The sequence below is a fragment of the Mytilus galloprovincialis genome, chromosome 5 (assembly GCF_965363235.1).
Source record: "Mytilus galloprovincialis chromosome 5, xbMytGall1.hap1.1, whole genome shotgun sequence".
In the NCBI taxonomy this organism is placed as follows: Eukaryota; Metazoa; Mollusca; class Bivalvia; order Mytilida; family Mytilidae; genus Mytilus; species Mytilus galloprovincialis.
In genome coordinates this window covers 63,105,532-63,249,710 of record NC_134842.1, presented here as the reverse complement: position 1 = coordinate 63,249,710, position 144,179 = coordinate 63,105,532, and the positions used below count along the sequence as shown (strand labels likewise).

General features: G+C 31.8%; 6 protein-coding genes and 2 long non-coding RNA genes across 8 annotated transcripts; 3 read left to right on the top strand and 5 right to left on the bottom strand.

Annotated features, from left to right (window-relative positions):
* Positions 1 to 11,779: 11,779 nt before the first annotated feature.
* LOC143074639 (uncharacterized) lies at positions 11,780 to 17,716 on the bottom strand. The gene is made up of 2 exons (XM_076249998.1): positions 17,679 to 17,716; positions 11,780 to 13,521 (listed from the first exon to the last, which is right to left on the bottom strand). Exon 2 carries the CDS (start codon positions 13,509 to 13,511, stop codon positions 11,814 to 11,816), a length of 1,698 nt encoding a protein of 565 aa, XP_076106113.1. The 5' UTR covers positions 13,512 to 13,521; positions 17,679 to 17,716; the 3' UTR covers positions 11,780 to 11,813.
* Positions 17,717 to 30,111: 12,395 nt separating this feature from the next.
* LOC143076234 (uncharacterized) lies at positions 30,112 to 45,237 on the bottom strand. The gene is made up of 2 exons (XM_076251951.1): positions 45,193 to 45,237; positions 30,112 to 32,501 (listed from the first exon to the last, which is right to left on the bottom strand). Exon 2 carries the CDS (start codon positions 32,483 to 32,485, stop codon positions 30,797 to 30,799), a length of 1,689 nt encoding a protein of 562 aa, XP_076108066.1. The 5' UTR covers positions 32,486 to 32,501; positions 45,193 to 45,237; the 3' UTR covers positions 30,112 to 30,796.
* Positions 45,238 to 48,502: 3,265 nt separating this feature from the next.
* On the top strand, positions 48,503 to 50,279 carry LOC143074638 (uncharacterized). The gene is made up of 4 exons (XM_076249997.1): positions 48,503 to 48,653; positions 49,001 to 49,129; positions 49,460 to 49,597; positions 50,064 to 50,279. The coding sequence occupies exons 1-4, from the start codon at positions 48,611 to 48,613 to the stop codon at positions 50,261 to 50,263; spliced, it is 510 nt and encodes a 169-aa protein (XP_076106112.1). The 5' UTR covers positions 48,503 to 48,610; the 3' UTR covers positions 50,264 to 50,279.
* Positions 50,280 to 55,823: 5,544 nt separating this feature from the next.
* LOC143076230 (uncharacterized) lies at positions 55,824 to 77,019 on the bottom strand. Its single transcript, XM_076251946.1, has 8 exons — positions 76,827 to 77,019; positions 66,040 to 66,264; positions 64,609 to 64,700; positions 60,624 to 60,688; positions 59,759 to 59,873; positions 59,080 to 59,138; positions 58,502 to 58,629; positions 55,824 to 56,779 (listed from the first exon to the last, which is right to left on the bottom strand). The coding sequence occupies exons 1-8, from the start codon at positions 76,986 to 76,988 to the stop codon at positions 56,480 to 56,482; spliced, it is 1,146 nt and encodes a 381-aa protein (XP_076108061.1). The 5' UTR covers positions 76,989 to 77,019; the 3' UTR covers positions 55,824 to 56,479.
* A 19,735-nt stretch (positions 77,020 to 96,754) lies between these two features.
* LOC143076229 (uncharacterized) lies at positions 96,755 to 106,852 on the top strand. Its single transcript, XR_012978572.1, has 4 exons — positions 96,755 to 96,870; positions 98,884 to 99,064; positions 99,854 to 99,958; positions 101,683 to 106,852. It is a non-coding gene; the product is annotated as an uncharacterized LOC143076229 (long non-coding RNA).
* A 4,327-nt stretch (positions 106,853 to 111,179) lies between these two features.
* On the bottom strand, positions 111,180 to 113,401 carry LOC143074103 (uncharacterized). Its single transcript, XM_076249651.1, has 4 exons — positions 113,285 to 113,401; positions 112,483 to 112,572; positions 111,848 to 111,935; positions 111,180 to 111,265 (listed from the first exon to the last, which is right to left on the bottom strand). The coding sequence occupies exons 1-4, from the start codon at positions 113,399 to 113,401 to the stop codon at positions 111,180 to 111,182; spliced, it is 381 nt and encodes a 126-aa protein (XP_076105766.1).
* A 347-nt stretch (positions 113,402 to 113,748) lies between these two features.
* On the bottom strand, positions 113,749 to 115,642 carry LOC143074637 (uncharacterized). The gene is made up of 3 exons (XR_012977983.1): positions 115,486 to 115,642; positions 114,490 to 114,567; positions 113,749 to 114,038 (listed from the first exon to the last, which is right to left on the bottom strand). It is a non-coding gene; the product is annotated as an uncharacterized LOC143074637 (long non-coding RNA).
* A 12,135-nt stretch (positions 115,643 to 127,777) lies between these two features.
* On the top strand, positions 127,778 to 134,852 carry LOC143074102 (uncharacterized). The gene is made up of 7 exons (XM_076249650.1): positions 127,778 to 128,358; positions 128,895 to 129,016; positions 129,612 to 129,703; positions 130,085 to 130,125; positions 130,716 to 130,877; positions 132,209 to 132,325; positions 134,373 to 134,852. Exons 1-7 carry the CDS (start codon positions 128,041 to 128,043, stop codon positions 134,850 to 134,852), a joined length of 1,332 nt encoding a protein of 443 aa, XP_076105765.1. The 5' UTR covers positions 127,778 to 128,040.
* Positions 134,853 to 144,179: the final 9,327 nt, after the last annotated feature.

Here is a 144,179-nt window from a genome sequence, read left to right as displayed (position 1 = left end):
AGTTTCGGTTGAATACTATCAATTGTCAATAAAGTTGGAGCTGACAGCTGAACTTGATACTCGCCAGAAGTTTTTAGCTTCAAAGGACACGGCGGCGAATGTTGAACTGCAGTGCTGAATGTCCTAATGATATTAGTCAGACATTTTAAATGGGAAGGCAGTTTGGACTCAATACGAATGTCATCCAATTGAAACTTTCGTTGCAAATCATGTAGATATCTAACTTCTGTTGATATAGATGTCTCCAAAAACTGCAAACCTACGTAAATTTGTACGTCCGTCGCATACATTGTCACTCGTGTGAGATCATTTTGCAAATTTTTAATATCTTTCTTTTTATTCTCAATTTCAGTGTTAAATTGATCAAATTTTAGTTTCATCTTATTGATTTCCAGAGATAAATCCTCAAATATTTCTTTTTCTATTTCGTCTAACTGCTTACTTATTGAGCCACGCAGATTTTTCATTTTTTTAACGAACTCTGTTTTGTTTTCGTGAAGGGTGGTTTTTCTAAAATTTAAATATTTAACTACTGTTTCAAAGTTTTCAAGTAAAATATTAAAATCCTTGTCCAAATTTGAAACTTTAGCGGAAGTTTTGATATCCCGTAAAACGTCAACTAATGGGTCTAAATCCCTGCAATCTTTATGGTTATCTTTTATGCACTTAACACAGCACGGGTCGCCGTGGAATTTACAATAAAAGTCGTACTTTTCATCATGCTTTTCACAACGACTTTTTATATCAACAATAAACGAACGCAGTTTCTTGTAGTCATCCAGGGCTATATTTTGGTGTCTTTTTGAAGCTTTACTTCTGCTGTGATGGCTTTCACAGTCTTTGCAAAGAAAATTCTCACAATCTGCACACCAAACAACTGCAACATTGGACACATCTTCCTCTTCACAAAGATGACAAAAATGGTTAACAGATGCCATAATCATAAGATTCGACCTACAATAAATAAATTTAAGAATGAAAATACTAATGGAGAAATAAGTAAGGAATACTGTTTACCACCTTAGATATATATTTGTTCTACATATTTAACTTAGCAAATTAATTTGTATTGTGAAATCTAAATCTGTTCAAAATACATTGTCTTTTGCTCATATAAAATAGACGAGATTTGTGAAATATATCCACAGTTACTATGTCATATTTTTAACATAATTTTGATTTAATTTGTTTCTCGTTTTTGTAAAGAAGTTTGGAATTATATGATAATGAATTTAGAAATTAATAAACAATTTACAATTATTAAAAAAAAATATCATACATTAATTATACCGAGGATCAAATATGCTTGATAGTCCTTTCTCTAAGTAATTTATATGAAGTCTGCAAAATTGTTTGTGTCCAAATTAATTGATAATTTAAAGTTTTGCTTATTTTAATTTCAATGTATTTCTGTTAGTTTTCTAACTGATTAGCCAAGTGTGAGTATGATTTTGGAAGTATTTTCAGGGATAACACATTATGAAAGTAAAAAGCAAGTTTCATATAAAAACATGTGTGCTTACGTAGTTTATGGAAATGTCTTTATTTGAGTTATGCAATCTGAGTAAAATTCAGATTATCATGACTTGCTTACCTGATGTATTTTTCACTAAGACTACAAAATGATACCACATTCAGAATAATTTCTTAAGTAAATTGGGAAATATGGTCTTGACAATAAACATATTATCTTATTTATTTGTAATGACTGAACTATCATTTTTTTTTCTGATCTTTAATTGCAAAGACTATTTCTTGGAGTTCTGATTTTCTTCGTCTGTTCATTATTTTATGAACTTCGTATTCTGATGTTGCATATATTTCTTGTTACTTAATGTCATTCAAACTCATGGGACATGACTTCCCGTGTCCTAATTAGACCAAACTAAAGTAAAAACGTATAATTTTCGTGGGAACATTATTGATAATAAAGATAGATAACAGAGATCAACACAGCAACTATCAAAGACAGCGCTTAAAATTCTCATTTAAAAGATATATATGTCTAATTATTTTTATCATGTCAATTTTGACTTACCATGAAAATTAGATGATTCATTATTTAAACCCTTATTTTATATAACAGTAAAATTTGTTTTATGAAGAATATTAGCCACAGATACATTTATAGACTAACATATATTTTATCCTTGACAGATAAATTCAGCTTGAAAAATAATGATTGATGGATGTTTGCTTTACGCCGGATCAGTATTAAAAGGCTATATCCCGATGAGCAGTTTTGAGAAAGTGCATCATACATTTTTGGTAAACTTTGAATAAAAAAACTCTCATGTAATATAGTTGCCAAGTCTGAGCTTGGACGATTTCTACCCTGACTCATTCTTCAAGTTTTTTTTTTTTTTGTAGAATTAACTGTCGAATAAACCTTCTGATTAACGATTATTTGAAAGTAAATAAGTCTATGTTTGAAGAAGGAATATATACATGTATATTTTTGCAAATCACATTTTTACAAAATTTAATATCGATAAAGAAGAATATGTTGATTTTGATAAACTAATAAAAAAATCAGTTAAAAAAACCAAATTTTTTTTAAAGAAAAGTATGAAAGAATTACTCTAGAAATTTTTTCAAATTAGGATAATAGTTCTAAACTTCACCTTTATAGTAAACTTAAAAAACAAATTAAATTGGACGTCTACCTGCGCAATCTAAAATTTTGTTTAACAAAATTCTGTATAAGTGACCATAACTTGGAAATTAAAATTGATCAATACAAGAAAATCCAAGAGAACATAGAGTTTGTAAAGTTTGTAAAATTTTAGATGACGCGGAACACTTTTTCCTTCATTGCCAAATCAGTAGTAATATAAGAAAATCCATTATCCTAATTTTAACCAGCTTGACTAAAATTCTAATTTCAAAATATTTTTGACCCCAGCGAAGATATTTTGTCTAATGTTGTGGACTATATGAAGCAATCCATATTGGTTAACTATCTTTATATAGTTACATGTATATAATTATTAACTTGACTCATTTATTATTTTATCTATATGTTGTATGTTTTTATGTACACGTACAGAGCTGTAATTCATGTAATTCATGCATTTTAAGCCGTCAGGGTTTTACTTGTTAAAATAATTTTGTGACAAAGACAAATATAAAAAACATGTCCGGCACACAATTTAAAAATCAATAAGAGATCAAGAAAATATGTAAACAAACTCCTTCTTTAGGTGTAAAGATTTTTAATATATAGGAATCTAGTTTATCTACTATTTCAAATTTGATATGATTATTAACGACCAAAACAAGGGTCAAGATCATTATTTACCCTTTTCATTGCAACTTCTTCTCTGTGGACTTAAAAAAGGAAATTTTTCAGCTTAAAAGTATCCTCACGACTGCCATAGTAGTATGGTTGTTTCAAAACGACCTGGTCTTTCCTTATCGGAGATATTGCTCGAATGTGTACATAAAATATGTTTTGACTTTCTGTAGCTTTAAAGTCTTATTGCAATGACAGTTGCATGTACGAGTCGTGAATGTTTATCTACATATACATGTTTCTCTGAAGGGCCTTAAACATTCTTTAAATATTTCGAGTGTGTGTTATATATTTTTTTCCAATTATTTATTAAACTAATTTTAGTTTCTTTCATTTATCGTGTTCTTGCTTATACCAACACAACTTTACCGAGAACGTAGTTTCTATGTGCCACCCACTTAATTTTATTTTCTGCATGGTGCTTCAGAAAATGGGGGTTCCCGTCAGAATCTTTATTTTTTGGAGAGGCGGGACATGACTCTTGGAATCAAGTCCTTACGTCTTTTAGAGGAACATACAATGTAAGGCTTTTGGAAATATTGCTAAAGTGGGCTTTTATATTCATTTATTCGACATGAGCGACTATATTTGAATGTGGAAGTCGCTCCTGTAAATGATTACTTTTACAAAAGACGAACATTAAAAGGTATTGTCAATGCAAATACGAATTTATATGGTCAACTGTTGTGATCATATCGGATTTGTTGATATACGTTTTACAATTTATGAAAATGAGATTGCAGGGCAGGACTCTAGAGTCAAATGCTACATGTATGATTTACTTAGAAATTCTTGTCATGAATTTATAAAGTAGAGGGTTCGGACCAAAAAAAAAAATCGTTGGCCACCAATGTGTAACGTATCTGTATGTCAAGAAATAAAGAAGTCGCGAACTGGACAAGTCAATGTACTTTTTTTTTATATTTTAACCACAATGTGAAAGGTCCAGGTCAAACAAAAGTAAATCTGATATGCAACACACCGTCTAATGCTATTTAACCTTCATACAAAATATCACAAGCAATGGCCGGACAGGGTGGTATGAGAAGAAGATGATGAAATAGAAGTACGGTACTAATAGATAAATATAGAAAAACACACAAGCAACTATACTGAATATAGAGATATATATACTTAATAAAGTATCTTAAGGATGTTCGCCCCTCGGTTCAGACACAACTTTATTATTAAAAGACTGTTATGAATTGATAATTTATAAATAATGGAACCTAAAAAGTAGGAAAAAAGTAACATGTCCATGTCCTGTTTTTTTTATATAGAGATATATTGAAAACTTGGCGGAAACTGGATTCTTTCTAGGTTTTTCATATATTAAACATTTGATTTGTTTTCTTTCAAAAACTATTAAAAATATGCAAATCTTCGTTCTTTGGTCATTTGGCTTATGGACATGATGGAAAATTGTATCATTTTCAACTCCTACATTTTTTTTAAAATTTATTCAATTAGTTTATACATAAAAGAGGGACGAAAGATACCAAAGGGACAGTCAAACTCATAAATCTAAAACAAACTGACAACGCCATGGCTAAAAATGAAAAAGACAAACAGAAAAACAATAGTATACATGACACAACATAGAAAACTAAAGAATAAACACCACGAACCCCAACAAAAACTAGGGGTGATCTCAGGTGCTCCGGGAGGGTAAGCATAACACATGCAATGGCAGTGCCTTTCCAATTACTATTTATGTGTTGTGTCTAAATTTAAGTTGTAACACTTTATAGTGACTGAAAAGGGTAGAAACATTCATCAAATGAGAATATGCTGAAGACGCCTGTAAACAGCACCAGATCATTATATATTGCATTTTATAAAAAGAAACTGAGATTTGGATAGTTCCACTTCAAGGTAAAAATATTTATCTCTTTTGAAATGAAATAAAAAAAATATTGTAACACTGTAGTTAATTAATAAAGATACTATTACGTGTATTTCTGTATTGGCCTTGCTTCGCCTCAGGCCAATACAACAAGCCTCGGACCAATAACAAGGCTAATACAGAAATACTTACGTATTAATATCATAGTATTAGCTTATTTATATTAATTCAACAGGATACATATCGTTTATTTACATACTAAAGTCGTCAATATATCATCTAAATATCTAAAATTGTTATTAAATTTTTGTATCAGGTGTGTTTCGATTGGTCTCGGTGGGTCTTTGCTGATTTTAGTCATAAATTGTTACTCATAACAATACAGAAAGGCCTTATTTGAACAATTTATTATCAGGTTTATGATTGTACCAAGTGTACTAGTATTTAGAATAGACAGTTCAGTAGTTGAACATTGGTTTGAAGACGAAATAAATCTATATTTGTAAGGTGTTTTGTGCTAGTACATATTTGTAACTTTAATTGTACTGTGTAATAAAATATTATGTTTGTTACAGATGTCAATTTCCGAAAATGAAGTCAGTTGGAATGATGGCGAAATCGTGATTTCCTTTTTAGCTCACCTGGCCCGAAGAGCAAATCTGACATGTGGTAAAATTGTTTATCAGGTCAAGTTGTATCTGCCCTGAAATTTTGAGATGAATTGGACAACCCGTTGATAGGTTGCTGTCCCTGAATTGGTAATTTTAAGGAAATTTTGCCGTTTTTGGTTATTTTCTTGAATATTATTATAGATAGAGATAAACTGTAAACAGCAAAAATGTTCAGCAAAGTAAGATCTACAAATAAGTCAACATGTCCAAAATGGTCTGTTGACCCCTTTAGGAGTTATTGCCCCTTATAGTCAATTTTTAACCATTTTTCGTAAATCTTAGTTATCTTTTACAAAAATCTTCTCCTCTGAAACTACTCACCGTGTATCATCGTACAGTGGATATAGGTACTAACCAAGCGGACGTGAGCGATTTTGATCTTACACGGTAACGAAAAATCTTCGTTTTGTTCACATAATATCAATGTGTATTTCAATCTAAACATAATTGCTGTTTTAAGAAATGATTTGTTCGTAGGTTGATGATTTGAGATGTCTCATTATTTTCCCAAAACAAGAGGGATTACTAAAAGCATATGCAAATACTTGTAAAAGAAGTTGGCTCTCGTCTCATCCGATATAATTCTATATTCATGGCAACTCTCTTTCTGATAGAAGGTCAATGTGTGTGTGTAATAAGTATAGCTGTTTCAATAATTGACATTGAAATCTTTCATACATATGTTATTATTTGATATTTTATCCCTAAAGAAGCGTTGTGTACGGTGTTTAGCGGACCACATAAATCCTTATGTACGGTGCATAGTTAAGTTGTTGTACACCGTACACAAAAACTTTATTTTCATACTTGTTTTTTATCCAAACAGTTTCAAGGAATGAGTAATCACAGGTAGGTTTATGATTGGTAACTATTACTGCTGCCCTGTATTAGGTTTCTGTCAGATAAAATATGTAAATGTCTCAACAACTGTTTCGAAATTGAAAGTGGGTGTTGACTTTCACAACTTTTTGCGCATGAACAAGTTAATTGTTCTTATTTAAATATCAAAGTTGTTTTATGAATAAAAAAAATCGATGCAAAAATTATTTGGGAGCAGGAATTTCAAATGTTGAGAAATGTACATTGAATATTGATAAATCAAAACAAAGATCTTCGTTACCTTGTAAGGTAAAAATCGATCATGCCCGCTTGGTTAGTACCTATATCCGGTGTACTGATGATACACGGTGTAACTGGGCCAAATTAAACCAAACCTGACCACAATCATCATTCGGGAATCTAGTTTAAAAATTGTGTCCGGTGACCCGGCCAACCAACCAAGATGGCCGCCATGGCTAAAAATAGAACATAAGGGTAAAATGCAGTTTTGGCTTATCACTCAAAAACCAAACCATTTAGAGCAAATCTGACATGTGGTAAAATTGTTTATCAGATCAAGATCTATCTGCAACAACAAAAGAGAGTTTTTTAACGACCTCAGCTGGCTATACAACCCTTGAACAATTAACTGAATTTTGCAGAAATCATTAATAGGATAGATTGCCCTTATATGATAATTTTTATTACCTTTTTGTTTTTTTTTGGCAAAAAAGGGGGTGGGGGGTTGCGCAACAACAAAACAACTTCACAACTTTCTCATTACTTTGCATTTCTCGTTAAATAAATTTTACAAAAAATCTCCCCTGAAACATCTGTCCAAATTAAACAAACTTGGTTTAAATCACCACTAGGATATCCAGGGATCACTGTGTATGATGACCCTGCCTGCCCACATGGCTGAAATAAAACATAGGTTTCAAACGCACTTTTTAGTATTATATCTCTGAAACTAAACTACAGTTCAACAGTTGCATTTATCATGCATCACTTGTAAATAAAAATATCAGGTGAGCGACACAGGGTCCTTGGACCCTCTAGTTTTTATCGTTCCTGATGAAGGTAAATCCAGAAAAGAGCTTCATTGTTTTAATTTGTGCATCAGAAATGAAATATAGAACTCGCTATTATAACTGCTTGAAATATGAATTTGTCATATCGCACTGCAATTTTCTCTAAATCTGTTATGGTAATAACTTCCACTAATAAGCGAGTCAAGATCTGAACTTTCTTAAGATATTATAACTCCAGTAAAGACATGTATCTTTAAATGTTTCAAAAATCATCCTCCCACTTAGTTAACTGAAGGGAAAAGGAACTGAAATACCTTGCTATCAAATTAGTATAAACTAAAAATAAGAAATTAATTTGCGGAATTTTTTTAAGATTTCGTATCAATTACAGTAAATAATACATTTGGTATTCTCAATAATTGAAAATCGATATTTCGATATAAAAAAAACCCTGAAGATATCAAGAAGACATTCAAAACTTGAATGTCGAAAAAGCGAATACTACGAAAAGACTTACATCTCCATAGACTACTTAAGACTAAGTAGCACACGAAACCAGGAGTTAGCTCAGTTGGTCCGGTTGAGTAATCAATTCCAGATTCTTATTCAATATTTTATTATATTCTCATCACATACAATTACATACATTTACACAATAAAAAAGGTACATAAAACATACATGTATAACAAGAAATATTACTTTAAAATAGTATGTGGCAATCTTAAGAGAAGATCATTAAAATACAGCATAATTAATCATATAAAAAAAAAAAATTTCTGATTGAAATGTTATAGTAGGTTCTAGCAACACTTTAAAAAATGTATCGTTATTGAATAAGAAAGTAATGTTTTCATTATTTGATAAAACGTTTAAATCCACATAAAAAGTTGCACCTTCATAAAACAATATGCGTCTGAGATCTTCGCATAGTGAACCTTCAAATAAACCTGTAGTTTATCTTCAATACTACTCCTCCACATGACAAATTATAACAACATGGCAATAGGTACTTACGAAAATGTAAAAAAAAAAATAAAAAGGTATCCAATTTATGACATAAAATATGATATAGTTCATATATTGCACAACACTTGTTGACTATAAGCAACAGACAAACGTTGAACAGATTTCGAATGCACCAAAACGTTTGTTTGCAACAAGAATCTTTTGCAGGGTTCAGAGCAAATGTTTTTCCGATAGGAAAGGGGATAGGAGTTGACTAATTTCTCTGATATTTGCATCTTTAAAAATGTCTATTGTAGGTCTAGTCTTATGAGTATGGCATCTGTTAACCATATTTGTCATCTTTGTGAAGAGGAAGGTGTGTCCAATGATGCAGTTGTTTGGTGTGCCGATTGTGAGACTTTTCTTTGCAAAGACTATGAAAGACATCATAGCAGAATTAAAGCCTCAAAAGATCATCAAACTATAGCAATGGATGCTTACAAAAAACTGCCTTCTTTTATTGTTGATATAAAAAATTGTTGTGTAAAGCACGATCAAAAGTATGACTATATTCCACGGCGACCCGTGCTGTGTTATGCGCATAAAAGATCACCATAAAGATTGTAGAGATTTAGATCCATTGGTTGAAGTGTTAAGGGATATTAAAACTTCAGCTAAAGTTTCTAATGTGGACAAAGAGTTAAATGTTTTACTGGAAAGTTTTGATACGGTAGTTAAATACTTAAACTCTAGGATAGTTACCATTAGGAAAAGAAAACAGAATCCCTAAAGGAAATACGAAATCTGCGCGCATCATTAAATAAGCATCTAGATATAATAGAACAGGAAATAATGGATGATATATCCATGGAATTCAATAAGATAAAACAAAAAACTAACATTATTTCCAATGAAATTGGGAACAAAAAAGAGGTTTTTATATATTTAAATATCTTTAACTAAGGCCAGAGACAGTTTAATTTTTTACTGAACTAACAATAAATTAACATGATTTATAAAGTAAGCCAAACTATTTAAACATTTTAAATATTTATTAAATAAGAATAACATAAAGGTTCCTTTATTGAACATAAACACAAAAAAAAAATCATTGTAATCAGAATGTAATCAAAAAGTAATCAGTATTACAGGGTATTTTAAAAAGTAATTGATTAAATTAAATGACATGTAATCAGAGTTTTGGCTGATTAATGATTAATGATTACAATGATTACTTGAAAAATTGTAATCAATTGGAGCTGATTAACGATTACAATTACAATTACCCCAAGTTTGCGAGTGTTGCGTTTAAACCAAGTTATAGTTGTCTGTGATAGAATATATGTATATGAATACTGTAGTTTATACTGAATTTTCAAGTCATGTTGATAAATGTTATAATCAACTCTGGAATTATAACATCGAACTTCAGAATCACATTACATTAACATGTTCTCGTCCCGATATGCATGTACGTTTTGTAAATGTCTCATCTCATATAAACCTTTTATCATCATCAATTTTTAAGTTAAATTGAAAACTTTAGAACAGGGAAGGTAAACAACGCATAGCTTATATGTTCATTATAACTTCTTGAGTGTTTACAAGCATTTATGTTCGTTCTCTTTGTCTGCAATGGATTTCAGATTTCAATTTACATATGCAATTTATGATTGTTTTTTTTTATAATTTGGAATTCTATACCGAAAATTCTTTAAAGTATATACAAAACTGTTTCTTAGATACAACTAAAGTTTTGGTTTAGAAGTGAGGCTGTTTTAGATTAGAGCCCGTGAATGTAAACATATACCATATTAGTTGATTGATCATTTGAATAATAGAACTCTCAAAGGTTATCAATTAAAAAGAGCATTCAGATATACTTATGTGTATTGCTATATAAGTATGTACACTTATAGTCATTATCATATCAATGCTTTAATATGTCATGCTTTTCTCAAACGTTAATATGCCGTCTTGCTTTCTCTTCTTACATTGCGGATGAACAGATTGATATTTGAGTCATATGTATGTAACAGTTGTAATTTGCGTTAAACGTGCTTTCGGTCTCTATTCTGAGACCGGTTCTTTGTGGCTTTTGTATTTTCCCTAGTATATTGCAATACTCAAAAGTAGAGAAGGTCGTAACTTTTGGCTAGCTAAGATTCAGATTGGTGAAAAGGGTCTTGTTTAGTGGGTCACATGTGTTTGACTGTCAATGGCGGTCGATATATATATTGTTTACTAAAATGGAGAAATGGTTCCTGACAACCAGTATTCAAATTTCGTGGTATTCTATATATGAATATTGACCGGTATTTACAGTAAAATCCCACATAAACCAAAAGCTCCTGTGTCCGGAGCCTTAAAGTCCGTTGTTGTTGGTGGCTGTATTTCGTTTTCTGTCGTTTACTGGTTTAACAGTATTCAGAAACGACTTGTTTTAAACTTGAAATTCCTGAGTTTTTAAGCTTAATGTAAGTAATTGGTTCTCTTCATTGTTTAAGGCCGAACAGATAGCTATATTTGATTGCTTTTAAATCTGGAAGATAATTATCAAGGAGAATCTTTCCTCATTTCTTTATTTTCATGTTTGATCAAGAAACAAGTTCCAATGAGACGAAAACAGCTAGGACAAACAACAGTAAAATATTACACAGGTCATTATAAATAAAAGGAATTTTAGGAACAGGACAAATGAAATGGACAGTACATCCGACAAAATAAACGTCCAACACCGGATATAACCAGCAAAAAACAAACAACGACAGACGTACAAAAAAGACCGACAGCAACACATTAGATGAGTGTGACAGGATCCTCACAATAAACTATTGTGAATACTGGTCCTCTGGAATGGTAAGAATTGCCACTTGTAACAACAATTTAATTGTTTAAATGTAAGATTCAAAAAAAGTATCTGCGCATACATTTGCGATAACGTTAATAGCTGGTTATGATCAATTTACAAAACTGACAAGAAATCAACGTCTACGGTAGAATAGCTTCTCGTAGAAATAATCTACATTTGAAGCTTGATTAGAAAATTGCGTTTATAATGACACAACACAATTATTTTAACACACACACACACACACACACACACACACACACACACACACACACACACACACACACACACACACACACACACACACACACACACACACACACACACAAAGGAACTGTTTCAATCATATTCATTTTAAATTTCGAACACGAATGCGTCTCCACTGGTACGATTAGTAACAAGAAGAGTAGATGAAGCTTTGTCTATACTTATAGCATAGGGGTGATTAATTCCATTATCCTTCGACAGAACTATTTTATTCCTTTTTCCGTCTTCTGATAAAACTACAATCTTATCATTTTCCCTGCTAGCCACAAATATGAATCCATGTTTGTCAATTGTTATTCCGAATGGTTCACAAATGTCTGCATGCTTGAATGTCCATAATAAAGACCCCTTGTTGGTGTAGCACGATATCAGATTATCTTTCCAATCTGCACAGACGATATTACTTTCATACAGTGCCGTACGGACAGTATAATCTCCTGGTACTATTATCTCTGATAAAACATTGCCTTCGAGATCAAGCGTTACAACTTTATTTGGGCAACCACTTAAGTTCACAACCAATGTTTCACCATTGCTGTCGATTCCAAAACATGCCTCTCTTACTTTAATAGACTTTATTTTGCTTTTTTCTATTAGGTCAATCAGCAAAATTTCCCACTGCTGAAAATTTGTCACGGCTATTATATTACCTTGGATGTAACAAATATCAGATGGCCTTTTATCAAAACGAATTTCATTTCCAGTAAAAATCCCGTCTTTTGGAAACAAAAGCAAACTTTTACTGACTCCATCTATGATGAGACTTCTACCATCAGGTAAAACTTGACAACCATATATTTCTAAATTTTTTAATGTTTTCGGAATTTTTAATGTTGTCTTTAGTTTCGGCTTAATACTATCAATTGTTTGTAACGGTGAAACTGACAGATGTACTTGATATTCACTGGAAGTTTGTAGCTGCAAAGTACATGGAGATGAATTTGTTACTACAGTACCAAATGTCCTTATGTTATCAGTGAGACACTTAAAATCGAAAGATAATTTCGACTCCAAGCGAATCTCGTCAAATAGACCTTTTCTTTGCAATTCGTTTAGATATCCAATTTCATCTGATGTAGATTTCTCCAAATACTGCAAACCTACGTAAATTTGAAGGTCTGTTGCATACTTCGTCATTTTTGCAAAGTCATTTTGAAAATTTTGAATTACCTCTTTTTTGTTCCCAATTTCATTGGAAATAATGTTAGATTTTTGTTTTATCTTATTGAATTCCACAGATATATCATCCATTATTTTCTGTTCTAATTCATCTAGATGCTTATCAATTGATGCACGCAGATTTCGTATTTCCTTTAGGGATTCGGTTTTGTTTTCCTGAATGGTAACTATTCTAGAGTTTAAGTATTTAACTACCGTATCAAAATTTTCCAGTAAAACATTTAACTCTTTGTCCATATTAGAAACTTTAGCTGAAGTTTTGATATCCTTTAACACTTCAACCAATGGATTTAATTCTCTACAATCTTTATGGTTATCTGTTATGCACTTAACACAGCACGGGTCGCCGTGGAATTTACAATAAAAGTCATACTTCTGATCGTGCTTTACACAACAATTTTTTATATCAACAATAAAAGAAGGTAGTTTTTTGTAAGTATCCATTGCTATAGTTTGATGATCTTTTGAGGCTTTAATTCTGCTATGATGTCTTTCACAGTCTTTGCAAAGAAAAGTCTCACAATCGGCACACCAAACAACTGCATCATTGGACACACCTTCCTCTTCACAAAGATGACAAATATGGTTAACAGATGCCATACTCATAAGATTAGACCTACAATAGATATTTTTAAAGATGCAAATATCAAATATAACTCCTATCCCTTTTCCTATCGGAAGACATTTGCCCTAAACCCTGCAAAAGATTCTTGTTGCAAACTAAGTTTTGGTGCATTTGAAATTTGTTCAACGTTTGTCTGTGTCTTATAGTCAATAAGTGTTGTGCAATATATGAACTATATAATATTTTATGTAATAATCTGGATACCTATTAATCTTTTTTTTACATTTTCGTAAGTACCTATTGACATGTTGTTATAATCTGTCATTTGAAGGAGTAGTATTGAAGATGAACTACATGTTTTTTTAAAAGGTTCACTATGAGAAGATCTTAGACGCATATTGTTTTATGAAGGTGCAATTTTTTATGTGGATTTAAACGTTTTATCAGATAATGAAAACATTACTTTCTTATTCAATAACGATACATTTTTGGAAAGTGTTGCTAAAACCTGCTATAACATTTTAATCAGAATTATTTTTTATATGATTACTTATGCTGTATTCTAATGATATTCTAAAGCAATACTATGTTATTATCTAATACGCACATTATCGAATTGTATTTTAATATTGCTTGTACAATATCTAATAAATCTTTTAAGATTGCCACATACTATATTAAAGTAATATTTCTTGTATACATGTATGTTTTATGTACCTTTTTTATTGTGTAAATATATGTAATTGTATGTGATGAGAATATTATAAAATAGTGAACAAGAATCTGGAATTGGTTACTCAACTGGTCCAATTGAGCTAACTCACAGTTTCATGTGCTACTTATTCTTCAGTAGTCTATGGAGATGTAAGTCTTTTCGTAGTATTCGCTTTTTCGACGTTCAAGTTTTAATGTCTTCTCGATATCTTCAGGTTTTTTTTATATTGAAATATCGATTTTTAATTATTGAGAATACCAAATCTATTATTTCCTGTAATTGATACGAAATCTTAAAAGAAAATCCGCAAATTAATTTCTTATTTTTAGTTTATACTAATTTAATAGCAAGGTATTTCGGTTCCTCTTCCCCTTAGTTAACTAAGTGGGAGAATGATTTTTGAAACATATTTAAAGATACATGTCTTTACTGGAGTTATAATATCTTAAGAAAGTTCAGATCTTGACTCGCTTATTAGTGAAAGTTATTACCATAATAGATTTAGAGAAAATTGCAGTGCGATATGACAATTTCATATTTCAAGCAGTTATAATAGCGATATCAGAGTTCTATATTTCATTTCTGATGCACAAAGTAAAACAATGAAGCTCTTTTCTGGATTTACCTTCATCAGGAAAGATAAAAAAGGAATCTCGATTTCGCCATCATTCCAACTGACTTCATTTTCGAAAATTGACATCTGTTACAAACATATTCTTTTATTACACAGTACAATTAAAGTTACAAATATGTACTAGCTTCCGAAGCTGAACAAAACACCTTACAAATATAGATTTATTTCGTCTTCAAACCAAAGTTCAACTACTGAACTGTCTATTCTAAATACTAGTACACTTGGTACAATCATAAACCTGATAATAAATTGTTCAAATAAGGCCTTTGAAAATAGTGGAATTAATTACTTTTGGAGTGTCAAAATTCGTTTGAAGTACTTGATAAATTGTATGCTTATATTAGTGAATTAAAATTTGTTGAAAGTTTTGATTTTTATACCCTATAAACAACTTTGTCACATATTCTTATTAAGAAAAAAATCACAGACCTAATTAAATGGACATTTGAAAAGTCAGAATTCAAAAACATATTTTGAAACTCTTATAGGTAATTTTTTAGTAACAACAAACAAAAAAACTATGTCAGTTGGACATGCGTTGATACTATGACTGCCCTTAAATTTTTCCTAAATTTGGATATTCCGTAAATAGTCAAGTTATCTGAATTAAAATGGAGAATAACTGTGCACCATTTATTATGGACCTGTTTCTGTATTGTTATGAGTAACAATTTATGACTAAAATCAGCAAAGACCCACCGAGACCAATCGAAACACACCTGATACAAAAATGTAATAACAATTTTAGATATTTAGATGATATATTGACGACTTCAGTGTGTAAGTAAACGATATATACTGTGGATTCATTTATTTTCGTGGGTATCAATTTTCGTGGATAGAGAAAAAAAAAGACGTTTCGTGGTATACGTAAATTTGTGGATCGCTGATTACAACAACAAAAATTAGATACGTAATTCGTGGATTTCTTTTTCATTTAGGAGATCATATAACATCCTTGGTTCGATCAATAATAAAACAAAACAAAAAAGAAGGAATTCATTGAACAAGTTTTGAATTGTCAAAATCCTCGCTTAATTGGTCATTCTAGGTTAAAGTGTTCATTGATAACTTCGATTACAATAATGGGCAGAGACAACTAATTATTTGTTTGTTTTACAATTTATAAATTCTTGTCTGAATTCTATAAGGCATTAAAAACTTTATGATTGAAAGCTAATTTCCCTTATCACGATATAATAAACAGTGTTATAAGTATAAGGTGTGAAAATAAATGTTCCTGTAATAAACAATATTACCTACGGGCAATATCCCCGTACTTAATCCTATTGATTTTTAATCACTGGTAAACCAAACTATGACACGGTAATTAACAACTTGCAGTTATTTTCCATGAACAGTTTTAATCAATTTTAAAAAGTAAATTATCACTGATATTCGATATATTTATTATAGATTTAATCAAAATACTTGTATCTTCTTTCAATAAAAATCACGTGTTATGTTACAATGTTTATCGCTAGTCAACACTATACTAGAACTGCATAACATAACCGGAAATAAACATCCAACTGCATACACATTTATCGGGATCATTCTTCGTTGAATTCTTGAATTCGTGGTTCAATGTGACCCACGAAAATTGGTATACCACGAATAAAAATGAATCCACAGTATCCTGTTGAATTAATATAAATAAGCTAATATTATGATATTATACGGTATTTCTGTATTGGCCTTGTTATTGGTCCGAGGCCAATACAGCTGGACGAGGACCAATAACAACGCCAATACAGAAATACACGTAATAGTATCTTTATTAAATAACTACAGTGTGACAATATTTTTTTTTAATTTCATTTCAAAAGAGATAAATATTTTTACCTTGAAGTGGACTATCCAAATCTCAGTTTCTTTTTATTAGATGCAATATATAATGATCTGGTGCTGTTTCTAGGTGTCTTCAGCATTTTCTCATCTGATGAATGTGTCTACCCTTTTCAGTCACTATAAAGTGTTACAACTTAAATTTAGACGCAACACATAAATAGTAATTGGAAAGGTACTGCCTTTTCAAGTGTTATGCATAAACTAATTGAATATATTAAAAAAAAAAAGGAAATGTAGGAGTTAAAAATGATACAATTTTCCATCATGTCCATATGATAAGCCAAATGACCAAAGAACGAAGATTAGCATAATTACAGAATGCATATGCCTGGTTCAGGTCTAAAAATAAATGACAGTTTACAAAAAAAAGCGAAAGTAAACAGTTAATCGATTTGTACCATCGTGATATAATTTATGAGGTCGTCAGAAATAAACTTTGTGATGATTTACTCGTTCCCCAAACTTGAAATAATTCCATCGACTGCTTTCAGAATGCTTTTTAAATTAATTTGACCGTCTTTAGCCTGAAATATATGGCATACTGACATTTTCAGCATGTTTAAGATGTCTGAAAACTGCGTCTTCCAAACAAATGTTTACTTTCAGTTTATGTTTATCGTGACTTTCGATGTAAAAACTAGAGACGTTCCGAAATCCTGTATTTGTGTCAACTCGGCCAATATAGAATAACTCGGCCAATACAGAAAAAAATTATATTGGCCGAGTTATTCTGTATCGACCGAGTTTAAACCTTATATTGCAAAGGCAGTTTTCATCATATTAAGTCCAATAACAGTGTAGTTAATTAATAATAACAATGAACACTGCCCTTTCCTGGATCTTGTATCCATATCATATACAGGTACACATAAATTTGCGTTACATATGTACATGCTACTAAAATCAAATTAGCCATATAACAATACATACAGACATGGTCAATTATTACTAGAAGTATATAACAAAACATACATACATGGTCAATTATTACTAGAAGAATATACATACTTTATAGATTACATATCGCCATTTCCCATTATGTTATCAGGAGGTAAACAAAGATCAAGGTCACAGGTGTGCTATATAAATATCTACCTTGATGACATGTTAGCAAATAGAAATTGTAATACTTAATTTTGACACATAAACGCAGTATCATATTGAACTTATCAAGAAAGTAATGTTGAAAAAAGAATGTTCCTCTCCAGTTTTCTTTGTAATGCAAGCAAGATTGGTCTCATTTCAAATCCCGTCATTTGAAAACAAAAGCATACTTTTGCTGACTAAATTTAGTGTAAGAATTCTACCATCAGGTAAAATATGACAGCCATATATTTCTTTACGGGTAAATCAATCGTTAATTTAGGTGAGACATGACAGCTTCGCTTGATATTCACCAGACGTTTTGAGTTTTAAAAATGCCATGGATTTGCGCAATTTCAATAAACTCATCATGGATACCAGTATTTTCAATATTGCACCAGACGCACGTTTCGTCTACTCACCGGTGACACTCGTATCAAAAATGTTAAAGGCCGAATAAAGTACGAAGTTGAAGAGCATAGAGGACCACAAATTCCAAAAAAGTTTTGTCAAATACAGATAAGGTATTCTATTCCTGAGGTAGAAAAGCTTAGTATTTAAAAATTAAAAGTTTTGTAAACAGTTTATTTATAAATATGACCAAATCAATGATAACTCAAGTCAACACAGAAGTGCTGACTACTGGGCTGGTGATACCCTCGGGGAATAAAAACTCCACCATCAGTGGCATCGACCCAGAGGTTATAAATAAACTCATCATAGATTTCAAATGTCCCCAATAACAATAGCTTTTAATTCACAATATCGTCTCCAAGTTAATCTCTTGTAGTTGACATTTTTTTTGTAAATCTAGAAAACATTAGATTTCTTTTGTTGGGAATTTTCCAATATTCTGCACTCCTACGTAAATGTTAAAGTTTGTCGCATACATTTTTAATTTTAATATATTTCTCTTATTATTCGAAAGCTTGCCACACTCTAGTTTTATCTAATCGAATACCGAAAACATATCACTTATCATTTATTTTCTGTTTCATCTAAATGTTTATTTACTGAAACACGCATTTTTCGTATTTCTGTGTTGGTGTAGACTGTCTTCCGTATGCATACATTTATACTTTTCGACATGGAGAAATTTATATATTTGTTTTTATAAATTATTAAAACATGAGTCTCCATTGCAGATACTAAACATGGCAATGAGGTTGTTTATTTGTAATATAGCTGATTTATTTTTTCAACAGATGTGATATGTTATGAATTTTAAGAAAACAAAAACAAACAGTGATATGATCACATAGATAAACTTGTAAAAACTGGAGTCAACATAAATGTACACAAACAAAAAGTTATATTGAATAAGGTAATTCAAGTATTAAGTTATAGCATTCAAATAAAACTGACTTGAAAATAAATAATTATTTCAAGAAGACATACACAAACTATACAAGGTAGGAATCTTCCTTTTCCGTTATCTTGTCACTAGAAATGTTAGATAAAGAACTATTGTTGACAATTATGAGATCATTTCCAAAGAGTAGAACTAATTATTGATTTATTCGGTACATGTACAAGACTATTTTTTTTTATCATTGCTACACAGGCGCGGTTCCAGCCATTTAGAAAGGGGGAATCCAACACTCGGAACACGCACATGGACCGCAAATGCTACCTCACTCGACGATAATGTTTTGCTGTTCAAAGAACATAGTCTATAGCTGCATATCATGAAGAAGAACGTCTGTATTATATATATATATATATATATATATATATATATATTTGTGTGTATGAAATAGCGATATATATATTAACAAAAAATAAATGAATCATATACTAGGATATTTTTTTTTATCTAAATAAGAATCAGAATCAGATTCTGAATCAATACCAAAAGCCTTTAAATATTTTGAAACTTGCCTCCTTATGAATCGGACAGATGCAACTTGTCTCGGAGAAAACGCCTTTTGTGGGTAATTTTGTGATTATGAACTTAATTCTATTCGTGTTATTCGATTTTGCCTTTGTCGTTTGGTGTATCTTCATTCACTATGTCGCAAACATGTACAAAAAATTATTGACGGTATAGTACCGTTGTTGTGGAATTATTGTCTTCATTGTATTCGACGTTGCATAACGAGCGTTTGGCCAGGACTGCAAATCGCATTGTAGGGAGTAGACCGTTCATTTCATGCAATTTATCGCCCGCATAATGAGCCGCATGAACAGTTTTATTCCGTACACAGACATACAGACTAATTTACACCATGTATGAAAATAAAGAGATGAGTTATGATTGTCAATGAGACAACTATCCACCAGTCAAAAAGTTCAAATAAAGTGAATGCAAGCAATTATAGGTTACTGTAACCGTGCGACCTTCATCAATGAGAAATTCCCATATCTTATAGTCGTCTATAAAACGGCCCCGACATGAAAAATATGAAACAATTCAACTGAAAAAAAAACTAACGGTCTAATTTATAACAAAACAATAAAACATACACAAATATGACAGACATGTACCAAAGACAACCACTGAACTACAGGCTCCTGAATTGGGACAGTTCTATAAAGAAAGTAGCGGGGTTATACATGTTTGTGATGGCTGAACCCTCCCCTAATCAGGACAGTGGTTTAACAACACAACATAAGAACACACTGTAAAAATCAGTTGAACGTGGCTAAACTCAAAAGATTGATACAAAACAGGTTTTGATTGACAACAAAAAACACATACCACTTGTACACAGCGGTATCGATTGCTAGGCTTCCAAAATGATGCACAACAATGCAACTCAATTCCAGAAATAGAACACGGACTACAACCGTATTTCATAGAGAACCGTTTTGTTTATATTAGCGGATAAGATATATGCTAACCGTTATACAATAATGACGAGTTAATGTCGAACATTCTATTCGCAGACTTAAATGTTAAATAAATCAGGTTGTTAAACTTTGCGCTTGTTTGGTAGAAAAGGACACCATTTAATTGGCTTAAAGTAATGAAATCTTCAATTTATCATACTTCATTTGACTTTACATAATGCATTATGTTAACGATAGAAGTTTAGAACGTCTTTTGGGACGACCACTTTAAAATAGTAATCGTCTCTCGACCCTCGTGGGTTGTTTGTCAACAGTAATCATTCATATAACACGTTTAATAAAACGGAATCAAATAGTTCTCAATATATCAATCAGTTATGTTTGTAATCTTCAAACCTATCAACTATGTGATAATACGAACTTCAAACCGTATTTGTGACCGGGAACTGAAGGAGAGCTCATTTATCTAGTTTTGACTGATTTATAGATGTTAGTTAAAAATCCAGTACCTAACATTTCATTTATACTAATGATGATATACTTTATGGAATTATTATTCTTTTACAAAAAATTAAATACGTGTACAGATGGACTTTTGAAAGAAATTATAAAACAATAATCTGTAATCAGTCTGTGTATATGTACACAATGTCGTACAGTGCACTTCTGATATTTGCTGTTCAATAGAGTTGCACTTAGGCGTGGTTTGAAAACCTTTTAAAATTATTTTTTCATTTTCATCATGACTTTTTAATATTTTGGCTAAGATATATTCTTAGCGTCACGTTTCTGTTAAAATGATTTTTTTGTATTTTTATACCCTATACAACAAAATTGCGTAGGGTATAGTGTTTTGACCCCTCTTTCCGCCAATTCTTAGTTCGTAAGTCCGTCTGTCCATCTGTCCGTCAGTCCCGTTCTTCTCATCGCAACACCTCTGAAACACACAATATAATTTATGAAATTCTATAGATGATAAGAACATGCTATATAGATGTACATATTAACTTGAAAAAGTAATTCATTTTTTTCTCGGAGTTAGTCCCCTTAGAACGTAGAATTTTGGCAAAAATATACAACTGTAAAAGTTTGTTATCGCACATTTTCTGAAACAACACTACACAATTTCACGAAACTATGTAGATAATCAGGACATGTATATATTATGTAGATCAAAATGAAATTATAAATATTTTTTCTAGGAGTTATGTGTTCTTTGAACTTAGATACTACTGTGTCGATCTAGTACAAATCAGGGTTTATATTAATATTGAATAAGCATACTCTCGTCTTGAAATGCTTGGACTATTTGCAAATGGACATTATTGATCAATTCTTTATCATCATTTTTAAAGGTTTAAAACAGAGAAAGTGTAAAAAAAACTCATCAGATATGCCAAGCATAAACCTAAACGCCAGATGTGAGTTTCCAATTAACCAGACTAATCAGTGACGCCTGCATCAAAATATTTAAAAGGTAATTTTCGTAGAAGTTGACGAGCATTGATGAACAACAATTCAGAAACGTTTTGCAAAATGGCTACTGTAAACTATCACCAGAGGTAGATTCATCGTAGTATTTCGAAGAATTCATAGATTTATAATCAAGAAATTTATAATATAAATGATCGTATTAATGATATGTGTTGTTAACACAGCAGTTCTGATTACTTTATTCTTAATACCCGCAGCTACGAAACGCCCATAAATGTTGCATCGATCCGTTGTTGATAAAATAATATTAAAGTTACCAGGCTTATAAATGTGTACGCCAGACACGAGTTTCGTGTACACAAGACTCATCAGTGATTCGTGAATCAAAGAGGGTAAAAGGCCAAATTAATTTAGAAGATGCAGAACTCATACATTCCTCTGTTAGATTGGAATAGATGGGGGTTGACCTCTCAAAATAATGTTTAACTCCGCCACATTATATATATACGGTCCGCCAAAAGTAAATAACCACCTATTTTTATTGCATTGACATTTTTTTTCCAATTTAAAAAATCAATTATTCCTCGAAAAAGAGAAAACATTTATACAGCAATTTTGCTAACATATACCATAAACAAACCACAAACATAATGTTGGTCACTTATGAAGGTTCTATGATTTTAGGATTTACGTTCATAGAAATAGTGTAAATTACACAAATCAGATACGGAATTCAAGTTTCACTGTGATTTTATTTTTTTACAACAATCAATCACCAAATATCATTAAAATTTTCTACAAATAATAATCTTTGGTATGTTTGGCAAATTTAATGTCAATATTTGAGTCAATAGCATGTGTAACGACTTCTCTTCCGGTACAGTTCTATAACACGACGTCTCAAACTCGTTACAAGCCTTCAAAACTTTATTTGAGGACATCTACGCCATTCATCAACAATTGCCACTTTTAAATCGACAAAATTTTGTGAAGGTGGGTCTCTGCGATTGAGATTTCTGCAAATGGCATCCCAGACATGTTCAATAGGGTTTATGTATGGAGACATGGATGACCAAAAGTTAGTGTAAAATGGTTTTTTGCTCTTTGGACTCGGTTACAATCCTTGCTCTATATGGTCTAGCGTCGTTTTCCATGTACAGGGGTAGTGACCATGTTGACGAAAATGGGGGATTATAAAAATGATGGACTACAATTTTTTGGATACCACATCTCTGTATGTCTGTCCATTTATATGACCCTGCAGGAAATGCATATCCGGCTTACAACGGTATAAAAAGCAACCCCGTACTGTAACACCACCAGGACCGAATGAAATCATTGGGCAAATGTTGTTTTGGTCATAGGCCGTTTTATTTCCCCGCGAAATTCGTTTGATGTGTCTACTGGTAGTAACATAAACCGACTCTCATGTGAACAATGGGTGTTTGCTAGATTCTCCTGTTCAAGCATAGATAGTCATTATCCTATTAAAACCTAACTGTATAGTGTCTGTATGGTATGGTAGGTCCCTTGACAACACGACTTGCTCTTCGGTTGCCTTTATGAAGTCGACGGACCAATGTTCGAACACTAACACGACCACCTGGAGAAACAGTGTTTTGGAAACGCGCAGATGCCCTTTAATAAAAAGTTGCTTAACTGCGTTATCGGAGTTCAATCTTTTTGGTTGTAATGGTTTTTTAGTGTATGTTAAAGGCAATTCATAACACCAAACATAAATATTTTTTTCGCAGTAGTTAAGAAAATATTGCCAGTTATATTTCGGTGGTGCTTAACTTTTGGCGGACTGCATATATGCTTGTCCAAGCCAGGAGTCTACAATTCAGTCATTATTGATGGTGGGTATCTTTTATATTTGTTGTTGGTTTTAGACTTATTATTGCAGTTTGATGTTGTCGATTTCTGCATTTGAGTTGTTTCCCATCTTGCTGTTGTAACTGACTTTAAGTATTACTTGCTGTAGAATGCCGTATGTTTGTTTGAATACACTCCTTTTGTTTTATCCAATCATAGGACGTATTTTTATTTCACTTTAAAACAAGATATCAAAAGAGACATTAAAGACCATTAAGCCAAGAAGTTTAGATACCACAATGAGGAAAATAAAATAAAACAAACCTGCTGACACTCTTGTTGTGGACAATTTACACCATAGACGAAACATATTTTTAAATAATACGAAACATATTTTTAAATAAGACGAAACATATTTACAAATACAAAGGATAAAAAATAATCGCAAAATATACTGGACAACACAACAGGTCATATCAACTCGAAATACCACTCAACTGCAAAAACATACACACAACAATAAAAACAAAAACATATTTTTCAAAAAGACTGACTGTGTTATTCGACACACAATAGCAATGAAAAAAAAAATGACGCACATAATTCAATCCCTGCAATTATGAAAAACATACTTCGTCTGATTTTTAATTCCTAAATTTCGAATACAAAAGCGTCAGCATTAAAATAATTTGTAACTAGAAGCATAGATGATGTTTTTGGTATATTTATAACACGAGGATAAACAGTGCAATTATCTTTCGACAGAATAGTTCTGCTTGTTCTTCCGTCTTCTGATAAAACTATTATCTTGCATGCAACATCATGAATCCATTTTTGTCTACTGTTATTCCAAATGGTTCGGAAATATCTTTGTGTTTCCATAATAAGACCCCGTTATGGGTGTAGCAATATATTTTTATGATATTAACTTTCCAATTCGTTACGAGAACATTACTTTTATTCAGTGCCGTACGAATAGTATATTTTCCTGTATCTTTCCCCGTTGCTCTCGATGCCAAAAAGTGAATATGTTTTCTTAATGTTTTTCGTTATATGGTCAATCAGAAAAATGTTGCGTTTCTGGAGAATTGTCACGGCTATTAAATTGCCTTTTAAATGTCATTTCATTCGTTTTCGAAAAGCATAACGTGTTCGGTGTATTCTCCGTTTTTTGAAAATAATATCATACTTTTGGTGGTTTTAGAACAAGATGTCTACCATCAGGTAACACCAGACAACCATATATTTCTAATTGTTGAAAACTCTTCGGAATTTTCAATGTTGTTTTAAGTTTCGGATTAATAAAGGTAGAACTGATAGGTGTACATAAAATTTTAACTGCAATTTACATAGAGATGAATGAAACATTCATGTGCCAAATGTCCTTATGTTTTTAGTCAGACAGTTTAAATCATCGGACAATTTCGACAGCCTTCAAGAAAACAAAACTGAATCCCTTAAAGAATTCGTCAAATCTACGTTCCTCAATTAACAACCACTTAGATGAACTAGAAAAGTAAATAGTGGATGATTTATCTGGGGAATATAAAACTAAAATCTGACAAATTTAACGGTGAAATTGATAATAAAAAGAAAGTTATTCAAAATTTTCAAATTGACCTCTCGCGATGATCTATTAAAAATGTCTGAGTAAAAACATAAGGACATTAATTATAGTACAAAAAAAACGTCACATAATCCTATTTTCATACCTTGAAAAGTATTCCTACAATAAACAACACCAAGCTATTGGTTTTTTTTTTTAAATTTATATATTAACTAGACCACACCCGCGAAATCGCGGGTTTTAAGAGCTTGGTTGAAAGTATGTATAGGCTGCTGAAGTATGAGTTTTTGTAAACGATTTTATGTCTGGAGAATTTCAGGAAAAGGTATCAAACTGAGTCATAGGCACTTGTAGGCAGGACAATTATTTTAAGCCCTCTCCCTTTTTCCAAAGTCCTTTATTTGTTTGCTTTCTGTTAAATTTCATGATTGTCGTGTTTCTGTATACTATGAACATACATATAATATAAACAAGCACTCTGAGAGTATTGCATAGCAGTACATAGTCCCTTACCGGGTAAAAATTACATTATACTGGAATAAAATGCTAACTTGTTTTATAACTTGTCATGGTGTAAACAAAAAGTAAATATCAAGTCATTATATTTAAGCATGACTAAAAACAGTGTAAAAAACTGATTATATGAGTGAATTTTTCAAGTCCAAGTACAATACATGCAGAAAATTATCAGACCAAAACAAAAATTTGAACTTGATCTGGCACTTGTCATGATAAAACTATATACCAATTATCAATCAATATCTTCAAGCATGACGAAAAAAAGTGTGGAAAACACTCTTAACATTGGATATGATTAATAGTTCTCTAAAATTAGATATGATGTTATACAATGTAGTATATCTATTTTCAAATTATAATCAAATATAATTAATAGTTTTTTCTTTCATTTGTAAACTAGCAAAGGACAGGAAAAGATGGAAAGCTACTGTGGTCGCCCTATGTCCCCAATGGGACGAAGTGGATTAAGTCAAGTCAAGTAAGTCTTTCATTTATCACAAACTAATATAGAGTTGTAACTTTTCTATAGTGTCCACTACTTTTATCTACACAATGTAATGTAATGAAATATATACCTTTAAGTTAATAAAAATAGATTATTATCTAATTAAAGGGTTTCACTTAATAATATTTGTTTTATATAGCATTCAGAAAATTAGTTCATACAAAATAGCAAACAAACAAACTGGCACAAATTTTTCAAACAATTAACTTTAATTTCTTTAAAAAAATCGAGATATCACTCTTTGTATAGAAATATGGTTTAACATAGTACTCTAACATTAGATATGGATTTTTTTTTATGGACCATAACTCTGGACTTAATCATCAGAATGGAACAAAATTCGAACTTGATATATAACTTGTCACGAAATAACCATTTGACTAATATTAAATCAATATCTTTAAGAACGAAGAAAAAAGTATGGAAAACTGATTTGCCGGACTGACGGACAGACAGACAGACAGACAGACAGACGGACGGACGGAGTGCAAACCTTAAGTCCCCTCCGACTTCTTCGGTAGGGGACTAATAAAGTGTATTTGCTATTAACTAACAATCTAAGTTTCTTCTCCACGGCGATCACTGCTATATCATAAAGAGACCAAATATATTATAGGATTATAATCATAGTATACATGCAAAATAACGCGAAAATAGATGTCCTGTCCCAGAGTAATTATGAAAATTATGTTTAAAGAGGGGAGTAAATGGGGATATCTGCACGGAAGAACGCGAAACAAAATTGTCATTTCACGATGAACGAACAATCAAAATGTTCTTGCACGTTGATCATTTTATCGAAACACGGTGAATAATGAACCAATTTCACGGCTGCACGTGAAATAAAAAGTGGCAAAACACGTTGCACCAAAATCACCCTTTATCCCCACTTTTGAAGTTTAAAATCGGAAGTCTTTGGTATGACTTAAAAGTCGGTCTATGACGGAAACAATATCCGGACGCCCTTTTTCTTCGTTTTTCTTCCAAAATATCCCAAACTTAATAATCATAAGAATGGATGACAAATGTGACTATGTATGGTACCTATAGGACACAGAGGCATGATGGTTAATTTATTGGGTAAGGAACAGAAGCGACATACAAAATGAGGTCTTCTCGTTTAATTGTATAGATACTAATTTTCATTTCGTTTGTTAACACCCCTGAGAGTATGAAAATATGAATTATCAACTGATCGATATTCAAAAGTAGTTGTTTACTAAAAAAAGAAATATTATGCCTAAGTTCGTGTGTTAATGTTGGTAAGTGATTTGATGCATACTTGTATTTGATAGCTTTGTTTTATGACTTACAACTAACAAAATAATAAATTTATGTTACCTGTTATCGATTCATAAGTGAAATATGAAGTAAACTATCGCACCAAAGTATGCATAAATATTAAAATTTCAAACTGGTGCTACTTGGTGTGGTGATCAAAATTAAGGAAAACCATCCAGTTTCTTTATTTTTGCTTCTTTTATTTTTACAAGAATGACCGTTTAGGTGGCACGGTAGTATTTCCTGGCCCATAAGGGATAATGATAGCCTTTTTAGAATTTTCACCACTTTCTAACACTGCAAAAAATTCTACATTCACAGTTAACTGAAGTACTTTCATTTTACTATTCAGAAATGAATTTGAATATGTATCATGACCGTTTACTTTTTTTGCTATTTTTAAAAACCTAAGGCCACTAGTACTTTTAGGTCTTTTATGGTGCAGTGAATATAAAATTAAAAAAAATTCTCAAAATTTCATTTTCATCTGTATGTAAAATTATTTCATATTTTTCTACACCTGATTCATCCCTCAGTTTGGGAAAGTATGTTCAGTTGATACTGTATTTTTTGTCCAATCACACTGTTTAGATACCTTTACCATAACTAGGGTACACAAAAGAGCAACCTAAATTCTGGAATGCAAATACTACCGTGCCACCTTAACCAAGACATAACAAACTTGAAACCAGTCATGACACCTATGATGCATACACTTTCTAACACTGCAAAAAATTCTACATTCACAGTTAACTGAAGTACTTTCATTTTACTATTCAGAAATGAATTTGAATATATATCATGACCGTTTACTTTTTTTGCTATTTTTAAAAACCTTAGGCCACTAGTACTTTTAGGTCTTTTATGGTGCAGTGAATACAAAATTAAAAAAAATTCTCAAAATTTCATTTTCATCTGTATGTAAAATTATTTCATATTTTTCTACACCTGATTCATCCCTCAGTTTGGGAAAGTATGTTCAGTTGATACTGTATTTTTTGTCCAATCACACTGTTTAGATACCTTTACCATAACTAGGGTACACAAAAGAGCAACCTAAATTCTGGAATGCAAATACTACCGTGCCACCTTAACCAAGACATAACAAACTTGAAACCAGTCATGACACCTATGATGCATAGACTTCTTACTTTGGAACATATTACAATAAAGAATACTAGTCAGCACTTATTTCTTACAAAAAAAAATGAAACATTACATCCCTACCCCATCTGGCAGATTTACACTTATTTTTCATCTTACCATTTTTACTTAAGGAGTGAACAAAATCCAAATATATGATGTTTCAAATCAACACAGAAGTCAAACATGATGATTCAGGAGGAATTATTGGATTGTCAACTCTATTTATGGTTAATCTGACTGAAAGAAACAGTTTAAGCACCAAATCATGAAAAATGAGATTAAAGTCCATTCCACATTTTACAGCATGCCTTATACTACTTTAAACATTTCCAGATTATGAGGGCTATACAACAAGAGTCTTTAGATTGCACTTAACTATTATTCCAAAATCTTTTTCACAATACATGTACTAGAATACATCTCTAAGTTGACTGTTTGTCTATTTCTCATGTACGCATTAAGTTAAATTATGTCCCCTTACATAATCAATTTGCCTTTATTGTGTTTTTCACTGTCAGAAAATCTTAACAATTAATGGTATTTGCATGGAAAATGAATAAACCATTTAATCTTGCTGATATAACATCATAAAAACATTCTTTGTCAAAAATAATGTCTAGTCAATGTAAAGAAACCCCTATTTCTATCTCTATTTCAGACCAATATGAGAGCTAAATGAATAAGTAAGGACCCCTTAACCACTTACTGGTTCCCCAAAAGCTGCTACTGGTGTCATGTTACATCAGAACTACAAATTAAACCTGAAGAAAACTATAGTATAGCTGTACTTGTGTTGAAAAAAATAAGAAATTATGTAATTTATTTATTTCGGTGAAAATAGTAGGATGTACATGCAACCGAAGAATGTCGCGTCTCAAATTTCAGTGGTTGCACATGTGTCAGACACTGCGAAAAGTTAAAGCGAGCATTTATAATTAAAAATGTATTGCAAGTTACATAAAAATAATGAAGTTCTACTTTCTAGGTAAATTTTTACATTATTACCCACAGATCAGGCAAAATTTGCTGAATCAGCAATTTTTACTCTCAGGGGTGGAATTTAAGGCTTGTTTTATCATAGTTGCCCTTAATCAACTTTTTATTGATAAACTTACAAATTGCATAGGTAAAATAAATTCCTTTATTGATTAAGTGTAAAAATATATATCCCCCTTACGGTGGCACGGTAGTATTTCCTGGCCCATAAGGGATAATGATAGCCTTTTTAGAATTTTCACCACTTTCTAACACTGCAAAAAATTCTACATTCGCAGTTAACTTAAGTACTTTCATTTTACTATTCAGAAATGAATTTGAATATGTATCATGACCGTTTACCTTTTCTGCTATTTTTAAAAACCTAAGGCCACTAGTACTTTTAGGTCTTTTATGGTGCAGTGAATACAAAATTAAAAAAAATTCTCAAAAATTCATTTTCATCTGTACGTAAAATTATTTCATATTTTTCTACACCTGATTCATCCCTCAGTTTGGGAAAGTATGTTCAGTTGATACTGTATTTTTTGTCCAATCACACTGTTTAGATACATTAACCTAAGTAGGGTACACAAAAGAGCAACCTAAATTCTGGAATGCAAATACTACCGTGCCACCTTTATACACACCATTGTGAGGTTATTTACTGTATCTGTTATAATTTATTTTGCAAACTGAGTAGGTGATTTGGCAAAGTTAATTACAACGAATGGTATGAAACTTTAGTTTCTATAAATAACAGTAAAATGTTTTCATTTTTAATGTATGCACATTTTGCATTCTCTATTAGATTTAGTCTACGCTAGAAATATTTTTACGTGTAACTCTTGGAAACAATTCTTAGTAGAAATAACTTACATTCTGAGTTTTGTTTTCATTCAGAGTTTAGAACGACAGTAAGCAACATAAAACACAGAATAAAAATGTCGCGCGTAAATCACTCACTCTAATTAGAACAAAATATTATTTTCTGTTTTTTTTTTATTCCTAAATTTCGAATACGAAAGCATCACCATTTAAAGAACTTGTAACAAGTAGTGAAGATGATGTTTTGTCTATATTTATAGCACGGGGTCCAACAATGCCATTTTTCAACAGAATTGTTCTACTTATTTTTCCGTCTTCAGACAAAACTACAATTTTTCCATTTCTAGTGCATGCAACATATATAAAGCCATGTTTGTCAACTGTTATCCCAAATGGTTCGCAAATGTCTACGTGTTTGTATTTCCATAATAAGTCGCCGTTTTTGGTGTAGCAATATATAAGATTATCTTTCCAATCTGAACAGACGATATTATTTTTATACAGTGCCGTACGGACAGTATATTCTCCTGGTACTCCTATCTCTGACAAAATAGTACCTTCGAGATCCAGCGTAACAAGTCTTTTAGGTCTATCATTTAAACTTACTACTAATGTGGCCCCGTCGCTGTCTATGCCATAACACGAACCTTCAACTGTAATACTTTTCGTAATGTCTTTCTGTATTAGGTCAATAAGCAAAAGGTTTGGAACTGTTAAAAATGTCACGGCTATCAAACTGTCTTTTATGTAACAAAGGTCATTTGGTTCGTCTTTGAAACTGATTACTTTTTCAATGTATTCCCCTTCTTTCGAAAACAGAAGCAAACTTTTACTGACTGTATCTAGCAGAAGATGTTTACCATCAGGTAAAATCTGACAACCATATACTTTGAATCGTTTAAAACGCTTTGGAATTTTCAATGTTGTTTTCAGCGTCGGGTTAATACTGTCAATCGTTACTATTGATGAAACTAACAGATGAACTTGAGGCTCACTAGAAGTTTTTAGTTGCAAAGAACACGGCGACGAATGTGCAATTGCATTGCCAAATGTCCTTATGTTATTAGTTAGACATTTTAAATCAGAAGACAATTTCGTCTCCAAGCCAATGTCGTCCAATTGACCGTTTCTTTGCAAATCGATTAGATATCTATCTTCTTCTGTTGTAGATTTCTCTAAATATTGCAAATCTACGTAAATTTGAAGGTCTGTTGCATGCTTAGTCATTTTCGAGAGGTCATTTTGCAAATTTTTAATAACTTTCCTTCTATCCTCAATTTCGCTCGTGAGATGGTCAGATTGTAGTTTTATCTTATTGAATGCTTCAGATAAATCATCAACTATTTTCTTTTCTATTTTATCTAGATGCTTATTTATTGAGGCACGCAGATTTCGTATTTCTTTAAGGGATGCTGTTTTGTTTTTCTCAAAGGTGGCTTTTCTAATGTTTAAGTATTTAACTACCATATCAAAGTTTTCAAGTAATATGTTAAACTCCTTGTCCAAATTTGAAACTTTAGCGGAAGTTTTTATACCACTTAACACTTCAACCAATGGATCTAAATCCCTACAACCTTTATGGTTGTCTTTTATGCACTTAACACAGCACGGGTCACCATGGAACTTGCAATAGAAATCATACTTTTGATCGTGCTTTTCACAACGATTTGTTATACCAACAATAAACGAAGGCAGTTTCTTGTACTCGTCCTGAGATATTGTTTGATGATCTTTTGAGGCTTTGCTTCTTCCATGATGCTTTTCGCAGTCTTTGCAAAGGAAATTCTCACAATCCGCACACCAAACAATTGCAACATTGAACACATCTTCCTCTTCACAAAGATGGCAAAAATTGTGTACAGATGCCATAAATGCAAGATTAGATCTACAATACATAGGTAAAACGTTGTTCATTAGACAGTAGTGTGACCAAGAACAACTTTAACGTACTGGAAATAGAATACAAATTAAAGTATTTTGAAAAAATCGATATAAGTTTTTAGATAAAAAAAACATTTTGGAGAGGCCATTAGGCATTAGGCAATATTGTTTTTGATCTTTTAAACTGTTATCGAACTCCACAATATATTATAATTTTCTAATATTTGTAGCGACTGAACTGTCAGGTCGTTTTAAGAGGATTGTACAGGGGGTGCTTGCACGGAAAAAACCTGAAATAAGACATCATTTCATGTTGAACGTGAAATAATTTCTGTCATGAACGTTGCACGAAAAATAAAGACTATGTCTTTTGTGACTGAGCCACTGTCTTCTTGTATATATAAAATACCTGTTTTACTTGATATTCGATTTATTATATACATTTATCATGAGGCCTAAAATAAAATATTGTTTGTTTCCCCAATCCCGACCGACCCTGCAAAAACAGTGCTACTCATAAAATTTTATTGTCAAATTTAAATCAAATATTATTTTATTCATTTCCGATTTTCAGGCTTGCAGGATCGTCCAATGTTGTTCAAGGTTTTTGGAAAAAATAAAATTATTTCCCTACCTTCCAACCCACACCTGGCTTGGCAGGGTCGGGATTGGGGAAACAAACAATATATTAATTTAGGCCTGATATAAATGGTTTACGACTTTAAAAAAAGTATATAACGATCTTCTTAACTTTTAAAAAGCAAATATCCCGCAATCACGAAAATGTATTCTTGGTCTATTTCATTGCCTTTATTAACAAGAATAGACATGTTGTCATTTTGTTCCTGAAGATCCATGGGGCACCTGTCTTGCACGACTGAACGTCAAATAAAAAAGTAAAAACACGTTGAACGTGAAATATAAATCGGCGATCACATTGCACGGAAATAACCCTTTACCACCCTCTTTTAATATTCATTCTTCAAACTCTTTTTTTTTATCCATTCGTATTATAATTGTGTATATTTATTTCATGACAGGGAACACAACGTTGAAATACTGACCCATTTTATATAATTACAAATACTGTCATTGAAAACCTTGAAATACAACTATATAATGCATTTAAGTTTTAATATAAATAACTCTTTGACTTCTGATAAGAATTACTGCTCTTTAACGCATCAATCAATTCATATTCTATTGACATTTAAAGTAAATACGTTTGTCACATACACAATGATAAAAATCATCAAAGCTACAAAATTTATAAATCAATAGAATGACAAAAAAATGTATCGAAGAGTTTTCTATCTGTGTGTCTCATGAATTGTATCCTACAGGTGCGGTCTTTAATTAATCCCTTCAATCATTCCGGGTCAATATAATCGTTTCTGTTCCGTATGTAATTTAGATTTTATATAGAACAAACATAAATGTATTTATTAAAAGTTGAACATACATGTGTTTTCTATTATGTAATAAAATTGAGAATGGAAATGGGGAATGTGTCAAAGAGACAACAACCCGACCAAATAAAAAACAACAACAGCAGAGGGTCACCAACAGGTCTTCAATGTAGCGAGAAATTCCCGCACCCGGAGGCGTCCTTCAGCTGGCCCCTAAACAAATATATACGTCTAGTCCAGTGATAATGAACGCCATACTAATTTCCAAATTGTACACAAGAAACTAAAATTAAAATAATACAAGACTAACAAAGGCCAGAGGCTCCTGACTTGGGACAGGCGCAAAAATGCGGCGGGGTTAAACATGTTTGTGAGATCTCAACCCTCCCCCTATACCTCTAACCAATGTAGTACAGGGCCGTAACTACATTGAGGCAAATGAGGCAAATGCCTCATGTTTTAAATTAAAAAAAAAAAAAAAAAAAAAAAAAAAAAAAAAAAAAACTAAAACAAAAGATTGTCTTCATATGATTGTCTTTATATCAAATTGTTTTCACTGAAAGTGTCTTGCAAGAAGCAAGTTCTCTTCACTCTCTGATGTCGCCCCTGCATATTTTTCGTAATCCATGTTTCTATTTTAGGCCACACCAATTTGATTCCTTGTTCGACGGACCCGCCCGCACCTATTTTTTTCAAAACAGAATTTTTTTATTTTTTTTATATTCCCGCTTCCCGCATCCGGAAATGTAGTCATGTCCATTTCCCGCACCGTTTTTTTTTTTGTAAATATTATAAAAAGATATCAACATTTGTTTTTAAAATCACAGTCTAACCTGTATATAACGATTTTAAACATAAAAGCACCCCACCACACTTTGTAAATATCTGTGAGAATATTTATTTCAGCAAGAAACCTATTTATCCAAAGCGGGAGTGCTCCGTTATAAATTTATAATACCTGTAAAGAACAAAAAATTGGTTTCTTTCCCCCTTACTTATATTCCCTATAAAAAAAATGTTCGTTCTTGGAATATTAAAAGTACAAAGAACTTCTGAAGGATTTGCCTTCAACTGCAATTATAATATTGTATGCTGGCGAAACAAAACTATCCATAGCCGCTGAATGTTTATGCACCTGTCCTGATTGATTGAGGGGCCTGTCGTTCAGCAGTTATCGTTTGTTGATGTTGTTCATTGATATTTTCCCGTTTGGATATACATAATATATAAATTAGATCGTTGGTTTTCCTGTTCGAATTGTGTACGCTAATAATTTTGAGGTCCTTTATAGCCTGCTGTTTGGTCTGTATCAAAGCCCTGTGTAAAAGGCCGTACTTTGACCTGTGTTTGTTATTATCAGGTTGAGAACAACCCTCCCTCAGACAAGGGGTAATTTTACTGATGTAGAAAATAAAATAGAAATACCAAGGATTTGTATAGTTCTTCTATACAAAACCTTTGAAAACTTAGAATTTTGTACTAAAAAAGAGGAGAGTTACATCATATTTTAAACAACTTTTTCTAAAAGAGGGGTCCACTTATTTTGAATAATATTAAACTGTTAAAGTAAATGTGTTAACATGGTTAAAGTCAAGGAATATTACAAAATTCTTGGACATGTTTTGACCATTTAATACCAGATAGATATATAGTTCTTTGAGAAAATATGAGCCCTTTTGTACAAACAAATATATAAATAACTTATATTGATCCCTCATAAAACATGTAAAAGGGAGATTTAAAACATTAAGGGGTTGTCCCCAAACTGATTATGACTTGGATGGAGAATTGTCTCATTGTCAGTCACACATACATAGACCATATTTAACTATTTCTTTGTGAACAGGGAAAAAATACTTCAGAAATTAAAGAAATGTCAAAGTACAAGTGATAAATCAAGCTTTAATATTGTCAAAACCTACTATTTTATGTTTACAAAAAAAAATTATAATCGCTCGCCTTTACTTTTCAAGCTTCGCCTCAAAAATTTGCAAATTAAATATTTTTTTATTAAAATTTTCAAATCGCTCGCTCGCCCCAAATTTTGGAGTCCAAAAATCCGTAGAACAAGAAATTAAATTGGTGTGGCCTTACTTTTGGTTTTCAGAGTTGATGGTCTATTGTTTGTACTTCTGTGTCCCGGGTTTGTCTTTTGTTCATGTATTGTCCTACTTAATGACTAGTCTGAGTGTTGATTTTCATTTGTAAACGTGTAATGTTGCATGTCCACCGATGTCCAGGCATTATGCGAGAATGTCTTTTAAGAATATACGATGCTACTGGACACAGAAAAAAAAGTGGTCGTTTCTGCATGGAGAATTGAACTTGATATCAAAGAATACGAAACTGCCTTTCTTGTATATAAAACCATACCCAATTTTTCTTAGTATGGATTGTAAAATTAGGTATTTTCTGTAGGTGAGATATGCACAGAAGTGATAGATATGTTTTATAAATATAGAAAATTTAATATCTTAATCAACAAAAAAAATAAAAAAATAACTGTTTCATATACCCAAGAGCCTGTGGATAAAACTAGATAGCTGAAATGGTTTAAATTAAAGTAAGACCACCAATTTCCCGGTATCAAATCATTTGTTGAAAAAAAACATCAATGTATTGCCATATTACCTTTTACATTCAAGGGTTAAATTTGCATTAAGTCGTGTTCAGACCCTTTAACAGAAAATGAAGGAATATGAAGTACACGTGCACGAGAGCTAATCGCACACAATGTCAATGTATAGAAAAAAATACAAATGATCAATGGTCAAAGTTTTTATTCCTGTTCTTCATCTTGATAGTTGCTGGAGGGTCTTCAATAATGAAAGAATCATAAATACCGTAAAACAAGGTCAATATGGTCCCTGGTGCCGACTTGAGCAGTACTAGTATTTAACGTATATTACTGCACTAATGACTGTCACTATATATATATATTTAAATCTAGTCATAAAAAATCTCAAGTCAGCACAATACAAGACAAGAACAGACAGACAGATCCGGTATTAACTATTATGAGAATTACGATTTTTGCTTTATCCCACATATCGGTCTTTTAATGTTTTGAATTTCCCTAAAACTTTAAAGTCTTAAATAACAATGAATCTATGTTTTTGCTTTGAGACCAGAATATTGTCGAAAAATAGCTAAAAATGATTTGCGTTTGTATGTAAGAAAGAGTCCGGGAAACGCTCAGAATGCACGATTTTGCGTTATTTTTCTCAGAGCTTCTGGTGGCCTTAAGCGGCCCGCAGACACCTCGCCAAAAATTTTTCGCCTCGCTGCGCTCGGCGAATATATTTTGCCTCAGTATTAAAAGGGGCTAGTTACGGCCCTGTAGTAAAGTAAACGCATAACAATACGCACATTAAAATTCAGTTCAAGAGAAATCCGAGTCTGATGTCAGAAGATGTAACCAAAGAAAATAAACAAAATGACAATAATACATAAATAACAACAGACTACTAGCAGTTAACTGACATGCCAGCTCCAGACTTCAATTAAACTGACTGAAAGATTATGATTTCATCATATGTAAATAGCACGGGATTTTTAAAGCGCGAATAGTTGTCTTGTTTAAGTAATTTAAGATGTATGGTCATTCGAAGCTCGTATACCGTTCAGTAAGGCAGCTTAGTTTAAGTAAAGACCCCCCCCCCCCCCCCCCACCCGGATTAAGATGCTTGTATATTTGAAATGTTTTCACGCATAGATAGATAGATATTTATACTATCAGTAGGACATTGTTTGTTTGATTATTAACATTTATATGTATATATGATTTCTGATTTTGTTTTTCTATTTTGTAGGCTGTCATGTACTACGCAGCGGTGTTGCCGATATCATGACATCGGGACTCAATATTTTGTTTTAATAAAATTTAACAGTAAGCTGCACATGCTGGCGAGCTATTCCTATGTAACAAGTGTTTGTTTTTATTTTATAAATACTTTATATGCGTTTGAGGTGACGAATTAGAATATAATTGTAATCGTCATTATATATCTTTAAATAATTTGTCTAAAAATAAAAATGAGAATATATTTTCAAGTTGAACGATAGTAATTATCACTATTACTATTACAATGTATTAGACATGTTCACCATAAGCCGAAGCCGAAACCGATACCGAAATAAAAAAAAGTAGCAATCAGGTAAATGATAAATGCTCATGATGTTTATCAACTCAACCCTTAAACTCCATTGTATATTTTGCAATTTGAATACACTAGATGGAGTATTACTTCAAAAAGTATGAATAATTCGAAACACTAGGATTTTCTTATTCCAGGCATAGATTACTTTAGCCGTATTTTGCACAACTTTTTTGAATTTTGGATCTTCAATGCTTTTCAACTTAATACTTGTCTTTCTAACAGTTTTAATCTGAGCGTCACTGATGAGTCTTATGGGTCTGGCGTATCAAATTATAAGCCTGGTACCTTTGACTATAAACTTCAATTCATCAATTCACATAAATCTATTAAAAAAGCAAACTAAATTCTACATAAACCCTAGAATTGAAACAGTAGCGTTGATGGCAGATTTTTGCATTTAGATTGGGTAGCTGCATTACAGTATATGTTGTTGCGCTATGATGTAGTACAGATAGATATATCGTATCTCCAAATAAGTAACAATCACTAGAAAACGGCATTTCCATCCATCAATGTGTAAGTCATCGCGTCATTGTTATGACCTACTAAGGAAACCAGGTTTGATATATTTTATTTTCTTTCACATGTCTATTATGACTTGCGTATTAATAAAGTGTATATGACAATTTCCATTTAAAAAAAAATAGTGATTTTTGATTGGACGATTTATTCTTTGGGAGGTGCCATCAATAGATCCAAATACCTCTTCCAATTCTGGCCAATCACCCTTCATAGATTTCCATTCTTTAGTTGAAGGCCATGTTATCATTAATCTTAATGTTTAATGAATAATTTCATGGATAGCTTAATGAATAGTTTCATGGGTAGCATTATGAATAATTTTAAGTATAGCTAAACGAATATTTTAATGGTTAGCTTTATGAATCAAAGTCTTGCTAACATCAAACATCAAAGCCTATTGTTGAAATGTAGGGTAACATCTTTACCAAATCAAAGCCATTAAAAGGTTATATTGTTAGTTTATGCGTACCGCTCCTTTCTTCCTCTGTCTTATACTCTTATTTATGTATTTTTATTCTTAATTGTATAGAACCTTGCGTTTTATATTTTTTATTTGATACTCGTTGAATTTCCCTTTGCTCTTTTGATAGATTCATGTAAATTGTTGAATATAGTTCCAGGGTTGCATTAATTAAACATATAAACTTGTATCATTTCACTGGTTTCGGTATCGGTTTCGGTATCGGTATCGGTATCGGTAGCGGCTTATAGTGAACATGTCTATTAGCATTAGCTTATTACAGTACATAGCACAGTATCAACGTAAGGCCAGAGATATGATTCACACCTAAATGGGTGGATATTGCATCAATTTCTATGAAAATGTGCTTAGTACAGTATCAGTGTAAGGCCAGAGATATGATTCGCACCTAAATGGAAGGATATTGTACAAATTTGAATGAAATTATGCTTAGCACAGTATCAATGTAAGGCCAGAGATATGATTCACACCTGAATGGGTGGATATTGGATCAATTAATATGAAATATTTATATATTCTTCTTTAAACTTTACCGCCAAGAGTTCATAAGAATTCATATAAATTTATATATCTATGGTAAATAAAGAAAATTATGAACATTGTTTAATGTAGAATTGTATTCGTTACGGAACGGAAACGATAATATTGACCCGGAATGATTGAAGGGATTACGTCTATACCGTATTAGTAGGTGGTATCATTACATTAGCCTTCTTTGAAAAATTGGTCCAAGGCGATCCAGTCATTTGAACTCATTTCACATCTATGATGTATAATTGATAATAAGTATCGATATTGCTTCATATAACAATGTCAGTTTGTATGAACCGGGCCATGGATGCTGCAATAAGTACATATATGTGTCTCATATATACTATTCTTATTTTACACAACAGTCGGTTTGCAAAAACAGTAATGTTATATTGCTACAGTGAAAATTTACACCAATTTTTATTATTTAAGTGAGGAAACAAGATCACCAAACTTAGAAATAGCTGTCACAACTTAGATATACAGATAACAGATGATATTTTAATATTCCAAGTTATCATACACTATGCCACATGTTTACAGAAATAAGTGTGGCCAGCTACAAGCCGCCTTAGGATGCGGGATTTTCTCGTTGTTTCGAATACCCATTTATAACATTGAACTGTTTTTTGTTCTTTGGTAGAGTTGTTATATCTTTGACGCATTCTGGTGTATTGCTTTGATTCCTACCAGAAAACAGTGATATTCTAGTCAGACAGTAGTAGGAATCCACATGTAAATTGCCGAAAAATTTAAATTAGCAGGAATGTTTTAGTAGGATTAGTGTATATTCCTACCAGGAATATTTAAATTACCAGGGGAAATCTGGCGGGAAAATAAAATTCCTACTAGAAAACCTTGTAGGAATTTTTCAAAATTCCACATAGAAAAAATGTTTTCGAGTCGGAATTAAAAAAATATACAAAATGTAAGTGTATATTCACAAATTCACAACTGGGTCAAACATTTAAGTTTGAATCTCAAAAACAAAGAATAATGGAAATGCATGGAATATATTTAAAAAAAGACTTTTTGAAATGTGTGAGGAAGCTGTGATATACATCTAAGCTATGAATTGTGTTATATAAGTAGATGGGCAAAAAATTGATTAGATGAAATTAAGAGTGACAATGCACAAATTGTGAGTAAAATTATGCACTATTGATAAATTAACTGATTACTAAATTTTTTGTCAAACAGATAAAAAAAAAAATCATCTAAAAGTAAAAAATTAGCTTTAATCAAGTCATGAGCTATATTTTCTCATATTTCAATATTGGATATGTTTGACCCTAATGCAGCATTGGGTTCCAACACAAACTTTCATTCTTCTATCCTCAATCTTTTGAATTTATGAAATGGAACTTGGTTGCATTTAACAGAGCAAAATGCGTGTCATTAGCAAACAGGAATCCAGTTTAAGATAATTAAAACAAATTCCATGACATGCATGTAGAAAGATTTTACAGTAGGAATAAATTAATTCTGGTAGGAATCTAGTAGTAGGAAGATGAATAAGCTAATAAGATTTTCTGTCCAAATTCCCACTTCATATTTTCAAAACCAAAAAAAAGTCCATATAGACTTTTAAAATTCCAGCTAGTACGGGGCGCCGAATGGGACTCTTGTGGTTTTGTACTCAAAATTCAATTTTGTACGGACAAAAGTGACTTTTGTTCAACAAAAATGAGTTCAATTTAACAAAATTTGTATCATACTACAAATTTAAAATTTTGTCATACAAAATTATCTATCAGCGGACAAAAGTCACTTTTGTCATGACAAAATTCATTTTTGTTACACAGACTTGACTTTTGTTACCTAATTTGAAAATTGGGCGACAAAAGTCAATTTTGTATTCAAATTAGTTTAGTTTGGTTTCTGTGAACTTATTTGCATACAAAATCGACTTTTGTTACACAAACTTGACTTTTGTGAGACAAAATTGACAAAATTGACTTTTGTCTCAACAAAATTGACAAAATTGACTTTTGTGAGACAAAATTGACCAATGTGAGACAAAATTGACCAATGTGAGACAAAAATGACTTTTGTCTCAACAAAATTGACTTTTGTCTCAACAAAATTGACAAAATTGACAAAATTGACTTTTGTCTCAACAAAATTAATAAAATTGACTTTTGTCTCAACAAAATTGACAAAATTAATTTTTGTCTCAACAAAATTGACAAAATTGACTTTTGTCTCAACAAAATTAACAAAATTGACTTTTGTCTCAACAAAATTGAACAAAATTGAATTTTGTCTCACAAAATTGAGTTTTGTCTCACAAAAGTCAATTTTGTCTCACAAAAGTTAATTTTGTCTCACAAAAGTTAATTTTGTCTCACAAAAGTTAATTTTGTCTCACAAAAGTCAAATTTGTCTCACAAAAGTCAATTTTGTCTCACAAAATTGAATCTTACCTCACACAATTGACTTTTGTGATTTAATTTCCATATCAGGTAACAAAAGTCAATTTTGTATGCAAATAAGTTTATATTTGCATACCTTTTTGACAAAATTGACTTTTGTCATGACAAAAATGAATTTTGTCTACAAAAATGAATTTTGTAATGACAAAATCGAATTTTGTCTACAAAAATGAATTTTGTCATCACAAAATTGAAGTTTTCATAAAACAAGTCTGTATCACATAGTTTTGTAAGACAAAAATGATTTTGTTATGACAGAATTGAATTTTGAACAAAATCACAAGAGTCCCATTCGGCGCCCCGTAGCTAGATGGTAGGATTTTACTAGTGAGAAAATGAAAAATCCAGTAACAATTTTGTTCATTTTCCCTGTAGGCCTACTTTCTATACAGAATCTTTGATTCTAGGTGGATTCCTACTTCATTCCTACTAGTGTCTAGGTGGAATCCTACTACTTATTTCGTACTGGAATATACAAAGTAATTACTATAATAAAAATAGGATTCAAGACAACCAATCGTTACTAAAAAAATAAAATACTTCGTTTTTTACCTGCACTTCGATTGATAGGTATATATATTCAACCTAGTAAACGTAGGTCACCTTGGTCCTTTTTATGCATTACATGCATTAGTCGTATCTTAGATACTGTGATATTCGTCAATGCTATCTCAAATAGGAACAATTGATTTTCTACATTTATATAGATCTACATGAAATAAATATTATTTTGTTAAATATTATAAATAATGTCATGCTATGACGTTCTATGTGGAGATGTGAAATAAAAAAAGAACGAGATTAAAGCAGAGCAATTGTTTATTAACACCAGGTGTCTCCCAAGCGTATTATAGAAAACTAAGTTTATTAGAGTTTTTGTAACCTCCTGAATAATGTTTTTATGGATGTTTTTAATTAAGAAATATTTCATGGGGGCTTCAATGTATCGTGATTTTACCACGGGTCGGCATAACATGCATAAAGGGACAATCTGTGTTAAAATCACGATATATTCAAGAGCCCATGAATTATTTCGATTCTAATAGGACAAATACGTCAATTATTTTGGATCGAAGCGCTCTAGGTGGAGGCAAATATTTGCCGTTCCCATAAATAAACGCACGATCAAATTGGCCTAAAAGAACGGAGCAAACTGAATTAGCGACATATGCTTAAACTATTTATCATTTATAACGTATTTAGATAGTTTTGGATGAATTTAAATGATAATTTACCATCGTTTGTTTACGTTTCCTTGCTGTGATGATTTTCGGTTTCACAAGCGTGTATGTTCCCGTAAAATGCTTATATTTTTACGTCATCGTTCTATGACGTCGGGTACATCATTCATAAAAAAAGCATATTACGTGGGAGTACGATTGGAACAGCCCTGGCAGTATATTCATATTTTATCACATATTTGTTATGAATACCTTAGGTTTTGCATATGCAATAACCTCAAAATTGCCCGGGGCAAAAAAGAGTTTATTGATATTGTGCCCTGATTCCAAATGACGTGACGTCATTGCGTCCTTAACGACAACGGCGAACAATGACGGTGTTGTAATTGAACTTTTTTCTCCTCTCTGCAAAACTTAAATATGTGATAAATAGATTATAACATGTCTTTTCCATATTGGCCCTGGTATCATTCCTCGACCCATATAGGCCCTCGGCTAAAGCCTCGAGGCCGATATGGGAGTCTCGGGATGATACCAGGGCCAATATGGAAAAGGGCATGTTATAATCTGTACTTATCACGGGTGTGTACTCAAAGCGTTTGAAGGACGTCATATTAGAATTGCTATTATACCGTTTCACCGTAATGCTAGGGGAGCTACCATTTGATTTTTATGGGGGGGGGGCTAGGATGAAAAATTTTGTCCTGCCTTTTTTTTTTTAGTTTATCCCGACTTTTTTTTTACCTAAATTGTCGTCCTGACTTTTTTTTTTGCAAGTGTCTCATCCTGCCTTTTTTTTTTACTCAATACTCCTCTCCTGCCTATTTTTTTCAAATTTCATCCTAGCCAACCTCCCCCCCCCCCATAAAAATCAAATGGTAGCTCCCTAAGCATTGATAATCAACGTAAACAATATGGCGGCTAAAATCACAGTATGTAAATTGACCACTGTTGAAAAGTAATAAGAATATCAAAAGCATAAAAGACGTATCTTTCTAGGGTTGATATCCAATCCACGGGGGGGTAACTTCGATATTTTCTTGGTAGGGGTGTGCCATTTTTGCCTCAAAAAACGTACCCATTTTAATATAACATTCACTGAAATTCAGTACCTATAGTTATATAATTATTTAAGAAAGAATGACCTATACTTATATACAATATTTAAAATATGACCCATGCTTATATAAGCACTAACTCATCGGTGTTCATTTGGGAACTTATTTGAAAGCACTTTGTTTGAAAGGTGAACTTTCAAATGAATTGATTTAATTTAATATAATAACTGACCATTAATAATGTATGATTCTCAATAGCATATTTATATATGATACAATGTATGTAGATCATACCCCAAATCAATATATATATCATAGGATGTCATTAAAAAGGAGAGTCATTTTTATATAAAATCTCGCAAAATTATGACCCATATTTTTGGCACATCCCCGTATACCCAATAATAGGAAGTTGACCCCCCGTGATCCAATCCGATAAATAACAATATAGAAATCATTTTTCTGGGGTGTATGTGTTATATCCTATAAATTTAAGATAAATTAATATTCAAAATTATGTCACATCAATACCACCCGCCATACACCTTATCGCTAATACCGGCTGACCAGGCCGCTTGAACTTTTGACGCATACAACAATCACTTTTCCATTGTGGCGTCAGCTATTTTGTTTTATGACGTCAAAATTTTACGGGAACCTGCGTGATATCGAGTAATGGCGGACAAATAGTGATAAGGTGTATTGTTGCTTACTAGTAAAGTTCTGTAAACAGTTATTTGAATCGATAAATTTTACGTGTCAATATTAGTTTTTTTTTATATTGTTTTACAATAAACTCGATTTTAATTCGGATTAACGTCAAATTTACACACAAACTATTTTTGAGGTAAAAGAAATATAATCAACTAAAATATAAAAAATGGCCAGCCTAATCAATTAACGAAAACTTATACGTACGTTCTAAAAGAACAACTAGTCCTTTCCCATTGCGTTACCAGGAAGTAAAGGATCACATGATATGACGCACAATATATATTGATATGATTGTAACAGAGGAAATTGTACATTCTCGATAATAGGTCCGTGTATTTCTACGTGTCCGTAGTCAAACCCAAAACTTAGTTGAGCATGTCAATGAAAGATTAAAACAAAACGAAATGAAATAGAAAGTACTATACATTTTCCTACAGTATTGCTTGGATACATGTTCTATCATGTCGAAATTAATAATAGTATTATACAATTATAGCCTTTGTATGAGGTCGATACGAGGTTATATCGACCTAAGAGAAGCATATGGACTGAGGACGAAGTCCGAGGTCGATATGCTTCTCTAGGTCGATATAACATCGTACTGACCTCAACCAAAGGCTACAATTGTTATATTTTTAACAACAACAATTGCATGAACAATGTAAAATTGGGGATTTCTAGAATGTATTTTTAGTAACATGCTGCATGTATGCCCTGTGCAATATGCTGTTTTTGACCTACGAAAAGCTAAACACAACAGTATTGGCGTGCAATCTGAGTAAATACAAATGTGATGTGATCAAGTTTTAACGAATCACAAATCCTTCAAAATATTCGATTAATAATATAAAAAAAATATATATGGCACTTGATGCTTAGTAATTTTCTTTGTTTCATAAAGGTCTATTTCCGTGTATTTGACATTCTTCAAACATTTGTCCGTGGACCTTCCACGCATTCAACTCGCAACCTTTGCAATCTCAAGTAACCTATCTTTCCTCAGTTTGTTTGGTAATGAAAGATTTGTTTGGTAATGAAAGAAGATTTTGATTTACCTTCATAATTGGTATTAGGGATATGTTTTCTTTTTTTTCAAAACGTCCTTTGTAACTATACACGTCTTTTTCGGATTTGAGGGCAAATGATCATAGAATAAAAGAAATCTGCGGCATGTGTTATTTTCCTGGAAATCAGATATAGGGAAAACGGTACTATTACATTTTCCCAGCATTAGGTTGGCCTTTTGTGTACCCTAGACAGGCGAAGGAATTCATCTTAGGAGCGCTGTGATTGGATGTAAGGGTACAGTATTTTTTTAAAATTTATCTATGAATAACTGCAGTGTGTATATTTACAATATAAATTTTAAAACTTCCAGAGAATTATTCGAAAAGGCTTCCAAAATTATAAATTTGGTGTAAAATGACGGTGGGCATGGATAACATAAACAAGCTCTGTTGGAAATTGGTTATGATACTATTTGACTTCAATTTTTAAAAAAGAGTAAAGTACTAACACCACACATAACTGTTTTATCCAGGTTTTTATTATAAAAAGTTGTAAATTTAGAAAATGTTAGTATTGTCGCCTATGGCAGAATAAATAGTACCGTTTGTTTTCCCTATAGTATCACGCCACTATTTGATTGACATATCGAAAAGTACAGTATAGTTTTATTGTTCAGCCTGTATGAAATATTCCATATGGAATGTACACGGAATATAGTAGGAATATTGCTCTGAATTCCTACCAGAAAAGAGTGATATTCTAGTCAGACAGTAATAGGAATCCATATGGAAAATAGCCGAAATTTAAATTAGCAGGAATTTCTTAGTAGGAATATTGTATCTTATATTCCTATCAGGAATATGCAAATTAGCAGGAATAATTTGGTAGGAAAATAAAATTCCTACTAGAAAACATGGTAGGAATATTTCAAAATTCCACCCAGAAAAAAAAAATTTCTGGTAGGAATCTAAAATTATACAAAATCTACATGATCTAAGTGTATATTCACAAATACACAACTGGGTCAATGATTTAAGTTTGAATCTCAACATCAAAGAACAAAGGAAATTCATGGAATACATTCATTTTTAAGAAAATGGACTCTTGAAATGTATAAGAAAACTACAATATATGCAAGCTTGAAATTGTGTTATACATAAACATGAAGAAATACCAAAAATACGCCTAAATAAAATTAAGCGTAAATTAATGAGTAAAAGTATGCACTATTGTTGAATTAATTGATTACTAAATATTTTTGTCAGGCAGATAGAAAAATCATTTTGAATGTATAAGAATTACCTTTAGTCTTCATAAGCCATATTTTCTTACATTTCTATATTGTAGTTGTGTGACCTAGTCTCTAAGAGCTTTCAGCATTGAGTTCAAACACAACTTTTCATTCTTTTCCCCTCCAACTTTTGAATTTGTGAACTGGAACTTGCTTGCATTCAGCACTGCAAAATGTGTGTCATTAGCAAACAAGAATCCAGTTCAAGATAACTAAATAAATTCCAGGTAGAAAGACTTTCTGGTAGGAATCTATTAACTGATTCTGGTCGGAATTTTGTACATGTATTAGGAAAATAAATAATCAAATCAGATTTTCAAAACAGAAAAAAATCCATACAGACTTTTAAAATTCCACCTAGGTAGTAGGATTTTGATAGTAGGAATATAAAAAAATCCAGTTAGAAGTTTGTTCATTTTCCATGTCAACCTACTTTCTTTATGGAATCTTTGATTCTAGGTAGATTCCTACTTCATTCCTACTAATGTCTAGGTGGAATCCTACTACTTATTTCGTACGAGAGGGTTTTATCTTTGACGTGTCATAGCCCATAAATGTTACAAATCATATATAGACACGCCTTACTCATTAACATATTTAATCCACTCAAAGCTACGCTTTTCGTGAATTAAATATTAAATACGTTAATTCGTAAAAGGCGTGCTATATATATATATATAAACTTCTATTACCCCCCCCCCCCCCACAAGAAGCGGAAGCTATTGCATTTCCTTCCGAACCTATTGACATTCGCCTGTACTGGATTCATGTAAAAATGGTCCTTGGTCTGAATGGCTATAGTACGCTAAACATCCGATTTAATTTAGTACAAATCATGCATTATATTTTATTATGCATTTCATATATCACAATGAATATGAATGTAATATCATACGCTGAGTATTAAGCAGCCATAAGCAATCCATCAATATTTTGGTTGTGAGGTAGCTGTATTGGTATCTATAAGTTCTAAGATAACAGAGGACTCGCTACGGGCAATGCTGTACAACTGTTCTGCATTTTTATGTATTAGGTTTAGAAGTTTTTAATCTAAGCATTTTTCTGCAAAATGTAGGGGTCTTTTTCAAATGAGATTAAATGCAGGAAATGCTCTATTTGTGATTTATAAATAGTTTAAAGATGAAACGGTAAACTGAGATAAGAATAGGGTCATTGAAGTTCCATAGGTCACATTTCGTACTTCGACGTGTTGCATAATATCCAAACATGTGACATAGTTCCCAATATGTTATAATTGGTTTCGTAGTCCTGCAATCAGTTCATATACATAGACCAGTATCGAATTGTGAACACACACCAAACATGTTGGCTTTTCTGTGTCTCGGATTTTTGGCTGTTTCACAAGGTAAGCAAACTTAATGCTCCCCAATAATTGGTGGATAAGTTTTTTTTCGAAATCGAGAATAACAAAAAACATGACTTGTGTGTAATGTGTCTTTGTCCCTTAATTCTGGAACGAAATTTTGATTATTTGTAAATTCGATGACGTCTTATTCTCTGTTTATGATATCCATGCATACCATTATTATAAAATAAGGCGGAAGATACCAAATTGATATTTTAAAGTCATAAGAAAAGACACTGAGCACGCAATGGCAAAAATTAAAAGACGAGAAAAAAGGTCAACAAAACACTAAAGTAATAAATATGTCTTTGCTAATCTAACATCTTCCATTCTTGTTTCTTTCATAGCTCTTTTTATTGGTGATCTAAAGTTACCATCAGATAGGCCACCACTATGTCTGATGTGTTGTGGACCATCACCTTGTTGTAATACATGTGGATTGGGCAACGATTTGTTATCTCTGCTGAAACCTGCAGGTACGTAAATATATTACATGTTATATTTTCGTTCCAAGTCTATATTATAATAGTTAAGATTATAGCACGGATATTTAAGACCCAGGCTTCATCACTTACAGGATAAAAGAAAATAGGCAGAATAAAACATTTGAACTAGATTATGAACATTAAGTGATAATAGATAAATGTGCCTTTCATTTAACGATTTGCGTCTTCTTATTTCTATATTAGTGCAATTACGTGATGCAATAAGTTCAGCGGTAAAATCATATATTTGTAAACTAACGAATCATTTTTTTTTTGATGATCTTACCTGCGGATTACATTTTGATATTTTTCCTATGATAGTTGGTACACAAGTAGACGGGAAAGAAGTTGTTCCAGCCAAGAGATTCCTTGTAGATGATCTATTTCATGAACAGAACCCTGGAACATGTCTTGACTGTTGTGGAGCACATCCATGTTGTCACGATTGCGGCTTAGGAGGTATTTTTACATTTCTCATACCCAAACTCATACTCATACTTATATTAATACTCATACTCATAATCACACTCATTCTCATACTCATACTCATAATCATATTCATACTCATACTTATATTCATACTTATACTCATACATACTCATAATTATACTCATACCCATACTCATACTCATATCCATACTCATGTTTATACTCATACCCATACTCATGCTCATACCCATATTCTTTTTAACTTCATAACGATACGATGCCATGAAATAGCTAACAAGAAATTGGTAAACTGCAACTCTAATTTCTAAATTTTTAAAACAATAACGCTTAAGTTCCTACTACATACATTTGTACTACGCGAAGCAATCCCGTCACGATAATATATAGTGTAATTGTTCTAGGAATTCTTCGCTTTTTATGTGACAAATTTTCAGCGGAAATTTTACAATATAATGCACATGTTTTGTAATTGCAGATCTTTTTGGCAACCATCATTATACACAAATGCCATATACGACAGCCGAACCTCACTCACCAGAGAAAGATGAAAGCTATGGAGACAAAGATCCATTATCAGGCCTTTCAGGAATCCATTTTCCTCATATTGACCCAATTATTGGCCATCCAGATACTGACGTGGCTAAGTCATACTGGGAAACCCTTGGAAAGAAGTAATAAACTATTGTTTTTGTGTTTTTGTATTTTTATTTCCCGACCATGTATATATAGCTGGTCATTTTGTCGAGAATCACGCTGCTTGAAGTCGTTATATAAGAACCCGGATGAGACATAGAACGATTTATACAAATTTTATCAAGGAACAACTATAATATTGAAGGGTATATGAATTCAAATTATTTGAGACCCTTCCCTTCATTGTTCCAAAATTCCTAGTTATAAATTATACTTACACTTTATGAGTAAACACCCTTAGATTTGAGATTCACACTTGTCCCTTATGGGAACACGTTTAAATATATTCCGCAATAAACCTTTCGTTTAATCTTGAGTGATATATAAAATTATTCGAGAATTTTAATATGGAAAAGGTCTATAGTTTGTTTGAATTTTGCGAATCATATGATAAAAAAAAGGCAGTGTCTGCGCGTACCTGCATGTGGGTACGAATAGTCAAATTGCCTTTCTAGGCTGCACGTACCCACATCCGGTTTTATAATAAAATGCCGTCGGATCGGGAATGAAACGTGAAATATATACGGAATTTGTTGCAATTAGTGAATAAATTGATTAAAACTACTCAGAATTTTTATAAATATACACACATATATATAGGCAAGTGAACAGTTTTTTCTCAGTTAGTAAATATTCTTAAAATGGATTTCCGTATATATTTCACGTTTCATTCTCGATCCGATGGCATTTTAATAGAAAACCGGATGTGGGTACGTGCAGCCTAGAACGGCAATTTGACTATTCGTACCCACATGCGGGTACGCGCAGACACTGCCTAAAAAAAAACCCTGCATTATTTATTATATTTTTAAACCTGTTTAACTTTCTAAACAGTTGTGGTCTCGATTGTTGTTTATTTCAGAAACTCGAGTTGTGTGCTCAGAAATCATTTATTTATCACTACTACCGATGTTAAAATTTCCGAGGATATTATTGTATCATTTCTAAGATTCTGACTCTTCCTAAAACAAACCCTTTTCCAGACGTTCCGAAAATGCAAAGATGAAATATTTGCCACTAGACGTTTATCAAACAACGACCAGTTACTGCTAAGCCCATGTTCTCTGATTAAGTGACCTCAAACTCATTAAGGGATTCTTTTCAACAATCCAAACATCAAATTAATGAAAACACGAGCTAAGTGCTCAGAAATCATTTGTTTATCACTACCACCGACCCAGTATTCAAACTGGTGAATTAAAGCAGTGCTCAAGTATCTGAGAATATTATCGGCTATCGCCAGTATTCCTGTTACATATAAAACTCATTTGCTGAAGATACGTACAAGTAAGAACCTAATGTAGCAATTATGTGAAGGGTAGCATTTCCAAGATTATGACTCTTCCTAAAACAAACTATCTTCAAGTAGTCCTGGAAATGCAACGATGAAATATTTGCCACTGGAATTTTATCGATCAACGACCAATCCACATTTCCCAATTTCCTGCTCCTTCCAAGATAATCTCCCTTGCATATTCTACAAATTTGCCATGTTGTATTTGATTTTCGCCCATACATGTATATGCTGGAAATATTTTACACTGAATATTTTAAGTACACACAAGCAATAACTAAAATGTAACTACTTGAGGGAGAATCCACAGCAGTTCACTATTTCAATTGCATATCAGTTGCTGGAAGAATATGTCATATAAACGTCAAGGCAAAACTAACTAATTTTAATTTCTAGCCTGCTTATTTTAACATTGGACAATGAGAATGATGAACCCTACAAAACAAACACATCCACATTATAACCAATTCATACACCAAATACAGTAGACCTATTGGTTTATGTACCTGATAAACCGACAAACCATTAAAAAATAACAATGACGGATGAACCATGTAAATAAGGCCAAGGTTCTATTGACCCTGCCAGACAGATATGTACACCTTAAAATCATTATATTAACACAAAATAGATGAGGTATTGCTAATTATTTCTATGGAATGACTTAATTATTTTAACTGTCTATGAAGAAATAACATCAAAAAAGTGATGCAAAACTATTAAAGTGTGCACCACATTTTTAATGTTATTTCGAATAGACAGAAAAAATATTACAGTTATTTCTTATCATTTAATTCTAAACTCCATTTGAAACCAGAGTAAACCATGAAAAAATGTTGATGACCTCACAATCACTTGACAAATTTATGCCTATGAGCCGATAAACAAAAAGATGTCAGCCAATCAGAAGACATGTTACATCCAAAATTAAATTATCATCTGATAAACTAACAAAACTATGAAAACTTATCATTTACGACTAAGCTTTTTTAAAAGACATGTAGATGTTGAAAGGAACACCATTTGCGAGTATTGTCTTGAGGAAACGCTGATAGTCTGTCGGAAGGGGACGATAAATGTTTTTTTTACATTACTCAAGAACTGTAAAAGTGAAGCTGCCAAAAATTGAACTTAAACTGAGTTTAGAGGTTATAAGCATTATATACACATTTAATTAAATTCAGTTGAGACAAACTTAAGTGAAAAGAACAGAAACTAAAAAAATCTTTAATTTTTCCACTTGTAAAGGGGCATAACCCTAGAATGGTTATCAAAGTGCTTGTAATCACTGAATGGTAAAAATTGCTTTAATTACCAGTTGGTAGTAAAGTGAATATTGCATTGTATAATATTGTATATGGCATTGATATAAGTTGATTCAACTTCTGTTGTTTTTTATTTGGTCGGGTTGTTGTCTCTTTGACACATTCCCCATTTCCATTCTCAATTTTATTCTATTCTGCACAAAGAAAGATAACTCCAATTTTCAAAGAAGATTATATAAAGCATTGGTTTTAGGTGATTCAACAACCATTCTGGTCAAAGAAAGATAACTTCAATTTATTCTTGACTTGAAACTACAAAAAAATCTTGTTTTTGACACTTTATTCCTAAACTGTTTGCCCCTTAACCCTTAAACCAATTCAACCTTCTACTTATGGTATTAAACATTGTGGTACAAATTCAGACCAATTGAAATACTTATACACAACTTATTGTTCTGACACTAGATAAATGCTATTTTTGGGCCCCTAATTCCTAAACCCTATTAGGGACCATAACTCCCAAAATCCATCCCAAGCTTCCTTTTGTGATCATAAACATTGTGTTAAAATTTTATTGAATTCTATTTACTTATGCTTAAGAAATTATCCAGAAACCATCCATCTTCGCGATACCAATATACATCAGCAAATTTTTTTGTGGTGGTATAAAAACTGATTATCTGTTCCATCTTTCTATTACTGGTCTTTTTCTCCAACTTAAGAGAGTTTTACGCTAGAAAGTTTGATAACATCTCCCCACACATTGTGACATTGCTGATAACTTCTCCTCAGACATTGTAATGTCAGTGATTATGCCGGCTTGTCTCAAAGTTGTGATGCGATAATATATTTGACTCTGTTTCTAGTAACCATCATTGATTTAAATGAAATTCTTCTTGACCAACTATTTTTGGGATACTGTCAGTTGCAACAGTTGTTTATGTACTTAATGTTTTATGAGTATATGTACATAGGACATTATATTCCAAACCAAAACTTTAAAATGATTCAGGATAGACAAACAGACAAACTTATTAATGAACAATATTGGGTGGATCTTAAAAAAAAATCAAATTACTGTTTATCAATTTATTTAGAAAAATTGTAAAAAAAATAAGCAATAAAACATGGACTCAAATATAAATCCTAATAACCATGATAACATGAATAATAAACAACACAATAGTCATATAATTCGACATATACAAATGGTATATAATTTTTCTTTTAACATAAATCTTTATTGCATAGATCTTAAATTTATTGCATAGATCTTTATTGCATAAATCTTAATTGCATAGATTTTTATTCTTATAGCTATTTGAGATTCTGCAATATTTGACTCAGTATTTTGCAACATTTGACCTATTGACTTTGTAAAACAATGACCTTTGGTTTGTGGTGTAAGCTATTTTGTCTTGTGATGTAAATTTTCAAGGGAATGCCAGTGATATTCTGCAATGAGGGTCTGGATGGGGTTTACAGAACACAGAAGAATAGGCCAAAACTACAACCGTGGGCCTTTATTATTGCATTTCAATAATTGGAATCTAAATAATGCACTTTGCAAAAGTTGTCAAAATTTGCCAATCATGAGACAAATGGCAGAAAATGTAAACTTACAATGAAGAAAGAAGGCATGTATTTTATGTATGACTGGAGATTTAATAACAAGATTTAGGAAATGAAACAAATTAATTGAGACTGCATGTGCAAGAAAGGGAAGGTTCCAGAGGGACAATACACCAATATTACAATATGACTAAGAACAGACAAGCTGTTAACTTTTATGTTATTTGGTATTTGGTGGATTTGGTGGCGAGTTTTGTCTCAATGGCAATTACACCAAATCTTCTTATTATTATACTATAATCATAAAAAAAAGGACAGATATATTGGACAGATTCATGAAACTGAACATCTAGGTAGTATGGAAAATGAATAGTCCCTTATGTCATGTATGTAAAGTTCTTAACCCCCATCAAAACAGATGAAGACAGACGGAGATATATATATCTGTCAGTAATATGAAAATAGTCTATTAAAAGTGTTTCACTCTGATATAAGTATTGCCCCAATATCTTATACATGTAAAGTATAGGATTTTAACATAATTTTATTTTTTCTACTGAATAGACACATCATAATGATAAGGAATAGAAAAAAACTTCAAACAAAACAACAAAATGAACAAATAATTAAAGCAAAATTAAAACACCCATATAATCTGAGATCTAAAGTAAGTGAATAAATCTTCCTAAATAATCTTAAAATTAAAAGTAAGCAAAATATAGATCTTGTTCTAACCTTAAATAAAAGTTCAAAATTATGCATGTTATTTTCAAACTATGATAATAATAAAATAAGAATTGGAAAGATGCAGATCTGAAGCATAAATATGGAAATGTGAACAATGACAAACAAACAAAACAAAAAAATTTATAACAAATAAAAAGAATAAAAAAATGCAAGATGCCATTAAAAATAAAAAAAATAAATAAATAAAAAACCCTCTTTTATAATACTTGAATTAAGGGTTATCAATTACAGTTACAACCAGCAGTGTATATTTTAATGCATAATTATTGTATAACTAAACAAAAATATTATATAAAAGAGTATAATTCACAAAATACATTATTAGAAAAGCTGCATATAAACTTTGGTCCATGAATGCAATACTTCACTATACAGTCCTCTTGATTTCCATTTATGTCATTGTCCATTTTTCTGATCCCTTGATACAATGTATATTGTATATATACCTTATTTTCAATACTTTGAGCAAAGGACAATAAAATTTAACAAAGTATATTGTATAACATTATACATGTTATATTTGAGAGGAAAATATCATAAAAAAAAACCACCTCTGGCACTATCAGAGTTTAGAATCACATAAACTATATAAAGAGGTGTGAAAGAAACAATAGATTCAACCTTCAAATGCATATTGAAATTTTTCCAAAAAATAAAATGGAACATGAAGTAACCTTGTAATACATTAATCAACCCATACTGGAGTTTCTGCACAACATGTGAAATATTGCCTTATATCGTCAATACATGTACTACCATGACAGAAATTCCCAATACTTTAAATAATACTGAATTTCTTCTTCTTGATAAGCACCTTTTTTTTGTTTAGTTATTTTCATACATTTGAAAATGCATGCAAATACATTGTTATCTTTTCATTTAAATTTGTCAATTTAAAAAAAAAAAAGTTGCCAACATTGAAAATCCAACATGGCAGCTCGTCTGCTTCAATTTTAGATCCCAACAAGGCTCAAATTTTTGACAGTGCTTAGACAAATTTGGAATTGGTATTAATGGGAAGATAGTAATACAACCTTCCAAATAGGATTCAACTTTCTAACAAGACCAAACAGACAGACACTTTGATAAACAGAGGGAAGCAATTATTTCCATATCCCTTGCAATGTGTTAGGCAGTAGATAATAAACAATTAAGTCCCTTCTTCATCTTCCAAGTCTTCAGTCTCATTCCTGTTCTGAAAACACAAGGTTTAGACCTTCCTATTTCAAACCAAACTCACAACAATATCATTCATTCTATACAGATCTTATGTTTCATCCATTAAAACACTTACAGGATTCAGATATCGTTATCAAATTTTTACAATGAGGATGAGAACCATTCGCTCCATGTCCAATCATCTGAGTAGTACAATCTCCAAATATAAAATATATTTACCACAATAATTTGTATAACCCTGCTAAATACTATGTCTTTAGGATAGTAGTCACTGATGTATGTAAATGGCCATGCAGAAACTGTAGAAATTCCACGTGTTTCGTAAAAAAGATTGACGGTCATTTGTGTAAACATGAATATTACTGAAAGTTTTATAGTCAATGGAGATCTGTACAGTTGAGATAGTTTTTCTTCATCGAATTCTTCCAAAATATCTTCATCCTGCAAATAAAGAGTTTCAATTTATAGCATTAGAATCTGCTGTATTCTGGGTAATACTTTGAAGAAAAAAATAAGAAAAACCAGTAATTAGATTTTGAAAAAGAAATCTTATCTTCAAAATAAATATTTGAAGGATCATTCTTTGTGTACACAACATGGCCTAGGTTTTACTCATTGTTGTAGTAGGCCATACTGTGACCTATAGTTATGTTAATTCCTGTTTCATTTGGTCTCTTGTGAAGAGTTGTTTCATTGGCAAATAGGCGGCCAAGTTGCACAATAGCTTCATATGGTTAAGATTGCCAGAAAGTTGTAATAGGACTTGTTGTTGATACAAAATGTGAAATGTGCAGAAATTTCTCAGTCCCTGTCATCCCAAAGTAAACCCTTAAAGTCATTCAGATAAAGATATGAAATGAGTTTCTGTAAAACTTTTACATATAATGTAGTTCTGTTACGCAGTTCAGGAGCAGTTCCTGATATAAAAGTGGATCACAAGGGAAGAACTGACAGGCAGAAATACAAACAGACCACCCATTTAGAAATTAGGGTTATAATAATATAAATATGGAAAATCTTTACCCTCAAACTGAATTTTAATTACAAGGAAATGAGATCATTTTTTTTTAATTTGGATTGTCTCCCCTAGATTAGCCATGACATGTTTTTTTTGGTTTTAACACTTGACTCTTAAAACTACTTTTACATCCATATCTCAAATTTGTGTTTTCAATATCTAAAGGTTAAAAAAAAATAATTGTCCTCCTGACATGCATTAAATGGATTAAAGAATGTAAACAACAATAGCTCACTTGACAGTATTTAACAAGGAGAAAAAGCCTGTACCAAGTCAGGATTATGACATTCGTCTTCCATTTGTTCAATGTGTTTGAGCTTTTGCTTATGCCATTTGATAAACGTCTTTTTGCTATGAATTTTTCTCAGAGTTTGTTATTTTTATATTTTTTTTTACACTGGTTATGTCTTAATACACACAGCTTTTCATTTGCTTAAAAGAATTTAAAGAATATCATTTTCATTTGCAATTATTTGTATATGTCAGGGCAACAACTGTACATGGGTATCTTATTTTGTGATTATGATAATTTTTATAGGACTGTTTTTTTATGTATAGGAAACAGATGATATGAGTTTTGATGTGTTTTTTTTAATATGATGCAGGAATTACCTGTGAATCGGAACGAAGTCTATGATTTTTTTTAAAAATCAACAATGTTAAAAAGAGAAACGGAAATACCGTAACGCTTCCGATTTTGATTCTGTTGTTAGGGATTTTAGTTGTGACGTTATTTAAGTTATGACGTCATATTCAATGTAAACAAAGAAACGCTGTCATCAGGTAACGTTTTTTTAATAACAAACATTTTTTTTAAATGAATTAGTATTAGATCCTTTTTTTTAAAAGACTGATAAATATACATTTTATTCAAAGTCTCATGTAAACAAGACCGGAAACGGAAGTAGATTTCTGCGTCGATCCAGAAATTCAAAAACGCGACAAAAAAAAATTGAACGATTTTGAGTTCATTAGTACAATGAAAAATTCGGGAAATTTTCCCCGATTTTTTTTTTTTTTTTATTGAATTTTCTACTGTAATAGGGGACTTCGTCCCCATATAAGGGTTGTTACACATATCAAACATTATTACATTGACATATTTAATATGATTACAGTAAATTATGTAAATAAAATATACTTACATCATGAACAAATTTATCATATACTTTTTCTATTATATATAAAATACTGTATAATCTTACTCCTAGAGTTACCAAGAAAAATGGTCGTAAAAATTTCATCAGAAATTCTAAAGCAAGGCCTGCATTATCTGAAATAGAAGAATATATATATGTCAGTAACTGCTAGTAGTCCTTTATTAATTTATGTATCATTGTCATTTTTTTTAGTTTCTTTTGTTACATATTCTGACATCGGACTTGGACTCCTTTTGAACCGAGTTTTACTGTGCGTATTGTTGTGTGTTTGTTGTTTTTTCTACATTGGCTAGAGGTATAAGGGGAGGGTTGAGATCTCAAACAACAAGTAACCAAGCCACATTTTTTGTGCCTGTCCCAAGTCAGGAGCTTCTAGCCTTTGTTAGTCTAGTATGATTTTTAATTTTAGTTTCTTGTGTATATTTTGGAGTTTAGTATGATGTCCATTATCACTGAACTAGTATAATTTTTTGTTACGGGACCAGCTGAAGCACACCTCCATATGGAGGAGTTTCTCACTGCATTGCAGACCCATTGGTGGCTAACTTGATTCAAAGACTTACCCATTGTACTGTTGAGTATATAGAATCCAATACTATATAATGATTTTCTACTGTCATATCTGAAAAAAAAAAAGAAAATATTTCTATCAATTTTGTTTGAGTCACTAAATATGCAAATATTTATAGGTCTAGATCTTCAATGAACAAATTAATAACATCAAATAATAATGAGGTAGAGTAAAACATAACATCTGAAATAAATCACACTCCTGTTCTTTCAAAGAAACACTAAAAATTAGTATAGACTTTGAAAAAAATTGAAAAAAATCATGCAGTTGTCTCCCCTGGACCATTAGCAAAAAAACATATGTGTATTTTTTTTTAATCAATTTGATTGTAATCAATTATTCATGTTTAAGTATTCGAGGTTTGTTTTGGAATAAATAAAGTCTGTGGCAATATTTTTTACTGTATTCACATTTGTGTACTTGTTTTGTGCAATATCTATGATTGATTATTTGTTTTTTTGCTAAATGTCCTGGTACAATGTCAATTTTGTATTCCTAAATACATTTTACACTCTTTCAGTAAAAATATTTTTCAAAACAATAAATAAACTGATCAGTGATATATTTCAAGAATATTTTGCATTTAAATTGATTTTGCTTTGACCACTTCAAATGCAAAATTAAATTTAAAAAATACATATTAAAAGGGGAGCTAACTGTTGTCGACTTACTGTAGCCAGGTATCAGGTGTACGTAGTGGATGGTTTATCAGTGAAGTCTCTTCCTTCATAGCATACAATACTGATATAGAACATAGTGTTGAAAAGGCAACATCACAGAGAAATCCTGAAACAAAAAAATATATGATACATAAAAAAATACCTTGTATTATATATCAGATAGTGTATTATGAGAAAACCTGGTCTGAAAGACAACCAACCATACCAAGCTTATATCTATAAATGGAAGTTTTGTGAAAACTACAGTTTAAAATGTTTTTAATCAAACACCTTGCAAAAGACAGTGAGAAATGTAACTGTTTGATTTAAACTATTCTGTTTATAACCTTGTTTATTAGCTGCAAATGTGGACAACATTACAATAGTAATAATTTCTCATGTTGAAATTTATAAATGCATATAAATATATAGTAATCCTTAAAATCATGTTCTGTTTAATCTATTGAAACTTCCTTTTCCCTTTGCAAACTCTAAATGTACATTTTTTTTCTAACTAAGCTAGTGTTCATAACATTATTTTTATTGCCCATCTGGTACCCTGTACCAGTTTTTTTTTTATTGTTGTTGTTTAGCTTTGTACATTGTATATCTTCTTTCCCAGGAGGAATCAGTTGATTAAACTTAATTGTACTGTCCAGTATTTTTTTGACTAGGGTAATTTGGTAATAGTCAGTTGATTTGTTTGGAATTCAGGATTTTGAAATTCAATTATATCTTGACATGTGAATGGTCACATTCTTTTCTTAATTCAGGATTTTGCATTTATTTCAGTGTGAATTCAGGATAAGACCCCCCCCCCCCCTTTTTGGTTGTTGTGCTTTTGCTTTAAATTCCAATATTGACAAGAACTATATACCTTCTTGTGACATCCACATCATGTTGTGCATTGTAAGACAGAGAATCAAAACAACAAATAACAACCTGAAAGTATACAGAAACTTTCTACTTATCAACAGAAACGAAATATAAAAGTATACAAAAAATTAGTTATAACTCCTAAAATTTTCAGTACAACATTGTTAATCTTCAAATTTTTTTAAGCATATTTTCGTTCTCCCCTTGTCTGCATTCGATCTCATGCTATTTGGAAATTGAGACAACACCGCTTGCACTGTGTTCATCACTCAATCAACCACCACCAGTGAACTGGCCAATTGGTCAAGTGCAATGGACACAGTACAGGCGGATTTGTGTTGATTTCTCAATAACATGAGCTATAATCTTGGTGAGGGAAGAACAAAATTTGCTTCCAAAAATTTGCAGGGATGCAATTTGTAGATTTAACATTTATGTGCTAATATTTAGAGTAATTATGAATATAATATGTGCTTTTAGCCATGTATCAACTTCACTGGCAATTCAATGAATAAATCTGTTGTACAGTTGTCCCCTGTTTAGAACAACACATGAAATAAGTTATATATATATGTATTAATAGATAAACAGCAAACATGTATGAACTAGATAAAATAACTCTTCTCATCATCTTAATGCAGTACACATAAACAGATTAAGTAAAACAATCATTGTTTTTCTAGTGTAGTCATTCACTGTGAATCAGTGCAATTGTGATAATCTATTTATAGAATATGTAGAGTTATTTCATCATGTTTATTGTGAATTCATTGACCGTGAAAAATGGCTGCCTTTGTGTGCAATGAAGAGGCATGATTCAAGCAGTGCTCATGCCAGCAAAGTTTTTAAAACACTTGTTATTTTTTTTATATATTAATTCACTTGCTTCAAGTTTAATGGTTATTTAGAGAACTATCAGTGCCACACGTAAATACAACAAATTTAGTTTTTTAAGTTTAATAAAGCTCAGATCAGGTGTCAATAATATTTTGTCAGGTGACATTTAACTCATGTAGGTGAGTCCCCTACACATATGTTAGACCCACTGTCTCAAGACAAAGGACATATTTATCACATGTAGAACTAGAGGCTCTAAAGAGCCTGTGTCGCTCACCTTGGTATATGTGAATTAAACAAAGGAAGCAGACAGTTCATGACAAAATTGTGTTTAGGTGATTGTGATGTGTTTGTACATCTTACTTTACTGAACATTCTTGCTGCTTACAATTATCTCTATCGAAATGAACTTGTCCGTGTGGTTTCAGTGGAAAATGTTAGTAAAAATTTACAAATTTTATGAAAAATTTAAAAATTGATTATAAACTTATAAAACAATAACTTCTTAGGGGGTGAATTGACCATTTTGGTCATTTTGACTTATTTTTGAGTCTTAAATTGCTGTACATTATTGCTGTTTACAGTTTATCTCTATCTATAATAATATTCAAGATAATAACCCAAAACAGCAAAATTTCCTTAAAATTACCAATTTAGGGGCAGCAACCTAACAACGAGTTGTCCTATTCATCTAAATATTTCAGGGCAGATAAATCTTGACCAGATAAACAATTTTACCCATTGTCAGATTTGCTCTAAATGCTTTGGTTTTTGAGTAATAACCAAAAACTGCATTTAACCTCCATGTTCTATTTTTAGCCATGGCGGCCATCTTGGTTGGTTGGTCGGGTAAAAAAACACAATTTATAAACTAGATACATCAATGATGATTGTGGCCAAGTTTAGATTAATTTGGCCCAATAGTTTCAGAGGAGAAGATTTTTGTAAAAGATTATGGAGATTTACGAAAAAAGGTTAAAAATTGACTATAAAGGGCAATAACTCCTAAAGGGGTCAACTGACCATTTTGGTCATGTTGACTTATTTGTAAATCTTACTTTGCTGAACATTATTGCTGTTTACAGTTTATCTCCATCTATAATAATATTCAAGACAATAACCAAAAATAGTCAAATTTCCTTAAAATTACCAATTTAGGGGCAGCAACCCAACAATGGGTTGTCTGATTCATCTAAAAATTTCAGGGCAGATAAATCGTGACCAGATAAACAATTTTACTCCATGTCAGATTTGCTCTAAATGCTTTGGTTTTTGATTTATAAGCCAAAAACTGCATTTTACCCCTATGTTCTATTTTTAGCCATGGCGGCCATCTTGGTTGGTTGGCCGGGTAACAAAACACAAATTTTAAACTAGATACATCATTGATGATTGTGGCCAAGTTTGGATTAATTTGGCCCGGTAGTTTCAGAGGAGAAGATTTTTGTAAAAGATCATGGAGATTTACGAAAAAAGGTTAAAAATTGACTATAAAGGGCAATAACTCCTAAAGGGGTCAACTGACCATTTTGGTCATGTTGACTTATTTGTAAATCTTACTTTGCTGAACATTATTGCTGTTTACAGTTTATTTCCATCTATAATAACATTCAAGATAATAACCAAAAACAGTAAAATATCCTTAAAATTACCAATTTAGGGGCAGCAACCCAACAATGGGTTGTCTGTTTCATCTAAAAATTTCAGGGCAGATAGATCTAGACCAGATAAACAATTTTACCCCATGTCAGATTTGCTCTAAATGCTTTGGTTTTTGAGTTATAAGCTAAAAACTGCATTTTACCCCTATGTTCTATTTTTAGCCATGGCGGCCATCTTGGTTGGTTGGCCGGCTAACAAAACACAAAATTTAAACTAGATACATCAATGATGATTGTGGCCAAGTTTGGATTAATTTGGCCCAATAGTTTCAGAGGAGAAGATTTTTGTAAAAGTTAACGCCGGACGATGGACGCCAAGTGATGAGAAAAGCTCACTTGGCCCTTCGGGCCCGGTGAGCTAAAAATGCGGATCATACTTGAAAGATTTAAAAGATAAATACAACATTTTTTTTATGGCAATTTTCTAACATTTTAGATTACTTAATAAACTGTTATCACAGAGATATGTCTTGATTTTTTGTAATTTGGATGATGCAAATGTTGAAATTAAAATAGCAACACTTTAACATGTATGTTTTGCAAATATTCAAAGTCAATAAACCATAACTGAAGGTTCATGACTAAAATATCTCCATGTGTATACTAAATACCATTGGTATTTAGAATGCACAGGGTGATTTATTAGCCATGAACCTTCAGTTATGGTTCATTGACTTTGAATAGTTACTTATCATAAGTGGTTCCCTTTAAACAAACTAGTACATGTAAAGTAAGAAAAATTTCAAAGTCATAAACCCTTACCGAGGGAGCAGAGTTAAATAATCTTCATGGAAATGAGATGTGCCAATGCTAATACAACTGCATACCAAATATCAATGACCTACCACCAGTGATTCCCCATAATGGCATAAACCAACGTAATCACAAACTGATATATATGAAAATTAAGCAAAAGTTCCGAAGTCAATAGACCATGACTGAGAGGTAGGTGTCAAATAATCTTCATGGAAATGAGATATGCCAATATTAATACAAATGCATACCAATTATAATTTACTTATGGTTCCCCATAAACTGACTTAATCACAAACTAATATATGAAAAATAAGCAAAATTTCAAAGTCAAAAGACCATAACTGAGGGGGCAAGGCCTAATAATCTGCATGGTAATGAGATTTGCCTATATTAATACAACTGCATACCAAATATCTTTGACCTACCACTATTGGTTCACCATAAACTAGACCTAATCACAAACTAATTCATTGTTCATGCCGCTGTCGCTGCTGCCAGAAACTGCATACCTCTGTCTAGCTTTTTGACTCCACCAAGCGAGACAAAAACAGTTAAAAGTTTCATTTGTGTTACAACTATCTTACAAACTTTAAGCATTTTGACACAGTTGACAACAAAATTGCTTTAGTTTTGCTTCACTTATTTTGCTTACAGACAAGACTCCATTACAATAAATGTACAAAAATATCTCCCTTAATATGCTATTATCCTACTTATTCAAAACACACTTACAGCATTTGACCTTTGGTACCTTCTAGATAAATGTCCCATGAAGCTGAAGCTGTCAGTGCATAACACAAGGAAGAAAAAACTATCGTCAGAATCTACAATAAAAGAAATAGAGATTAACTCATGTTAACAAAGACAAAATGAAAATTTTCATGTTTATATATACATGTATACATACAACTCGTCTAAACATCAACCCAACAACGTTAGATCTGTAAATTTGCTTTCGCTAATTTTTGGTTCTTCCCTCGCTGGGATTTGAACCCATGCTACTGTGATATCGTGACACCAAATCACCTGCACTGCAGCCATCCCGCTAGACCACACGAACACCTGGGTTCTACTGTATACATATATATATTTATAGATAAAAGCCAAAGGAGAAGGTCCGGTAAGGACCGATTTTGGCCTCAAATTTCAGTTTCATTTGATGAAAGATTTTGACCACTTTTTAAACACTTAAGTGTCTATTTCATTTGATTCAATTATTTTTTGTGAAAGATTTTAACTCATTTAGTCATAAAAAACAATCTGAATCAAGCTAAAATATGAAAAATCTACCAAATATATGCGAAAAAATGTCACTTTTCAGATGGTTTTTGTCAAAAACGAAAGTGGCTGCAATCCTGTTCATCCTCAATCTTTATATATGTTATGTATTATCATCAAATACAACTTCCATTTTAATATTTTGGATGAACACGGATGCGGCCACTTTCATTTTACATGGAAACCGTCTAAAATTTAACTAAAATGCTTGAATTTTGATGATTTCAGTAATTTAGCATGACTTAATGGTGCTAGTACTCAATATATGTGCATTGTATTGCCAAAAACAGCCAATATTTATGTAGCAGAACTATATTACTTTCCAATAAATAACTAAAAGTTTACATTTTAACAATTTTGTAAAACTGCTATATTTTGGGGCCAAAAAGGGCTCTTACCGGACCTACTCCTTTCCAAAATAAATAAAAAAGTGAATATCACCATTTCAGGCTCAATAACTCCATGAACATGATGAAGAAGGGTTGTCAAATAAAATATTTGCCACTCAATGTTAAACAACCATTACTCAATCAGTCTGGTATAACATTTATTTATTTACAATCTCATTCCCTTTTCACTAATGTGACCTACAGAGTTACTATTTACCAGGTTTGTAATAACATGAACAACACTACAGGTATGAGTGCTAATAAGACAACTCACCATCTAAGTCACAATTTTTTGTCTGTTTGTTTTTTTGTTTTTTATGTTTTTTAGCCAATGGCTTTGTCAGTTTATGGTACTTTTCGCCACTCTTTTTATACAATGTATTCCAACAGGTATAACTTGAATTTATGTGAATGAGAATGTAAATAGAACTTTACAAGTAATGCACAGTCTTTTTTTACCTGTACTTAGTTACAAGTAATCAACAGGCTTATTTACCTTCCATACATTAGAATCATCTTCTTCCATCTTTTCAATCACTCTCTGACTACAATGCATCACAAAGTTCAAGGCCAAAACAATCTCTGCTATCATAAGTGCTGGCTCTGTTACCCATAGTACTTTATCATAGAGCCATACTAAAGGGTAGGGTACCAGATTTATTGGAAGATATATCAATGTCAATACCAACAGACTTAGATTCAAGTATGGCAATATGTAACGCTGAAAAATAACATGAATAATAAAGCAAGGATGTGGCATAATATGGAATGTTTGAAAAATTTTGGGCCAACATCTGTAGTTTGGGTAAAACAAACGATGAACAATTTGAGTAAGTTTATAAGTATATTTTATTATATAGATTAGACCGACCGTTGGTTTTCCCATTTGAAAGGTTTTACACTAGTAATTTTGGGGCTCTTTATAGCTTGTTGTTCAGATGAAAAAAAATAATCCCTACCTACCGACCTGGATTTATTTGTCTTGGCAACAGGAAACAGGCATATATTTTTTTCTCTTTCTACATGTTCTATGTACAAGAAAGTATATCTTTCAAACACAAGTTTTGAGAGAATTAGTGTGCTGTAGACTTTTTTTGGGGCACAAGTATTAAGTGTTAATTTTAAATCTTCTGTATATATCAGGCCGTGTTCACACCAAACGCTGTGTACAGTAAACATGTTTACAATTAGTTTAATGTAATGGACACTGGTTTCACATTAAATTTGTTCACATCTATACACCTTGTTTAATTACCTGTACATGTACATAAGATTTGTTCACACTTGTAAACTATATGTCATCTAAATGTTCATTATGTAGAACTGAATGCAAAGTTTTCGGACAACTTTTCTAGCAGTAAGGGAACGACCATTTGACTTCAAAAAGGGGGGATGGAAATATTTTGATCCCCAATTGGATAAAAATAATCTGATCATACAGATGATAAAAATAAATATTCTGAATCAAGAGTTTCCCCATACATTATAGTGTTAAATATTTTCAGATTTTTTTTTAAACGTTCGCAGATATCCCCCCTGTAAAGAACTTTATTAATAATTGTTGAAATTATCAATTTTATTCAAACACGGTTAAAATAATGTCCTAAATGCCTAGTTTTGTGTTCACTTAACCTACACAAGGCCTACATTGAGTATCGACTGTGTGTAGACAAATCATGATTTAAACTACATGTAAACATCGAGTTTTATCAATGGGAACACAATTCTGTTTAGTTTACGTGAGAGTTACACTAACACAACACCGAATTTAGGTCAATGTGAACACAGCCTCAGATGCTAAATATTTAACGCATTACAATCACTACCAAGTTTGTTTTCAACTGATCCACTGTAAGGTTTTATAAGACAAAGGGGCTTTTTAAAAGTTGCATTCAGATATGGAAAATTATGTTGACATTTTGCAATTTCCAGAAGTACTTGCAAATGACATCAATGTCACAGTGTGAGTTTTGACATTTATCAATTAATTTGGACACAAAACTGTCTTTAGGCATGTTAGGTAAGAATATAAGTTCTTCTTGGATAAATTTTGTTATTGATTATTTTATGCTAGTATTGTTGCTTGTGTTGCCTGTGTTGGAAGGAACATATATTATAATGTTAGTTCAGGTGAAAGGAATTCGTTAACATACTAAAAATCTGAAAGGTTAACTATGGCATGGACTTTCAATCTTAGTAATGTACATATTTTTTATAGTGCTGTTATTTTTCAACAGAAACAATGTGATACGCTGTTTGATTTTGTTTTAAATGCATACATTTTGCCAACGTTAACAAATTCGTTAACAGGAAGTTAACGAATTTGTTAACTATTGACAATTCAATTAACTAAGCAAATTTTATGAGTTGTTTCTAAAGAAATTTGATTCAAATCTTATTTTAAGAATTTATCTTATGTTATATTCACAAAATCAATAGTTTTATATGCATATAGCATTGGTTCTATTGGTGCTAACAAAGGACAAGGTATGATAAGGGCTATTTTTGGCCCCCTCTCCAAATAACTTTATATTGATATCCATGATGGTCTTAGTGTAGACACTTGAAAAAATAATGATTTTATTGTGTTCCGGTGAAAGGAAGGTTGCCTAGCAACGGTTTTTATTAAGAATGAAAATTATCACATATTAATTGCTTTATCAGTAAAAATTTAAATATTTGCAAATAATATTGTTTGTCCAAGAAGAACTTGAAGTCACAAATGAAATTACCCTTTGATTTTGTTTATTATATGCTTAAAAACAACCTTGGAAACATAAATATTGCCTAGCAACGGTTAAAAAATGGTGCTTGTCCCTCTTAAGTATGAATTAAGCAGTTGTTTGAAGATTTTTTCTTTCCATTTCATGTTTCATTCCAATATTTTTTCATATACATCTTTTTATATTCTTTACAAATTCCGTATTGAGCATAGCAATACAAGTGTTGCTTAGCAACATCAAAACATGTTTGAATTAAAGCCAACTACAAATCAATTAGTCATTTTATTGAACAAATTAAATTGAGTGCAATGAAGATTGTTTGTTTGTGAACATGTTTAGTAAGAAATGAAAACTTAGTTCAATTGTAGGTTACACACTGATCAACTACTAAGCTACATAACAAGTGCATATCAAACATGCAATAATAGGTTATTTATATTTTTTGAAGTATGAACTTAGTTATTTTAAAGAATTCTATATCGAGTATAGAATCCCACATCTTGCTTAGCAACAGAAAACATTTTTTTTTTAAATTGTAGACCACTACAACACATTTGTTTCAATGTGAAGGTCTTTTCATGAAAACAAGAATATCTAGGATTTAATAATTTGAGATGAGTTTGAACAGCTTTTAAAGATACTTAACAGTTAATGGAATGAAAGAGACGTGACTTGTACCACATACAGACATTGTGTGGAATAAAATGTCTAATCCAGGCAATTACGAATTATATGATGTACGGGTTGGAATGTGAATGTGTCCTCTGCATGGATACAAAACCTATGGTGAATTAGGAACGAATTATCAAGGCAAAAAGGGGGGATATAAATCATTTTTGAAGTTATTAACCAGGCATTAATTGGCCTAAGAAATTAACCATATTGTGCAGTAAAGAAAATGACATAGCCTGTAAGATCATATATGGTTTAAGGGTTGGACAATCAATTAACCATGAAAGTTAAAGGTCAATTAATTGGACCTTGAGATCAACGGTAAATATCATAAGTCAATGTATAACAAGAGTGCACACGCTGAAATGTCTCGCCTTCTATACTAATCATTGATATTATGTTGATAGTCCTAAGTATAAAGCTAAGCTTTATTACAACTGTCACATAAACTTAACATTAACCAAGATAACTAAACAAAGACCAATGAACCTTGAAAAAGAGGTCCAGGTCAGATGAACCATGCCAGGTAGACAGGTACAGCTAACAATGCTTCTATACAACATATATAGTTGACACATTACTTATAGTTTAAGAAAAATAGACCAAAACACAAAAACTTAACACTGTGCAATGAACCGTGAAAATGAGGTCACAGTTAAATAAAACCTGCTCGACTGACATAAAGATCATAAAATATTTCCATACACCAAATATAGTTGACCTATGGCATATATAGCATTAGATAAAAAGACCAAAACTCAAAAACTTAACTTTGACCACTGAACCATGAAAATGAGGTCAAGGTCACATGACATCTGCCCGCTAGACATGTACACTTAACAATCATTCCATACAACAAATATAGTAGATCTATTGCATATGGTATGAGAAAAACAGACCAAAACACAAAAATTTAACTATAACCACTGAACCATGAAAATGAGGTCAAGGTCAGATGACACCTGCCAGTTGGACATGTACACCTTACAGTCCTTCCATACACCGAATATACTAACCCTATTGCTTATAGTATCTGAGATATGGACTTGACCACCAAAACTTAACCTTGTTCACTGATCCATGAAATTAGGTCGAGGTCAAGTGAAAACTGTCTGACAGACACGAGGACCTTGCAAGGTACGCACATATCAAATATAGTTATCCTATTACTTATAATAAGAGAGAATTCAACATTACAAAAAATTTGAACTTTTTTTTCAAGTGGTCACTGAACCATGAAAATGAGGTCAAGGACATTGGACATGTGACTGCCGGAAACCTCGTAACATGAAGCATCTGTATACAAAGTATGAAGCATCCAGGTCTTCCACCTTCTAAAATATAAAACTTTTTAAGTAGTGAGCTAACGCCGCCGCCGTAGCCGCCGTAGCCGCCGCCGGATCACTATCCCTATGTCGAGCTTTCTGCAACAAAAGTTGCAGGCTCGACAAAAACTAAATAAGTGTAGACCCGGACAAGAGTGTATGAGAATAAAATTCCGAAAAAGAAGAAGAAGAGTTATGTTTAACATAATGTATCCATTCATTTCATCTTGGAAGCCAGGGAAAATTGACAAAGACAAGTGAAAACTGAGTACAGACTAAACTGATGTTTCTTTCACGATGAAATGGACTATGGTTTGAATGGTTTTACAGTAATAATTTTGGGGCCCTTTATAGCTTGTTGTTCGGTGTGAGCCAAGGCCCCGTGCTAAAGGCCGTACATTGACCTATAATGGTTTACTTTTAAAAATTGTTATTTGGATGGAGAGTTGTATCATTGGCACTCACACCACATCTTCCTATATCTATGAAACATTTTTGTTATCTGTAATTATGATGTGGATACTGGCAATGACGAAAAATGGTTTCACTTTCCTGTCAGTGTCAAATGATTTGTGAAATATCATGTAAAATGCATGTATGTGATTAATTTGCCTTTGTGTAGTTTTTCGTTTTGGTTTTGTATTTTAAAAATTTGTAATTTGTTTACCAAAATGAACTACAGTTATAATTGGACATGCAAGTTACTAATAAGATAAAATTGAGAATGGAAATGGGGAATGTGTCAAAGAGACAACAACCCGCCCAAATAAAAAACAACAGCAGAGGGTCACCAACAGGTCTTCAATGTAGCGAGAAATTCCCGCACCCGGAGGTGTCCTTCAGCTGGCCCCTAAACAAATATATACTAGTCCAGTGATAATGAACGCCATACTAATTTCCAAATTGTACACAAGAAACTAAAATTAAAATAATACAAGACTAACAAAGGCCAGAGGCTCCTGACTTGGGACAGGCGCAAAAATGCGGCGGGGTTAAACATGTTTGTGAGATCTCAACCCTCCCCCTATACCTCTAACCAATGTAGTAAAGTAAACGCATAACAATACGCACATTAAAATTCAGTTCAAGAGAAATCCGAGTCTGATGTCAGAAGATGTAACCAAAGAAAATAAACAAAATGACAATAATACATAAATAACAACAGACTACTAGCAGTTAACTGACATGCCAGCTCCAGACTTCAATCTGGAGGTCCTGATTTAATAATTAATGAATTTCTAAAGGTGGGGTCAAACACACTAGTTTTACTTTTAACAAAACTTTTTAATAAGATACTTAACTCAGAAAAATTCCCAAAAATTTGGAACATTTCTCTATTGACATCAATTTATAAATCTGGTGACCCATCTGATTGTGGGAACTATAGAGGTATAAGCATTACAAGCTGTCTTGGTAAAGTCTTTACATCCATTTTACAAAAACGACTTAGTGATTTTCTTGAAACACATAATTTATTATCTTCAAATCAAGGTGGTTTTAGAAAAAATTACAGAACTGTAGATCATGTCTTTATCTTAAAAACAATAATAAACAAATATTTGTTTAAATGTAAAAAGAAACTATATGTGTGTTTTGTAGATTTTAAAAAGGCTTTCGACAGTGTCTGGAGATCAGCTCTGTTCTTAAAATTACAAAATAAAGGAATACAAGGCAAATTTTATAATATACTGCATGACATGTACTCTAATACCTTATATTCATGTAAATATCAAAATATGTTTACCAAGCCTTTTCTTGCTAATCAGGGTGTCAAACAAGGTGACAGTTTAAGTCCAACTTTATTTAATATATTTGTTGATGACATAGGAAAATACTTAGATACAAACTTAACTAGTGCAGTTAATTTAAATGGTCAAAAAGTGAACCATTTATTGTATGCAGATGATTTATTGTTGATATCAGAATCTGCAGATGGTCTCCAGAACTCTCTTGATTCTTTACAAAAATATAGTACTGAATGGAAACTGGACGTGAACCTTAAGAAAACAAAAATTATAATTTTCTCTAAAATTAAAGCAAATAAAGAAAACTTTTACTTTTATTACAGCTCTAATGCAATTGAAATTGTTGATTGTTATAAATACTTAGGAGTTGATTTTCATAGCTCTGGAAAATTTATACAGGCAGTGTCAAGCCTCTCAGATAAAGCTAAAAAAGCATATTTTGCATTGAAGTCAAAACTACCATATAGTGAAAATTTGTCTGTTAAGACTTGGCTCCAGCTTTTTAATTCAATGATAACTCCTATTTTAACTTATGGATCAGAAGTATGGATATCAGAATTCAAACCAAATTTTGAAGCATTAGACAAAAGTAAATTAGAAAAAACACAAAACTCCATATTTAAAAACATACTTGGGGTTCATGGAAAGTCTTCCAATCTAGCAGTGCGGTGTGAATTGGGCACTTTACCCATTAGCATTAAATGTTATCAACTTATGTTTAAATATTATGAGCGTCTCAGTAATATTGGTGAACGGTCTGGTGGTCCGCATGAAATTCTCAAAGCTGCTTTTGAAGTGGACAAAACTCTCACAAATAAAGAAAATTCATGGTCTTATAAACTATCTGAATTAATGAAATATATTGGAATATCCTTTAACAAGCATTGTAATATTAATTTCAAACAGAAACTAGAAGATTTTTACAAAAATAAAATTATTTTTGAACTTTCTAAGATAAAAGATGGAAACTGTGGTAAACTTTTATTTTTTAGTAAAATTTATACTAAATTTAAACAACAAGAATATTTAAATTTTAATATTCCTAAATACCTTAGAAAAAAACTCACTAAATTAAGAATAAGTGCACACTCATTAGCAATAGAAACTGGGAGGTATGCAAGACCAAAAATACCATCTAATGAGAGATTTTGTAAATTTTGCACAGAAAAAATTGAAAATGAGATTCATTTCTTGATTGAATGTCCGCAATATAAAAACATTAGATCTAAATATAAAATAAATGATATTAATTCAAATAATTTGGATGAAAATTTTACCAAAATGTTAAATCCTATGTCTGAAAAGGAATTAAAATCTATTTGTATGTATATTGAAGAAGCTCTTGATTTGAGAGACCACCATACCGTTTCATCAGATAATAATCTTTTACAGTAGTTTGTGCATATACATATATATATATATATAAATATCTTGTATTGTGTGTTTTAAGTAAATATACGAAAATCTATAATAATACTGAAATATAAGTCTATGGTATCAATATCAGTCTATAATGTATTTGTATACATAGAATTGGCTCATGACTTGTTACATGAATCTTTATTTCATTTATATGTTGTTTTAATATTATAATTGTCTGTATTTGGATCACGCCTCTATTGTGCTCTTTCCAATAAAATATTGAAATTGAAATTGAAATTGAACTAAACTGACTGAAAGATTATGATTTCATCATATGAACATCAGGCACAATCCTTCCCGTTAGGGGTTTAGTATCATACCATCATAACATATATGAGAAGAACATAACCCGTGTCATGCCAACAACTGTTTTTAGAATAAATGTGTTTAGTTCCGATGCAGAGTATATAAGTTTTGGTAAGGGTGAAGGTTGTCGCCCGTTTAAACGTTTACACATGCTGCGTTTGTTTGCAACTAGTAAGGAACCTGTTCATTTGGTTGTTGTAGTTCATACGTGTTCCTCGTTTCTAGTTTTTTTTATATAAAGATTAAACTGTTGGTTTTCCTGTTTGAATTGCTACATTAGTCACTTGTGTGTCCTTGATAGCTTGCTGGTCGGTGTAAGCCAGAGCTCTGTGTTAAAGGTCGTACTTTGACCTATAATTGTTACTTTGTACATGTTGTGTCCTGGAAGGAGAGTAGTATCATTGGCACTCATACCACATCTTCTTATTTCTATATATGTTGCAAAAGTTATTTCTTTTGGGTGGATGTGTATGTTTAAGCGCGGATTCATATAAGATGGATTCTTACAGTATGCACCCTTTTATTAATTCATTGTACAATTAAGATGGTATGGGTGTCTTCCACCATCTTGGATTGTAAAAAACAGAGAACCAAAGGTCCATATTTTCTATCAAGCTAGCAAAATTTGATGCAGGAATGCAGATATTTAATGTGAATTTTCATTCAAAAGAACCAATTTATAAGAATATAACTTATAAATATTAATATTTTTGCAAAGATCAATTATTTTTGTTTGTTTAAAAATAAAATTGAATTGGCATTTTAAGGTGAAGTAACTCTAAAACAGTGCATTTTCTGAAGGATTCTACATGGAATTTTCCTATTTTGTATTTTAGCCAGGAAAAATGTACGGTGACCCTATCTTTTCTTTTGATATTCTCAAAGCATTGTCTGAAAGCTATCTTTTCCTTAAGTATTTATCAATTCTATCATTGTGTTTAGTTTCTAATCACAAAATGGTGTTTTTTCCTGTATAATCCATACAAAATGTGTCATTTTGTCACATCCTGTAGCTTGAGAAAATGCGCGGTGACCTATCATTTTTATTATATTTTTCAACATATATCAATAGATACTACGTTTTGGCAAAGTATGAACAAATTCTATCATTTTTATTTTAGACTCCCATACCACCTTAAATACATATTATAAATGAATTAAAACGCCTGATATCGTGGGTTCTGACACCGGCCTGGTCAAATCTAAGACTTAAAAATTAGTATTTGCTGATTTCCGTTTATCAATTGGCATTAAGGGGTAAGAACAAAGACTAGTTGGATCGGAGTCTTACAAGCAAGATATCTTTAATTATGATGCGTTTTATTCCTTTCATATTCAATAGTTATTTTATTTTCTTTGACGTGTAAATATCTGATTACAAAATAAAAGAACCTTTTTTCTTTTGAATATGTTTAAATTCATTATTCATGTAGTGCTGTTATTTTAGAAGATATATGATTGATTGAATGTTGTTTTCTGACCGTCCAGTGACAAATACTTTATGCATGAAAATTTTAACGGAAAGATATGTAGAGAATGATATATGCAAACAAGAAATACGAAGTAGCACGCGTTGTCGTCAAGATCGAACAACGGGAAAGCGGGTTACAAATAATAAGTCCAATAAATTCAACACCCATGATGACCAAAAAATAACTCAAGATACATAATTTAGATCATAAAAGTGTTGGATAGTTTTGTTTAATCTTGATTATTGTTACACTTACGCAATTAACTAATTAAAATTGTCACATTGTGTCTTCTTATGTCATATGAATTACAATGTATGTTAAAATTCACAGTTCTGTAGTTTATTTTTGCCATCAGGCTGTATTTATATTAAATGATTGTCTAAAATGTTAACTTGGCATGCCATACTTGGTAGAAATGCGGACGTGAAAGAAAGCACTTTCCACAAAAGTGTCAACGGAGATTAAAACATTCCAGGGCGACGATTTCGTCAATTATGAAACAAAAACCGTAAATATGCACTTTTTGATTATGAACCAGTGATTACATTCATTCACAATTATGTTCCCAGAATTTCTCTGAAGTTTGTCACAGTTCCGTCTAATTTTGGGTCAAATTTCCACGGTCTGGTAAAATGTCACTTTAAATTCAAAAATAATGAATACAGGAATATCCTGTTTTCCTGTCTCAAATACATGTATGTTTTTTTTTTTCGTCCTGAAGAAACTAGCCATTATTATAGCGTAGCATGAAAACATTGCCGTCGTCGGATCCAGTAAATACCGGAAATCATCTCCGGTCCGCAGTTTGGTTAAAATTTTCGATGATTCATTGAAAACTTCGACGATTTTTTGTCACTTTTTGAATTTTTTAACTATGAGCGTACTTACGACCCACTAAAATATTTGAACTGCATCAACATTTATGTTCAAGGAATGTCTGGTATAAATATGATCGTGGGTCGTAGGTACACTCATAGTTTAAAATGCAGAAAAAGGTTAGGAAACTGCCATTTTTTGCCCTTTTCGCGAATCCTGAGGACTTTACAGCAACAGAGCATGAATAATATGAGCGGAAGTTGAAAAATCTATTGGTGTTTACAAAAATATAGGGTTTAAACTTTAAAAATAATGTATTATAATTAATGGCAAGTCACATTTAATTTGAACGAAATAAGGGGGCCATTCTCTGATGCTTATCGTACCTTGTCCTTTATTAACGTTAACGAATTCGTATACGTTAGCAAATTTGTACCTTTCCCGAACTGAGTTTGTCTTTGTCACGACAGAAAATCATCAAAAGGATCAAATTGGCTATCTCTAAAACTTGAGTGAACAAGTTAATCTCTGGGTCTAAGATCTGTTAGATCATTCATGATATATTAGACATGTAGTTAGATGCTGAAAACTGTGACAGTGATCTGATTTTGAAAATCAATACATGTTTATGAAGAAATATCTGTATCTATAGGTATTAAAAATTCTTTTTCATCAATATTGTGTTGTTGAATTTATTGAATGATCTCATCAAGTTCTTGATCTTTGTAGATATATGAAAACTATGCAAGTATTCATTCAGTGATAATATTTTGTGTACACATGTTATGATGCAGGTTCTTACCAAAAAGTTCGGACCATACTGAGTTATCAATGCATACGCATAAAACAGGATTGACACGCGTAAAATAAGGTCAATTCCACAAAATGAGCCGTAAACGGGTACCGTGACAACACATATATATGGGAGGACATCCACTAAACACCCTAACAAAGGAAAACACATATTGTTGTCACTCAAATATTCAGCGCTTTTTACAACAACATACTTCCGGATTCATGTAATATTAGAAACGATTTCGGAAATAGTAAGAAGGTCATCCGAACATGTCGGAAGTGCGACGAGCTTTCTAAAAACTTTGACGAATTTTCACGCAGTTTATACAACAAATTAAACGAAAAAAAAAGATGTAAAGAATAGAGCGTTTTAACCTTAAGTAAGTAAAAAAATAAAAGTAAATAACAAAAAAAAAAAAAAAAAAAAAATGGAAATTAAGGATTGAAAATTGAAATAAAAATTAAAAGTGACAATTTATAATCAAGAATTAAAATTGAATTAAAAAATTAAAAATTCAAAATTAATATTAAAATCAAAAATTGAAATTAAAAAAATAACAGTTAAAACAATTTATAACCAAGAATTTAAATTTAAATTGAAACTAAAAATTGAAATTATTATATTAAAATTAAAAATTAAAATTAAAATTAAAATTAAAATTAAAATTAAAATTAAAATTAAAATTAGAATTAGAATTAGAATTAAAATAAAATTTAAATTTAGATTTAAATTAAATTTGAATTAAAATTAAAGCAAAACAGTTTTATCAAGTATCAATAATGATTATTGCAGTAGCCAATTAAGCAACGAAAAGAGCATGGAAGTAATACCTATTGCTATTATATGGGTGTTTTTCAAGAAAAGCGTACCTTTGAGACCTAAAAATATGGAAAATAAACTTGTCTAAAATTTAATTTCAAGGGTTATTTTGAAAACCTCTATTATAGACCTGTTTGTAAACAAAATGTGCAATTTAAAATAATCTTTAAAGTGATATTATTTTCATAATTTGAAACTGCAATTTGCAATTTAAAATGTTTCTTATAGATCATTCCAGTTTGTTTACTTTACATGCTAGAAAATCTCATTTTTTTCTGAATTGGAGAACCATTTTTTATCGATAAAGATTAAACAGAACTTCACATATTATATGAAGGTACAACTCATGTTACGTAGTGGACATTTTTATGCGTTTCGTAGTTGACAAAACCGTTACGTAATTGACAAAAAGTTTCGTAGTTGACATCAACCCTATTCTATGTTAATAAAAACATAATAAAAATTACACGAAACTAACCCTTGTTATTTGTTTTACACGAATATAATTTAAAAAAAGAGTAAAAAAAAGACTGCATGGTAGTGGTAGCGTCCTCTACGAAATGTTTTTCCTCCATACTTGTTTCGTAGGTGATCGTTTTTTAGCGAACATATTCACCTGTTTCCCCCCCCCCCCCCACAATCCCTATATTGCAATAGTAACAAGACTGTTTGTATTCATCAAAGCATATGTATTAAGCTGTACACTGATAATTTTTTCATAAATTTAAAAATACTGAAGGAAATTTGACCCGTTTCGTAGTGGACGTTAACAAAAATATGGTATCACTCCACAAGCACTTGTCTTAGAAAAAAAATTTCCTATATACCTAAATTAATACCTTAATTAAGGTTTATAGGAAATTTTTTTTCTGAGACAAGTGCAATATTTAAGGTATATAGAACTTATTTTATTCTGAGACAAGTGCCTGTGTATCACTCTGGTTCATTTGATCAGCTCAATTTTTCTTACCAACAATTTATTGCCGTTATAAAAGCACCACTTCTTTTGTAAGACCCTAATGTTTATATCTCTTGGAAACAAAAATTACATTGATTTTATCAAACTGTTTATTAGCAAATTTGAATGACTTCGTTTCGTAGTGGACATTTTGTCAGCTAGGGGCACACCTTCTGAAATTAAAAATCCTATGTTAAAAACTGTTTATTAAAATATGTTGGCTCTAAACATACTTTTGAATTATTAAAGAACTTATATTAAGTAAAAATAACATTAATTTCTACATTTTTACGATATTTTAGAGTATGAATGTTGAACAAGCAGTCCAGGGACATGCTAATTTGGGTGTTTTGGACGCTGTGTTTTGCTTTACTTTTAATCGTTTTTATCTCTGCTTCAACGTTTGTTTATGATTTTGACTTTCAAATTTTTTTCGGGAAAAATGAAATTCCTTTGAAAATAAAAATTTGACTTATAAACATAAAAAATGTATTGGATACACATTGAGGACGTTAGCACGAAAAGGTGGCCCGAATTTGCACCAAGATATATAATTGTTAATGGCAAAAGAAAGTTTTACATAATTTCGGTATGTAAAAGTATTGAAAATTATGATAAATGCAGGGAATTTTACGGCATCTTGTTGTAAGTAACAATACAGTGTAAACTTCAAACAAACATAAATATACAGGACTTCCGCCTTTATATGTTTAAAAACGAATTTGAATAGTCTGTCAGTTAGTGTCACTTGAAAGTTACTCGGTATAATATCATTTAAAGAGTTAAAGTTGAGAGCAACACTTGTTGCACAAGACATAGTTCGAATATGCGTTCTTTTTTGTGTTTTAATTGATATTTAAGAATTTATAAGAACACATCACTGTTAGTGTTTATTTGATTGCAATGGATAATTTTGTGTTATTTTTTTTCGAAAACTACAACATATGTACATGTGGTTAGGAGAAGATGTTGTTTGAGTGCCAATGAGAAAACTGCATGTCCATCTAAGAAAATTTGTAAAACGTAAACCATTATAGGTCAAAGTACGGCCGTCAAGGGGAAATATTGGCTCACATCGAACAACAAGCTATTAATGAAGGCCTCAAAATGACTAGTATCAAACCATTGAAATAGGAAAAACAACGGTCTGATCTATTAAAAAAAGAGAAACGAGAAACACTTATTAACCACATCAAAAAACAAAACCCACTGAACATCAGATTTCTGACTTAAGACCTAACTATTTTGATGTTACTGACAATTTCATCTGAGTCATTGCAAATTAATTTGATATATTCGTGTTTTATCAAGTTTAAAATTGAGAAGTGAATTTAAATTCTTCTTTTTTCCTCAGTAATACTGATATATAGGCAATGGTAATTCCAGCGCTTTGAATGCATATATTTATAAGGAGTTATTTTTTGTTCATCACTAAGTCGATATCGCTGCTGGTGGTGGTACCACTCAGTCTGGCTCAACAATAATTTATAAAAAAAAAACTTTCTAAAATTTGTACATTTAGAATTTATTAAGAAACTAAGGTTTCAGGTAAAGTTGATCTTAGAAAGTGTTTGCAAACATTTAAGTCCTTTGGATCATATAGAGCATATGGATCTTAAATTGTTTCAATTTTTATTCATCCCTGTCATTCAAATATTCGGTTTTGAGCGACGAAGTTAACTCCATAAAAAGCTTCATACGCACGACATTTTTTCGTAACAATTATTAAGTGTTGTTTCTTTTTTGAAGGATCCAACTATATTATCAATGTTTTTGCCTTATATGCTTTTTCTCTAGAAATGCATATGCAATCAAATTCCTCTCGTTTACGAAAGGCAAGGTTACTAAGTCACACAGGTATTTTTTATATATTTCTTTGCAAACAGACTGGATATAAAAAAGAACGAAGATCTTGATTGTGGAAAGATTAACACAAACTGATCAGTTTGAGGTTTACAATGAGGTATTGACAAATATCGCGATATTTACAACCTAGCATTCAGAACGTTAGAAACATGATCAGACACAAAAACTCTAAGGCATGACTGGATTCATAAAGTAATACATAGTTTTTTGTACATAGTTTTTTGCAGAAAGTTATATATACTACGCCACCTTTTCAAGTCAGTAGAGCGTGACTTAAACAAACACTCAAATTTCGTTTACTGCGGTCGGGATACAGTTATACAGGTTCAGTTCAATCTTATATCGTTGGGTATTTATCTTTTATAGCCCTTATATTATAGCGTATGTAAATCAATACCATCACTATTGTTATCACATTCAGACAAGATTTGGTTCTTTTTTCTGTATGAATGAAATAATGCATATACAAATTTTCAATGTTGTATCTATACTACACAAGACTTGTATAAAGCTTTTAATTAAAACTGCGCATGTATGTCTGATCAGAGAAAAAAAATTAGTTGTGGTGTGAACATAGACATATTTGGGTATTCCTTCCGTATAACGCACATTAGTTTAGCATCAGGGTAAACGAAGTCGGACAATAATTGTTTATACTGAGATAACTGATATAAGGACATGTATTCTTATTTTAATGTTGAAATAGAAAATTCAGAATTTAATTCTAACTTGATCATATCTGTTTCATCAATTAAAATCATGACTGAATAATTGCTCAGATTATACATGTGTTGGTGAAATCTAAGATTAAAAGTTTAAATAGTTGTCATTGACTATCGTTTATGGTTTCGTGTATCTATTGTTTCATATCCATCTGCTGGAAAGCTTTTGATTGGCCGAAAGTAACACGCCGTTAAGAAATCCGAATAAAGATTACTTAATAACCATTTTATTCAAATAATATTGAATGTGTAGTTTGTTAAATGAAAAAGTAAACACTATGTGGACATTTATAAACGGAATAAGGAAAAGACGACACATACATCGACACCATCATACGATTATATACACTAATATAGAGGCGTAATCGACTCTCTTTATATTCATAATATTATACAGCTGGTGTTCATAGCTTCCTGGTGGAACTATTATATATAGCTTCGTAGTCAGTGCTTTTGAACTGACATACTTTATAATATCCGTTATAAAATATTGTCAGTTAATACACTTAGAAATCATAAAGAATCTAAGGTTTCCACTCCCTGAGGCAAAGTTGATTTTAGAAGAGTTTCGCAATTTGAAGGTCGTTTTGGTCATATAGCTCCTTTAACTATTTCGACTTTGAACGTGCAGGTAAATCCAGATAAGAGATTCGGACACATTAAATCTATAAAGTGTAATTTTTATTTTTTCCGTATGACCCAAATGATTCCTCCACGATTTTTCACTGTGTGATTGTTCGCTAGAGATGTCTACATGTTTTATATTTGTTTGGTAAGTTTTTGCTTTTTTGTCTTTCGTTTTGTTTTAAAACTGCACATGTATGTCTGCTCTGTGGTGTGAACATAATTATACATATTAGGGTTTTCCTTTCTTATTACGATCCTGCAGGTCGATTTAGTTTTGCATCAGGGTAAACGAAGGCTGATAACTGAATACTTCTTTAACGAAGAGATCACTGACAAAAGGAGATGGGGTCTTTTTCTGTTAAATATTTTCTGTTGAAATAGAAAAGGAAAAAATCTGACGTACTCGTACATATATCATCAAAAGTTTAAATCGATGTCATTGATATTCATATCTTTTATGATTTTATATTTATCTATTGTTTAATATCCACCTAGTGGAACGTTTTTGATAGTTGAAGGTATAACACCGTTAAAATATTCTTTTGAACACAAAACAACAAAGATGTACTAAATAACCATTTTTCAAACAATATTGCGTTGTTTATAAAATTAAATAGTCGATTAAATGTGAAATGATTTTTATTTTTATTCATGTGAGTTTTTATATGAAGATGATCTTCATACCTTTCCTTGAGAAGAACTATTGTATTTGTTTCGATATTTTTTGTCCCCTCACTTTTATTGCCGACATGTCCTCTAACTTGGCAAGTTGTCGATAATAACATTAACGGTATCACTTTTCCTGCACCAGATGCGCATTTCGTTTCGATAATACATGTCTCTTCAGTGATGCTCGTGGCCAAAATATTTGAAACCCAAAGCTTATATAAAAGATGAAGAGCTATAATTCAAAAGGTCCAAAAAGTATAGCCAAATCCTTGACAGGAATCAGAGCTGTGATATTTGTTATATTTATTGAACTGGTATTGTTCGTTGCAACCTTAACCACGTTAACAGAGGCCTGTTTAACCGATTACTAAACGTTTCCATTTCTTTCGTTACATGAATACCAAATCAAATATTTATGTGTGAATAAAAACAAATCTAATAATCATCACTTGTAAATCTTTCACTTTGTACGTTTCTTTTTGCACTGTATGCGAAACTTTAAAATCAGCAATTCAACAGATTCGAGGTCATGTTCTAAACTTTGAACTTTGTTTGTTAATGCACATTTTTGGCCAAATTGTTACCACTTGACATAACGCCAATTGCTGGCTATATATAGAAACATTCTACCCTAAAAAAAAAAAAAACTTGTTGGAAATGTTCACTTCTTTTATCATATAGTAGGATTTTTAGATCCATGATCCATGACCCGCAACTTTAAAGTCAAAATTATGATTTAAGACCAATTTGACTTTCTTGACATAAACATTTAAAGAATGATAAGAAATAACGGACATAAAATACTTGACATGTTTGAGCAAAATTAGTAACGACGAAACCACAAAATCAAAAAGTTACGACTAAACAACAGCATTTAATTATATCATAGATACCACCATTAAATTTGTGTAAATAACGCACGTTTCTTAAAAAAACCCATCACCACTGACACATGTGACAATCGAAAAAAGAAGGACAAATAAAACAAGCCTTTGAAAATCAATAAGGACCATGATATCCGAAAGGGTACAATAAGCTAATGTACTCTATTCCTGGGGTTGAAAATTATTAGTATTACAACGTACATACAATCATAACGGTTGATAAATTTCCGGACTTTGTAAGCATTTGGACCATACGCGTATACGGACCATATGAGTGTATATACCCGTTTGGTTATTTACGGGCCTGAACAAAATCAATTTGAGTAGAACTTTCACAGTAACTTAAAAGTTTCACAGAAAAGGAACAAATATATAATATGATACAATTTGATTAAAAAAGTAAATTTCGTCACTTTTATCTTCCATTACGTGTCATCGAAAAAAGCATTACAATTGCTCGTGTTCTTTACACACAATTCCTTTAATTTTTTAGGACCAAAATTGTTTCCCTGTTAAATCATGTGCACGTAGGGCGTTTTGACGTAAACATAGCTTCGCGCCTGGAGTTCCTTAAACACAGTTGTTGTTAAGGGGTATACATTTTATAAATACGGAATGCATTGAAAACAATATAGTTGTTCCATTACGGTATTAAACAAAATAGTTTGATTCAATAGAAAAAAATGTCTGAGCAGTATTTTTAGTTTTAGACATATATTTCGATACATAACATATTTCATATTTTTTATGATAATATTTTTTCTTCTATTGATAAATGTTCAAACTCAAATTTCCTTCTAAATATATGGTACTGTGTAATTTTCACCAGTACATTGATCTCATTGACTATCGACTGTATGTGATCAAAACCTGATTTGCACTATATGTAAACCTTGCTTTTTTATCACAGCATGTACTAGAGTTTTGTTGAGGACACGTATACCTCACCAGTGAGTTTAGCTCGATTAGAACACACGATGATGCCAATGATATATAAGTTAAATCTGAAATTTACTAATGAGATACATTACACATGCATGTTCAAAACGATTTATTAATCTGTGACCTTTTATTTAAACGAAAATTAAAAAGAGGAAGTATTAATAAGTTTACTATAGTAAAAATGGTTATTTCCATACAGATTAAAACGTAGTTTCGTTTTAAGCTCAAAAAGGAAGGACATACAAGAATCAAACTTTAAGGGAAACTGACAGGTACTGTTTTTTGTCTATTTTGTGTGGTTTTAATGAACACATAATATTTTATCAAGTGATAAGTTTCGTTTTATAATATTGGACTAAATATTTAAACTCCTTACATGTTTTGTATTAGCTAACACCTCACATTTAACAACATTAGTCTTTTAGTATTCTTATCTTATTATCAATCGATTGTTCCTAATCAAATTTTATATTGACTCACATTATAAAAGAAATGATTGTACTTAGTAACGGAGCTTTGTCAACGTGTTGCAGATGTGTTTATCTTTTAAAGATGGTTTAAATTCGGATTGAGGATGTTGTTGTACTTTCTTTTAGGTAGTTATATCGTAAGAGAGAAATCATATAGATCAATAAACCATAGGTGATTATTTTGGTATTTCATATTAAAGAATGTATAAGTCTTCAATTCCCATATTTTCATTTATGAATATAACAAGCTCAAAATGTGGTATATCAAGGTGAGCGGCGAGTTAACTACCTTAAATGAATTAGATGTCTATATGCATGTCCGTCATAAGGATTGTCAATTTTACAAACTTATTCTACATGTACATTTTTGTAGTATTTTATAGCTTCTTTTTTTTAAGGGTCAACTAATTAAAGCTTACAAACTTAAATTTTTCATCATTTTCTCTTTATATGTTTTTTTACATTCTGTTTTTGAACAAAACAATTTGTTACAAATACTGCACATGTATTTCTATCAAATATGACATTATTTCCACTATTAAACACATTATTACAAAGCCAATCAAATACAATTCAGTCGAACTTGAAAATGAATATATATCAAGTCGTCAAGTGGCTAGATGCACTTATCGCTGGCCAATTGAAGGACATTAAGTATTTTTAAAACTTCTAGACGGAAATAAGGGATGAGTAGTGGAAAATAAATCAAAACGGAATGACTTATTTGAAAAAAAGTTCGATATACTATATACTTCGGTGTATTCAAATATATAAGGTGCTTTTTTGTGTGCCCAGTTTCTAATCAAAATAATTAAAATTAAAAACCAATTGTTCAGAGAACAATTGAAGGTCTTTCCACCAAAAACAATGTATTTTAATATGAAAGTCGTAAAATTAAGTTTAAAATGTCATTTTGATCGTCAAATGATAGCTTATTGTACGCTAATTCCAAAAAATTATGGTTTCTATACAATATGTTTTAAATAAGGGAGATAATTTGTTACTTCCGGTTTAAAAATGTTACTTCCGATAATATTTGAATATTTTAAAAATTGACACTGATTCCAAATCTGGTTCTATATACTTTTATAGTAATAAAGTACAAAAAATAGCTACTTCCGGTTTACACAAGGTCACTTCCGGTTGTTTTTTTCAAGGTTAAATGGTTTGATACCTTTTGCCAAAAGTCTCATGGCTTTATCATGTATACATATGAGGTAAAAGCAAAGGTCAAAATCTAGAACGTCAAATTAAGCTATGACCTTGAGATCAATTTCAAAGTCATAAACCAAGGACCTCAAATCAAAAGACCATAGGTCTTAATTATATTTGGTTAATCTGTTATATCACTTTACGCGTATTTTTAAATACAAGAGGAGAGAAAACTCACTTTAACGTTCAACATACCCTTGCAATCAAAATTAATGTGTTACGACATTTCGCAACAAACAATTTAGTGAAAATAATTTGTCGATATGTTACGCGGTTTCTTGAAATGAGTGAAAATAAGCCAAATTCAAAATTTAGAATATGACCTTGACCTTTGACCTTGACCTAATTTTAATTTTTTGGGACCAAGGACCTCAAATCAAAAGATCCTATGTCTCTATCACTTATGGTTTACAAGATAGAAATGCATATCAATTGTCATTTTGTTTATTTTCTTTAGTTACATCTTCTGACATCAGACTCGGACTTCTCTTGAATTGAATTTTAAATGTACGTATTGTTATGCGTTTACTTTTCTACATTGACTAGAGGTATAGGGGGAGGGTTGAGATCTCATAAACATGTTTAACCCCGCCGCATTTTTGCGCCTGTCCCAAGTCAGGAGCCTCTGGTCTTTGTTAGTCTTGTATTATTTAATTTTAGTTTCTTGTGTACAATTTGGAAATTAGTATGGCGTTCATTATCACTGAACTAGTATATATTTGTTTAGGGGCCAGCTGAAGGACACCTCCAGGTGCGGGAATTTCTCGTTACATTGAAGACCTGTAGGTGACCTTCCGCTGTTGTTTTTTCTATTGTCGGGTTGTTGTCTCTTTGATACATTCCCCATTTCCATTCTCAATTTTATATCACTTATATCAAATGCATAAGGGGAAATAACTCTCATATTGAGCGTTCATATTGCTTCGTTCAAAAAAGGACAAAACACATTTTATAAAATAAATTTGTCGTAATCTTTTACGGTTGCGAAGGAAATAGTGGACACAAGGAAAACAGTGTTTGGGGAGATAACACCTACAAAGAAAAGTATTCCGTTACTCAGGGTAAATTCCAAAAACGCATAAACTGTTATATCATATACCAAATATCTAAGCGACAAAATTAGGCGGAAAAAAAAGATAATAATCAGAAGAAAAACAATAGGTCTTTCCACAGAAAAGTGGAAAGACATAATAAGAAGAAAATTACCTGACAGCTACATTTTATGGCGATGCTAAAATGTTTAATGAAATAAAACAAGATAAGCGTCTTTGACCTATTTTATCTTTTTATTTAGATACTCGCAGATATCTTCTCAGATTCAACGGAAACATTAGAAAACAACCCGAATAGAACAAATAAGTTGGGTTGCTATAACCTAACAACCCGGATGTTAAACCAGTCACCATGGTCTCGAACCAAAGAACATGGATAGAACCAAGGTTCAGAACCAAAAGATCCGTAGCCTAATTGGCGTCAAATCCGTGAATGTGTGACCTGTGCATTAAGGAAGAAAAGCGTCATGATCTTATTTAAAATATTTTGCCAGGAGATCGCAGTTTGAAAAATTTGGTAAACCTTTCTCAATACTTTAGATTACTACGAACTTTATTTGTTGTGTTCATACGTTTTGACTCGATCGTCATTTGTGAAAACGAACGCGCATCTGGCATACGAAATCGTAGTCCTTGTATCTATTATGATTTGGTTTAGATATGCAAATACATTTGCTAATTTTCGTTGGGATGCACAAATTCAACGTACAAACGTTTAACAATAGTAAATACGAAATAAATAAAACATGGAATCATGCAGTAGGTCGAATTATATTTGTAAAGAGTGCTGAGGTGTTTTCCTATATTACATCTCTAGGTCAATATCGCTCCTGGTGTACTATCAGTGATTCCATTAACTCATAGTCAGCACTGATGTGCTGACATGATTCATAACAAACGTATCTAAAATTGTCCGTTTACACATTTAGAAATTATATAGAAACCAAAGTTTCAAGACTGTCGTGTAAACCTGATCACGGAAAGATTTAGTTAACGTTTATGTCCTTTTCATCATATATGAAGCTCTTTAACTGGTTCAGTTTCTTTACATCACTGGCTTTAAAATATCTGGTTTTCAGCAACAAAGTTTAATCACGAAAAGGGCTTCATACGCATGAAAATTGTAACTCGTTGATTTGATTTTTTCACAACGATCCAACAATATCCTCCATGTTTTTGTAATGTGTGCTTTTACCTTAGAAATGCATATGTTATCAAAAGGTTTTAGGTCACACAGGTATATCCTTTATTTTTATGCAAACAAACTGGATGTAAAAACATTAAAGATCTTAATTGTGAAAATGTGACCACAAATTGATCAGTTAAAGGTTCACAATGATGAATTGACAATATTTACTAACAACAATTACTAGTATTACAATAATGTATGTAAAAAATTTGTGCACAAAAACAAATTGTACATCGATAGTAGTATTAGACCCGACCCAGGCATGACTGGATATCTATATATATATATAAAAGTGATATACATTTTCATTTAACGAGAGTTATAAGATTAACAAAGATATTACAAGAGATTATCAGCACTTTTTGTGCTGACATGAATTATCATTGATATGGTTATACTTATAAATTAACTGTTTACAGAATTTTGAATTTTTTGAAATACTAAGGCTTTTCTACCTCAGGCATATATTACCTTAGCTGTATTTGGCAAAACGTTTAGGCATTTTGGTGTTGAATGCTCTTCAACATCATACTTTATTTGGCCTTTTTAACTTTTTTGGATTCGAGTGTCACTGATGAGTCTTTTGTAGACGAAACGCGCGTCTGGCGTATATACAAAATTTAGTCCTGGTATATATGATGAGTTTATTATCAAGTCAGCAGTGCGTGATTTAAACAAACATTTGAATTTAATTTACTACGGTCCATAAACAGTTATACAGGTTCAATTCAAACTTATACTGTTGTGTATATATCTTTTAACCGTGTTTTATATTGTTTATGTATACCAGTACAGTCAGTATAAGTACACATCATAGAAAATTGTACACTTATTTCCAAACTAAGTAGTTTGGTACTTTCTTTATAACGTAAAATAACAAAAAAAAAAACTAAAAAAAAATTCAAAACGGGAAATCAATAATCAAAGGCAGAAACAAATACTCATATTCATTAAACAAATAGATAAAAACTGGCATATAAATTCCTGAATTTGTACATGTATTTTCCTGTGAACGAATTAATGCATATCATATTTCTGGTAAATTTAAATTTTCTAAAACAAACCAGATATTTCATTGTCATGAGTGTGTATACTAGTATCTAAAGAGGGATGTTTGTTTGTTATTTGAAATAATAGAACCAAGCTAACACATAAGGAAAACAATTTTTCAGTTTATGTGTGTATGGGTTTTTTATTTAAGTTTTTGACCATGTTAACCTTTCCTTTGGAATGTGTCCTTATAATGTATTTGTTCAACCATATTTATTTAGTCATTTCATAAAAAGTTGCTTTTGTTTCATAACTTCTCGTTAAGATACTTGTTATATAATATTGAACATTTTTGCGCATTAGAAACGGAACCAGTATAACCGGACACTAAACATGCCCTGTTCTTTCATGTCATACATCATGTACATTCCAGTACAATTATGGAGATAAACAAAGTGACTAATCATGCACTATGAATTTGTATGTATTTTGTTTTGACCCATTTCTTTCGGTAAAAGTAATGGAATTTGGTGAGTAATACAACAAATTTGAGGTCATGTTTCAAACATTGAATATTCTTTTTTCTCGAAAATTGCTAAATTTGGTTGAATAGATAGAAATTTTGATTTGGTGGTCCGACACATATTGGACACCGAAAATGACATTTGTATAAGGAAGGAAGTAGCAAATTATTTTCCTTTTTAGCAAACATTTCCCAAAATGCAAAAGTAAGCTTTTTAATCACTTGGTGTCCGTGGTTGTTGTCACCCTATGTCTTCGTCCGTTGTCGTCCGTTATCTATTACAAATATCTTCTCCTCTGAAACTACTGGACCACACAAACTTATCATTGTCATGACATAGCTTGTAAAGAATGTGTCTGATGACAACACCTTCCAAACAAGATGACCGACATGGCTAAAATTAGAACATTCGTGGTAAAATGCAACTTTTGTCTTTTATTCGGCACCCGTTATTAATACATAACATCTGACACGTACACATGGTTGAAATTGTCAGTCAACCCTTATTAGAGTTATAACCATTTGATGACGATTTCTATCATTATTCTGCGTTTTGCATTAAATCTTAAAAATAGAATTGACGAAGTGAAGTTTAATAAAGCCAAAATGACCAACAAGATAAGATTCAAAAATCGAGAAAATGATTACTTATTGCAGTTGTAGCCCTTAATGAATATTTTCACAATAATCTTTTCGTTGTGACTTTGTTGATTTAGTATAATAGATAAATGGATATTTGAAATTCCCAAAACCAGAGGCAGTTCAAGATCGATTGACAAGTCAATTGTTGCGGAGACAAGGGTTGACTTTCCCTCTTGTTGGGGTTGATTGCCCTTAAATGAAGATTTTTTTCTACCCATTTTTGTGTTTTGAGCAAAAATGAACGAAGACAGAGAAAACTTAACAAGTTAAATGATCAGCAGTACAAATATATTTTACCACTAGTTCACATTTTTACTTCGTATACTAATATACGTAAAGTTTTGAGCCTGACATTTTTTCCACACCGTGTATTAGCAAGATACTTATAAAACTGAACTGTATAATAAACTAAACTAAAACTATAATAGATTAGTTTAGTTTAGGACAGTATTACCACACCTTTGAAATTGTCAATGTCTGACCTTTATTGAAACGTAATTAATAAACATCTATGAAATAGAAAACGAAACAAGGAAGTTGAGTTTATTCTTTTATTTATATACATTTACTGTTCATAGATATTCGTAGAACTTTATCATAATAATTATAAGGTATCTTTCAATTTTAAGAGGTAGGACATCAATATATTATAACATTGTATATCTTTTTAATCAGGCAATTTTTTTGTCTATTTTCAACAGTGTATGGTTTCATCTAATTTTATCAAGTAATAAGTTTCGTTTTAGGATTAAACTTTAACGTTTAAATATCAACATTTTTGTAAAAAGTACGCCATTGATTTCGTTTGAAATGTTTTAAATTTTCCATTTTTAGGCGTTTCATAACTTAGTATACAGTTTTGGTTTTGCTCATTATTGAAGACCTTACGGTGACCTATAGATGTTAATATCTGTGTCATTTTGGTGTTTTGTTGAGAGTTCTCTCATTTGGCATTATAGTACATCCACGCACATAATATTGAAAGCCAACGGGATCAAAATTCTTAATGCGTAAATTGTCAATTTGTAAACTGTCAAAGTTTAAATTGTGAATATGCAAGTTGTCAATGTGTAAATTGTCAATTGATTAATTGTCAGTTTGTAACTTGCATTGTAACTGTGTAATTTCAAAATTCTTAATTCGTAAATTGTTATTTTGTAACTTGTATCTTGGTATTTCAAAATTCTTAATTTGTAAATTGTCAATTTGTATATTGATGTGTGTAACTTGTAATATATCGATTCGTTAAATGTCAATGTGTTAGATGTCGATGTGTGAATTGTCATCGTTATATTACAGTAAATTCAGAAATTAATGTGAGGTTTTTATTATTGCGAAAAATGCGACTGAGTTGTAAACGCAATAATTAAAAATCGCATCTTGAAATATTTGATATGAATTTAACAGGATTTTTCTCAAAATCCTTAAAAAAATAAAATGCGATTTAGGTCTAATGTGACAAAATCTCAATAATAAATGCACGCAATAATTTCTGAATTTACAGTATACATTTGTACGTATAACGATTATTATGACGACATATGGCGCTCTGTTTCTTCCTCGGTCAATAGGCTTCCTGTTAGTAGGAGCACCACCATACGCCAAATGGAATATATACCTAAGTATAAAAGAAAACAAATAGAACAATACTACTGTACTTGTCACCAAACCTGGGATGGGTGTGTCACTTCCTGTATTACGGTATATATAGATGTGTCTCTGGAATGGGCTTCCTTATCAATTATCAAATATATTGCTGTCACTTCGCAACAAATGTCTACTTAATATTTGACCGGGTCAAAATAAGAATAAATTCATGAAATACAAGTCGGTGCTGGAATTTCATAGTAATATTGTTCTTGTCCGCAAATTCTGGACTTAACGTATAACGAGAGAAATGGGTTGACATCTATTTTTCTTTAATACTACAATTTCAATATGAAAATTTCAGAACAAAATGTAATTATCTAATAATGTTTGGATACAAGAAACAAATGGACGAACAATCTATTCTTTTGGCTCCTGAGAAATGAAGATAAAACAAATGTTTACATGTTCGACAACCTGCGAGATTTATAACAGGAGACTACAAATCCAGAGAAGTTGGTCTCAAACACGCTCATTAAACTGAAACTACAAGACATATATACAAGACGCTCAAGCCAGAAGCTAATATTTCTGTACGAAGTGGTCGAGGGTCTGGTTTCCCAGTGCTATAGAACCAGACAATTTAAAAAAAAGATCATCCAAAAAAAAAAACCAACTGAGTTGCAGACAAAGGGATTTACTAATTATTGGTCAAGAAATTTTGTGCAAAAACATAGAGATCAAGAACTACACGAAGTGTTTTGAAATCCCAACGAGCAATATTTATAGATTATCATTGGTTATCATCGAGATTGGTTTTCTCGCTTGAGCCGGTACTGCGAAAGCGAGAAGAGCAATCGAGTTCAGATGACCAATGATAATCTTTCTATCGATATTTTACCTATGACGACGTTGTCAATTTTATGTCTATTTTATTAGCAACCCCACGTGCGTCCTTAGTTTCTAGCAATAATTTACACCTCAAGCGAGAAGCATGATATGAAAAAGTATCACAAAACAAAGGTTAAATGCACAAAATAGCGATAAACCACAATATTCTAACTCATTTTTCGTAAAATTTAGCAGACGAAATTCATTGACAAGTTTATGATGATTACTCACTGGCAAGGCTGTAGGGGCACAGCTAAAGTTATCCAATGTGTGATTTCGACATAACCAATGGAAAATTTTGGTTAAATAGTTTGTGACCAGTTAACTTGTATCAAGGAAATCACGAACGTATATACACGCCCTGGAATACGTTGGGATATCTATTCCGTATGCAGGCGCTGTTTGAATGTTCTACATAGAAAAGGAAAATTCACTATTGGATGCTGACATAATCGCCTTTTCGTAAGGTTTTGTTTTGAACCGACCCTAACTTTCTAAGCATAAGTTAAGATATGACTCACACTTAGCTGTTTTGTATCCTTTATCTCAAGTTTGATGAGATAGATGCGTTCAACTTAGTCATCAAATATTGATTTATTTAGTGAGCGAACATCATGTATATGTATGTTCCTCATTTATTTTTATTTACTCTATATATATTTTGTTACAATTATTTGATTAATAAATTGATTTTTTTACAGACCAAGTATGACATATCTGAAGCTATATCAAGGTTGTATAGTTGGCACTATCATTCTAGCAATATCATGCACTGTTCATTCAAGGAATGAAACATCAGGTACCTTTTTTTATTATTATTTAGAACGATAATATGTTGTATGGCATTCGTTGTTGTTATGTATCCAGACGATTATCATTTAAAGCTTGCTGAAACTTGCATACCAGGAAATAACCTTTGATCTTCCACAGGACAACCCGCAATATTTTTCAATTTTGATCATAGTATAACGCACCCTACAAAAGAGGGACGAAAGATACCAGAGGGACAGTCAAACTAATAAATAAAAAAAAAAACTGACAACGGCATGGCTAAAAATAAAAGAGAAAAACAGACAAATAATAGTGCACATGACCAACTCCTTAATTATAAACCCCTCATCAATCTTTTGGATCACTGTCACTGCATCAATGAAATTAAATAACTCAATCTTTCAGACATTTGCATCTTAATGTAAACATTTTTCTTGATTTAATATTGGAGGTTACATTAGCTATATTTCAGTCAGAAATGAATTAAATATGAATTTAGAGTCCCTACAATTTCGCAAATTCTGTACTAAAATAACAAAATGCATGCTTTGTTATTTTTATTCAGTTAATTGGACCATACATGGAAGTGTTCACTTTGGAAATACAACAATTCTTCACTGTAGGATTGACAGGAAATTTAATGTATGTGAGCATGTTTTGCATATTAGGCGATGGACAAAATATCAAACGCAAACTATATTAACATTTGATGAAATTTCGTCAAATGAAACCAAATACAAAGGGAAGGTCAACAAACATTGCACAACTTCTTCTCTCCATATTCATAATTTTGGACCAAGTGATTTTGGAGTTTATACCTGTAGTTTTGGTCATCATAGCAAAGAAATCCGATTAGATAGAAGTAAGTGTTTGAGTCTTGTTAAAACATGAAGTTATCAAATTATCTGTTGAATGCTCAATGACTTTTTGTTTAACATGCTAAAGTTCAGTAGCTAAGCATTGCATTCAGATAAAGGATCAAAAGCATAGACCAGATGAGAGTTAAAGGTGGTTAATTAGGACTGTCATACAGGACGAAGTGTCTACTTACACAATAAACACAAGTAAATACACGGTATCGGTAGCAGGGATATACATTTTGGTTTGAAAGTCTTGGTGACCATGTTATTTACCAATGGTAACCCATTGTGGTAACTATTTATGCTTACAGATACACAATAGTGAAGGTTCTTGGTTTGTTTGCGAGCATCATACCTTTTGGTAGAAACAAAACAAAATCACAATAATAATCTTGTCTACCAAAGTTGTTCAATTTCCGCAGTATGAAAGTTGTTTCGATATAAACTGCTGATTTTTAATCTATTATTTAAGTTTATCCAAGAGATAAAATAGCGCCATCAAATAACGTATCTTTTAAAACTAAAAAAAAAATAAAGAAAGACAAGATAAAAACAAATCATGAACTACGTTGTAAAGATTAGAAATTGACCATCAGTCTGCAACCAAATTCGGAGGATAATTCAAGAGCTTCGGATGGTTGCTTGATGACTTTTGCTCAACAGATTCTATGGAAAATAATAATGAAAATGTAACTACGTCGAACTTAACATTACGTGTTCACTTAAGAATGAAGGTATTCCATAAATGTTAAAGATAATTAATACTTACTACACTGTAATATGAGAACTAACCCCACCATATAATGTATTTATGTGTCTGTCCCAAATCAGGAGACTGTAATTCAGTGGTTGTCGTTTGTTTATTTGTTACATATTTGATTTTTGTTCATATGTTTTTAAATAAATAAGGCCGTTAGTTTTCTTGTTTGAATTGTTTTACATTGTCATTTCGGGGCCTTTGTTAGCCGACTATGTGGTGTGTGATTTGTTCATTGACCGTGTCGTCACCTTTAATTGTTAATTTCTGTGTCAGTTTGGTCTCTCGTTGAGTTGTCTCATTAGCAATCATACCACATATTCTTTTTAATAATATTTTCTGTGGGTATAATCTGCAAAGTACCAAATGTTTTGAAGTCGATGCTAGCATATCTGAATTATACAAATGTTTGTGAATCAGTTCCTAAAAGGTCGAATTACGCTTTGTGAACGTGGAGTTACCATATCCCTCAAAATTGACCTTTCACGGGTTTAGCTTTAATGTTATGGATTTTTTTGATGTCTTAATAATTGAAATTTTATTTCTTTCTTAAACTTATGTCTTAGTCGTACTAATATACAAGAAAGAAAAAAACAACATGCGCTTGGAAATCATTTTTTTCATTATGGTGGCCAAACTTCAATAACTAGAAATATATTATATTTTTGTATTTAGAATGCAAAATATACATTAAGTAATATTATCTAGTTCTGAACAGAGGTGTTTCTAGATGAAAACTGAAGTGTTATTGTGATAAACAGGTTTCTGTATGTTAGGGATATATGTGACAATTCGATTCCCCCCCCCCCAAAAAAAATCTAAGGATGTTTTGCCATAAAAATATACCTGCTAAGCTGTAGTTAGGAATTTGGGTCTAAAACTGTCTTGAATTTGTACTTTATTCTTGCCTTTTGATTTTGGTTTTAAGCGTCACCATTGAGTCTATTTATACGTAAAACAAATGCAACTCGCACGTCTGGCATACTCAATTTTAATTCTGGTATATATGATGAATTGATTATAGAACGATATATCTGGTAGAATATATCTACATATCAACCAAATGTCTAGCCTTTTTTCGTTCTACTATAGAGGTATATATCGTCTGTATTATATTCATTAAGGAAACAGCTGGATAAATAAGAGCACAAATAGAGAGGCGCAAGAAACAAGAGGGCATTCAAAATCATAAGTAGAAAACAAATCGAAAACGCCATGGTTAAAAAAGTAAAAGACCACAATATCACCTTCTCTAGGTAATACCGTCTATTTACGTATATATCGTCAAGACAAGATAAAAAAAAACAATATTTAAAATATAGTCAAGGTATTTAATAAATGTTTTGTATTGTATTGTTTTTATCAGACGTTTCTGATTAATCCGATGTACCAGATGAAATTCACATTGAAAAAAAACTGTTGATCTTTAACATTGTAAATGAATATATAGTTGTCAGATTTCTTCAACTCATATCATCATAAATTTATCAATACTTGTTCTAGGTAATCAATCAAAGGAAAATATAGTTGTTCATATGTTATGCTCAAAAGACCATCTTGAATTGGAAGTGGAGATGCAAGAGACCTTTCCAACACCTTTGTGTTACGCCAATATAACGGTAAACAGTGTTTGTTGCACCAACTTTGTTCCATTTCCGAGTGAATCAATGCATGTATATATTATAAACCTAGTTTTCTGTCCACGATTTTATCATTATTTACTCAAACATATTATATATTCGTCATCTTTTTCTCTCTCTGTCTGTTATGTTCTGAAAATATGGTAGCTCATTGAAGAGGTAGTTTACCAATTGTCACTTTATAGTATACAATCAACAAAGAAGCATGGATATTGAGCACTTGTAAAACATGGATATTGAGCACTTGTAAAACATGGACAATCAGATAAAACTTTATTTCAATGACAGATCCATGCGTATTGCGATCCTTGCATTTTTACGAGAGGGTCACGCTTAGGTCACTTGCATGCGGAAAATATGTCGGCGAGTTGATTCCCGGAAGTAAGCAATTAAGAAAAGTAATCTTCTTCTAAATATTGCAAATTAAAGAATGTTCTTCAGAAAAAAAAATATATTTACCTAAGTTTAATAATGAAAACTATCCATTTTGTTATAAGAAACATATGCATCTTTTTTTATTTGAGGTTTCATAGGACTTTTTAATATCAAGTACGTACCACTAGGCCTGTATTGTTATGTGTTTAGCTCATTGAAATTGTTTTCATTTATCGTTGTGAGTGTTTATAATAAAAGTTAATAAATATAATTTCAATCGGTTGAATTTAAGAATTAGAATGACATTATTTTCTTCTGAATTGTCTGCCCATAGGTGGCATTTTTATGTTATGTGTTACATCTTATTTGGCGGTTAAATCATTCGACATGACAGGGTCCATTCGATCGGTCACGTTTATTTTTTAATACAAAGTACTACGGTTTTCATAGATTTTGTATCATGCATTAAGAGATTGTTTTGCTTTACATGTGTGGGTTCACTGAATGAACTATTTACATATTTGTACGAGGACATTATAAAGATGTGTATATTATGTACATGAGATATATTAAATCATGGTAATTAAACAAGCCATCGACTCTGTCGTGTGGTATTGCACTTTACTATTATTGTTATTATTATTATGAGAATAATATGTGGTTTTGATATATGGGTATTAACGGAAAAAAAAGACAACTACTTCTTTACAAGATGGACAATGCCTTTTTATGTATAACAACACTAAATTCGACATTTTTGTAGTGAAAATTTGTTTTCAACATTTTTTCAACTTGAAAAAACACGAACGTAACAGTTTAATGCTAACAGATCTCATTAAATCATCTATCTTCTCTGTTTATCTGTAATATTGCATAATAATTTGCAATGAGAGGATGTCATTTGAAAGTAAGGATGGGTTTTGTACAGTGTACAAGAGTTGAGAACTGAAAAATCTTATGGACACAACACGCACCGATATCGTTAATGATCACAAAATCATATTTTGAAAGCGTTTATAACTAGTGAGTTATGAAAAACAAATCGTGTTCATCTCATTTTTAATGAATCAATTAGTCTTTGAATAATCGATCTAACTCTAAGTTTCTGGTTAATCTTTACTGTCAAGCGTAGTCATGACAATCTCTTCAGCTTTCATTTTTATGCCCCCCCCCCCTATGATAGTAGAGGGGCATTTTGTTTTCTGGTCTGTGGGTCCGTTTGTCCGTCTGTTCGTTCGTTCGTTCGTCCGACCGTTGTCCCGCTTCAGGTTAAAGTTTTAAATTGGTCAAGGTTGTTTTTGATGAAGTTGAAGTCCACTTAACTTGAAACTTAGTACACATGTTCCTTATGATATGATCTTTCTAATTTTAATTTTAATTAGAGTTTTTACCCAAATTTCACGGTCCACTGATCATAGAAAATGATAGTGCGAGTGGGACATCCGTGTACTGGGGACACATTCTTGTTTGTAATGCTTTACCTGGACTTTCAAATGTATGTAAAATAATGCTATGTATATCATTGCTAACAAAAACATAATGATTCGTTAAATAGTTTAACAAAAGAAACATTTTTCCTGTGATAATAGATGATTCCAAATGAATGTTTTATTTCAGAATAATTTTAAAAAGCAAAACCGTATAGTACATACAAATATAACAGGTCCTCAGTACCTAACACAAGACAAGAGTAGATATATATTGAAGGATCATAGCTGCTCTGGTGTCATACAAGCATTTTGTTTTTTTGGCAAAATGAAAGTTGAAGTATTAAACAGAACTTATAACTGTTGTACAGGTATGCAAACATTTTTAAGCTATATAATTGATTGAATAATTGAAGGAAACCAATAAGTTTTAATACCAAGCCAGTCAAACTTTATAATCATCGCCTATTAGAGAGTATCGATATTGCCACACACTGAGAGAAACAATTTGAAAGATGGGACACAATTTCTAAACAAATCTTATATCATTGTGTTATTTCGTTTATACAATTAGCTGTTAGAAGAAGATCTTTGTTATGCTTTGTTGAATGTCTAATGTGCTTACCGACACTTGCGGGAATATATTTATTTTTTAGGTAATATTTGTTTCTGCTTTTTAAAACATCGGTCGATGGAAACACGGTTAAAGGAGCAAACAATGTATCGTCTTTCAAATCAATACATGTACATTATAAATGCTCAATTAGAAATAGATTGACAATCGAACCAAATTCAAGTTGTTCCTAAACACAGAACACACCAAATAGCATAAATCTAATACGGAATTATTAAAATCAATGTATAAGTGGTTAAAACTTTTGAATTCACTATCCTGAGAATTCAAATAATTAAAAAGGGTAATTTGGCCCTCGGACGTTTTTGCAAGACATTTCACTCTTTTCAAATAATGTTATATTGTTCACTTCTACTATATGTATACTTTTAGTTTTGAATAATAGACGATTGGTCAAGCTTTATTCATGTAAAATACAAGAAAAAACCAAACCAAAAACACATTTCTCTCATAATCCAATGGAATAACTGTATTTAAAAAAAAAGATTATCATACTTGTTATAATTATTATTATCAATTGTTTCAGATCGGCATGTCTCTTGGAAATTAATTGTACCTATTGGGTGTGCGATTATTATCTCATTTGTTGTTAGTGTGTTTCTTGTTTATCTGTTCAAAAAGAAGAAAAAAGGTAAGAATTCAAATGAGAATAAGAACTCATTAACTTTAAATTTCTCATTTGAGATAAAAATTTGAATATTTTTTGTTAAGATGGTCATTACCAATGATTGGAAATGACGAGGTTTGAAGGTCTAGAGTATTCAACATGGTCAAAACATTATACGTGCGTTGGATAATATATTTATTTTTATACCGGGCGATCATTATCGCAAACAATATATTAAAGCAAAATAAAAGTGTGGAAAAAAGTGAAAATGATCAGTTTTTTAAGTTTATAAATGATTAGATTATACCAAAACCACAACAGATGCAGTTAGGTCGGCCTCATATCTTGACTAACATATATAAACTGACAATGAGGGTCGTTTGAAAAGAAAAGTTTACGACAAAAAAGATAAGTTCAGCTTTGCAATTGTGAACTTTCCATTTCTAAGTAGCAACATTCCAGCAACACCTGCATACGGGGTATATATCTCCGAATTGATACGATATTCCCGTGCTTGTATTTCCTATCATGATTGTCTTGATAGGGGGTTGCTGCTCACAAGGAAGTTCCAAATGGTGAAGTCGAAATCATCACTGCGTAAAGGAGTAGGTCCGGTAAGGACCGATTTTGGCCTCAAACTTCAGTTTCATCTGACGAAAGATTTTGACCACTTTTTAAACACTTAAGTGTCTATTTCATTTGATTAAATTAATTTATGTGAAAGATTTTTACTTATTTAGTCATTTTAAACGATCCGATTCAAGCTCAAATATGAAAAATCTACCAAATATGCAAAAATATGTCACTTTTCAGATGGTTTTTGTCAAAAATGAAATTGGCCGCATCCGTGTTCATCCTTAATCTTTATATATGTTATGTATTATCATCAATTACAACTTCCATTTCAATATATTGGATGAACACGAATGCGGCCACTTTCGTTTTACACGGAACCCGTCTAAAATTTTACAAAAATGCTGGAATTGTGAAGATTTCAGTAATTTAGCTTGAATTAATGTTGCTCGTACCCAATATAAATTATGTGCATTGTATTGTCAAAAACAGCCCATATTTATGTAGCAGAACCATTCTACTATCCAATAAATAACTAAAAGTTTACATTTTAACAATTTTGTAAAACTGCTATATTTTGGGGCCAAAAAGAGGTCTTACTGAACCTACTCCTTTTATGGACGCCATCACGAGTTGGTTGACCGTTATACAATTACCGTTTCACAAATGATATCGGATATGTTCCATATGTCGTAACTACAATCTCCTTCCCATTCATGAAGGTGACCTACCGAATTAGACTATTTACCGGATTTGTTATAACATAAACAACACGACGGGTGCCACATGTGGAGCATGATCTTCTTACTCTGCCGGAGCACCTGAGATCACCCTTAGTTTTTGGTGGAGTTCGTGTTGCTTATTCTTTAGTTTTCTATGATGTGTCATTTGTTCTTTTGTCTGTTTGTCTTCTTTCATTTTTAGCCAGGCGTTGTTTATTTATTTTTTATTTATTAGTTTGACTGTCCCTCTGGTATCTTTCATCCCTCTTTTAAAATATTTCGACAAATTATCTTGAAGTTAAATCATAAAGCATGTGAAGGTTCTTTCCGAGAGAGTATCTGTAATTTTTGTAACTTCATTTACAAAACATACTGAAGTAAAATATTTGTTAAAACGAGTTACATGTGATGTATTTATTTTACAAAAATTCAGTTATTTATTGCTTCTTTTAGGCATTTGTCGAAAAGAAGAAAGAAGGAGTGTCGATTATTTTTCCTTGAAACAAGAAGATAGGCCAACGTATTAGAAGTTAAAATTCCAATACTACGTTGAGGAGTTGATGAAATACTGATTATCACTAACCTGTTGACCCTGAAATTCGTGCGTTCGTGGCAGGTGCGTTTGACTCCATCTTCATTGTATTTCTTTCTGACGTTTGACAGTTCTTAGGGACTATACAATAGTAATCTGAGGGTGGGGCCGGTGTACAGCAACTATTTAAAAAAAACTTATTATAAAAAAGTTCTTGTCCCGCTTCAATTAATGAAAAAAAAGTCCTGGTTCCGCTGAAAAAAAAATAAAACATACATATGGAAACATGGTATTTTTTTTTAACTTAAATGCACAACATTCAATAAAACATGTATATCAGAGTTGGTATTTCAACTCAAACACAGATATTTAAATTATTTTTCTTAAGGAAGTCAACTAAGGAGTGCTGTGATTGGATGTAAGAGTACACTATATTTGTTTATGTATCTATGTATAACTGCAGTGTGCATATTTACAATATAAATTTTGAAACCTTTTGAAATATTTAATAGAGAATTATTCGAAAAAACTTTCAAAATTTCATAAATTTGGTGTAAAATGACGGTAGGCATTGATAACATAAACAAGCTCCGTTGGAAGTTGGTCATGATACTAAATTTTAAAACAAAGTGATAAAGTACTAACATCACTTATAACTATTTCATCCAGGTTTTAATTATATAAAGTGGTACATTTATAATATGTTTGCATTGCCGCATATGACAGAATAAATAGTACCTTTTCCCCTTTACTGAAAATAGGAAGGGAAATCAAAAGAAAACTGACTTCAGTTATGTTATACCAGTTTCAAGCTTTTGATTAGTTAATTATATTTAATTTATTACAGAGAATAGAAATAGAAATTTTTCACTGAGAACACTACTGTGTTGAGAAAAGTTCTGATTCATCATAATTAGTCAAACTGGTGGGTACTAATATAAGTCTTTATTCTAGGATTTCAATATTAACTATAATGAATTAAATGCATCAAACTATAGTTCTTTTATTTTTGTTTTCACCTTTCGCAATGATTAATTCAATTGGAAACACCATAATTCAAGTCGCGACACATATTTTTTGTTGAAATTTTGTTGAAATATTTTCACCTGCGTATTTCCCCAGCTATAATCTATTAAAATGGGAAATGTTCTGGTTAAGTTTGTACTGTTTATGGAGTGAGGCAATATCTAGTCATAGTTGAAGCATTTACAGTGTTAAAACTGTCAATCTAAGAAAAAAGAGCCCCGTTGAAACTAAATTAAAATATCTCCCGTGTAAAGAATTGTTTACATTCTTTTCAATTCATGCAGCAAATATTCCAATAGTGCTTCATTTCGTAGTTTCTCTGGCAAATTTAGTTTATCATTTTCTACTGTTTGCAAGGACTTTTGTTGGAATTAATACTCCCAAGGGACATAACTCAGCGTTTTCATAGAATAAGTTGTAATGATTTTAAAGTTAAAGATTAATTTACAATACAATTAAAGTTGTTTTATGTTTAAACAATTATTTACCATATGTTATGAAATGATAATTTATAAAACATTGTTTATAGTTTTTCAGATATTTTATTTATACAGAAAATGCTTAACAATAATGTAATATAATCACTTTAATGTATTTTAAAGGAAATGTAGGCGCATCTCTATCGAAGGGATAAGCCAATCTAAGTTGTCCAAATATAGAAAAAGTCAGAATCATCAAAAACTTTTCTTAAAAACTTTAACCATGGCGATTCAAAATGATTGTCGACCGACAATTTGTATAATAATTGAAAAGCCAAATAAGACAGTTTTAATCCTTTCCAGATAAAAGTCGTGTCCAAAATGCAATCATTTTTAGTTTGATATCTAGTTGAACAGGAAAATGCCAAGTTCGTCATAAATCATATAGTTTGGGATGGATAATTTTAACTTAAGTAACAATTTACCAAATCGTAATTGTACCCTTTCAATACATTGAATATTTTTACAAAATCCCCATACTCCTGACCCATACAAAAGGGTTACAGGTCATAAGTCCGACAGCCCATTGGTCCGACAAACCATTAGTCCGACAACCCAATAGTCCGACAACCATTGCTCCGACAGCCCAATACTCCGACAACCCATTGTTCCGACAGCCCAATACTCCGACAACCCATTAGTCCGACACTTATCAAGTCAATTATTAGGGTATCAGGGTAAAATAAAACTTGTCTGTCTGTATTATTACGTTTAAATATGTAATAATATATTTTAACAAATAACTCCGTATATATAACATAAGGCTGAGGTAGTTCGAATACTTTCTATACACTCAATTCGAAATTTGTATATAGACTAGAACAGAAAATATTATTTCATTTTCCAAATTAAAGGGTATATAAACAGCATATAAATAAAAAACAACCAGTGATGGTGCGCGCTACTGATGATGCTCCCGCACAAATACTTCGTTGTTGAGTTGTGAATCTGAAAAAGCCTCACACCGAATACCTTACTTATATAAACCTTGAAACCAAATTTCAGAAATCATTGTATTGTAGTTCTTGCAAAAAATGTGACGACAAATTTCAACTTGGCTGTCATGTGAAAAGTGTTCGGTAAACAGGAATTTGTTGAGTAATGAATCTGAAAACGTATCACACGATATAGCCGACTTCAATAAACCTTTCAGAAATTCTTGCAATGTCTTCATGAAAAAGATGCAACGAAAATATCCATGGGATGGACGGACGGACAGACAGAGGTAAAACAGTATATTCCCACTTTTGCGAAGCGGCGGTATAATGATTGGGTCAACATTTAGACTTTATAAAACTAATATCATAGTAATATGGTATAATTATCTTTATAACACCGTAAGCCTCAGTCACAATCGGACCCCAAAAAAAATAAATAGAAAAAAAAACCCAACTAGCACATTGATATCAAATAACAGTCAGTATCAAACCATGTACTACATAATTCAAAAGAACTAACAATGTAATCATCATTTTCCCCCCTATAATAGTAAAGTTTTCTTGTGTTTACATCGAAGTTTTTTCATATTTATCTTTCAAAGTTCTGACATGTGCTAGACTGAATATGCTGAAAGAGTTCATCCCTCAAATTTTGACAATGTGAGCATTCGATTGAAAAATGACGTTCATCCTCAACTTTATCAGCTGTACATTACGATTTTTTTAAATTGACATTTTCAATTCTTAATGTAATGGGTGAGCACCGATTCTTAATTAACATATGAACTTCCTTTCTTAAAATCAATGATATCTAAATATTTTTCTCCTTGAAGACAATCTTTAAATGAAAAATAGGTGTCAAGTTTGCCACAAAACACATAATGTAGTAAGTTTTTACAATTAGACAATTTGAGAAAGACACAATTGCAAACAGGACAAGAATGTCACACACTGTCCTAGATTTCTTACTAGTTGTTATTTGCTTTTATATTTCTATGTCATAAACAGTCACCGACCCGATGAATATTTTTAAAAATAGAAGTTGTCGAAATGTTCATGTCTGTCATATTTGTTTTTCGGAATAAGTTTTGTTGTAAATCATCAGTCCTGCACTTCCTTCAACCATTACAAAAGAGGCATATTTTTCTAGATTTTACCTGTAAGACTATGTCTGATCAGTCGCTATTGGAAGTGCTATATACTGTCTCCGTATTTCGTGGATTCACATTCCCGAACATGATACCGTATTCATAATTGGAATTGCTAATCTTTTCTGAGAACATATTTCGTCCTATTTGTCATCTTATTTTTTAAGGATCTGGGTATGTATTTGTCTCTTTGTTTTTCTCAATTTGACTGACGCTATATTAGTCCCTTATTTCTGTGACAAAATTAATTTAAATAAACATCAGATGAGTGATACAAAGGGTAGAAAGTGTTGCGACCAAGGAGGGCGGGTAGTGTTATCCAACTCCGATATATTTCTTTATGTAGTTTATAGTGATGAAACCTCACTCCCCTGATACGCGAAAAGGGGGTAACCGACGATCTAGTGAAAGAAGGTAGATCAAGACACACAAAAAACACAGCGAACTAGAACAGCACAGGCTGACAGTGGACACACAAACGGCGAAATGTAAAGAAAAATAAAATACCCAGACACGTAAAACGAAAGAGGGACCAGGGTAAGGACTGAGCAGTTGCAATAAGCATGTGTATCAACTCCAATATACTGGGACTTATATCCCGCATGGAAAGAATAATTGGGGTCAACACGGACAATCACAAATAATACAGAGAACGGAGTTGGTCTTTTTAGAGAAAAATTACCCATACACATATGAAAAAATCATTGTCGGAATAATGGGCTGTCGGAGTTATGGGTTGTCGGAATAGTGGGCTGTCGGAGTAATGGGCTGTCGGAATAATGGTTGTCGGACTAATGGGATGTCACCTACAAAAGAATGGGCTTTACCATTTTATTAAACAGTTCTATTTGACATTCAATTGCTAAATTATGAATGCGACCTCTTTTTAAAACCTCGTTCATTGCTTTTTTTGTCTTCTCTGCTTGCTTTATTATTGCTTTACTAAAATTTGCTAGTCCTGCTAAATAGTATACCAAGATAGTTAAGTTCATGAACTATATCTATATCTGCCCCATTTAAGAAAAAAATAAAATCTGCACAAGGCCTTTCCCTGGAAAATACCATGACTTTGGTTTTGTTAACATTTACCTTCAGTCTCAGTCTATATATTACACTGTTACAGTACTTTCCAAATTTGTTAAATATGTTTTGTAAGTCTTCTTTTGATTCAGACATTATAACCGTATCGTCTGCATATATCAGAATAAAAAGTTTCAGGTAAATGTTTACACCAATATCACATGAAAAATAGTCTGATTTCTGTTTATTATATGTAATACAGGATTTAATAAGTAAATATATGATGATCCATACATCTTATTGATGTTACAATTGTATACAAGTCAATATTAAATAGTGAAAGTGAAAGTTTAGAATAATTCAATCTGAAGTATTTGATGTTCGAAGCAACGTCCTAGATCTTAACTGCAAACAGAGTATGTAGTCGTAGATGTGATGAAACATTTTTCTGATTGGTTTCAATTTATACAATCGAACATTTCAGTCGTGTTTATTTTGTTTATTTATATTCATTTGCATGTTATATATTTATGTTTAGTTTTGTTTGATTTTGTTCAGTTTAGTTTTAGTAAAATATTATTTTTTACTTGTGTTTCTATGAATGTTGGCCAACTGACAAACCGATTATCCTACGTCTTTACAATCTGAGCGTCACTCATTAGTCGTATGTAGACGAAACGCACATCAAGCGTATCAAATTATATGCCTTGTACCTTTGATAACTATTCAAAACCAGTTGAGACATCATCTTAAAATTTTGTATATTCATGGTAATCACGTTTACTTAGTAGCATTTAATAAATGCAAAAACAAAATGAAAATATGTCATCTGGACCCGATTTCTCAGTCACGGTAACAAATTCTCTGCACATTAAGAACCATTTCAACAACTTTTAGATGGTCTGTAGATTCACAAGGTCAATATTTCTATTCCTATTTAATGTATCCTCATTTTCCAGGGGCAGTTCAAATTTCCTAGACCTTCATCACGGATGGCCTCCATGATAGAACTTACTTATTGTACATTAATCATTGTTCATTTCTTCTCGTCCTCAACATGCAAGAAATATTTGTCACTTGATGTTAAGCAACCAACATTCAATCAACCATATACTCTGAGTGTTTATACTTCTGTCAGTTCTTTTAAACTGCTAAGCGTCATCTGCCATTGTATCCGACATACATTTTGTAAATTTCAATTACAGTTTTACTTTTGAAAGGATGGTTAATTTGAAAATGCTATTTGTAAACGAAACGTTACTACAAGTAAAACAGAAATGAAACTTTAGGGATAAAATATATCAGAATTATACTTCCTGTTATATAGAAATAAGATAGAAGCATCTAACATCTACTTTCTTACTTATAGGATAAAACAAGCAGTACTATGCGCTCATACTAAAATATATAACGATGACTAATTTATTTGAATTGACTTTTTTATTTGCGGATTGATTTAGTAATGAATAAGGAATAAAAGATTACTATGTTGCTCATCGTTGAAGGTCGTATATGTGCTTACATCTCCGACATTTTGTCTCTGGTAGATATTTGTTTCATTGCAATCATTCCAAATTTTCTAACTTTTATGTGCATGTGTATTCCAAATGTTAAATGATATAATATTGGTCAATGATTAGGTAGATGAATAACGGAAGAGTATATTATAATAGTTGTTTGGAAAATAAATGTTGGGCATTTTCGCAGAATTATATGATAAAATATTATCATAAGGAAATTATTTAATTACTAAACATAATTGTTAACTGAACTTTTTAAGTGGAATTGTTCAATATATATTTATTGTTCCTGTAAAACCAGGTTCTGAAAGTGCTACAGGAAGTTTTTAGGACAGTCATTTGAAATCTGATTTGCGTGTATGCGTTAGAGGTGAGTTAGAAAGAAAAAAATATTTAGTTACAATTATATAACATTAATTAGGATAGTTTGTTCTATTTTTTCCTTTGTCTTTTCTAAAAAATGCAAAAAGATTAAAAACATGGTATAATTTGAATAAGTTTTGAAATGAAGCGCAAGGACAACTGAAGTGACATTGGATTCAACAGAGGCCTACTGTTTCCTTTTAATATGAGTGGTGTGCGTTAAAATACTGATATGGCATGTCTTCATTGTTGCATTGCGGGTCTCAAAGTCTTTGGTGGAATATGAAAATATACATAATATTTATAACTTAAGGGGGCTCCTGGGTATAAATCTATTTTTTTGTCTAACATAGGATTTCGCTATATTTTTATGCTCCACATACGATAGTAGAGGGGCATTATGTTTTCTGGTCTGTGCCTTCGTTCTTCCGTTCGTTCGTCCGTCTGTGCGTCCGTTCGCTTCAGATTAAAGTTTTTGGTCAAGGTAGTTTTTGAAGAAGTTGAAGTCCAATCAACTTGAAACTTAGTACACATGTTCCCCATGATATGATCTTTCGAATGTTAATGCCAATTTATAGTTTTGACACCAATTTCATGGTCCACTGAACATAGAAAATGATAGTGCGAAGTTCAGTTTAAAGTTTTTGGTCAAGGTAGTTTTTGATGAAGTAAAAGTTACATCAACTTGAAACTTAGTACACATGTTCCCTATGATATGATCTTTCTAATTATAACTCCAAATTAAAGTTGTGACCCCAATTTCATGGTCCACTGAACATAGAAAATGATAGTGCGAGTGGGGCATCCGTGTACTATGAACACATTCTTGTTTTATAAATGAACTTTATCATATACTTTAAAGAAAAATGAAATAAAAAAATGGGGTAACTGTTCATTTAAGCTCACAATCTGCCTCCGGAAGAAGCATTCATTTTTGTTAATGTTCTTTTTTTTGTTGAACTAATAGGAGCTAGAATAGAGGTAATATCGAAATAAAAAAATAACCTAATTACAGAAATCGCTTAAATTTTACAATTATTTAGTTTATTTACAGCTTATTTAAAACAATAATAAAAAAAAAAAAAAATAGGTCACCGATGAGTTAAAAAAGATATTTCAAATTTAATGCCAAACAATGTCATTTTTTCTCCAAAGGGAGATAATCTGGAGCTTTTTTTTCAAAGGATAAAAACATTTTAAAAGTCATCTGGGGCCAAACGGAATCGATGTTTTGGGTTGATTTTTGTACCATATCATAAAGTAATAACTAATAGTAACTGAATCCATTTCTAAAAGGGAAAATGCATTCTTTTCCTCTTTGATACATGTCAACCATTATACTTGCATGTACTAGTTAAAATACCAATGCAGATCGACATATATAACTGACTTCATTGCAAAGTTTGAATAATTTTGAAAATTATAACACCCATACCATTGATATATCACTAGCAGTGACATTGAAATTTCCCCCAATTATTTTTTGATAAATTATAACAGTTTTGTCTTACAGAATTGGAATAATTTTAGATCGATGTATACATATTTTGGTCATTGGACCAGAATATAAAAAATATCGGGTTAGTTCTCAATTTGAATAAATCTGGTATGGCTGAATCCATGCATGAACCCATCATTTCAAAACAACACAACGAACTGTTATTTGTATTTACTTGCGTAAAACTGTTTATGCTTGAAGAAGTCTGGTCTTGAGACCAAAAACAGAAACACTTTAGACATTAGGCGTCAGTTCTAAGTTGTTTATATTTAATTAATTTAAACAATAAAATGTTACATTCATGCAGATGATAGCGCTATTGTCCAACAGATTTTGGTCTAAAGACCAACTAAATGAATGATATCAAATAAAATAGTATCAATCTTATTTTTCTGGTTCTTAGACCAAGAACAAAATTGAATGTAAAATATAATGCGTATAACACTTTTTGGTTCTTAGACCAAGAACAAAATTGAATGTAAAATATAATGCGTATATTGCTTTTTGGTTCTTAGACCAAGAACAACGTGAAAATGTTACTCTAATCACAATTGTTCATAGACTAAAAAGTTACATACAGTATATATACATAATCAACCGGTAACATTTTGTTTTCAAATATTCAATAAGAAGATGTGTTATGATTGCGAGTGAGAATACTCTCCGCAAGGGACCAAATGACATAAAAAAGCTATAGGTTTTCTGTGACATACGGCCTTTTAAAAAGAGCAAAATCCTTACCGAACCTTCAACAATAAAAAGCCCCGAAATGATGCATATTTCTGGTAAAGAAAAACGTGTACCATACAAGTCGAAGTATTTATTGAAAGATGAATTTCATATAAATGTTTCTGTTTTTAGATCTATATTAATTGATTACAGTGAAATTGCATATTACTTTGGAACACTTTATTTGAAATTAGATTTATTTTTCTAACGATTTTGTGAACCGGGTGTATCTGTCTTTAATATTGAAATATACGTTGTAGATACTAATTCGCTTCACCTAAAATGGTAGAAAACTTAAAGTCAATGATATTAACTAGCATTTATCCATTAAACATCACTACCCAACTTAAAATGCAATTAATAAGCTTAATGAATCAAAAGTTAAACGTTTATTATTGGTATATTCTATTGCTTTCTTTTTTTTCGCAAATTTCTGGTGTTAAAGTAAATGATAAAGAAATCCACAAATTTGTCACAGTGACTGCTGTACTTCCTTACGCAGAGTAGCTATATGATTATTTCTATGACAATTATTAACAACTACGCAATATCTACAACATTTTCTTTTATATTATTTCTATAGGGACAACAATAATAATTATAAAAAAACACATGTTCGTCAAATATTTCTCCTCTTTGGCTAGCATCATAGTTATCCTCCAATGATGGACATTCTCCTTTGTTTCAGCAAATCTGTCTATGCTGTAGATATCTTTTCTGCTCTTACATATTTCAAAGGGAGATCTTTGACAAATTTATCAAGATCGTACTTTACTTCATAGCCTGTAAAAAAAATCAATTTATTTTTAAAAGATCTGAGTATTAATGAATAATAAATTGTGGTCTAATTTTGCTTGAATGTTGAAACTATAATGATACTAGTAAAGAGTAACTGACTTCAATCAAGTAGTGGTGACAAGCCTTAAAAAGTACGTCCATCGGAAAATAGTACAAACATGTTCAGGACGATGCAACGCCTAAAAGTAGTACTTTGGAAAAAATCCATATTATAGTAAATTTGATACATGGCGTTCAGTTTGCAAACAGATTTAAAACAAAGTTCATAAGTAAAACAATTTATTGAAATAAATATATACCGAAACGATAGTTTAGTACAAGTACTGTTCTGTAAAAATAAACGCCAAGTCTTTTTTTGTTGAATTGCTTCATCAGGATTGCTACCATGATTTGGAGAATTTTAATAATATGATTATTTTTCAACTTACATACATTTTGTACATGTGTTGATTGAGTACAAACATTTCCACTTTAATTTCTTTATACGACAGAATTATTTTGTACAGTCTGATATAATATCTGATAACACTTGTCCTCCAAATTTTGTTTTAATAAAACAGTACTTACCTTTTCCTGTCTTCATTAGTATTTTTGCAGTGTACCAACACTTGTCTGGATACCAAAATGCTTCAACAGACGTACCAACTTCAAATTCCTATAACATAAATGAAAAATAAGCATCTTACAACTGCACAAAACATATGATAGAGTTTATACCACACCGTGTATTTCTTCGTGTCTAGACCAGAAAGATTGACAAGGTTTAAAGACATGGCCGACTGGGATCCACCTATCTAGCAGTTAAACTCGTCCTAAAAGTAGGTTAAAAAAGCGTACTACATGTATTGTCGTAATATGTAAACCTTTTAGCAAATCTTCCCCTCTGAAATTATATTGCCAGATTTATCTAAATTCGACAATACTCATCATTGGAATATTTTGTTTTAAAAAATTTAATGATTCCACCTGCCAACTAATATGGCCCACATGGCTCAAAAAGATTTGGAGTAAAGCACAAGTTTTGAGAACTTTTTTTTCAAAATTGCTCTGGATAGAAAACATTCTTGGAGAGACAGAAATGTCCAGAATGTTCAAATTTGCCCACTGTCTATTTACGCCAATACTGTCACAGCCAGAATTATTCTGTAATTGGAGATTTTGTTATAATTGTTTGTACACCTTTTTTTTATTCTTTTATTTACCTTTGAACTCATCCTTCTTTTCTTCTTGTTTAAAGTGTCACTGCAGTCATTTTTCAGTTTTTGTTTTGGAGTCGAGACTCTATCAGATACCTGTAAATATATAAAAATATGTTATGTATATCTTTTTAAGAGACTTTATGAAAAGTGTTCTAATGACAATGGCACGTCACAGACAGTTACAGTAATATGTAGTCATAAACAGCAAACAAACTTAATATACAAATCTATATTGAAAAACTTAACGTACACTTGACATACTAGACTGATATACATAATAGTCAACAAACTTGACGATACACACGTTGGAACTAAAATTTACAATAAACTAGAATAAAAAGGAAAAACTAAAATTATCCAATGAAAATCAATCATTTGTAAAGGAAATGCATATGAATAATAGAATCTGACCAAATACAAAAAAGAGAAATTATGAATACAGGGGTCAAAATTATTTTGTAACTTGCAACGAAAGCAGAACTACACGTGTACGAAACTCAACAAATCTTCCCGATTTTAAGTTAATTACGTACACTCAGATCAACAAAGTTAATATCATTTGTTGAACAAACAAAAAATGTCTTATTGTAAAAAAGAATGGGTGATATGATTGCCAATGATACCAAATGACACAGAAATTAACAGCTATAGGTCACCGCACGGCCTACCATCGTTAGCAAAACTCATACCACATAGTCAGCTATATACAAGTCCCCAAAAAGACAAATGAAAAACAATTAACAAAGAATTAAAGGACATTTTTTTTTATTGTTAGGTAAATATATACGTAGGTTATAAAACTTACAATAGAGTAGTTTACTTGGCTTGTGTGTTTTTCAGTATGTTGACATCTAATAGATTCTTCAAATTCCTGAACTTTCTTTTCTAAACAACCTTTTGCTTCTTCCTGTAAAAACATCATTGTTTTCAGAGTTTGCGTATTGAGAACATTTAAATAAGCACTATTTTATTATTATGTTTAAAACAGGTACATAACATGCAAGATGTTTATTGTATAAACCATTTTTCTTTGTTGTCTCTCGTATTTATTCTAAGCTGATAAATATGTTTGATTAATTATGTAATGCAAGATAAAGATCAGCAGACTGTATGGTCAATTGAACAAATCTTTATGCATCATTAATGTGATCTTATAACTATCGTAAGTCTGTTTCAGAATATTATTCCACATATCATCAACAAAATAATAAGCGTTTTGTCTAAAGGGCTATTACAGCCCTATAAAACAGAATATTCAACTTACCAATTTATTGTACATTTCTTCCAGGGTTTGGTATTTTGTTTTTTCAACTTGTAGCAGATTACTAGATTTTTCATTTTTATCAATCTGCTTATCCAAGACAACTTTGAGTTCAGTCTCTGATCTCCTCAATTGCTGTAATTTAATTTCAAGTGCGCTGCATTTTTTCCTTTCTTGATTCAACAATGTCTCGAAGTCCTTTGTTTTCTTTTGTTCTTCTGTCAACTTTGATTTTAATGTTGATGAAGTAGTTGACAATTTTTCTCTTTCGGTAGTCAGTTGTTTTATTTTACACTCACTAGATAAATATAATAAAATTACTCAATTATTTAATGGGTAAATTCAAATCGGCAAAGACACATTTTAAATGCTTGCCATGAAGAAGAAGTGAACTATTCCCTTATTACAGTTAAACCAGCTTGCAACAGAAATTTGCGAGTCTAGTATTTAATATTAAAAAATTTCATCAACAAATTAAAACATTAAAATTTAAAAAACGGTAGTTTTGGAATAAAATCGTAAACTAAAACAAATCAAAATGGCAGTTTTGTGCCGCCAGCCATGCAGTAGGGATTTATGATTTATATGCGCGTTCGGAAATGCACCAAATGATGTTCAAACATTAAAGTACGCAATCATATAAATCAATGACATTTGGAAATCCCGTGAAATGATAAAATTCAGAAAAAAATTGTCATAAATGGAGGCATGAAACTTATTCTGTATGTTCGTTTAAAGTGCTAAAGTACCTTTCATTAATCTTTCTGTCAACATCTGACGGATCTGCTTTTGTTTTCCCAGTTGTTTTCTTTCGATCTGAACTAACACTACAAAATAAATCCAGTGATATCATCAAAGTTAGTAACTTCAATACTGATATAAGTACAGTGCGAGCTTTTTTCTGTAATATTTCAATATACCGGGGTTTTTTTTAAATGAAAGGTGGGCTTATTACCAAAAATATCGATGCGATCTATGAAATTGCACTTTTTATACATTAAGAAAAAACCAAAAAAAAACATAAGTTTACAAAATTACAAGGCTGCAGTCTACATCAACCACCAAATACACGACCTATCGAAAAGGTTGACGAGATGAATTTGCGATTGACATTTCATAAATACATTTTTTGTTTGTGATTTCGATAAAACGAAAGATCTTTGGTAGTCTTTGTGTAACTTATTCACAAAATGTATATAATGGAAAATTAAGAGCTTGACAAATTGCATGGCGACTGCCTATATTTGTAAGGCTATGTGTTGTCTCTAGATAGTTTTAGTTTATATGTGTCGTTTGGTTGCTGTCTCTCATAACATTGCCTGCACATTTCCTTTATTCTTGTCTAAGCGTTTATTAGATATTTTTTTGTGTTTTGTTTTCGTGAAGAATTTTATAGGTGATAAATCTTTGAAAACTGGTGTGTACATTCCTTTTTTCATAATTTATTTTTAATATCATAATATTACAAATGAATTTCCTTACTGAGGTCGATGAAATGCTCCAATTTTTCCTTAAACTGTGAATTAAATTACGAAAGTCACGGTTCTTTTTTTTTTAATAACATTCCCGATATAACGTAAATGTTTGCTGAATGCCTTTTGAAGCATAATTTACAAACCAAGAAATGAACAATTAATAGTAAGGAAGTATCGTTCATTTACAAATATAAAATCAACATTTAAGAAAATCATATAATGCAGTGAATTTGTTTTACAGTACACACGTCATGATTTGCATTTATTTACCTTTCTACTTCTCTCTTAAATACTCTCCAGTCTTTTGTCTGTAATGTTTCTTCCAAAATATGTATTTGGTTATCACTAGAAAGCATTGAAAAATCTCTCAACTGTGTAACCTTTAAAGATCCTCTTGGAGTATTTCTAATTTCATTCATTTCGAAAGCGGAACAGAATTCAAAAAATTTTCTCCATACTGAATCCTTTGATTTTGCAATTTTTAAAACAATTTTGTACTTGTTATGAAATTCTTCCGCCTTTCTGTCCATCCCTAGAATGGTACATAAAATATCTTTCCATTGCTTTACTTCACTATTTTGCATGCAGCTAATATCTGTATCTCCTACTATTTTTGTTGCTTCTTTTCGAAACACCTTTACTAAATCAACAAAACTTGTCGGTTTTCCTATTGTATTAGATGCATTGTGTTCATATCCTAATTGTAGCGCCAACTCGTCTGGTAATTTGTTGTATAACCGACATGTTACCATGCTAATAGGTTTGGTTTGGCTTGCGAATAAACATTGTAGCGCATGTCTTGTATGATTACCACCTAAAGTTTCAACTGCTACTTTGCCAGGTTCTTGAAGAAGCTTTGACAAATTATCTATATTAGTAGTAACATCGCTGACAATGTTGCCAATGAGAATTGTATGACACATTTGCTGATTTTCATAAAATTGTTTTAGACAGTGAGCATGTTTCGTGTCCAGATTTCGAAAACAGCGATCATCGGCAGGTGTAATTAAGTTCTGAATATGTACCTTTAATGTGTCTCCTAAAAGTAAACAAATGCTATCATTTTAGAATGGAAAATCAGCAATTCAAAATATACAAAAAGATATGTTGTTCAGTTAATGAGAAAGTGTTTGAACATTTGAAATAAAAGTAATATTTCTGAACTTTGATATGGTTACAATTTCCAGTACCCGTATACGCAATAAGAAAAGACCTCCTCGGTGGTCTTGCTTCTGGAAGCGATCCTTGTAATCGTGTGTTCGATCCCCAAGTTTGTTCAAAACTAAGACTTACCCATTTTTACTTTTTCGCCAAACATGTAACATTTCGTAGTAAAAGAAAAGAACTGAGAAGTACTGGGTTAAAACACAATTTAGCATGCTATCTAGTACAATATATGAGTGTATTAATAAAACATTAACACTCAATCGCCATTATATGCCCATCATATTTGCCACTGGACGTCACCGTCATCGTAATCGTCATCGTCGACTTAAAAATTAATACCTGCGGCTTCTCCGCTGAGAAAATAACAGTCTCCAATGTGTCCTTGTATGATGACTCTTCTTCCGGAGTGTTACATAATGAATAAAGCCTAACGTCTTGGCTGGGCTTGTTGGATAGACACATATAATATAATATTTTCCACTGGACATTTAACATAAATTCAACACATTCACTATTATTTTTTTAAATGGTTATTAAACAAAAACAGCAACTAGAGAAAAAATATATTACGCGATGTCAAAAAAACAGACAAGTATAAAAAAAAAAGAAGATGTGATATGATAACCAATGAGACAACCCCTCACAAGAGACCAAATGACACAAATTAACAACTATAGGTCACCATAATACGGCCTTCAACAATGAGCAAAGCCAATACAACATTTGGTCAGCTATAAAAAGTAAGATTAAAAGACACTATACTTCATACCATGAGTAGCACCTATTAAGAGAATGAAGATGGTATATCATACCTATTAAATAATCGTCCAAAATTGACTGCTCCACTGTAACTGGTGTGCTATCGGAAACGTCTTCTTTATTTATATGCGCTCCAGTGCAAGAACTCATGCTACGTTCTAGAATATCTTCAACTGTCGATGCATCTGTTGCAAAAATAAAATATACATAGCATTTTCGCATCGTAATTATGGTTTTTATTCAAATAGTAAATAATTTTCATTAACATGTTTTACTTGATCTTGGTCTCTTCCAGTTTTATTGTAAAATCATATATATATTAAGTGGAATATATTTTATATTACTTGCATACCTATTTTAATTACACATGACTATTATTACGACGCAGCAGATCAATTGTTTGCAAGAAGGAGGATTAAAAAAATACCTTCAGAACTGTCCATTGGTGACAATAATTTCGTGTGGACTGGTGACATACGCGTCGAGGATTTTCTTTGCACATTATCCAATGTGTTTACGTTGTCGTCAGTCCTGGTTAAATCCTCCCCTCCCGTTACATCTATTCACAGAAAAAGGCAATATCTTGAATTAGATTTTTCGTATTTGTCACAACAATAGAATGGAACTTTGCAAACACAATTATTATAATGTTAATTTTAATGTATGTTTTGTAAAAAAAAAATCTTCCAATTTCTTGTATCATTTTTTGTACGGATACTCGAACAAAATCGTAACGTTCGCGCCATGTTTTATGCTTTAGAACTAAGTTAAACGAATAAAATTGACCACATGACCCATATTATGATTCAGTGAATAGAAATAAAAACTCTTAATTATAACAGAAACAAAACCAATCTCTGTTGCAAGAAGTCGATGTGGCAGGAAAACTGGCAATTCTGGTACGATAAGGCCTGTTTTCTCATTTCTTAAATTCTGTTTCGGAAAGCTACGTCTTATGTTAGAATAGTCCCTGAGATTTGAATGTTTGTTTGGGTGAACTTCAAAACCACTAATATTAGCAACTGGGTGAGGTAAGTTGGTAAACTTCCTTTCATAATTCAAATATTGTAATTATCATTCATTTTGCAGGTGTTCCGTGCGCCAACGTGACACATGATTTTTTTTTATTCCAATGTCATGTCATAAGAACAGTTTTAGCTGTCTAAATTGCCATTATTTTCTCCGTGTCACGCCGGTGCGTGTTCAATTTTTTAAAGAAACAATGACAATGGAAAAAATAGGGGGGGGGGGGCAAAAGACCTTTTGTCCGTATAGACGGCCTGTCCATTATTATTGAATATTTTACGGATACAGCATTTCAATTGCAAGTTTTACACAGCTCATAATTCCATAACTGCATTTTTATTACATTCCATTTATATTGCCCCCCCCCCCCCCATTTTTGAACATTGTATTTCAGTGGCTGATCCAAAAGGGGTCTGTGCGGAAAAGTGAAGATGCAATTTAAAAACAAAATATTCGCAAATGTAATACGGCGATAATAGGACCTCTATAGAATCGTTATTTGTCATCTCGCATACTAGTATACTATAACTTCTTTTATTCATAAAATATGAATTAATATTATTGGTTATGGTAAGAGTTTTTCAATCTGTTTTTTTTCTCATATTTACGGATTAGTTTATATTTTTAGTAACTTGTTTTCACGAAAGCGTGTGTAAATATCAAATATGTATTAAAAGAATCACATCTACCTGAAATATTCATATTAACTTGGTTCTTCGACTGATCGATATTATCTGTTGAAGATGTCTGTAGCTGATAATTATCTACGTTTGCTGTAAAAGTTATGTACATATTGTAGTTAAAACTTGTTTGCTACAGTTATATTCTTCAGTAAAAAAAAGACAATTCGAATTGGACAAGTAAACATAGAAAAGCACTCACACGCACACTACTAGTACATTGCAGTAGGCAAAGACAACCAATAACCCACCCCTTTTGCCTTTTTCTTTACCCCTCCTATCACGAAATAAAACACATACAAACACTTAACGAATATACCAATACAAGTTCATTGATATTATCTAGCCAAGAAAGTGCCTCCGTTGAAGCTTTGCAAACATTCCATAGAGCAATTATACGGATGATTAACATTGACCATTTGGTCACGTACCAGCAGTTCATTAATTAATTTGTTGAATAAAATCAAATTTTTAACCACAAGTACTATTGGGTGCCGTATCAGGTCCAGTGGAGTATTGAGCGAGGATTACTAGTCATGGAAATAAGCTATTATCAATGTTTGTTCATGGTAGTCATTTTCTAAAAACAATTTCATCCTCTTGGCATCGCAACAAAGTCAATGTTTAAAATATATACGACAAAAACTTAAGCCTTCGTTCGATTAAGGATGTTAGCTTCTCTTTTTGATAATAACTAGCTTTTTAATCAACTGGTATATATTGATATTATATAAATAACTGAACATAGGCTAAAAAGCAGGAAAAAATAATAGGTCCGCGACTTTGTTTTTTAAAATATAATCAATTGAAAATTTGGCGGGAAATGATTCTCTCTTAGAATGCTCACACATTTAAAATTTTGGTACCTTTTTTCTTTCAAACACTTTGAAAAAATAACAAGAATTGTATTAGATTTTAATGAATGACTAGTTTAACTATATGTAAAAGTACACGGATGCCCCACTCGGCACTATCATTTTCCATGTTCAATGGACCATGAAATTGAATAAAAAATATAATTAGGCATTAAAATTAGAAAGATGATATGATAAGGAACATGTGTACTAGGTTTCAAGTTGATTGGAATTCAACTTAATCAAAAACTACCTTGACCAAAAACTTTAACCTGAAACATGCACCTTCATTTTTTATGTTCAATGGACCGTAAAATTGGGGTCAAAAGTTTAATTTGGTTTAAAAATTAAAAAGATCATATCATAAGGAACATGTGTTCTAAGTTTCAAGTTGATTGGACTTCAACTTCATCAAAAACTACCTTAACCAAAAACTGAAACCTGAAGCGGGACAGACGGACGAATAGAAGGACGAACGAACGGACAAACAGACGGACGAACGAACAGACAAACGGACGAACGGACGCACAGACCAGAAAACATATTGCCCCTCTACTATCGTAGGTGGGGCATAACAATATGAATTAAAAAGTAAGGGTTGGTAGTTTTTTTTTTTTCATTGGTACTACATGGAGAAAAGTAGAGGATTCCGAATATCTGACAAAAGGTCAAAATCAAGAGTAGCAGTTGGCAATCCTCGGAGTCGCCGCTACTCTCCTTCTATCTTTAGATGGAGGTACGGATTCGGCCGAGTTGTGACGAATGCAAGAGAAGCCAATATCCATACATATACTATATACTCATGATACAAGAACAACACACAAATTTTAAATACATTTCTCACCTTTCAATGAGTCCCATATTTTCATAAAACCTGAACGAGTCTTGACAGCTGGCCCAAAACCAAGACCTTCGCATAAGTTTTTCAAACTATACATTTTCGCTTTTCCAGATTCATATGTAACCTTAAATTATAAGAAAACATCATGTGTTTTGTGAACGTTGACAAGCATTGAACATGAAGCCAACATTCGTATTTCTGTATTGACGAAAACTAATATACATGTATTGATCGATATTGTGTTAAGTCTAGTCTAAGAATAAAATAAACTAGAACACACCCGTGATATCGCGGGTCCGTGACTAAATTAAAGTATATAACTATGCGCAAGACTTATCTTAGTATTAGTACTGTCATCTGATAAAGCCGGTCATGCCGATTATAAGATACACAATTTTCTCTGCTTTCAAATCTTTCTGTTTGAACCCGTCGAACTGGAACTTATCAATTATTGGTAATATTAATTATTTGGAAAACAAAAGGTCGATTCTGGAATGGAGTATTTTTTAATCAACAGCATTGTCCTATATTAGTTATAAATAAAGTTGAATTCTTTGATTCGCTGTTTTACGTCATGCCCGCTAACAAATTGAAACTTATTTTCAGTCCAGATTTTTAGTATTCGTATTGTTATCTTAGAAAGTCTTACGGATTAAAATACTACAATAGGTAACAATTTGACAATTTAGTAGTGTCAACCCTGTGATTATGACCCGTGTATATAGCATATTAATCCTGAATACACCGTTTGGTGGTGCGCCTGTCAGATGCGGAACGTACAGATAAGGTAATAGGTAACAGGTGATTATACTATTGGTATCGGTATCGGACTCGACCCGGAACTTCCTAATTATTGGCAATATTAATTACGTGGAAAACAAAAGGGCCTGGAGTGGTGTAATTTTTAATCTACACCTTTGTACTATATTAGTTGTATATAAAGTTGAATTCTTTGATTCGTCGTTTTTACGTGATGACGGCTGACAAATTGGACCTCGTAATTTTAGTATTATAGATGTGATTTGTATGACCGTTCCACATTAAAATGAACAGTTGGTACTTCACAAGGGTAAATGTAATAAGAATATGCAGCTTATTGATGGATTAACATTTATAAAAGTATACTTCATTTTGAAAACAAGAGTGGAGATATTTGTATAGAGAGATGTACATGATCAATCAATGATTTTGTTTGAAACACTGACATGATGTCAAGGAATTCAAAATCTAAATGTACTTGCCCTAACATTTGAAGATGTCATTCAATACAGAAGAAGAAAAGTTTATAGTTTTAGAGTTTCCTATGTTTACAACTCCAAACCAATGTTCTAAGAAACAATAGTATACAAGTAGTTCACTAATTTTGTCAGTGACGTAAGTTAAATGCAACTTTTAATAGAAAGTTATCTACTTTTCTTAAAAGTATCTCTTTACTTTTATGTATTATTTGATTTGGATATTTTTATTTGCTTTGAATACAAGTTTGTTGAGTTTGTAGTTTTTCCCGATGGCTTTTCTTATCCACATTTGACCAAATAAAACTGTAAATTACTAAAATGTTTAGATAGTCACCTTGATAATTCCAAAGTCTCTTGTTGTTCCAACATTGTCGATGTCCTCAAAATATCTACCATTTTCCTCTACACAAAGTCTTCCGTTTTCGATTACGATTTTCCATTTCTCTGAACCCGACATTATTGCGTAATATATAAACGTTTGATCTCGATTTAGAAAAAAAATTAGTGGACTGCTACAATGTCTCACCACTGGTTATATTTAATCGCATTGCGAAGCCACGCCTGCTAGACACGTGCGCATTTTTTACATGTATATTTTTAAACCATGTGTTTCTTACTTTTCAACTAGAACATAATGGACTACTGTATTTTTTTATCGGCTCTGTGTTTAAACGTGTTGTTATCTGTTCAAACTTTGAATGGTGTCAAGACGAATATAAGAGAGAACTGCAACCCAGTGTCAGAGGTAAGTCAATTTGAAATATTCATATTTAAAAAAAAAAAAATTAAAAAAAAGTATATTAAAATATAGAGGTTCACACATATTTTTACAATGAAAACGTTTTAAATATTCATGATCAAAGACTTCAAGATACATTTGGGTAGTTATTGGCGTTTTTCTTAAACCGAATATATACTGGACAGAAAAAGGGGGGTTTAAGGCGTTCGCTTATATACCTGGTTCGGACACATTCTAAATGTGCCTGTCCCTATTCATGAGCCTGGAATTCAGTGGTAATGTTGTCGTTTGTTGCTGTTTTATTATTTATGTGAGTTTATTAACATATTATTTTTGTCTATCCTTATTTTGTTCATACATTACGCCGTTAGTTTTCTCGTTTGTGTCTTGTTGAAGGCCGTATGGTGACATATAGCGGTAAATGTCTGTGTAATTTGGTCTCTTGCAGAGAATTGCCTTTTGTAATCATATCGTTTTTCTTTTATTACATTTATTGTTGTGATTATATCTTTCACTCCTTTTTAAAAGAATTTAACATATCAAATGCAGATCGATCATATATATGACTTTTCTTTGGGTATGCTTTAACATTAAGATCAGGGAAAATTGGTGGATCTTATTAACCTAATAAATCAGATAAGAGAAAGGTTAATCTGGTATTTTTGAGGATAAACATCGATTTGCTAGTTAGACGTGGGTAGCAAGACTAAAATGTTTCCTTTTTTTTTTTTTTTTTTTTTTTTTTATATATATACAAAACTTCTCTCCTGGAAACTGCACATGTTTGTACCTTCCTATCCTATTTTCGACGTGCCATATACAATTTCCTACGACCATCGTATTAAATTCTGTGACAGTAAAATAACCTAGCACTGTATATTTTAAAATAAGCTGAGCTTGTTTTTAGTCACGGGACTGATATCAAATGATACATTTTAAAAGTATGGGGTCAGCAGCGGACATCTAATAAAAAAAACACTTAGACAAGTTTATCGAGTTATGATTTTTTTCACAAAACAGACTTTAATATAATCTTGTTATTAGTAACGTATTAATCCTCCTAAACGTTACATGTATAATTGGAGATCTAATCGCATTACATGTAAGTGTTTTCTTGCTTTGATGATTTGATCGCGAGTAAGATTTTTCGTTATAGATCGGAATACTTAGTATACATACATTACTTTTACGGCAATTTTCACCACGGGGCGCAGCTTCTGTAACATTTTATCCGGACATTGCATAACTTAAAAGCTACGATCCACACATTCAGTGGGATTAAGTCTGAAGCAGTGGTGATTGTTTCTTTGCTATTTGTTTTAGCTACTGTAACAACTGTTTAATAAGCCTATATAATATTGTATGAATAAAGCAAGACGACAACTCTAAATAAAAAAAAATAAAAAAAATAGGTAATTTATACAGACCTACAGTTACTTTGTGTTCTTGTTTTGTTTATTCCAGCACGTTTGTACATGTGTAAATAGTATTTTATTTCATATTCTTTAGTGACTTATATATATGCATTTTAATAGTCTCTTATAATGGCTCTCATTTTATTTGTGTTAGTTCAAGTTTATACAATGTATTTACATGTATTTGTTGAGGGATGAGACTTAAATAACACTTTCAATTGAATGTTGTATGTTAAATTAAGAAGAAAACCAAGAAAATTTAACGTCACAATTAATTTCAACCAATCAGTTGCCGAGAACAGATTTTTCAATAGTGAGGAGAAATATTTTCTCTCACACGCACCTTACCCGAATAATTCAGTCGTTTTATTCCGCTGATCTACGAAGGCTACATTAACCTCGTGTAGGAGACAACCGGACACGGAAAGGACTTGCATTATTTGAGTTATCTCACACCGGTCAGGAAATGTGAACATAGCACACACATTAGAGAAATATTTTTCTCACACCGATCAAGAAATGTGAAAATAGCACCAAAATTAGAGAACGACCATTAAACTTCAAAGGGGAGGGAATTGTGATTTTTTTTTTCCTTAAAAATATATGCTGATCCCAAATTTGATGGATTTTTTTTTTGGGTGAAGATGACAACAAAAATTAATTTAAATCCATCTGATTTTTCTCATAGCTTATATTATTTTAAATATTGAAGAAGATCAATTTTGATTGATACATTGTTGCGTCGAGGAACAACCCCTCCCTTTTTTTACTACACGCACTTACGTAAAAGTAAAACGTAAAGAATTCAAAACTATCAATAGTAAAAAAATGTCAAGCAATACAGTTTCAAAACGTTTACACTATATGTATGCAGTATATATATATATGGGTTGATGTTTAGACGAGTTGTATATATATATATATATATACGAGTCTAAATTGAAAACTACGTTCAAACCTATGATTGCGTTGGATAAAAACCGCAATTTTTATACGTGTGCATGTCAAACAAATTTCGTTGTAGAAGGGTCTATATATTATCCCTTAGTCTTTTCAATATTCACTAGAACACACCCGCGAAATCGCGGGCATTCAGAGCGTAGTTTAAAGTATGTAAAGTGTTGTTGGAAGAATTTTGTAAAATACAGAATGACTGGAGAATTTCAGCAAAAGTATCATAAGTCATAGGTTATTGGGGACAGGAAAATGTTTTTTTTACCCTCCATCTTTATTTCCAAAGTTCCCAATTTTTGGTTTTCTATCAATTTCAATATGAACATACATTTAGTATGTTATGAACATTTATTTAAGTAAGGAGCCTGTACTATTTAATAAACTCTGTGACTGGAGAATTTCAGCAAAAGTATCATAAGTCATAGGTTATTGGGGACAGGAAAATGTTTTTTTCACCCTCCATCTTTATTTCCAAAGTTCCCAATTTTTGGTTTTCTATCAATTTCAATATGAATAATGATAGCAGATAAAATTCTGAAAATACACTTTATTCGTAGTATATGTATGCTCAAAGTTTACAGAAAAACGCAAACCGGAAGTCTAATCTGACTTAAAATTTCGTACAATGACGGGACAATATCCGGATGCCTTTTTTCTCGTTTTTCTCCTAAAATAACTCAATCTGAATAATCATATGAATGGATGACAAATGCGACTATGCACTGTACCTAAAGGACACAGAGGCGTGTTGATTAATTTATTCTGGAAAGAAGAGAAGCGACACCAAAAATGAGGTCTTCTCGTTTAATAGTATAGATACGTTTCAAGGCTTCATCATTTTTACATAAATAATGCCGTTAGTATTCTCGTTTGAATTGTTTTAAATTGTCTTATCGGGGCCTTTTATAGCTGAGTATGCGGTATGAGCTTTGATCATTGTTGAAGGCCGAACGGTGACCTATAGTTGTTAATATTTGTGTCATTTTGGTCTTTTGTGGATAGTTGTCTCATTGGCAATAATACCACATCTTCTTTTTTATATATTCATCAGCTTTCTGATTTTTTACCGTATGAATATATATACGAGTAAAAAGAGATCGTGGGTAACACAACAAAAACTGCCGGAGTTCAGCGAATAAAATACGGCTACAAATATCCATTGTCACTTTTAACAGTTTATGCTCATAATAATCGATTGTTTATTTCAGAGACGGATATTGACATTCTCCATTCAGGTGCCGGAAATTATCCTACCTGTTGAATCAATTTTGAATGATGTGACTGTTTTCGCTGATGCATCGAGCGCTACTGATGAATATACATTTGTAAATTCAAGTAATCTTGGTGGTTCTCATTTTTTAGAATCAGCGGGAAACTCAGTAGTGTGTTTAAATTATACCGAAAATCACGGGGTAAATTTAGGAGATTCATTGTCGGAGCCACATAATTTAGGGGATTCGTATAATCTTGGACATTCTGTTATACATAATCTTGGACAGTCTGATTCATATTGTTTTGAAGACTTAAGCAAGACTGCTGAATCCAGCCTGTCGTTAATTCTAGAAACAAAAACATTAGAGTCATTTGAAGAGGATGCAGTAAATTATGACACAACATTAAAATCGCCAAACAAAGCTTTAATGACCAGTACACCCAGAAAAATACCAGTGATCAGTAAGGTCGGAGACATATCAGATGATAATTATGACTTTGGACTGTTTGATTATTCCGTAACTGCAACTTTAATCGAGTTAGAACCAGCTTTCGGAATTTCCAGCAGTGAACATGAAAGTTCTTGTTATATGGGTTCAGAAATTAGCACAAAACTGAGAAGCAATATTTGCCCTTCGTCGCCTTATGAATTCAACGAAGAAGATACGGAAACACTTCATCTAGCATCAACCGAAATACTGTCACTATCTTCTGGTTTTGAAGGAATGTCATATCTTGCTAGTTCTCGCTCAGCAAGCAATATAAATGAAAATGTTTCAGTGTATTCAGATGCATCAATTGGTATGGCAGAAATGTATCATGATGTTAGAGCTACATTTCCCCAAGAAGAAACAAAACCATTACTTGAATCGCAATCACGTAAGTGTTTTTTTTTTGTGTTTGTTATCATAATAGATAAAGGAACTTGATGTGGTATGAGTGCCAATGAGACAACTCTCTATCGATAAGTTGGAAAGTAATATAAAGAGAAATACGACCTGCCTTTGCTCGTCAAAAGATAACACACTTGTTTCAGTACATTAAATGGTTGTGAATTTCCTTAATAAAATTTAGTGTTTACTACCGTAATTAGAAACGTTTAAAACTACCTTCGGCAAAGTTGGCGTTTGAAGGACTTTGGCTATTATTTTTTAGTGATTTTTTATAAAATAGCTATTCAACTGTATCGTTTTTATACATCAGGGCTTTGTGAGTTCTTGTTGGGTGTTAATCTAGAAACATGCACCTAACGCATTTAATTTATTGCGTATTGTTTTCGTGTTTTAAAAGAAGAGCAGCCTAGCTATTAAAATCTGACATGATTTGAGAATCATGTTTCAATGAGTGCCCATTATTGCTAACGTTGATTGATGGTCCTAAAGATTCATACAGATATTTTGTGAAGGTCAATTGTTCTTTATCAATTCATATGTTAAATGTTGTTCGTTAATCTTTTCTTTTGTCAGTTGATTAAATCACATGTGGTTGAAACACTTAGTACGGTCAATTGCATGTTCAAATACATGTACATAAGATTAATTGATTACATTTAATGATCCAATTATCGTATAGCTATAAGAAAAGCGGGAAAAATAGCAAAGAGAAAAAATAAAAATAAAAAAAATTAGTGTTTTAGTTTATTAACAAAACTATCATATCACATTTTTGTAGATCCAGAGAGAAGTCGTCTCCTTGCTCGTCATACAAAAGTAGCAAGTATTCAGAAGGATTTAAAGTCATGTAGACGCTGTTGTAGTAAAGTTTGTACGAAGAAATTCTCTTTTGTGGAGGTTAAAAACATGCGATTAGAATTCTGGTCAAAGACAATAAATGGTCGCAACCAGTGGTTATTAAAAAAGTTCTCTGAAACTAATATGGAGTATACACCATACTTCCGTATACAGAACGGACATGTAGTTTGTCCAAAGGCATTGATGAGAATGCTTGGAATTCACAAAAATTTCTATTACTCTAATCGAAAAAAGTTCATAGGAGGAGCACGTTTTTCTGTATCGGAGAGACACTACTGTGCCAGCATAAAATCACTCCAAGCTATAAATTGGCTGGAGGAATACGCTACATATTACGTTGACAGGATGCCCGACTGTAATACACTATTACTACCTTATCGGACACGACAGTGCATGATTTATTTAAGATATAAAGAAGATATGAAGGAAAGATCAGAAGAATTTTTAATGCCATCAGCCTTCTACGGAATGTGGAAAAAATATTTACCCAATCTTAAAGTCAAAAAGGTATAAATTAAATCAAGTTAGGCCATATCTTTAAAAAATCAAGTTAAAACTTATATATTAAAATAAAAATAAGGTCTGAAACGCGTACGTTCCTTTGCGTTATAAAAATGGTACTAATAATATTATTCCATTATATTAAGTACATTACGAAACAAAGGTGATGCTGTAAACCAGGACATATTTTGGACAGTTTAATATTAACCAATTTCACTATAATAATTGTATATGCAGAGGCGAATTTAGGCGGCCCCCTTTTCTTGGAAACTTTGGTTGGTTATATAGGGAATCACTGAATCATGACCAGAGCTGGCCCCTTCTTGGGCAGTCAGTGGGTCCCCACTTATAATTTTTTTGGATCCGCCACTGATTTGATTATTTGCAAAACGTTTACTGTGGATTTAACTTATAAATTTAGACTTCTTACGTATATGTAGATGTGAGACTGCAACTAAAATAGTTACAAATTAGTATTTGGAATGTAGCTCAAACATTTGTCAGTATATGCTATGTGTATGTAATTGTATTTACACTTTCAGACCAATTCCTTTTCGAAATGCACAGTATGTACAAGTTTGGAACGACAGATAGAGACCACGCATGATCCAGTGATGAGAGAAAAATTGCGAGCTGAACGAAGAGAACACAATAGCAGACAGATGTATGTAAATATGCAATTAATAAATATGAAATCAAACTTAAGTTATAAAAAAGGGAAGAAAGACACCAAAGGGACAGTCAAACTCGTAAATCCAAAACAAACTGACAACACCATGGCTAAAAATGAAAAAGACAAACAGAAAAACAATAGTACACATGACACAACATAGAAAACTAAAGAATAAACAACACGAACCCCACCAAAAACTAGGGGTGATCTCATGTGCTCTGGAAGGGTAAGCAGATCCTGCTACACATGCGACACTTTAGACTACACATAAAAGAATATAAATTAACTATAGCTACAGCCAATAACATTTATCGATAGTGTTCTGTTGTGTAGGTTTGTGTGTAACAGTGACGGTGTCTGCATATTTATTGTAAGCTGCAGGTCACGATATGAAGTTTTTTGTCGAGTGAGCGCAGCGAACGAATTCAAAACGCTCCATATTGTATCAAGCAGCTGATATTTAACAATACAAATAAAATAAAAATCTGACAATCAATTTATCGGGTTGTATTTGTGGACTTTGCTTGCTAGACACAAGCGGAACAGCAAACTAATATTTTAATATGTTTAATATCTATTTTTGCAGGTTGGAAAGAAAGTACTATTACACAAAGAAAAATGCTGCAAAGACATCCCCATCACAATATCTAAGCTTAATTATAGATGGAATGGATCAGTGTAAGTTATGATCTACGGATAAATATTTGGACTTTTTAGAGAAAAATGGGTCGACCGTAAGATAAATGGTCGGTCATTTTTGTAAAAGTCAGTTAACATTGCGTCAGTTTTATATAAGTCGATATACTATTGGCTCAGTTTGCCAATTTCTAATTGCCTTTGAGCATCTGATTACTTTAAAGGCAAAACCAATAAGATCTGGAAGGAACAGAAAAAAACATTGAAGTTAAAATCTTTTCTATTTTATTTAAACTAATGAACCGAATAAGGAATTATTTTTTCGCATTTTTTTAATTTCAAATGGGAAGTGTGATGTTATTCTATTAAAACAAACTTTGATGACTGAAATATAATGAACTTTAAGTTTTGTTTTCATTGTAGCAAAAACGAATCTTCCTCATTTTGTTGGTCGAATGGCAAAGGTAAGTTAGGTATTTTATATAACAGAAAATTCCCTCTTCGGAAATATACGAACATCATAGTTTTTCTTTCGATTATAGAGTTTGATGTGGAACTTTGGAATTATGCAGATTTTATTTTGTATCTTTTACCATACGTTTTCTTTTAAAGAGCAATACAGGTTGAGCAACAAACAATAAATCAATCTATCCATTTAGAGCGATTTTTTTATGTACAATTAATTTAACATACTTTAGCTTTTATCTCATTGCAAGTTTTTAGACGGCAATTTGAGAGGAATTATTCGCGAATTGACGACCACGCCACAACTGTAAATTAAATGACACATCCATACATTCATACGTGTACATTTTTTTTCTCATTAAAATTCATGTACCAAGCTACAAAAATGCAGGAATATGGCAGTAACTTGTTCCGTAAACATCGTTTGATATTGTCAGTTTGTTACAGACTTCCTCTTTTTAGTATGCCTTGTAAATCATTGTTTTATTATATTTCTTTAGGATAGTAAAATATTTAATTTACAACGAATTTATATATCTTTTACTTTGGTCCATATATGTGGTTGTCTTATTGACACGTTTTATTGCAGGCTGTGAATAAAGTTGACCAACTAACGACACATGTCACCGGAGTTTTAGCTCATGGACAAAACAATTTTTTCACCTTTCTCGACTGGAACCAATATGCGCACGACTCTAATCTGACCATGAATATCCTTATGCTAATTCTTCACCAGATTTCAAAACTTATGGTAAGTAAAACACTTCACAATTTAAACGTATGATCAGTCAATACATGTATGACTTCGGGTGGGGTGAGGGTGGTGATGAGCACTCCCTATACTGGTTTATTCCTCGAATGCCAACATCCTTGGTTGTATACAAGTGATAGGGCGTTCAGCTTGAATTGGTCACATTTCCAGCTTGAAGAATATATTGGAAAACAATCGGAAATAAGATGAAAAGAGTTCCAATTACTTGTTATATGACACGCCCTGTATTTTTTCACAGCAAACAGTCTCGCCGTACGTCAACATGACACAAGGAATCTCTGATTCTTAGATTTGAACTCCTATGAACACATCACACAAAATCATAAGAATAAAAAGTTGAATTTATCCTAGGCAATATATGAAAAGTAATATATTTTTTGAATCGAAAGTATATGTAAAGGATAAGATAACAGACCCATATCAATTAAGTAGTGAATTGGTCCCCGAGTTTTACTGTGGTCCACATTTCTACATATCTTTTTAATTTGTTGAAAATAATTAATCTATACACCCAAAACAAATAAGTTCGCCCGATTAGCCATATAATTTGAATGACAGAGTTTTGTGCTTTTAGAATGGTTTATTGTTATATTTAACGTAATCCCTGTTATATTTAACAAGAATGTGCCCAAAGTACACGAACAAACGAACAGACGTACGGACGGACTTACGGACCCACAGACCAGAAAACATTATGCCCCTCTACTATCGTAGGTGGGGCATAAAAATAGCTATTGTAACTTGTTGCCTTTGAAAACAGGTTAATGTGCCCCCAAAAAGTTTTATGTAAATCCGTAATTCTACTCCATCATGATGGCGATTCAATATTTTGAATACAATCTTCATTAATTCTTTAAACAAACTTGATTTTTCCATAAATTGAATTCTTTTTTTTTATTTCTTTATGATTATCATTTTATAATCTCACTGCATTTTCATTAACGGTCCCAATTGCCTTCTTCATAGAATCTCGTTTAATCATTTATAAAGTAGAAACTCTCTTTGTCTGAATAGGCTGATCCCAGTTGACTTTGTATATGGTTCGAGTTAATCTATGAACAATCCCTGTTATCCTGCACCGCTTCACATCCACGGATTTATCTAACGAGTCCTTAAGCATCACACACATTTACAAACCCTTACGATTTTGTCATTTTTTGCGACAATTTTGACAGTTGAAATGAATTATTAGGGAGCCATTTACGGATTACTACGAGTAATTATAAGAAGTTTATTATAAAACTATGTCCATAAGGTAAAACATGGTAAGATACGATACTGAAGTAATTTTATGATTATTGTCCTTGTAGGGTAACAAGTTACCGCCTATTTTGTACTTGCAAGCAGATAATTGTTGGCGGGAAAATAAAAATCGATATGTATTGGGTTTTTGTGAACTCCTTGTTCACCAACGTATTTTCAATGAGGTAAGTTGCAATTTACAAATCATTGCGATTCTTGTTACTTCATTTAAAAGAACAGTTACCAGGTGGTTGTGAAGGTATATACATATGGGCGTGTGCACCCTTAAAGGTGAAAATAGTTTTACGCATAAAATAATATATTCCTCTTTCCTCCCCTCGGCAAATTTATTTGGGACTTTCTCTTCACTTAGAAATTATCTATTGCTAGATTTAAAAAGTGTGGTTATTTCTAGATTTAAAACGGTTAGGTTTAAGGGTTAAAACTGTGGGAAGTATTAAGCATATTTGCATAGGCAGATCCAACCGTGGGGGGTATGGGTATTGGATGATTATAAGGGCCTGTGCTCCCTAAAATTCTTGAAAATATAGTGCATTAAAATTCATCAGCACTGAATTCTTATGTGTTATCATTACGCGAGAAATAAATACAATGATTTGCTTTATTCGAAATTTAATGGTTCTTTGAGGGGCGGCAGGACCTTTTTCGGGGTGTTTTTAAGCTCGGGATTTACTCTTTGGGGATCCGGGAATTCTCTTTCCGAAGTTCGGGATGTCGGGTCTTTTTTTTTTTTAAATTCGGGTCCTAGGGATTTCATGTTTTTAAGCCCGGGACTTCGGGATCAGGGCCGTCTTCCCCCTTCTTTTTCACGAGGAGGGACTATAATGTAAGACTGGACTTGAAAAACGTAGCCTCTTGTTATATACTATATTAATTTAATGATTTGTATATAATTCTTCTCTAACATATAATCTGTGACATCTTAATAAGGATTAATTATCTTGTGTCAACAATAATTCCACAGATAAAGATGCTAACCACATGGGGTCATTCATCTCAAGTAGATAAAAAGAACAGTGCACAGTATATACATATACATTGTATCTTACCAGACAATGAAAATATATGATCAATTGACACATTAATTATTGCCTATCAATATAATTACCTCTGAAATTGCACACATGTATCATTGATTACAGTTTATACATGCTATTGCTACGCCTCTCTGTAAAACATCCATTTACAAGACCCCTTTTTGGGAATTTTTTGTGGGACTTTTGGTTGATCATGTAAGTTATGATGCCTGTAATATAAGGTTTTAGCATGGAAGTAAAATACTTCTACGATTTTAGTTAGAAATTGTTTTCCCAGTGACACTTATAATATTGAATAGAAATTACTATTTAGGATGAAAAATGTTGTCCTGCATTTTTTTCTAAGCTGTAATCTCTGTCCTGCCTTTTTATTTTTCACTCTGTTTGGTCCTGCCTTTTTTTTTTTTTTAGTTTATCCTGACTTTTATTTACCTAAATAGTCGACCTGACTTTTTTTTCAAGTGTCTCATTTTTTTACTCAAAACTGTCCTGCATATTGTTTTCAAATTTCATCCTAGCCCCCCCCCCTCCCCCCCATTAAAATCAAATGGTAGCTCCCTTATATAGATCTGTCTACGTGAGTTTCTTTCTATTTTTATAAATTATAGATTTTAAAAGTGTTCAAGTTATAGGAATTTTATCCATTTAAAAGGGGCTTTTTCGAGTGTTTTCGTATAATAACTGTCAAATGCGTAGAACATTTTTCATGATATTTTGGTGAAGTGTTTATTGAAGTATACTATCGATGTTGTATATTATGGCAATTATCGTTCCGAGTTGTGGGATTTTAGTCATAAAAGGAGGGGGGATTAGTCAGTTTTCGGACAAAAACTCAAAATGATTTCATGAAACCTTGTAGGCTGGTTTATATCTATCAGTATAACATCCCTTGAAGGTTATTTTTTTTTATAGATTTATAACATGATATTTAGAAGTACTAGAACTTCATTCTTTGAAAATAATACGGGCATATCACGTGCTCTTTATTCATATACATTTTGAAGTTTCCTGCCTTTCAATACGAAGGGTATTGTCAACTCTTATAATACAAGACATACTATGAATCAATTTGGCATTTTACACACTTATAATGTAAGTTCAGTCTAGCATTACATGTTAGCGTATTTAAATCACCTATTATTATACTGTTACAAATAGGAAATTTTCTTTTCAGGTGCATTTATCATTTTTACCAGTAGGACATACACACGAAGATGTGGATGCCGCTTTTAGTCGAATAGCTGAAACTCTTCGTAGAAATGATGCTGAAACAATGCCTCGTCTGAAGGAGATGCTTCCGAACGTTAAGGATATAGAGGCTATTTATGACATTCGTTCATGGATAACATCAAGCCTTAACGACATTCGTAAGCATACGAAACCTTTGCATTATAAGTTTATCCGGGATTTAGCAACAAATAATGTGAAAATGCAGTACAAAGCTTTCCAAGACAGCGAATGGAAAACTGAACATGGCATTATTCAACTCATTTCCGGAAAACCTAATTTACCAAAGGGAATACCAACAGTTATCAATCCTCTGTTCGAGAAGATAGATATAAATAAGATCAAATCTAGAATACCACAGTGGCAATGTCTTTTCACCGATCAAATAAAACTAAAAGTTATTATCAAAAACATAGATTATACTTAGCGATATATTTTCTTTTAGAATCATTGTTCATGTATTTTTTGATAGACGAATATTTGCATTTAGTGTTGATATTTTACCTCAAAATATTTCTAAGTCTTTGGGAAAGAATTGTTACATCACATATTTATCCTTCTATTTCAAACCAACTTATATATTATTTAGACAGTTGTCAGTTGTAATTACAAGTTTCGAACACATTTGAAATATTTCATTAATAAAAGTTGTTTTATTCTCCTAAATATCTTAGTAGTTACTTATCAATAACATGTGAGAGACATAAAGCTATTAGAATGACATTGACAGTGAATCGTAGATGTTTCTTTTTGTCATATTTGTTTTGTGTTTTTTTATTATATGGCCTCATTCGTTGATATTGATCTTTTGTCTTTGATAATAAATACTAAAAATTCTACCGAATCATTTTCTTCTTCTTCTTTCCTTTTTCTTTTTTTTTGGTTTAAAGACCAGTTTATGAGTATCAAACATACTATAGATTGGTTTAATTGTTTGATTGGTTTTTCTTTATGAATAAGAAAATACATGAATATTTGGTCTATAGACCAGAATAATACAATATCGTTTGAAAACATTATTTTTGGTCGAAAGACCAAAATATCTATTCAAAACATTTGTGGATTAAACATTTGGTATTTATCAAGTTTTTATTGAGGTTGTGTTTTTACAACAATTAAAAGTCACTTCTCCTGTTTTGGACTAACGACCAGATAGCAAATTTTATGCTATGTGAATTGTTAGAAATTGTCTATGGACTAGTATATAGTATATTGGAGGAAACATTTCATAATAAATTTACAAGATATTGTAAAATTTGTTAAAATTCTTGAGCCAATATGAAAAATCTAATACTTAAGTTAGAAATAAAGCATTAAAAAGGCATTTAATGATTTAAATTAATCTAAAATTGGTTTACAAAGGTAAAAAGGGAAAACAATGGATTTTCCCTTTTAGAAATGGAATCAGTTTAGTGTAATAAATAAAATTTGTAATGAAAAATTAAAGGTTTAATTTTTTGCTGAAATTTTTGTTCCCACGAGCCACCTTAAAACGAAGTTCTATAACATAGTTAGTAATGTGATGAAAAAATAAAAGTCAACGATGCACGCCAAATACTTTGGGAAGGAGAAGTTGAGCAACAATATTAATTTACACTTTAAAAATATAATAGACATATATGGAGACATATTGTGTCTGTTTTATCTTTCCGTCAGACTTTCTAAATTATACATGCCTGTCTTATTCCTTAAAAGTAAATATTTGATGACGCTAAATCCCTACGTGTTATACATATGATAAGAGTGATTGTTGGTGTTTAATGCCACTAACCGCACTATTGACGTTATCGGAGTTGCAAGATTTATTGGTGAAAAAAGCCGGATTGACGGTCGGTGAGTTTTTCCGGACACTTGCAAAACGAGTCAATTATGATCGGAGTCAAACGCCTGATGCATGCGGGGTTCAAACTCATTACCTTATTGTTGAAAGGCTTGTTATTACTGTAAATGAACTTTTCAGATCATGCGGTCACAAAGATTCACATATGATTTGAAGAAAATATTGTAGTCGAATTGTGTTAAAATACCTGGTAGTTTTTACGATTACCAATACAGATTATATAATTCGGTGCAGATACTATTTATAATTCATAAGTTCTTGACATAAGAATAATAGAGTGCTGACAAACATTGTGACATTGAAGGAGCATAGTTCCAATTTCACCCTACGGAAAATCACATGTTTGATTTTAAAATATTAAACAATTGCAAGGGCCTTAACAAATTGTCCTTTTCGTGTTTGGTTCCGTTAACAAAATTTCATTCACCATTCCTGCTTTCGTCGGTTGACGATGAGATAGTTTAATAAGGATATTGACTTTTGTGAAAATGGACGTTGGACGACATCGGATACGAAGAGATGTGGTATGATAAATGCAGCTCACATGACTGTTTAGACAAAATAAAGTAAAATGCAACAGGGAACCTTATCCCCTTCCCTTTCATGAATATGACCTACCGAATTAGACAATTTACCGGATTTGTAATCACATAAGCAACACGACGGGTGCCACATGTGGAGCAGGATCTGCTTACCCTTCCGGAGCACCTGAGATCACCCCTAGTTTTTGGTGGGGTTCGTGTTGTTTATTCTTTAGTTTTCTATGTTGTGTCGTGTGTACTATTGTTTTTCTGTTTGTCTTTTTCATTTTTAGCCATGGCGTTGTCAGTTTGTTTTGGATTTATGAGTTTGACTGTCCCTTTGGTATCTTTCGTCCCTCTTTTATCAGTATTTGTGTTTTCGTATTGCCTTACTTGATTTCAGAAACAAGTGATGTGTGCATTTAATTTCAATTTAATTTGAAAGATTGACATGTTCCTCATTCAAATGTTGTAGCAATTAACGTTAAAGTAATTTATGAACATCGAGTAATTTAAGATGTCTTCTTTCAGTTATGAAAAAGAAAATAGAAAGATAAAAACACATTTCAATAATATTGCATTTTAAACTGCACTTTCTTTGTCATTGAAAGCTTGGCTTGAGCAACCATGTTTAAGCTTGAACGTGATAACTTTACTTGCTAATTACATATTTGAAAAAAAGAATCATAAACATTGTTTACATTTGAGTGTAGATTCAAAGTTGGATGTATGTTTAAAATCAGTAATGTGAGAGACACACCTGAACAATTCCGACAACAGATAAAGACCTTCTATGGTGTTTATTTCAAGCTCAAGATTCTGAGATTTGGACTTTTTGTTTATTGGATGAATCATCGAAATTAATTGCAAGTAATTATTGTTCTTGAGGGGAGATGACATATTTTATATCTCATTTGTAGTATGTCTTTTTGTAAAGATTTGCATTTAGGACTGATCTGTTTACAGTGCAGATGAACAGATATTATTCATTACATTGTAATACGGGTTACATGACAAGGTGCGTTAGTTTAAAAATAAACTATGATACCAATATCTGTGGTATTACCGACTTGTTGTTTCTCAGAAGAGTATAGTTCGTATCGCGGATGTATGTATACATTAACGTTAATCGTGAAATAAGGTTCACCAAAAACGAATAACAGAGAGCATGAGCCTTATCGTAATTGACAAACAATAACAATTCAAATTAATGACATAATTCAAGCAGAAATAGTTGAAGCCAAAGTCTTAATTATTTGCTAACGATATTTAAAGACAAACACATGGTAAGTTATAAAAATGAATGTTCGTCTGAAGGGGATGAATCAATTATTATAGGAACCATGTACTGCTATTCTTCTTCAATTTTGTTACAAGTTTAACGCAAACATGATTGACTTCTACGGATATACCGTTTTCTGTTTTTTTGTCAATCCCAACACGGGTGTATTATCTGATTTTGATTAAGCTGATTCCAATTTTATTAAGTGTTCATCTTTGAAAAAGACACGACTTATTAGTATTTATTGGAATTTGAAGATTGTGTGTCTTGACATGTTCATTATTAAATGTTTATCAGTTACGATGAATCCAGTTTTTTGTTCCAGCATTTTATGGATTTTTCCACCAATGTTTAAATTCGTGAATACATTCATATCTAATTTTACACGTTCCCTTTCAGTTTTGTTGGTTTGTTTGTCAGATAAGAGTAAATAACTTTTCTTATACATGGGACATTTTTGGTATATTTATTGCAAGATTTAAAGGAATTTGTAATTTGTTGGTGTGTGTTTTTTGTACAATATAACGGCTGTTAATTTCGTTATGCATAACTAAGAACCTTTTTATAAAGACAATGCAAGAACATTATAGTTTTGTTTTCAATTTACAATTAATTTCAAATTTATAAAGCATTTAACACTTTCGAATATTGTCAATTATTTTTATGAATTTTTAAATTCATTCGCCTCACATCAGCAATAGAGTTTGTCCAACATGTATGCAACTTTTCAACTATTAAAACGATTTTGGTTACTACAAGAGGGGAGAACAACGATAACAAAGGAATAGTGAAACTGAAGTCGAAAACAATACCATTACAAAAACGAAAGAAAACGACGAAAAGACAAACAACAGTACACAAAACACAATATAGAAAACCAAAGACTGAACAACATAAACCTCACAAAAAAAAGAAATCAGGGAAAGGGGGCGGGGGGGGGGGGGGGGGGGTTAACTCAGGTGCTCCGGAAAGGTAGGCCGATCCACCATGTTGAATCCGTCGTGTTGTACGTTCAAACCCTGTGATGAGTCATATTCGGAAGGTAACATTCGATGAAAAGAGGACGGGATTGTGGTTACAACAATTTGAAAATATCCGTCGTTTTCCGTTCAACATAATCAACACAACGGGTGCCATATGTGGAGCAGGATTTGCTTATTCTTCTGGAGCACATGAAATTACCTTGGTTTTTTTTATGGAGTTGTTGTTGCTAAGTATTTTCTTTTCTAATTGTGTTTTGTATATTGTTGTTTAAATTTTTGATTGTTTTTCATTTTTTGCCATCACATTGTCAATTATTACTAGTAATTGTTCTTTTTTTTATTTACGTTGGGTGTTTTTGTTTATGTTCGAACCAAGTTTAACGTTGAGGCATGTAATCACATATGTTAACAATTGTCAACATTTCAAAAAAGAAATTCAAATGACCAGATTACTTTAAAATCATTAAATACCTTGAAGAATTTCGTTGCTGTGATAATGCTCGTAAATGTTTTGTTGTCTATAACCGTGTGAATCAGAATCCACGCATCGTTAGTTGCATAAACGTTTAACTTTGAGAAAGGCATATGCATGCATATGCCTCAACAAATAATGTATTTATTGAAATAAAGCGTTCAAAGGGAGATAACTCATATCATTTAAATGAAATATATATCTAACATGATCTACGATGATTATGATTCATTTCTTGAAAAAATACTAAAATAATTTGTTAATTTTACTCTCATGATTTTGTTAACTTTAATTTTTTTTTACAGTTTAAATAATTAATTTGATATGAAAAATTGCATATCACTTGTGAATATGACGTCGAACAACCGTGACTTTTATAAATGTTAATCTAATAAATGACATAAATTTATGACATGGAAACATTTTTACCCGAAAGAATTCTTGCCTTTGTTTCAGGAGAAGCTGTTTTCTTCTAATTGTTGACAAATTTATATACTATTCTTAATGATACAGGGCAATTATTGTTTTATTCCATATTCCGTGAGACAAAATGAATTTATCTGAAATTGTTTACAATTTCACCGCGGTATAACATTTTTACTTTAATTGTTCATCCCTTATTTTTATTAACTTTGTATTTACATTGTATCATAGATCAAATATATTCGTTCATTGTGTGTTAATTTCTGTTACTACGTTTTTTGATTGAGTTTAGCCATTTGAATTGATGTTTCATAGTATGTCTTTCTATGTTGTGATGTTACACCATTGCTTCAGATAAGGGAGAATGTTTGGAAACATTAAAACGTTTAATCCCGCTGCGAATGATTGCACCTGTCCCAAGTCAGGAATCTGATGTTCAGTAGTTGTCGCTTGTTTATGTGGTTTATAAGTGTTTCTCGTTTCTCATCTCTTGTTTTTTACATAGATTAGACCTTTGGTTTTCCCGTTTGAATGGTTTTACAATAGTCATTTTTGGGGCCCTTTATAGCTTGCTGTTCGGTGTGAGCCAAGGCTCCGTGTAGAAGACCGTACCTTGACCTATAATTGTTTGCTTTTCTACAATGTGACTTGGATGGAGATTTGTCTCATAAGAGGTAACCGGTGAGATCACGAACCGACGAATAATGACGAACGAACGTATTGGGAGCAGTTATTTTCATATTGGGTAAAGCTCATTTTAATCGAATAGTCGACTATACTACCCCTTGACACCTCACAAAGTTTCCTTTAATAGAAAACAATAATAAAATACGAGATTTCAAGTATAAGAATGGATATATATAAGACTATGTACTTTTAACTTAAATACCGGAAGTGCATATGTACGGATTAAAACAAACCGGTACGTATTAATGTATACCTGTGGTGATCACCTTCTACACTTTTAATAGTCACGTGGAATGATAGCATGATTTAATCATGGAGACAATCTTTTAAAATACCACGGTATTGAATGTATATTTGTTCAAAAATAAACATTTAGACCATTTAACTTGAAGGTTTTTTATGCGGCGCGACAAATTATTTTTTTTCAAATTTAACATTATGTTTTGTGGTAATTATCCAAGATGAAAAATTCTTTCTTACCTGGCCTGATTAACTGTTTTCTCAAACTTCAGAATCAAATATATTATTTCCGAAAGAAACATGCCCCGCCCCTATTCATGTTAAATGGTCGGTACAGGACAAATGATTTTTTTTTTATTATTTGTTGCAAATAATAAAAATAACAAGATTTGACACAATTTTATCTAGTTTTTTTCCTATATATTATTTTCTATCGTAGTTAAAGCGGGTATCGATCATCTATCTCTGAGGAGGCAACCATTTGATTCTGAAGGGCCGGCATCGCAGATTTGGTCAGTCAGATTATTTATTTTAGAAAAAATTTCAACTGTTACACGCAAGATTATTTATTACACATGTATCATTCTACTGTTTAATAGAATTTGGAGGCCAGTTTTTTTTAGGTGGAAGCCAGTATATTCATTACTATTTTTTTCCTAGCCAATAATGTATTTACAAAATCTGCCAGCCCCGATCCTAGAATCAAAAGGTCATCCCTTAACCCCCTTTAAGTATGCGGTATTGCTGGTATTATTTCAGATATTTGGTCCGGGACAAAGAATAGTACGCCGAAAAAAAACCACGACCGACATCCCCTAAGTAAAAAGAGTACAAGGAATCTCCACACCCCTTTTTTGTTATTTAGCTCATCCTAAACAATGAACCAGATAAATACAAATTTTCAGTTAATTCTTTCTTAAGCTTTGCATGTATGCACCCAAGGGGGGTCACTTCCTATATAAAAGTAAATACAGACGCTCCGCTAGAATTGGTCATTTTTCAACTTGTCAAAAAAACATGACTGGGAATTAAAAAAAAAGAACGTGCAGTATACAGAAATCAAGTAATTACAAAACAACTTTTATTTCTAAAGAATAAAAAAATATTGACTGAAAAAAAGAGAAATTAAATGAAAGACCTCACTGATAAGAAACGAGGGGGGGGGGGGGGGTGTTCAGGTTAAGCTCCTTTTTATGATAAAACCAAACCACGACTCTGTGGCGGACCTATTTAACAACTACTGCTTTTCATTTGTGTGTTGGAAAATATTGTTGAAACACGCATTTGACATGACTTGAATGTCTTGGAACGAACCCGCCTTTTTCAAGACAGCCAATGCGACTTGTTTCCAACGAAAAAGATATCACTTAATTCTTACATACATAACAAATAATAAATAACAAACTGTATAATTGTCAAACACGGACCATCGACTCTTTATGGAGAAGGGGCTAGGTTTTTTTTCGCCCGCTATATGTTAAAGTAGGGGGGGGGGGGGGTGGTCTAGGATGAAATTTTCTATTCTGCTTTTTTATTTTGAAAAAAAATATGGGTGCTGCCCTTTTTTCGGCGCTAAGCGTCGATTTAAAAAAAATGGGTTACACACAGCCATCGAAAGCTTGATTTTTGTCGAGCCTATATATATAGCTAGGTGGTCGAGTGGTCTAGATCGCCGGACATCTAACATTGTTGTGCTGTTATTTACAGTAATTATGTATATAATATGTGTTTCAGTCGTCATGTATCGCCTTCACTGGTGATCCAATGTATCAATCGACCGTAGAGTTGTCACTTTTTCAGACATATATATAAAAAGTACATAATTTATGAAAAATAGGAGAGCCTATCTTTTTTTTTTTTTTATGATTTCCTTATGGCCTTGTCCCGTCTTTTTATTTCAGCCCCTCTCTACATATCAAACGGTCGTTCCCTTCTAGGTGCTGGCCAGAATTATTTTTTTAACAAAATCAGAATCAAAATAATTTTTTCTAAAAATAAAAAAAAAAAAATATATAAGCACACCCCCACCCCCGCTCCCACCAGAAAATACTCCGTGACTGACGACGACATACAAAATATGAAGAATAACACAGACAGTACGCGTATCTATAAATAAAAATGCACTTATAATCAAAGCGAGATAATCATGAACACTTAGGCATCCTAACTTGAAATTAATGATCCCGCACCGTGTCCATGGTGTCATACGGCAAATTAGGTGATACGTTCGTGATTCGTACGTGATTCGTGATCTCACCGGTTACCTCTATTGGCACTCAAACCACACCTTCGTATATCTGTTTATGACAAAAATCTTTTTTTTTTACCGTTATCATATAGGAAAAGCACGTGACATATAGCACAATGTACATAATTTTTCTAAAGTAACACTGGTGTTTTATTCAAAATTCAATTCGTATAGAAAACCCTACTTAATAATACAAATATGAAATAATGCGTACTCGTTATTCAAAGCACATTATATAAGACATATTAACTGACTTGTTATTATAAATTTTATGATATCTTTCTTTTAAATGAATGGAATGGAAATTTAAAGGTCAAATAATATGGAACAGTGCAGATTTATCAACTTACTTACTTTTACCAAGAAGTATCCTTGACGATAATTTCCGGTTCAAATAATCTATATATTTTAGTTCATTAACACTTCGTTTTAATATTTCAGATCAAAAATGGTAATTCAGATTCTTGTACTATTGACCATTATAGGTATGCAATTATTGTAGTGTATTGAACTGATAGATTTGAACACAAAAATGTACAAACATCGTATTGAAAACATGTAAAATAACAAACTCCAAGGATAATTCTAAACGGAAAGTCATTTATCAAATGACAAAATAAAAAGCTCATACACATCAAACGAACGGAAAACAACTGTCAAATTCCTGACTAGGAACACGCATTTTCTTATGTAGAAAAAAAATGTATTGAACTGGTATTCAAAGAAAAAGATTACTAAAGGATGCCAAAGAGACAGCAACACTATGGCTAAAAAAGTAATAACGAAAGAGAAACAATAGTACATAAACTAAAACATTGAATACTAAATACTGATCAACACAAACCCCACGAAAAACTGGTCGTAAATGCACGTGCGCTGGAAAGATAAGCACATCCTGCTCCACATGTGTCACCCGTCATATTTCTCATTGTTGTACAAAACCAGTCATAAGTCTTTTTCGGTAGACGTTTCGTCCCCGAGGGTATCACCAGCCCAGTAAGTCAGCACTTCGGTGTTGACATGAATATCAATTATGGGGTCATTTTTATAAATTTCCT

Excerpts from the sequence above, each read along its gene's own strand:
- LOC143076230 (XM_076251946.1), bottom strand. The coding sequence starts at position 76,988 with ATGTGTTTTCCTTTGTTAGGGTGTTTAGTGGATGTCCTCCCATATATA. Across the intron at positions 60,689-64,608 it reads GGTACCAAAGGTCAAATGCT|GTTGTTATTTGTTGTTTTGA; the intron begins GTAAGTGTGTTT and ends GTATACTTTCAG. Across the intron at positions 59,874-60,623 it reads GATGTGGATGTCACAAGAAG|GATTTCTCTGTGATGTTGCC; the intron begins GTATATAGTTCT and ends TTTTTGTTTCAG.
- LOC143074639 (XM_076249998.1), bottom strand. The coding sequence starts at position 13,511 with ATGAGTATGGCATCTGTTAACCATATTTGTCATCTTTGTGAAGAGGAA.
- LOC143074102 (XM_076249650.1), top strand. The coding sequence starts at position 128,041 with ATGCTTGGAATTCACAAAAATTTCTATTACTCTAATCGAAAAAAGTTC. Across the intron at positions 129,017-129,611 it reads GAACACAATAGCAGACAGAT|GTTGGAAAGAAAGTACTATT; the intron begins GTATGTAAATAT and ends CTATTTTTGCAG. Across the intron at positions 130,878-132,208 it reads ACCAGATTTCAAAACTTATG|GGTAACAAGTTACCGCCTAT; the intron begins GTAAGTAAAACA and ends TTGTCCTTGTAG.
- LOC143074638 (XM_076249997.1), top strand. The coding sequence starts at position 48,611 with ATGTTGGCTTTTCTGTGTCTCGGATTTTTGGCTGTTTCACAAG. Across the intron at positions 48,654-49,000 it reads ATTTTTGGCTGTTTCACAAG|CTCTTTTTATTGGTGATCTA; the intron begins GTAAGCAAACTT and ends TTTCTTTCATAG. Across the intron at positions 49,598-50,063 it reads TCACGATTGCGGCTTAGGAG|ATCTTTTTGGCAACCATCAT; the intron begins GTATTTTTACAT and ends TTGTAATTGCAG.
- LOC143074103 (XM_076249651.1), bottom strand. The coding sequence starts at position 113,401 with ATGATGTTTTTACAGGAAGAAGCAAAAGGTTGTTTAGAAAAGAAAGTT. Across the intron at positions 112,573-113,284 it reads GCCAAGTAAACTACTCTATT|GTATCTGATAGAGTCTCGAC; the intron begins GTAAGTTTTATA and ends ATATATTTACAG. Across the intron at positions 111,936-112,482 it reads AAAGAAGGATGAGTTCAAAG|GAATTTGAAGTTGGTACGTC; the intron begins GTAAATAAAAGA and ends TTTATGTTATAG.
- LOC143076234 (XM_076251951.1), bottom strand. The coding sequence starts at position 32,485 with ATGGCATCTGTACACAATTTTTGCCATCTTTGTGAAGAGGAAGATGTG.